Consider the following 121,896-nt stretch of genomic DNA (forward strand, 5'->3'; position numbering starts at 1 on the left):
ATGGTACATATTTGAAAATGTATGTTATAAGTGCATAATAGAATAAGAAATAAATAAACAATAAAAATCTGGCAAATTATGAGATGAATAAATTTAGAAAAAAAACTTTCGCGGGGAAATAATAATAACACAATAATATTAATAATGATAATTTAAGGAAGTTTTTTTCGTAGCTGAGAGGGTTTTGTACAGCTTTATTACCTAAATAAGCACATACATGGGTACATAGCAAAGGTTTAGTTCGTGATATAGGAAAAGAGCGTGAACTTGTGTGTGGGTCAAAGAGAATAATGATTGTATATTGTTTAGTGAAATCAGGGGACCCTGATAATTATGAATACACGTTATTTATTTCCATATATATTATGTGTATATATCACATCGTTACCTTTATTGTATCTCCCCACCTTTCCTATAATTATATTGCAAATTCTACACAGCTTAACAAAAACTCATTCGAATTCAACCGATTAACCTTAATAACACTGGTAAGAGGAAAATATATAGAAAAGTTGACAACTGATAACAAAATTTACTTAAATTTGGAACATCAGTAAGTGTATGCAATCCAGTAGTAATGTTTTATTATTTATTTTTTTACTTTCATGTCAACACTCCGACGCTCCTATAAATGGTGTATGTACAAGTTCAGATATTGTACATGTAGTTGTTGTAACTCGTACACTATGCAGATTGTACAAGTTCTAACACAAAAATGATATTAAAAAATCGATATTTGAAAAATTTAGAGTTTAATTGTGATAAGTATTTATATATCAGTGTTTCTCAAACTGTGGTACTCGATCTATCTCTAGGTGGTACATTGAGGAGAGACTAGAGTTATAAAAAAAAGTTTATAAATTCTTGTCTTTTATAGACTAATAAAAATAATCATAACATTCCATCAAAAATTGCTAAATAATAAACGATAGTATAGAAATAATGATATTTTCTCAGGTGGTACGCAATGAAAAATAAATGAGAAACACTGTTATATATGATGTAATCATTAAAGCTATAAAAGATGGTCTATATATTAAAGACGCGATTAACCCTGCACTAATCCTTATATAGTGTGACTCGGTTAATATTTTATGCATCACCAAAATTTAGTTTCTGTTATTTATAAGTAAACAAGATTAACCATTTTGCTCAAGGACTTGTTGTTTGGTTTTAGTTGTCTCATTCGTGTTGAGATACGTTCTATTAATGAGTATAATCTTTGACACTTCTAATGACAGCTACTAACTAATTGATAAACATCATTATATGAACATTTTTTAGTTGAAGTCCTCAAATTCCACAATTTTTATTATCTTTGTCTTAAAATGCCTTATTTAATCATTACAGCAACGATTTTAATTACTAATTAATTAATCAAACTATCCTTTCATGTAGATTGTTTAAAATTACGCATTAATGACGTATTTACAAGAAAACAAACTATGAGGATTTGAAATTTGAATGTGGCCCATTATCAGATAAGCTCAAAAATTACTCCTCTAATATATAAACCATTTATTACAAACTCAATCATGGTATTTATCCTGGTCACAAGTATAGAAAAATCATCATTTAAAATGTTTCATCTCATTTTTTGGTTGAATTTTGTACAACCTGCTTGTACAAGTTATAATTTGTACAAAATTGGAGCTTATCCACGACATGCATACACATAACTAAAATCATAAAATGATTGTCGTCTTATACGTAAATGTATTGTACCTATCTATTTAAAAGATGGGTTAATAAATAAAATATTTTAATGGGTGTCCATTAAGAAGAATCTTTGACAAATTTTTGAAAGGGGAAAAAATATACAAATATAAATATTGAAAGTCCCTCCAATTCGTAAAGCTATGCTGCTGATAAAGAAGAATTAGCGACAAATATTCCAAAAATAGTAGGCAATAGGAATAAAATGAGAGAGTATCTTAATTGAGGAACTCAAAAAAAAAGACCAACTCTTTTTTCCTTTGATTCCTTCTTCTCAAAGAATGGATAAAAAAATTTAGTATATATACATTATAATTAAAAATATGAGATATCGAATTCGACCTTCGTAGATTTTTTTGTGTGTGTGTATATATATAATTCAATAAGGAATTTTTTTTTTCTCTCTTTTTTTGAAAAATCATGGTTGTTAATAATAGTAATGATGAGGCTTAATAATAATTTATTGGTCAAACCCTCTGTTCTTTTACGTCTTTCGTAAGTATTCATCAACTCCTCAAAATAAAAAGAGGGTTAAAACAAAAGAATGAGATAAGACAAAAAAAACCTTATGATTTAATTAGTGAACAACGCCTATTCATTTGAAAGGAGACTGTTTATTGACCTTTTAATTGGTGTATGGTTCAAATGAATTGTTTAACCAACGAACTTATATTTTTGCTCTTATTCAACTTACTAGATTCCACACAACATCCGTATTTCCAATGTTTGCTTATGGCAGCAATTTATTTATCTATTCTTACTTTTTGTTCAAGGCTACTTAATCTCTAAGACCAACACGTGACTAAAATTTTGAGGATTCGAATCCAAGTCGAGAATAAAGATGCTAATCAAAAAAATAGTATTTGAATACTGGTCTTTCTAATTTTATTTTATTTTACCCGCTGATAGCGGAATCTAATATTTCTAATTAAGTGAATAAAAAAATGATTTTTTCCACTAAAAAACAGCTCACTAGAAAAAATAATAAATTCGTTTAAAAGAACAAAGATCCGAAATTTTGTAATTATCCTTCAATAAAGCCTAAAAAATTACAAAAATTCGAATAATTTAACATTTTTAATCAGCACAAAGATAAAAAAAATTGACCTGTTCATGTATATTTCTTAAGACAACGAGAATAAAAAATATTTACAAGGGTTTAAAACAAGACTTTAAGTAATTGAGACCAAGACAATACTAATACTTTCATGGATTAAAACGAAAGCTAATCTCAAAAATCACATCACTATAGAGTGCTGAACGTTCATTTACTAAACTCAAACTAAATCTTATTATTAGCAAACATATCCCTACTATTAAAAATGGAATAGTCCAACAGTTAAAAAGAATGAGAACATTAGCTAACAACTATAACTTAATTTTGTGAGCGTTTTCGCCCTTTTCTTGAAATGAAAGGTTGAGTTATACAAATACGTTTACTTATTATGTGTCATAAGAGGATTTAGCAAAGGTTGAACTTTTTTCTTGCGAAATCAAAATTATATTATTATTATTTAAGTTTTATAAATCATTCTTTTTGAAAATGACGTTGGTAAAAAAAATATATTTATACAATGTAATAAATAAATAAGACGATTGTTATTACTTTTTTTACGAGGAGTGACGTAATTTCTCAATGACAAAATGCCTGGTTTTCTCATCCTTCTATTAATAAAATGTTAGTATGAGATTTTCAGCTATAAAATTTCATGGCAATACATATACACATAAGACAATCACTTAAGGAGTTTGATACGTGCTGAGATGACACAACAAACATATATTTATGATATATATTTGGAAGATGAGGTCAGGAAATTGATGACGCAATGTCCCTCAAAGAATGTACAATGTCTGTATAACTGTATTTTTTATTCAATGAAATCTTGTTCAAGGATTCTGATTGAATCCAAATGACTTTTGAATAAGTCAACTTGGATTATTCCATTTTGTTTGCAATTATAAAGAATGATTTGCAACACTCTTAGCATATGAGTTATTACTTATTGTTCCCTTTAAAAAAAAAAGAGAATTGGTACTTCTACCTAACTACCAATAAATACCATATGTACATTGTACAAATTAATTAACTACCTAATAGTGGTAAATAATAAAGGGCTCAATGGAAAGAGTGGACAATATATAAAATATATTATTATTATATATTTTTTTTAATAACTGATCAGGATCAATTATTTGTGTAATCTGTACTTTACTAAATGAAGCGTATGTTTTTTTCTTCTCTTTGTTGATTGGCTTAAAATTTCAGCTGGCATTAGGTCTATTTTAAAGGTCTTGAAGGCAATTTATGTTCTACTTTGTGAGCTTAATTTAAATATTTATGATAATTAAGCCATATAGTTGCAATACCTTTTTCATAATGGTAACGTCTAGTGCAGTGTATTGTAATAATAGATCAACTTCGAGTAAAAAATCTACAGGCTTATTGCCAAAAAGAATGTTTAATTTTCCAAAAGACATCAACCGAAGGTAGTTTTGGATCAATGCCATCAAACGTGCTAACTGGACTCCCAACAAAGACTCAAGAGTTTCCCCAAGTAATATAATCAACAATTTTTTACTATGTGAAAAAAATATTAATAGGCTCCATATTCTAATTATTCATACTTAAATTATTCGCTATAGGAACACTTTGAGGAATCAATGTTTCTGTGGAAGTCTCTTGAAGGACAGCAGCATTTGGTACATAATGCAATTCCTACTTTATTTGAACATTCTAAGATAAAAACAACGAAAGCTTCGGTTTAACCGGGGAAAAAAAAGTGGAAGTATGTATGAAATTGTCAACAAATGTCTTGATTATTGACCACATATAATTATAATTAATTACTTAAGTGTATTATTTCCTAGAAATATTATTTTAAGTATTAAATATTTTAAAATTCAGTTCTTTTTTAACTTTATATTTATTTAAAAAAGTTAAATTTGTAATTGAATTCTTTAATAAAGCTAATAGAACATAGTATTAACAACTATTTTATAAAAAATAACCATTTTTAATCATGAGAGAATAACAACTATATATCAGTCGGTACAATAGTTGTAGATTTAGATCTTATTTATTTACTTTATAGTTTTGTTATTGTTGTAGATGTTTTGTCTTTCCATTATTTCCCTCGAGTCCTTTAGTAAATAGCAGTGTTGAAACTCGGTCCGAAAGATAATTTAATATAGTTTGATATTTTCTAGACATATTTGGATTTTTATTTAAATCCGCATCGCAGTTTGAAACTGTGAAGGAAATTTAAACAGGAAAGCGAACTGTAAACAGTGAACTGGGGAAGGGGAAAATATGAAATTCATTTTCTGAATAAAAGGTGATATTTTTTTTAATAACTGATCAGGATCAATTATTTGCGTAATATGTATTTTACTAAAAGACCGGCCCAGACAAAACTTGGACCAAATTAGTTCGGTCTAACAAAAATTTATGACGACCTCAGAAATGGTAAAGGATTTCCAGATCGAAAGCAAGTACAAAAAAAATAAGTAAGAAAAATGTCAATATCGTTTGACAAGAACCTTTTTTGAATTATATCAAATTTATTTTAGAGTTATACCTAGGTATATTAATCCTATTTAGTGATAATGTAACAGATGGATTGTTATTTCTTTTCGGGTTGAATGAAGTGCTATTTAAATCGTTTTAGTTTTGATTATTTTTATGATTTTATTTTTAGGATCTCACGTTTAACGATTTTTCATTCTAACCCTTTTTATGAGGAGTTAATGCTCTAATATATTATAAGTACATATAATATTTTTTTTAGTTTTATTGCTCTCTTATGTGTGAGTGAAGACCCTTCTCGCTTATTCTCTCACTATATTAAGACGTACGGACATGACTATTATATGTATATAATTTAGAAGTAAGTTAGAAGCTCATTTGAGTAGTTTGATTATTATAATCCAAAAATAGGTTGAGATACTTTTTTTCTTTTCTTTCTCTCTTTTGACAATGGATTAATAAAGAGAAGTATAGGAACAAGGGAAAATATTTTTCTGCGATCTATACATCAGTTGTCATTATATTTCCTTCTTATTTAAAAAAAAATGATAATATTCATTATTATGATCAAATTAGTTTCCATCAAATCACAAGGAGAGAGGGAAATGGATAAAAACATTGAAAAAGTTAGAACCGATTAAGCTTACCCTTCCAATACTAAGAAACCTTCTGGTCTGAATTCCTTAACACTTGGAATAGATTTGCCGTCTCTACACCATCAGTATTGTTTTAATAGTTATATTTATAAGCGATTAAAACCAAAAATGTTGAAAACGATATCTTCCGAAAATTAATTATAAATTCAGAAAGTAATTGAATCTTGATTTACTGCAGCCAATACTCATCAAGTCAAGGTGGATGACTTAATAAATGTAATATCAAAGAAAAATCCAAATTTGATCATAGTTTCTCTAACAAAACATAATTGCTGCAAAAATGGTAATTGTATTAATTATTAATTTTGTAACAGGTTAGAGTGATCATGTTCTGCAGTGTAAAAAAAAAAAAAACTCTGATAAAAAAGGTTGCGCCTGTGATCAAACAAAAATATCAAATTTGATTGGTGCATTAAGAATAATGTGTTTAAGTATATATATATATAATAGAACCCTTTCCTAGTTATGTTAGTTATAATATAAAAAGGAAATTTCATATTATTTAACAAAATCTTTACTATTAATTTTTTCCCCAGTTTTTATATTCATATTTTTATATTTGTTACAAATCCTTATGGACCTTGTTATCTATATTATTGTATTTATTATTATATGATGTATTCTATTTGTGTAGATATCTTTGTTATAACGGCCAAGTATTTGTTTATGTTTACTATTCAATACCTTGTTAGTGCATCCCATGCTTTTAAACCTCATAGGTATTACATTGTAATAATGGAGTTAAACAGTCTACCCGAAGGGATCTGTCAAAGATATGTCAACCATGGTGAAAGGAACGCAAAATTATGGAAATATCTATATGAGCTAAAATATTTATTATTATTTTTTGACATCACTATTGCTAAAACTTTCAATTTGATGTTTCGTACCGACTGCTGGATAAGAATGACAGATTTTGACAAAACACGCCACCACTAATAAACTATGACGTAAATATTAAAAAGCGTGGTGGAAGTCAAATATCAGTCCAAGGCAACATAGGCAACACCTATTCCATGCTTAGCCAAAAGGGTCATTGACGAAAGAAATTGCTGGCTCAATAAGCTATTTCATAAAAAGACCCAAAAGTCATTTAGGAGTAGGGTTGTTATATTCAGTAATATTTTTCAAGATGTTTGACATAGCATAATTATTTTTTAACTAGAATGTTTATTCATATATTTTTTTTATGTAAATGAATAAAGTCATTTAAAAAAATTTCATAAAAAGTATACTGTCATTCCAAAGGATGTTATGTTCCAAATGGGTTTTAGTGTGATAAAAGTGTGGGGGAAAATATTTATTTAAAAGAAATTTAGAATTTATTTTCAAATTACCTTTTTTTAATAAAATATGTATTTTTTTTTTCTCAGACGGCCATTCTTTATTGTACGATATGCATATTTGCTCATACGGTGTTTAATATGACAATTTTTTTTAGAAAAGGTCAATCATTCTTACTATTTGTATGGTTTTTTAAAACAATTTTCTTTCTAAGTATCTATAATTAAATTTCAAAAAAATATACATGCACCGCAGAGCCTCCATCAGTGCATTTTATGCTCTCCTACTACTAGTCTTAGTAGCAAGAATTGATCTTTTTGTGTACTTAATTGGACCGAAAATTGGTACATAGACATTGGTTTAGAACTTATATGCTAGTATACAAGTACTATAAGTTGTGAAACTCTGACGTCAGCAATTTGGGAATTGGCTGAGTTTATAGAATTCCTTAAAATAACCTCAAATATATATATCTTATTTCACTATCAAAGAAGGATTATATTTGGAGCACTTCCATAATCCCACCTCACTATTAGTACTACCATGGGCTAATTTGACTATTTTTTCCATCGTTCATGACGATTTTTTTATGATTTTGCGTTAAAATATGAATAGATAATAAAACAATAATAAAATATTTTTCTAGGATTCCTTAAAAGATAAATTTGCATAATATCTGTATGAATGTACGTAGATCATATAATGGATGATTATTCATGGTTTCGTTTGTAGATTGTAGTATGTATGTCCCTTGGAGGAAGAGACAATAAAATAAAATCCCTTTAAAAAATTTTAACATCGAATAGATAAATAAATAGCATACATATGTTAATTCGTGTTATTTTAGAAAATTCTTATTTGGAAGACATGAACGAACATGGGTGCTAAATTCCATTTTCTTTTTCTTTTTATGAAGAAAGATTGAGGTATTTTTCTTTTTTTGGAAATATTTAAACATAATTATATGTACATACTAAAAATAGATGTAAAATCGAGAGCTCTAATTTTGGTTAAATTGCACTAGATATTCAAATTATACCTCCATATGATTTAAATGTGGTTTCTGACCCAATAGTCAACCCTTTGATTTATGATGGGCTCTGTCAATAATTACCAAACTACCTGTGTATGTATGTTACAAACCCAAAGATCAACTAACTGTATATACATATACATTTAAAACTTTTTAATTCATTATCAGTTGATAGGAAGGATTTTATCCCATTTAAGAGGCAGTTATTCAATCAGACAAGAGTCAATTTTTCATTTTATATCAATCATAGGAGCAATAATGACTTAAAGTCATAATCGTCCACTTAATTATCGTCATTATCATTCTTATAAATTGATCGTTCTCTTTTTCTAACATAATTTATCATTGAGAGATGGACTTCTCTTACTAACCAACTAAATACAAAGACAGGCACCCTTTGTTAAGAAATTATTTGTATTTTATTTAAAAAAAGAATAATATAAAAATCATTTCTTAACAAATTTTCAATTTGATTCCAACTGTGGATCATCATCTCCAATACATTGTTAGATGATGATAATATGTAGCCCATTTGTCTTTTCTTTGTGATTTAACAGTCAATTGACCCTTTGACTTTGGAAGGGGAGGGGGCTCCCCCTCCATTGTTCTCTATATGTATCCAAGTTGTGTTACAATTATCATAGAGAAAAAAGTCATAGGGTAGACAGGATTGTGTTAGAGGTTATTTCATGTTTTCTTGGGATTTTTCGAGGTTCTACAAATACGAAAAATTTCCTAGAAATCTTGCATTTAATTATTTCATTATTCAAGCTTTATTTATGTAACTAATTCATTTAATGAAAAGTTGAATGCATGTTATTTAAGATTTACTTGAAATAGATATTTGTGCTGGAATACCAATTTTCAAAAATAAAAAATTATAACAAATGAAGCACCTATATTAACGAACTCAAAAATGATTATTTAATTATATTATAATCTACTAATGTAGAGAACATGGGTTAAAATGTGCAAAAATAATAATTTATTTTTGCTCCTTAAAATATGAAATAGATTGGGATATTGGAAGTGGGGGAAGAGAGGCATTTAGACCTCAAATAATAGAAATATTATTCACTTTTTCAAAAATCAAAAAAATATCAGCCCCCCCCCCCCCTCAATAATTTAGATCTTTCCGAGAAATGAAAAGCAATCAAATATTAATAACAAAAGTTTTAAATTTTTTTTTGGAGAAATGTTCAATTGATGACGTCAACTTTATTTTTGGATAATATTGAGTCATCTCCATATGAGGTGCTTCATAATTATGTCACTTATCTCTATATAATACAGCTGAAAGTATAGTGAAGCCATAAGATTTTGAACCTAATGATCATCCCAATTATACCAAATCTCGATGGAAACAACCCTTTTGACTCTTCTATGGTTGCAACTAGATAGCTGTTAAAAAAAATGACGTCAAAAAATAGTTGTTGCTATTTGACCTTGAAGATGAACGCTTCGGGAATGATTTGGTCGATTCTTTATTGATTTTTGTGGAAATATTTGAAGTGGAGGTATTTACAAGGGAATTCTTTCTTTTTTTTTCCTTTTATTAATAATATGGGATGACCCAAAAGAAGAAAATTCGACACTCTGTATGACTCCTCTGAAAAAAAGAAAGAAGATAAAAATAAAATAAATTAGAATATGACATATTTGACAGAAAATGATAATATATAATATTAGAAAAAAATTACTCATGTATGTAGCAAGACATTCATTTCAATTTTTTTTTTGTTACACCCGGGGTGAGGGGAATCATTCATTAAATATTCAATCTTTTATGTATATACACAGATATATTTCTTAATACTTAGACCGTTAAGTCATCTTTCCACTTTACAGTACACATACAAAAAGTGATTATACGAATAAATTTATAATATGAGAAAACCAGGGAGAAGAAGATGGAACGATACATACTTGGGACAGCACAAAGGAAAGGAGACTCAGGCACGTTTATCCTTTCTTTCATCCAGTCGGATATGCAAGAGATATTGGTGCCATATATTTAACTAATAGCTATGTACATACTCCGGGCCGTTACTAAGATGTTTCTTTGGGCGGCGAGAGAGGATGCTCATTGACATAACTTTGACAATTTTAATAAAATGTCTTTTTAGGCACCTACTTGAATGTACTAGTGATGTATCGAAATATCTAATAATACTTATATCAATATTTGAAAATTGTAGAGTATCCAAATTCAGACCTTTACATGTGTTTTTGCAAATATTAATGATATAATGCGGATAATTTACTGGTACAAATGCAAAAAACTTTTTGAATATCCAAATTAGTGATATATCGAGTATTCGAATGTGAATATCAGCATTGAAATTTGTAAATATAAATTTAAAAAATTCATACCAAAAATGCTTACGATTTACAATCATATATATTGATGAGATTCATGAGTAGTTTGCTGTTACATTGTTATCATGCACTGAGTAAAAAATGTTACATTCCTATAAGTTTCCACAATTTGAACTAAAATGGCCCTCACGTGTCTCTCATTTGAGAGACGTCTATAAGTAATGTATATGTAAGTGCATCATGGTCCATGGATCATATTGATGTTGACGATGATAAACGAATCTATCAGTAAACGAATTTCTATTCAATATATTTTTGTTTGAATTGTTTGAAAAAAGAAAACCTCCTACTGCATTTTTTTTTTCTTTTTTTTTCATATTTTCAACAACAACTATTCATTACCTGACCATCAATTTAAATGAAATGGAAAATCACCAACTTATTTATTTATCATTAATATAGGCAAGGAACATATTTTATACTCAGATAATATGGAAAACATATTTGAGGAAAAACATTAACGAAAAAGAAGATCTTTTTTACTTCATTTTCTATTAACAAAAGGCAAAATTTTAAAAAGCTCAAAATTAGATCCAATTAAAAAAACACACACACACAGCATGTAACCATGGCTACTCAACTAGTGGCTAGGGGTTTGAATCTGGACCTTTTAAGCGTTGTAGCTGTACCCCAAAGGAATTGTCATTTAAGAATGAAAATTGGCTTATTTAAATAATTAGAAATGTCAAAAATTTACGGGCCTATGCATAAGTATGTATATTGAAACTTATCTAACTTGACATTTTGCTCATAATAGTTGAATACCCCTAAAGCAGTTTAATGCTTATAATAACACTACTCTATATTATTTTTTGAATCCCTTCCTTACTAAGTCTACCTGGTGCGCAATTTAGCCCTAAATGAATATCCCAAATGATCAGTGCATCGAACAGGTTAATGAACATTCATTTTTGAAGGAAAGGGAGGGGGTAGGGATTTTAACTTATTTCATGCTTATGACGTGGATTTCTAAAAACTCTGCCTTTTTTGTTTTGAAATTCAAATGATTTTTTTGTAGAGCTCCACGCGTATAATAAGTGAGAGTCTATATCTTATCTTAAATCCCTAAATTACTAATTTGATACAATGCATAACGTACAATTTGACACAATAGCTACATTTCGTGATTCCATATTCTACCATGTACATAGTAGATTATGTCCATAATGAAGGTTTCTGGGCTTTCTTTTCCTTCATTATTTACTCAAAAATTTCAAATAAATACATAAATATTTTTTTCGTAAATCATCAACATGGAAGAAGATAAATATTGATTCATCTTCTTCTTCTTTTCTCCGTGATGATCAATAAGAATGACTCGTCCATATTATCTCTTTTAAGAATCAAAGATATATTATATCCGTACATACATCACACATAGGCACATAAGGTGTAACAAAAATAGGTAGAAATAGCCGTTTGTACATTTATAATGAATAAGGTACAATATTCGTATATGAATTAGAGAGATGCAATCACGATTCCATGACTCCCCAATGTATGTGTAAGTATTAGTGATACGCAGGTAGGCTTTTTTAGAGCCTGTGGGCTCCACATTTTTTAAATTCTATAACCTGGCCAGATTTTTGCTAATGCGACTATTTTAGAAAAATTGACAAAAAAACCATCATATTTGATTGTTTCTTGCCTTTTTGATTCAATTTATTTAATTAACATGTAGAAGTTATTTTAAAAAATTACCATAAGCCTTTCACTCACATTTTATCATGTTCCATCATGAAATTTCCGATTATACATTTGTTTTTAGCGTGCCATAATTTTTTTTTTTAAATAGATCCTTCTATCCCCTTTTCCAATTTATATAACAATTTATCAAAAAAATGTCATAACCTGCTACCCTTAAACCTTCAATGTTATTTTCCAAAAAAAAAGTACTTATAACAAATTAGAAGTGTGGAAAAGGTTGCATTTGCGTGAGTTTCAATTCTATTGTATGAAACTTGATATACTTGGAATGGGCAAACTTTTGTTGGATCTGGAGTTGGAAAATATACATCTCAACCCGACCCATAGGTAAACCGCGAATACTACGGTCTAAAAGACAATTTGTACACCACTAGTAAGTAGATACATATATTGTCAGTTACATTGCAGATCTAGCACTATTTAGTTACTTATTCGGTCATTTCATTTGATTCCAACCATCATCTATGAATTAAGTTATAGGTACGTACTACCCATGTATAAATATGAACAGTTTATATGATTAATAATGACTTAACTTTCTTTCTTTCTTATTCCGTAACTTTAGTAAATCAATCAATTTAATGGCCTTGAATGTGAAGGAAAAATGGAAATAGATAGATATTACAAATGTACATACATGTGAGTAACTGATGTACACAGACGCCGCCTAATAATAGCTTTTGGAAGCATATAATTTCCTAAATAGATTTTAGCTTAAATATGTAACAGACTTTGTTTGTTTCTTTACTCCGATGCAATCTATTGGATAATCGGATCAATACATCTACATATATATAATTTTGGTTGTCAACTAGTCAATCAAAACTTACTTTACGAGTCAAAAATGATATTTTATTTGATGGAGAGTCTAATCCTTTTAGTTGGTCGTTATCATGTGTTCACATTCCATACTAATTCAAGCTGCAAGGCGTTTTTAGAAGGGAGGGGTCAATACACACAAAGGCCAAGTGTTCCATGCAGAAATGTAAAAATAAATAACTCTGCAACCTTATTTGTTTTTATAATGAGGTAAAAAAAGTACAAAGAAATCAGTGGAAGCACTTTCAAGGAAAACATACTTAAAGAGCCTTTATAAAGGGTTTTTATTAACAGCGTTTACATTTTTTTTTAAATAAAACGAAAACGGTTTGAGATATCGACGATTTCTTTATTTGCTGTTAAAATACATTCAAGTTAATTTATTAATGAAATTCGATGTCGTTTGAATGACCCCCACGTGCACGTTTTACGTAGTCCAATCGTTGAACCCAATTTTCGACTACTTTTCCACATAAATTGTCTGAAATAGCAGCAATTTCGCGTTGAATATTTGTTCTGAGCTCTTCTAACGTCGACGGATTATTAGTGTAGACCGGGGCTTTCATGTGACCCCAAAGAAAATATTCTAGAGGCGTTAAATCGCACGAGCGAGGCGGCCAATTGACTGGTTCATTTCTGGAGATAAGACGCTCACCAAACTTACTCTTCAATAAATCGATTGTAACATTTGCTGTGTGTGAAGTGGCGCCATCTTGTTGAAACCACATATCGTCCAAGTCCATATCGTCCAATTGAAGTAAAAAAAAATCGGTTATCATGGTGCGGTAACGATTTCCATTCACAGTGACGTGGTGATTGTCATCGTTTACGAAAAAGTACGGCCCAATGACACTGCCAGCATGCAATCTACACCAAACAGTAATTTTTTGGGGATGTAATGGAGCCTCATGAATCACGTGTGGGGTTTTTCCGGCCCAATAGCGCATATTATGCTTTTTAACAAAGCCATTGAGCCAAAAATGTGCCTCATCGCTGAAGATGATTTTACGTTGAAAATCAGGAGCATTTTCGAATTTTCCTTCACCCCATTTTACGAATTCCCGACGTTTGAAGTGGTCAAGCGGCTTCAGTTCTTGTGTCAACTTGGTCTTATACGGGTGTAGGCCAAGATTTTTTTCGCAAAACTCGTAACAACGATGTCAAAGAGATGCCCAACGATTTTGAACGGCGCGTAAGAGAGAAATTTGGGTCTACTTGAATTGATGCGCTTGCGGCAGCAATATTTTTTACACTTCGTACATTTCTTTGTCTCACTGCCACAGGAACATTATGTAGCGTGTATGTGGACTCAAATTTTTTCACCAAACGTTGGATTGTTGATTTTGCAGGTAGTTTTCGTTGACCATAAATTGGCGTTAACACTCTTAAAGTTTGGATCAAAGACTCACCCCTTTTGTAATAAATTTTAATAATTTGCAAGCGTTGCTCGAGTGTGTACAGCTCCATGATGAAACTGCAATTATTTTTGAGACAGCTGTCAAAGAAACAATAACAAATATGACGTCGTTTTCGAAACTTATCAACGTAAAATGTGAGCGTCCGTATTGAAAACCCCTCTACCTTTTTCAAGGGACAAGAAAGATTAGCTGGTACTGGAAAATAATGTATCAAGTGTGGGTAAAAATTTTTTTACAAGTTAGCAAGATCCTAGGTCATAAAGAACCAGTGAACTACAATCCAAGAATAAATACTATTCACTCCTCAATATTATCACCGCTAGAGGACTCAGGCTTTGTAATAAACGAGGAGTTGGCCTTCCAAATTTTATAACCCACTTAAGAACTGCTTCTCTTGTCCTCGCCCACAAAGAAACAAAAAGTTTTGGAACACCAACTCCTTTTTTCATAGCTCTTGAGTCAATTAAAAATGGAAGAATAAGGACAGAACTACGAGGTTGCGGATAAACCTCTGCGGAAAAACTTGCAACCAAACGGTTAGACAGATGAGATCTTCCAACCTCTGACATCGATCAAAAACACATTTACTTAATCTAAGCAAACATGGCTCCCTTACAAAATCACTACCTCACCAATTTATACAAATAAGACGAATTATCAGGATGAAAGTATATGTAAATTGGATATTCTGTAGTGAGAAAATAGAAACGCCTACACATTCTGCAAGTGTGATAAGATAAGTTCTTTGGTATGAATGTGTAAAATAAAATCTAAAAGTGTCAACCTCAAAAACTGATAGGGTATTGACCACAGATCCAAATCTTCCTATGGCTTTTAAGGTGGAAGCCATCATCAGCCAAGTGAAGGAGCTAATTCATTCTTGAAGATGCAGCATGAAACACATTCCAAGAAATTTGGAAGGTGTAATAGATAAAAAACTCGACGTTTTGGCAAATTTCTTTGTATTTTGGGCATGTTAGACAAAAAAAAAAGAAACCAAAAATCAAATGGTTATTCTGACAATTTGAATAATGTTTTGAGAGGAAAGAAGGGAAGGAGAAAAGGAATTAAATAAGGGCATAAGCAAGAATTATTTCTATGTATATTTCATGCTTATGGAATAGCATCACTGGTCATGAAGTTTTAATAGATCAGCTGTAAGTAGCGACAAGAGAAAGGAAATACACACAAATCTTACTCTGTATATAGTAAGGACATTATGCAAAAATTACTCCGACGACGATGGTTCATTATTCTCTAAGTCCAACTAGGACTTACACTTATAATTCCCAAGCAAACTCTCATTGTTATTCTCCGCCTTTCATATGCACACGCACTAATGATTAATTTATACATAGATGTTCTTTCTAGAAGAATAAGATAATAATGATGGCAGCTTTGGAACATAAAAAACACCTTTCAGATTACCAAAAGGGGAAAAAAATCGCACACATATTAAGTTCATATTTAATACAACTCTACTAATGCCCCATTTTGCATTTATCGTTATGTTATTTTATTGAGCTTTTATTTGAGAGAAAAAAGAACAACACTTTTTCTACTAAATATTATTATTATTATTGAATAATATGTAAGTAGGTATGTAGATGTACATATGTAGTTGATTTTCTTCACTTTTTGAAGCACTTAAGAGAGCTCCAAATATGGAGGCCATTGTTTTCTACGAGTACGAGTATATTGTATGTATGTATTTCCTTTCTTCTCGTCTTCTGAATCTCTCAAAAAGGGACAACTCAAAATACTCATTTTTATTATTATTATTATAACAATATTAATGCTTGATGGATTCTTTTCTTATTTTTGAGCGTCTTAATGGTTTCATCTCTTTTCTTCTTCACCTTGTCGTTTATGGATGACCTTATATGTAGAATAATGGCCTCCTCAATATTATTCACTAACATTAGTTATTTTTCTTTGAATTAGCAATCAATAATGAAAAAAGAGTAACATTGTCTTAAAAGTAAAGAGAGAGAAAAAAATTTCTTCTTCTACTTCAGGATCATTCCAACAGCAGTTGGAGTTCTTCTTCTTAAATTAATAAGATTGATATGTACATATTATGTATACGCGTTTTCATTAAGATTTGATGGATGCACATAGTAAACGATATACATACATATCATTTACCTTATAATATCTTTCTTGGAACTTTCTTCAACTGTATGAGGATAATGAGTACATTGAAGGAGACGAAAGAGGATGCAGGAATAATGAGGGTACTGACTGAGGTTATTATTAGTAAGTAGATATTACACAATAAACAATACCCCTCTTCATTCTAGTACTCTGTCTCTAACCTAACACTTTGTCGTTTCCCTTCCCTTCATATTTCCAATTTCCATTTTTGTGTTCTCCTTCCTTAAAACAAAAGTATAAAATTGTAATTATTTCCTTATTTGGTCACAAGAGTGAATACTTACTTATTTAAGTGTATATTAAAAACACATTAAGGAGGCTATAATAATCAAAGTAAAAAGAATAAATGCATTAAGAGTCAAACGGCAGCGATAAGTCTAAGTACTTACCTATAAATGTATGTACCATCATATTTACATCTATATTGCTTTATTATGACGTCGTCCTTGAGCTAAAATAGCAAAATAATATGTCAGTTATTGCAAGCTCACTGACATACATAAATACATATCTTTTTGTACAAGTATATCCATACATAATATTAATTTTATGACTCATACTTGTCATAAAAAACTGCATGTTATTGTTGTAATAGGAATGTATGATCATACTTACATAGGTATGCGAGTCCGTCGTTATCTACAAAAACTAATGCAGGACTTTTCCCTGGCTCCAAACTACATTCACATCATATTTATTTATATACATTGATTGACTCAAAAACAGCAAACAAGGAGGATTTTTTTTTTTTCAAATATGAGTGTGCTACATCTAATTAATGATTTATAATATATTTTTATCTATAAGTTATTCTGAGTAATCCTTTGGAGGGACTGTAAATGGCACTTAAAGGTCACCCCGTCAAAAAAAAATTACATAAAAGCCATAGCATATATAGGTAATAATTGAAAGGCAATATTAACTAAATCATATTTATTTATGCATGTTCAATACATATGTCAGCTCAAAAACAGCAAAATGAGTCTGGACAGATTCGCCGTAGGATTTTGGGTTTTTAATTAATATATTCTGTGATTAAAAAAAGTAGAGAAGCATTACTCCAGACCAAGGACACTCAACTGGCAGCTTGTAGTCTGAATAAAATCTTTTGAGGGTTATAGCAGGATCTCTGGTTTTAGGAGGAGGAAATAGGATTACAAATATGAAGGTCATAGTGTCAGATTTCCGGACCTCTGCATACTAAACTTGAACTTGTTTTAATTTACTTTTTTTTCATAGTAGTTGAGTAACTTGGATCTAGACAATAGACAATTCCTGGGTAACTCATCCCATTTCAGAAACTTGAATATATATGGTATAATTGAACTAAAAATCGTTTCAAATCAGGTTCTGGAATATGGACCAGATTCCCTATTGTCTTTTAATCTGGTCCTGTATATATATTAATACATAAATAGAAGCATCAACAATTGTAGAATTCCTTCAAAAGGCTTAAATAATAAGTTTATAGAGTATCAAGGCGTATATAGATGTCATTCCAAACCTATACAAAAATATAACCATTAATCTTAATTATTATTATATTTCTTATAAACTGTAGAGTCTTCTTCAATAATTGTATTCATCATTAGATTCCCAAGCTGATTTTTCAATATAGGGTAGGTTAGTATATGAAGTTTCAGTAAATGTAACTTTAATTTTCTTTCCTGTTTCGGAGAATACCTAACATAAAAATTTTGTGTTGGAAATTAAAGGAAGCTACTTTTTGTGTAGTTATATTTTATTTTTACGTGGAAAAAAATATTTTTTTGGGATTAATGTTTTCAAATTAGTAAACACGCAAATTCTGATCCTAATTGGATAAAAATTGAATGAGTTATTGATGTTAAAGTTAAGTATATCTTGACGACTTTTTAGAGGAAAATATATTTCATTTTGCAAACTTTAGACACCTTATTTTCAAATTACTCTACCTTAGGAGTATCTCAATTCCCTAAAAAAATATGAAGTCAAAAACTAAATGGAGCACTTCATATTTTTGTAAATGAGATATGTATAAGTAGATATTTTGTACTTTATAGTGGGTTCATAGACATCCATTAGTTATAATAGGGACATTATTTATAATTTCTTGTATTAAATATATGTATTTATTATAAACATCACATCTCTAATGAATACCTACGAAATTTCCTCAAATAATAGGATAATAACGATCCCAACATATAATACTACTGATTCTAGCTATTTACAATTAAAGAAACATTTACGAAATGAGACACCTTTCAATCCATTAATATATTCTCAAACAATGATAATCCATCATCATCATCACCACTCACATCAATAGACTATTTGTACAAGGGATCAATTAGAATTGTTTGTAATTAAGCTTTCCGACAATACATAATTAAATAGTGGTTAGCTTAATTATAGGTTTGTGAGAAAAATAGAAAACTGTGTGGTGTGCGCCTTTATACCCACATATGTACCCGTACTCACGGAGTACCTTCATATTTTTCTTTTTTTCTTTATTTATTTATTAAATTGAATTAATTACTTTGTTCTTTCTCTCTTTCTTTACTCTGAATTAAACAGACTCTAAGAAAAAAGGGAAACAAGACGGTTGAAATAATAATACAGGAAATACCTCAACTATGTTCCCTCATTCACATATTTTCGATCAAAAAATGATTAGGGATTCTACTTTTCTAGAGAGCAAAGAGAATAAAACTCTACTGTTTCTCTACAAAAAAAAACAATTTCACCAGTGAAAAGATGAACATAGCATAATTTAAAACGTAACCGTATTCTTATTCATTTTTTTCATTGATATATTTGTAGCCTCTCTCCTTGTAGTCTTTATTCTCGAGATCAAAGATATATAAATAAAAACCGAATGGCGAACAAAGGCTACATGTTCAATATTTCACCAATTATTATTGACTACTTGAAACTTTTTTTTCAGCTAGAGGCATCGAGGCTATCATAAATATTACTCTATAATTAGCCATGTAACCTTCATGAATAATGATTGCAATCTACATGCAAGTCAGAACCTCCAAAGTAGATTGGGTAGTGACTATTAACTCGAACCTCACAAAGGACTTCAAGGCTATTATTGGAAAATAATATTTTTTTAGATCTAACGTCAAACCAATTCATACAAATTTAAAATGTATCCTTGATAAGAAACTCTTCATATTGGCAATTTTTTTGGAGAATGGAAACTGTATTTTTAACAAAAATATCTTTATGTATTTGATAAATTGGTTGGGGACTGGGATTTTATATCTATTTGATCTTGTTTTATTTTTTATTGAATGGATATGTATTTTATATCTTAAAAAAAGGAAGAATATTTTTGTACATTTTAGAAATTTTTGAGGGATTGTGATGACGTAAAAATGATTAAAAAACAAATAAAAAGAAAATTTAATAAAAATAAACCCTTTTAATTTAATTACCCCTGGGTATTACATCGTACGTATTATTGTGCCAGTGGTTATTTATTCAGTCCAGTGCAGTCTTAGGATCGTTCCTTTAGACTGTCGGTCCTTCGGAATGTCAGTACTAGAACTGATGATAAAAAGAAGAAATAAAGTTGAGTGACGTCATCAAGAACCAAATTTTATATGCAAAACTGAACTAGACGGGACTGCAGCCTTCAATCGTAAATAAGGACTGACACAAGACTACTCATACGCATCTAATTGAATTATTAGGTTTTTCAATCCTCGACTTGAACAGCTTGACAATTTTTGGCTCAAAAACTTCATGGATGCAATTGTAAATATATTGCTATCAATGGAAAAAGGGGGAAATGCATTTTTTTTCTTTCTTTTTTCAAGTTTTTTTAATGATCCTTTAATTGGTTAGATGTAGTTGCACTGATAAGGTAAACATTATAGTAGTACATTTACTCCATCTGACATGGGAATTATCATAAAAGTCCATATACACAATTTTTTTTCCTTCTCAAGAAACGGCCGATACGCAAACTTATGCCCATTGAGTTCAAGGGAATAACTTCTTCCAAGCGCAAAGTACATTGAGCTACTTCGTTCTATGCTAATTTAAACTTATGACCTTCCAGGATTGCTATATCGAAAAAGGTGCTTAAACCTCGTTGTTGTTTTTTTAAATTACAAATATAGTTTTATAGGAGTTGTAATACGGAAAAAATATAGGCGTTATAGGTTAAAAAATGTCATTTCTGCTAAGGTAAGAAAAAATTGCATACGTCTAGAAGGAAAATGATAAAGTAACATCACATCTATGACATCTTAAAATCAACTTCTTGTTTTCACGTAGACTATCAAATCTCCTGAAGCTACTAACAGGCGCCTTTTGCCACTTTGTTTTATAGTTTTGCTCAGAACAATGATAAAATATATATTATGTAGACAATTTAATAAAAAATAAATGTCAAAAGCATACGTTGACAAAGAATTTGTGCTTTTATCTCGGAGTAGATCTTTGACTGTTGATGTACCCATAATTGTAAGAAGTAAGACAACTCTTTAAGTTGTCTTATGTATGTATTCTAATTGAAATTTAAAACCACAAAAAGCTAGATTTAAAAAAAAATCTACATGTTATTTAACCTTATCTAGTATTAGACATGTCATTTAACATGTTTCAAAGCCTTAAACCACAATACGAACAATAAAAATAAATAAATAGGAAATGTTTTGTTTATTCTTCAGCTTATCAGATGGTTGGTAAATGGTTACCAACTAACAAGGTAGTTGGTACTTCTCAGAATAAGAAGAAAAAGGGCAATGGTCTTAATCAAATGTCAACACCATATTATTATATTTTATAGAAGGACGAATCCAAAAGGATCCAAGTGTCATGGTCAAATGAAATATCCTTCCTTCTAAACTATCAAATATCTTGTCAATAATATATGGCATGTCAACACCAAAGCAATTTAGAATGATTATTATCAAAATTGAGTCTGGAATTTGTTTGTATTGTTTTGCGAAATATCACTCATTTCTACCAACAAGTTTTTTTATTAAGTCTTTGGAAACGTCCCAAATTGCATTTATATTATCAAAAATTGATCGTCACAATGAAATAATTTAATATCGACGAATTAAGTTATCTAAACCTAATATAGATTCTAAACTATAACTAAGACTTTGGGATAGTGCTGTGTCAGTCCTAATTTAGGACCGAGGACCGTGGTACAGTCCAGTTTAGTCCTATTATTTTTCTTGATTTTTTTCAAGATGTTCTTTATATTAACTCGCAATATATACTGTTTCCTTTTAACTAGTAAATGGTCTTTCTCTTATCTAAGTGTACAAATCAAACGATATAATATTTATTTATACTTGGTACGTACGTTAATATACAAATCAAAAAACATCAGAAAAAAATATCGTACCCTCATTCATTTAGGTATATCATCAATTTATTAATTAAACCAGCTTTAACATTAACAAAAAAGAAGAAAAAAACCTCTTTCATATGTTTCATTTCAATTAAAAATGAACCAAAAAAATCTAATTAAATATTGTAAAGAATCAAAACTTCAATCAACGAAATATTTGAGTTTCGTTTCCTTCGTATTTTTCAATCACCTTCAATCTTCGTTAATATATCAACTAGTGTTGTGGTCAGGATCATTTTATTCGAGCAAATGTCAATGCTGGTTTTATGTGGGAAGGGTGTTAGGGTATATCCCTTAAGCGTTATGATCGATTACAATAAATGAGAGCCCCACACATTGCAAAACGTGCTATCAAAAGAAATCTCCAAAAATGTATTTTATAAAAAAAAAATGTATATGTAATTATTCATTTTTTTCTGAAAACATCGAAATTCAAATTTAAAATAAAAATAGATCCCAAGTGGAAAAAGGTCATTAGTTGCTTTCACTTGACAATAAGATTAAGACGTTGAGTTTACGAGACTAACAGCTTGGAAAATGGATCTCTACATATACCGAGACCGATCAGGAGAACCACATCACTAATACCTTAAAATATTTAGTTTATTTTAAATTCTTTGCAAATTAGGGAAACTCATTTTCATCTTGATGAAGAGTTTGTAACACTTTTTATAAATTTACTTACATAATATGTTGATACAGGAAGAAGAATCATTGTTTTTCTCTATAAAAGGAATTTTTATTTGATTTAGCATTTTATTGATGCTCAGTGAAGAAGAAAATAATTTTTCGTCTTCTTCATATTTTGGAGAAAAAAAATGTGGCGGGAAAGACGACAAATTTTTTAAATAGTTTTGGATCAAAACAAGGAATTAACTGTTTACTGTCAAAATTGATTTGGGTCTCTTCAATACATAGTAGTTGTACCACTCAAAATAGCTTAACCATCATAATTATTATTATTGTCTTCAATATATTTTCTTCTTTTCTTAACTTTGTATTTATATTAGGGTGACCAACTAAGCTCTTTTCCTCGGACATGTTCTCTTCATACATCCTATATGAAGTCCCTTCTATTCTTTAAACGTCCTGTTTTTGTATAACAAATGACACATGTGTGTCGATAACATAAAAGTAAGCTGGAATACTTTTTTTCAATATTGCGACAGTATGATAAACGTATCTGTTGGTATAAGTACTATAATTTATATTAATTTAAAAAAATCATAAAGTCCTTAGGATCTGCAGTTTTTAAGTTTAACTAAGCCTGATAAAAATCGGTTATTTGGTAACACTGATCATAAAAGATACTAAGACGTCGTGATGTGAAAATTATTTTTAAAGAATAGTGTATAAGTATTGACGTTGCGAGAATAACGAAAAAAAGAAAGGGATTAGGTGATTAAGAACAAACATTACCAACTGAAATGGATTATATTGATGATATCAAAATTTGATTTAAAGTTCAAATACTGCACGATCAAATTGACTAAACCTGTATATAATATGCTAATGTAAAGCTTAAACAAATTTCAATCACATTAATAACTTATTGACTTGTTTTCAGTGATTTAATATTGTATTGGACTCTTTAAAAAATCCTCTTCGGTTTTTCATTGAAGTAAAAAAACTCATAATGCGTTTTTCTCTGTTTCATTATAAAATACCAGCTTACTTGTATGTTATCCCCACACAAATGTTAAAAATCGAATTTTTCAAAATCAAAATACAAAAATTAATATGGGATTTACATTTATGGTGTCCAATTGACGTCATCATTTGGGAGGGGGCATCAATTTATATTTTTTTAGGATGAGGGCGACGAAGAGGTAATGGGCCATTCCGGAGTCGACTACATTGAGAACTGATCACTGTCTCACTTATGAACAATACCTTTTCAATATGAATTATATCAGCAGGGGACTCCTCAGGGAAGGGTTTTGGGGGTGTACAACTCTTCCCTCCCCCAAAAAAAGAAGGAATTTTGTTTTATTCTATAAATTTTTTTCGGTTGATAGGGGGGTTTTAAAATTTTTTTATAAGGATTAATTTTCTTAAAGGAATGTTATTCGACCAAATAGTGGAGCTAAAATTTTGGAGGTTATAAATGTTTGATCCCATAGTATAATAACTGAGCAATAACCCAAAGTATTTTTTTTTCTCATAGAATCAAAAATGATTGATGCCATATTCTTCAATTTTTTAATTTCAAAATATTGGCCGCCCCTTTACCTAAATCTGATCGTGCCAAGAGTTTTCTTCCTCAGGAACCAAAATATGGTAACCACAATTTATATAGATACATAATTCATAAATAGTACATGATACATTTAAATAAATATGTGCTACACAATAAGACAAAGTGGGTGGAATAGAATGGAATGAAATCACAAAAACAACGACAGACTCTAAAATTTACATTTAATAATAAATGTAAAAATATTCCTGTTGTGAAGAAAAGTGTTGACTTTTACCTCTTCCTTCATGTCATGAATCATTGATTCTTTCTCTCAGTGAAAATATTTGTATATCTTTCTTCTCACTTTGTCTCCACTTCGACGTATGCAATCTGCCCACAGATATAAAGGCTTCACAGTTTCATTATTAAATGATATTATACTATTATGAATATATTTAGGTATTACGTTCTAGGGCTGTATGGAGACTTAAAATTGATTCGTCCCACGTTATGTCGCTCTATTTCTCCTTGATTGACGTTGCAAGTTTTAAGCTACCCTCTATTAAACATCATTTTCACTTATATTGATTTCAGTAAATTAGTACGTCAGTTTACTAATATGTAAATGCTAGAAGATGCATAAATATTGAGTCTAGCTAACAAACAATCAAGTAAACAACGCTCATATTTTATGAAATCTGTTCTGCAAAAATTGAACTATCTGCGGTTGTTATGCCCAGAGCTGTCGTAATCGAGTCTGGACTTGATTTTTTTTTCTCAACAGGACTCGTCTCATACTCAAAACCATATGGAGTCAGATATGACTTTGATTTGGTACCATGAGAACTCTGAATTGACTCGCTATCGAACCCATATGCACTTCAAATTGGAGTTGTTTTTGAATAGCTCTAATTTATTACAGATTTTTCATGAGAAATTAATGCTCGCCTAGATTTTATTATTTTAAATATATATATTATGTCCTTCAAGGTCAAACGAAGAAATTGAAGGGAAATAATTAATTATGTACAACATTTCCTTTTTTTTCTGTCTGGGGCAACTGGGACTAATTAAATAAAGTTTCCGTGGTGTTTTTTTAGCTCGGTTTCAAACAAAGTAAATATATATTTGTAATTTATATTTTATCTACTAAGAGCTGGAGTACTCGAGTCTGGACTTGGAAGCAAGTGGACACTTGCTTGAATTGGACACAAAAAAGGTGGGCTCGAATAATAATGACGTAACAGATAATGTCATTGAATAATGTGTGTTACTTGGGACGGACTTTGTGTCCGATTTCGGACAGAACCAAACTGATAATTAAAATTTTATTACCTTACTATTTATGACTTTCCTTTCAAACTTTCTCACTTGTTCTAAGCTTTCCGTTAATTTGCCTTTCCCAAAATGGTTGGTAGATTGAAACATCAAAGCAACAAATAGATATAACAAGAGGGATCGTTAATGTCTATGTTTCGGCAAAAATCTAAGAAAATAAATGGTTATTTCCATATGCATATATGTGAAAATAATAAAATATTGGTTATAAAAATAAATAATATATCCGAAGATCAGATAATAAAAAAAGAAGGAATTATTCAAAAAATAAAAGAACAGAAAAGTAAAATAAATAAGACACACGTTCTTGTTTGTACGTCACGGCTGTTGTATCTAACAGGTATATAACAATAAATACAACCACAATTAAACGTGAAATTGGTTGATGGCTCTACAATATATACATATAATACATACATAGATACTCTATGATATTTTTTTTGTTTACTTACCCGACCATGATTTATAATTCCAACAAATGAATATACAAATAAATCATTTGCTCTTCTCGCTATTTTGACATTTCCTCTCCGGCGTAGGGGAGACCAGGCACAGTTGATACACTTTTCGTTTTTTATGGGGGGCTCAAATAGTTACTGATTTGAACACACCAAAGTTTTACATATATATTGTTTGAATCTATTTAAAGATTATGACTGTCAATTTTTTTCCATAATATTTGCATTTGTTTGCGTCTTGTCAAATGTTGCAATGGTTTCCAAAGCCACAGATGGTTTCAACAGTTTGAGTTATAAATTAAGAAAATTAAACTAAATAATATATTTAAAGGAATAAATAACTAAATTTTTCATGATGTTGAATTATTGACATTCAATAAATTTCAATATATAAATGAGTTAGTTTTGAATTTTGATAGAATTATATCAAACGATATTTTTCGGAAAAAAATTTCATAGTAATTAACAATTCAAATAATTTAAGAACATAAGTAATAACAATAAAAAACTGATTTTATTATTATAATAAATATAGTTCCTCCCCAAAAAATAATTTTGCAACATTATATTATACAATTGTGAATTAAATATAATGGATCCATCTTTTTTAACATTCGAGACAAATGCCTGTTGCAACTGTACTGGCCTCCCTATATGTATATAATATAAACATCAAAATAAATCGTTGATACAGTTTTAGTATACACATAAGTGGGGGATAAAGAAATTTCGCCACCTCAACAGCTTTTTCATTTTCTTATTTTTATCATCCATCTTGTAAGAATAGTTATAAAGAATGATGAAAAACTGTTGACTCTCTAATTAATGCCACTTTCCATTAAATGATGGATTAACAATTATTTTTAGTTTAGAAAATGGGACGTGTATATAGATTGGATTTTGCATTTATAAGTACTACATATGACGTATAAATAACTCACGACTTCTTGTTGCCTCTCCTATTATCCTCGATTCTTTATCATCAATACATAATTATAATTAGATACCTATGTATAGATGGATAGATTGGAGATAAACTTCTCTTATTTCTAATGTATATTTTATCTAAATGTATTCTTTCTTCTCCTCCTTAATGGCAAAAAATAACGCATTAAGAGTCTTCAAATATACAAAATATATGTATGTATCTAAAAATAACGATAAAATGAGATTTATTACAAATAAGTTAGTACATACATAAATAGACATAGATATGGGTAAGTAGTCATGCTTGAGAAAAGGAGTTTGGGAAATTCTTTGTCTTTTGTGTGACTATATGGATAACTGGACTAGTGTTGGGGTTGGATATGGAAATACTATATCGAGTTGACCACATTATAGTTACAGTTAGATCTAACTAAATAAGTCCTATAAAGAAGTTGGGTATGGACACAGGAGCGTCCACATGGAGTGGGCTGGAGGGGGGTTGTAGCGTTCCTCACCAAATTAATAATTTTTTTCTTTTTACTAGCATTTTTTTTTAAATTCAATATTTGAAATTTTTTGTGAGTAGTTGTGGATGTTTGAAATTATTTTCAAAAAATTTGGATAAGAAACTTTTTGTGAGTAGTTGTGGATTTTGGAAATTATTTTCAAAAATTTTATATTTGAAATTTTTTGAAAACTTTTTCCAAAAGATTTGATTTTCTAAGAGAAGCTAAAAAATTTAATACATAGAATTTAATTTTTAAAATTTTTTTCCCAAAATTTTATTTTGTGTAAATAACTATAGATTTTTGAAAAAAAAAATTCAAAAGTATAATATATGAAATTTTTTTCCAAAAAAATTATTTTTTTGTAAATAGCTATGGATTTTTGTCTTCCAAAAAATTAAATTTTAGTGAATTTTTTTAATTTTTTTTTCGAAGAATTTTAATTATTACATAGTTTTTTCATAAAAAAATCCAAAAGCTAAGACTTCCCCGAAATATTATTCTGTGGACGCCCTTGGGACCAGTCGCATAGAAAAATTTGGTCTAAATCGATCTAATTTAAAATTCGGAATGGACGGCTTTTGAAGTGTTTCATATAATTCGAATAACAAGAATGGACATAAAATCTGTTCATTGATTGAGATCCTAAAAATCGATCCACGATTTGAACACGATTAAATTTTGGTTCAGGTTGCCTGAGACCCCGAGTTGTCTCCATCAAAATATGGGTATGACTCGTTATAGAAAAAAACACTTTAGACCGAACTATACAGTAAAATCGATCCTGGGCAGTGTCTTAACACTAAACTGGACCTTTTCATTATTGTGATTATTTATTTCAAAGGAGTAATGACTTTATTATGTATGTAGTATGTAATAGATGTCGGTCCTATAAGGCTGAACTCACGGTATTGAACTAACATCATATTCAAATAGAAAGTATTTATATTATTATACAAAAATCATAATGATAAAAAGCGAGAGAAAGAAAAAAAGATAGTGAAGGATGGATCATTATAGTATAGTATGATTACATTTAAATCAAAAGATTCCTCATTTAGGCATTTCATACTCCTTACTCAAATGATCAAACTGGGTATCGACTAAATACAATGTACAAACCCAAAACACGAAAATCAGTGATAATGTTTGTTTTAAGAGAAATTGAAATATTATGATGATCTTTATGCATCTTAAGGCAAACTTTACAATCATAAAAATTTTAATTTTGTAAAAAATATAAGCTGTGGCGAGCCTGTGCGACTACCCAGGGCAATTTCAATCGTCTCAAGGCTGCTGTAGGTCTACATATCCTTGCACTTTTTCAACAAGTCGTTGAAGGGTTTAAGGTGAAGGATTGAGGTCACATTGGGCTGATTGATAATTAATTAATTAGTTATTAAATATATCAGCCTTCATTGTTCAACTAATTTTCTTTCTGCAAATCATGTGTATACTTCTTACTTGCTATATATATTTATTTTGCAATTTTTATTCCTCCACTGGTCTCAATTCATTGGACTCACATCATCATATGTTCATTTCTCAAATATTAGTACGTTTATTATATTATAAGTAGACATTTGTGTACATTCATTCTGGTTAATGAATCGGAAAGGGTTAATCAGATTTGGAAGATATTTGTTGTTTGTTTTATCTTTTACCAAAATACGAGTAGATATATTCATTCCAATTATGTTATGCTATCTTGATTTTTGTCTTTTTTCTCTTCTCTCCCAGGATGATAATAAATAAGAAATAATCGAAAGAGGTAGATATTATTTTTATTATCGAATTAGTTATGTAGTTATTCCTCTACACTAATCCTTTTATGAACGTCAAAACGTCTTCAAAAGTACGTAAATACCTACTTACATAAAGTTAAACATCAACAATGTCATCATGTGAACTTGGAAAATACTTTATTGTGTCATGACAAAAAGTTTTTATAAAGTATAACAAATGTGAATTAGGTGCAGTTTCTACATTTATTTAAATTTGGTTTTAAATAGAAATCAATACTTAATTGATTCTCTCAACCTTTCCTCCTCCAAAAAGAAAAAATGCCCAAAAAATTATTTCCCAATCCTCCCAAGCTGTCGTAATAATCTTCATATAATAGTAGGACGCCTGCCATATAACTTATTTGAGTTCAAGTAATCAAGGTTCAGAACACTATTAAGGAGTAATAGAATAAGAAAATCGACAACTGACGGACAAATACATTGGGGATGTTGATGATTTGGAGATACCATTCTATTTTGACTTTTTTTTTCCAATTTTAACTTTTAAAAAACATGTTCTAACATTATGCCATTTCAAAATTAAAATTTCCTTAATGTGGCCCTATTGTTAAAGAGTTTTTCAACCACTGCTCTGGTGTGAAGGACTCAGATGTGAGATGGTGTATGCCATTCACACCACTTTGAATACTATTATTCTGGAAAGGGAGATAAATAAAGATGGAGGATGATAATTATTGTCATATAGTATCGAATTAGTATCACGTATTATACAATATTATGTGATGTATAAATGTCCCTATGTCTTTAAATATCTATAAATAGTTATAAATATTCATCTCAACATGAATCACTTTTAAAAACGTACAATATTTAATACAATATGGTCTTGGTAGGTATAAGTTCTTTTTTTCTCTCTCTCTCTTTTCCTCCCCACTGCTTGGAGTTTTTAGGTAACTCTTCACTCAGTCATAGATATCCTCCTTGATTGATTTATGGAATCCTCATCAACACAGAGGAGGAATGGATGGGAATTGTCATAAATTGACTATAATCTAGAGTATACATAGATTCACAAAGTTTTGAAAAATCGTATTTTGTTCCATTTTCCATATAATTTTAATTCTTTTAAAGGCTTTACCCGACCCGAAATCCAAAATCAAATCACACCCAAAAAATATGTAATCTTGCGGACGCCCATGATTAGTGACCCCTTAAGTATGTCTAGGCCCGATAATAAATTCAAGAAAATCTTAAAGCTCGATTCGACCGAACGAAAATCATCCTTACCCAATTTTCTGACAAGACTCGAGTTCTTAATCTAATCTCTAAGCAAATGTGCGGATATCTGATGCATCAACTCAAATGCACTTGAACATACCGAAATGAGGAAAATCCCTATTTATCTTTTTAATTCATAATTATAAACAGCCTAATATTTCATATTTACATTTCGATCAATTATGGGCTCTAAATTCAAATGTCTTAGATGGGGTGAGATATTTAATAGTTGGCTGTCCTCATTTGATTTATGATCTACTTTATTTGACTTTGGCAATTTACATAAAATCTAGGTGTCATTGTCTCTTTTTTTTTTAAACTATAACAGCTAGTTTTTGCATCCTTTATGGGTAATTTGTATCGTCTCCAAAGGATTAACCATAACAGTTTACGGATTTAAATGGTTGAAACAATAATTTAAAGAATTTTAATTTATAATAAAATTATTCCCAGCTTGCTTTTGTGCTGACAGGAGACATATTTCTGTAAAATGTATTTGGTAGTATCAGTATCAAATCTAAAACAAAGAAATACCTAGGCCTACAAAAATTCATGTATAGCGGCGAAATATGTATTTGTTTTCCGACACGCTAGGCTGAAATCGATTCCGATTCCAGAATTCAGTTACGATTTCAGACTCAACTAATATATCTCTTTGTCAAATACGCATTCTATATACACGAGATAGACAAAATTCATCATGTGGACTAGTGATTGTCAAGCTTCTAATAGTGTGTACTATCTGAGCAAATATCCAGCTCTCCATCTACCACCGTTATGACCAAACTGAATATAAAATAATAGAACCTTAATCTATTTATGATGTTCCTCAACGTATCACTAGAGAGCTCGTGTATCAAAATTTGGGAACTAAAATGTGTACAATTAAATTAACTAATGAGCGTACTTTATAATTATATATAGTATATATAATTTGTTTCTGCTTTTTTAATTGTTTTGCCTGTTACATAAAATATATATATAGCCATTGGAATCAATCCTTATTAATCAAGTTTTCCATATTGACAATTTACTGAAAATTTTCAATGAATTCCAATTCATAAATCTTTGGAATCGTTCATCGTCTCAGCCCACTGAATTCCGCCTTTGTAATGAGTTAAATAAATAATTAGAAACAAAGAGTAATCAACTGATTTGCTTCTTGTTTATTTTTTAATGATCATAGGACTTCTATCCCATGTTTTTTTACTTATATCATATCATATGATTATCGTTGATGTGGAAATATTATGTCTGAAAGATTATTCACTTATATGTACAAAATAACTACCAACTATTTAACTAACTAACAAACCATTTTGATTTATATCTTAATTTTAACTTATATCATCAATTTAATTTTTTTAAACGAATCATTAATAATCTTTCTTTCTTCCTTCCTTTCTACTTTATTAAATAACATAAAGAAGAATTATAAAAAAAAGAGGTATCATAATACAAAAATGACCTTTTAAATTTCTTATGTAGAATGTCTTTGTTTCATGGGAAGGATACGGGGTGTAGTAAATGTTCCGTTTTACTCCTTATGAACATATTATTTAGTAGAAACGTGTCGCTTTATCGTATATATTGTAAGTATCCTCCTTCTAGCCAAATCTTGATACATATCCCAATGTTCTAAATATGGTTTTTGGCATGGCTCATTCTAGATAAAGGGCTATGTACCTTTGAAAGATGTAAGGAAAAAAGTGTAACATATCTCTGTAGATAGGTATTGAAATAATTATAAGGTTTTTTTAAAAATCATTTCATCATTTTTGGAATCGGAACGGTTATTTGCAGATACAAATTTGTCTAATTAAGTTATAATATATTATCTTTGTATACCATATTAGTTCAAGTTGGGAGATTATACCAATTTCAATTAAAAATGAAATTAAGCATTTTAAATGAAAAATGTCTGGAGTATCTATATAAATAAAGCAAAGTTTGTCTATTTAATTGTATGAATATATCGCAATAAGTCACAGGGTGAACTGTACATACATAGTGGTCCATGAATCATGATATATGACATGAAATTATTTTAATATAAGAAAGAATAAAGTAGTCGTATCTATGAAATATTGCAGGAGTGTGCGCATCGCAAGAAAACTGTTTCTTTTGTTTTTATTATTCGTCTCTTATGTATATCATAATTCAGGTACGTATATTTTAAAACTTGAATAAAATATAAACACTGGTATGTTGAAAAGAATTTTATCTGTTTTTATTAGTGTGCGTTCTTAAGGCTAAAGTACTCATTAGTCATCCCAACATTTTTTTCTCAAACTCTTATTAGTATTCTTTCATTCTTGAGGAGAGAACGTGTCATTTGAATCAATCTAAGCAATTGTGTTCATCAAAAATTGAGAGTAACATCGATGATTTCTTGGGGAGTTATCTTCCATTTATATTAAAGATTTTTTTTTACTCCGGGCAATGCCGGGTACTACCACTAGTAAGGTAATAAGTAAATTTTTATTTGATGTAAAGTATATGTAAGGGTAATTTCTGACTTTTTAAATGAGAATTACTAATTGATAAGTATTATATATAATATTAAGTATGCCTTTTCATGTACTGTCATCATTGAAGAAGTTGTTCATAATAGCAGAAGTTTAAACAATATAAATTTTATAAAAATAAATGTGTTTTTTTATTTGTCAATTTTGCTTCATTACTAAATACATAATCTAAATCAATGCCTAGAATATTACTTACTTATAGGTTTCTTATCCAATCACTGATGTAAATGAAAGCGCTCCAATGAAATTATATCACAATTTAATAGTTGTTCATTCTTATAATTTTGTCAAATAAAACATGTGATAAATATTTTAAATTGCTTGAACAAGTTACAGCAAGTACACTTTTTTTAACAACAATTACAAGTTAAAAGTATCATATCCAAGTCCTCTCAGATGGAGCGATTGTAAAGGAGTAATTTTAATAGGTCAAATGAAAAGATTGCTTCGATTCTACACTCTACTGCGTTATAGATTACATCACAAATTAAAAGTTATACCATCTTGGGGTTCTAGAGTTGATATATTTATTAAATAAAATGAACAAATTTTCAAAAAATCTTCAACAAAGGGCTTTAAAAAACCAATAAAACTTTACACCTGTATTGAATATTGCTTGATGTCAATGATGAAATTGAATTAAATAAAATTAATAGCTATCCTGTGAAATTCCATGATTTTTTTTGCAATTTATTTTGTATTGGATCGATTAGAGATGATAAATGAAGGATAATTGGAAAAAATAACTGGTCCTTTCAAATGTACTGGTGAATTTATTGTCTACTCTATGTAAATAAGAATTTATAATGCTAGAATAACATACTATTTATACAAATTAGCATTTGCTTTATAATACAGCTGGATAGATTTGATAGATAAATTTTTAATAGACACAAAAGCTAGAAGTCTTTTATTTGTCAGTCCCATTTTAAGATCTAAATACATTCATTCTGTCAAAAAAGTACTGGGAATTGTGAATTTAAATTCCCCATACTGAAAGTATTTAATTTTTTTTTCTAAGTCGGCAGCACTGTCTTTCATTATGATGCCAAGTTTGAGCATGATCTGTAGACCAATTTGAATTAAATTTTGTGTTGCAAACAAAATTTCATGTGCTGACGCATTGAAATGTAAGAAAAAACATTGTTGAATCAGTTTTATCACAAACCCAAGCATATGAGTGGTAAAAAGCGTTCAAGGAGGGCCTTGAGATCGTCGAAGACATGATGCGTACTGGACGACCTTCGTCCTTTACCACCGAACTGAACATTGACGCTGTGAAGGAAATTGTGTTGAAAAATCGTCATACCAGCTTAAGAGATTTATCACATTGCCTTAACATCTCTCACGTGTCAGTTTATACCATTCTGGGTACAAATTTGGACATGAGACGCGTCGCTGCACAGCTTGTTCCTAAATTTCGCCCAAAACAATAAGGTGAGTCTTCGGACATACTTCATCGTACAAATTCCGACCCAAAGCTTTTGCTAATATTTTCAACACGTCAGCAAATGAAGTTTCGGTTGCTGCACTTTGTTCAATAATTTTGTTCATGATAAAAATTGTGGAGCACTAGTGAATTAGAGTGACTTATCCAGCTATTGCACGCAAACTGGTCTACAGATCGCGCTCAAACTTGGTATCATAATGAAATACATTACGAGAAAAAATGATTTTAAATCCTTTCAGTGCGGGCATTTTAAATTAACAATTCCTGGTACTTTTTTGGCAGAATGTAAATACATATACTTTAGGGTCCCAAAAAGGCCGACATCTACAATGCTAATGAATGTCACATGAAAATGTTCTATAATAGTAGTAAGTAAAATAAAGACTCTAAAATTATGTATTGAACAGAATCTGAATAAAATTCCTCTAGAGATTATTTGAAATCTTATTGTAAAAAATGTAAAATGAGAGATTTAAAATATTGCATCTAAAAGGAAATAAATGAAAGAATTAAATTTTGCACAAATCACCCTAAAAATGAATTTTTAATTACGTTTTTTGTACATTTTATTTAATGATTATATCAACCTCAATATCACTTTCAGTTAATTATGTAATCTGTGACGTTAGTCAGAACACTTTATTTATAGTGTCGATTAATATTTCATAAGACTTACATTATAATTAAACAAATAAGACGTTAGGGAGCATACAAATTGTAACTTGTGCATACAAGTTACAACATATACAATGATAACTTGGGGGTTTTCCTTTTGTTGCCGAGACTCATTTATACTTTGAAGGTAGATACCTACAAGAGTTCAATCAAGTCTGTTAGTTATATATACATACATATTATGTATTTCCATTTTATAAGAAGCCCCAAAGTCTACTTTAACATTTGTATTGTTATAATCCGGTGTCAATCAGTTGGAATTATTTGTTTATGTATGTTGTATATTCGTGCATACATACTGACACGAAAAACCGTTAATTCATCTTCTCAAGAAACGCCGAGCCTCTACTCTTCTTCCCGAACACTGCAATACATAATAAATGAAATCTGACTCAATTACATCTATTTTAACATCAACTGTTATCTTGAAAGTTGAAGTAATTGTATAATATATACGTAATAAGTAAATTCTAGTCCTAATTTATGAGTAGAAAAAAACACAATATAATATTGTTATTATTATATTTATTATTGTAACAATTTGACCAATTTTTTTATGACTTCTTTTTCAATTACCACAGCCAAAAATTGTTGTCTCTCGTTATTATTACCATTTCCAAGAGATCCTCATATCTGATTGAGTATAGTTAAACGATTTTTTTTAGTAGGTACACATAATATTAATAAATGTATGTATTTGAAACTCTATGATGTCACAAGCTATCATATTCATTCAATGTCGTGCCATATTCAACTCCTATTGAATGACGTTATTTTAAGTCCCTCTCTTTCTATATCTAGTGGTTTTTATTTTCCGGTAAATTGTCTTCGAATGAGATCCCGGGAAAGTAATTTTTAATATAACGGGATACCGGGAAATTTCGGAAACCCCTTAGTAAATAATAAATACTGTTAAATTCAAGTATTTCTTTTTATATTTTAAAAAGGAATAATAAATTTTAAGCTAGTCCTAACCATATATTCTTTAATTATTTTATCATTATCACTAACAGTCTGTGGGTTCCTTTTTGAAAGCCTGTGGATCCGGCTTTTTAAAATTATGTAATCTTATCCAACATGCAACTAAAAAAATTATATTGCGGTAAAACTCCGACAAATTCCGGGAAAACGAGCTCCCGGGATCCTTAGAGAGGAACCGTACTGTCGATCTATGCTCACTTGCCAGCTTACTTACTCTAATACTAACTTATAATATATGTGTATGGTTATTAAAATCATAAACCTTTTAATATTTATTCAAATAAAAATTCGTGAATGGCTCTGGTTTTTTTTTGTCATACTTAAATGAATGTACATAATATATGTAGGTATATTGTAGATATAATATAAAACGATTTTGAATGTGATCTTTTGTGTTCTATCTATGTATACAGTATATAGTTACATACGAGTATATTGTCAGAGTTTGGATGAATCGTGTGAGAGATAGTATGTCTTTGAAAAGTCCAAGTATATCTAGAATCTACTTATAGGTAGCTACGTATGACTTTACAGTGTTTTTTTATGTAGAATGTGTTTTAAAAAAATGCAGAAAAGTTACCTACCCACAAAATTTGGCAATTTTTTGTAAACTCTAAGGTAAATTCATACATAATTTCAAAGAACTTTAACAGATCTTTCACATAATGATATATTTTTTTTGAAATCAGACTTCTTTTCGGGCATTGAGATCATGAGGAAGTTGATATAGTATTATTAACGGATTCAAAATTCAATTTCCTGCTCTGACCATATACTAGGATCCATTTGGCGGAAACTTTAGTTGAGAGGAAAAGCTCTCAGATTCAATTAATTGCACTATTTTTAGCTCCTGGGGTCTGACCCCGATGATACTAAGATCCCAAAGGTATTGGTTTAATAATATGTTTAAAACACTATTTATGAAAGGTTGTGTTGAATATTGCTGTTAAAGTCCAGGTTGACCAAACATAATCATAGCAAGGCATTCAAACGAGGTAATTTACACAGGATTCAGTCGGAAGTCTGGGTTACATTCTACGCAACATTTCATAAATTATGTTTTAAACGTATTACTACTACTTTTATTTGGAAAAATACCTTTTGGGTCCTACTGTCGAATTTAGAATGAGAACTTATCCCATTCTCTACTGTTGACTGGAGGCTACCCTAAATATTTATGTATTAAAGCACATAAACGGAAAATAAATTTATTTAAATATAAAGGAATACTAAATATTGGATATTTAGTAACTCGAAGAAATCACGAAATTCATATTCTTCCTACTTCTAGCCTCGCTCACCAACAGAGCAGCACCCTTTTCTTACGTATTACATGATTAAGTCTTTTTTTTTTTCTATGTTTTTATTTTCATATTGATTCAATTTTCATTAATTTGCTATGAAATGGTAAAAACCGTTTTTCTCAGTTTTTTTCTTCTTTTTTTACATTTTACTCAAAGACTGTATTTAAGTTAATGCTTCCATAATAAAACATGAACTTGATTATGATTATTATTGTCAATTAATTAAATGAGTAGATCAGAAGAGAGAGTGCGCTAAAGGGTGATGTTAAAAACGTGGCTATGATAATCTTGTCTACGTATCAACCAAAGAATGATATTTTGTTTGTTTTTGTTATGAGAATATCAATTTGTATATAACTATTTTCAAATTACATTAATACAAATCCTTAAACTAGAGGGATTTGCATCTCAATAATTAACTATGGCATATCGTAGCTCATAATTTCCAAACATGATGATTTCAATAGCCTTAGAGAGACTAATTCATGATATCTTGGTTGAGATTAAAATCCGTAGGGAGGAAGTAACAGTGAAATAATATATATTGGAGGAATCTATGGAATTGATGACCTTTCGCCAAATCGAATATATTTTTTCTCTTTCCGAGACAGATTTGGAAGCTCAAATGTGAATCTCTGGATTTGTGTTATCTATCCCTTTCAAGGAGTTTTTTCTGTCAAATTTCAATTATATGTCATAATTACTGTTTGTAGGAAGTTATTTATTTAAGAAAGACTTTTCTCATTAAAAATTTTGAGACCCTTATACTAAAAGAAAGTCGACAGATTTTTATTAGTGTCGCAATTTGGTACACAAATTCGATCTTGATTGACAACTAAGAGCTTGAGAACAATTATATTTTAATCCACGGTATGAGGCCACATGTAGACCATAAGGTCGGTATTAAGCGTTCTAGAACAAGAGTTTCCAAAAAACATCTGATTTTGAATCTAGGACAATAAATCACAACTCTTATTACTCTAGAAGCAATCATTTAAAACAGGACCAAGAAAAAAATCTACCTCAGGTAAATACGCAACACTACTGTCTATTATGTTAAGTTAACACAAAAACAATCTAAGGTAAAGTTAGCTAAGGGAGCTGGTATTGGGGAGTATACGTAAATTTAACTTTTATTTTCTGTCCTGCTCTGCAACAGACTTTAAATTGGCATTTAAAATTTGTGTTAGATTAAATATCTAAAAAAAACCTTCATTTAACATGCATGAAATTTACAACTTTAGAATTAGTATAGTTTAATTAATATAAACACGAATTTGGAACAGAATTATCAAATTTTGGAGCCATTTTTGAAGAAAAAATAATTAATTTTGCTAATTTTAGACACTCATATCTTTGGAAATAATTGATCTCAAATTATCAGTTTTTTCATATATTAGTAGTACTACATTTTGTAAAATAAAATCCGTGGTTGTTCTTTTGACGTGGAATCACTCTTTATTCTTATGTTTTGTGTATGTGACTCTCCTCCCTACATACATATAATATGTTTAATGTACATTGGTATTTTCTAATTAATTAAGGGATTAATGAAGAGCCCTTTCAAAAAAGTTCTTTTTAATGACATTTTAAAGGAAATTTTATAATTATTTTACCTTTTCTTCACCATTTCTCATATAGATGGGCCACCCATAGGAACTGTGGAATTTTCTTTCTTCCTTTATTGCTCTTGTTCCGTAGAATGGGGGGGAGGGGACTGAGGGTTACCTCAAATCAAGAAGGATTATATTAGTGCTATTGGTTTGAGGGAGGAGGAAGGGATTTTATGATGTATACGACATGGAATTGTCAACAAGGAATTTTCTTTTATTAGAAACTTCTTCCATCCCTATATCCGAGGATATGTACGAGGTATGTATGTATACACTCATTTTGAAGAGGGCTGTAAAATACAATAAAAAACAGCTTCAACCCAAGATAGTACATTCATATTATGTAGGTAATAATTAGGAAATGGTTCTCAATATGGTTGCTTCAACGATACATATTTCATTCTTTTGCTCAAAGAAGCCTAATACTCATAATCATTAGCCATTAGAAACCATGAGAAAAAACTACAAAGTATATATGTATTTACTTTACGCGAATTCTGAGTTAGCTCTTTCTTTCTACATACATATAGTGTACATAGCCACATTACATTGGTATACCATTCAATTCCATTTTAAATGAAACATGACGTTGACAATTATATATTATATTCCTTTTGTGATTTAACTAAATGGAATTTAATTGAAATATTTTTTTGTCAAAATAAAAGGAACAGTCTGTTCCTTTTTTCATACCATCATATTATATATAATATACAAAAGTTTATTCAACTCTCCCTTTTACGTACATAAATAAATACACACTAAATATTATGTTTACTCCTTACATCATCATTCCCTATTAGAAGTAATTATGAGTTATGTTAGTACCACATAACCCCCCTCCTTCCCCTCTCCACACACCTTTCAATTCTTTTTCTCCACCATTTTGTTGTTGCCTGGCTATGACGTATTATTATTATTGTTGTATTATTTATTAATTATAATACCTACACGATGACGATGAATAAGTGGACGTGTTTTTGCGGATTTTTAATTGAATTATGTACTCTTTATGTCACAATGACGATTGTTTCTTCTATTCAAAAATTAGTGAGTTATAATTATGGCAAATGGCGTTAATTATTCTATAAACTTATAAGAGAAAAAAGAAGGGGGGGGGGAGAAATAAGCAACATTTTATAATAGTATGTGACGTCATTATTCTTGCAATTAAAGGTAATGTCTATATTGTGCATAACTAGAGTTGTATAAAATATAATTACTTTAACACGTGTGATATTTTTGTTCTAGTTGGCAGTTTTTTATTTCTATAATCTGTTAGCACTATTTTTCAATTTTTGAAGAACGAACATCTAAGTACAAAGTAATAAATAGTGTCTATCCACACGAATAAAAAGGATTTGTTGGAGAGTTACAATCGTCTTCCTTGCTACATACAGAGTGGTTTGTGTGTTTATTGCCTTCCTGCCATTGCCCTTCGCAGCTTATCTAATAAAAAATCAAACACAGCAAAGTTTCTCTTCTCCCAAAGATTCTTCCAACTATCAGGGTTACCATGTTAATGTTCGGTTTATTTTCTTTTGGATATTGGCAGGTCATATTTTATATAGCTCTACATATGTCTATCTCCAGTACTCTTTTACTTCCAAAGGAGAAACAAAAAACTGTAGGATTTAACTCGTAGTTATCCAACTCTAACATGAAATTGTATACGATATTTTTTCAGCTGTCGATTTTCTACTTATTTTATTATTTTAATTTGGTCGTTAATTGGTTGAACTTGAATCAGCTCCTGTTTTAATGTGAACAATTCCCAACTACTAAATAAATAATAGTCCAAAATTTTGGGGAAGTGACGTAGTTGACGAGCTATCAGTTAACTTTGAGTAAAGGTTGAGAGATACCATAAATATTGCATCTAGAGATGTTTAAAAAAAAAGATTAAATGTTTTTTTTTTAAATATAGAAAAATCCCATCATAATGCAAGCTTGTGAACCAAGCACAAAATTGAACTGCGTTCAATGAACGGAACGGATTATTATTATTTTTTTTTTTTTGAACGATGAACGCTAAAAATTAGATTTTAGCGTTCCGTTCAAATAGACTTAGAAAAAATTCCAAAAATCAAATTTTATCATTTGTTTACTTTTTAAATATGATATGATATGTAAAATCAAGATTAAGAGACCTATTTGGTGGCAGTGGTACAGGGGGGCTGAGGGGCCCTTTTTGAAGGTTCTTATCGAACATGAAAATGTATAGTACTACACCTTAACTCAAACATATGAACTTGATCAGTTCAATAGTTCTGAATAATTGAGCCGAGGTTCATAATTTTGCCGTGAACGTAAGAAAATTTGGCGACAAAAAATAATAAATTCTGCTTTCGTTGTTATGAGGGCCGCAGTATACTTTCCCACTAATTAGTGTTTATATCGAAGAGAACTTAATAACTATAGTAATTGATAATTATACTTTTTTTGTTCTATAAAAGAGAGTTATGGCTCTTTCGAGGTGGTATGTAGCTAAAATAATTAGGTATCTTCCAATAGTTATATTGTATTTCTTGTTTTTGGTCTTCTTTTATATACAGTTTGCGGCAGCAAAACGAGACCTTATAGCATAGGATACGAAAAATCGACTTCATCAAGAACAAATTAGGTTTGAAAAAGTGGCTACATATTATTCAAAAGAACAATAATTACAAAATTATTTTTCGAAAGGGCCACCCTCTGCTACCTCCCTAGCGTCGAGCCTGGCATGAAGTCTGCGTACACCTTGACGACATGGACGGACAATGCATCTCGTCATGGGGTCTTTAGTGTGTCAACGTTGGAATAGGGAATGGCACAGGAGGACGAATCATGTTTTCAAAAATCAGAAAATCTCTCCGCCAGACAATTACTGTGTGTTTCTGGCCTTGTGCCAGGGTGCAGAGTCCTGTTGGAACACTCTGGGTAGTTGGACTCCACCTAGGGCAATCTCACCAACTTGAGGATGTCCTGGTACTCATTGGCCCCAATTTTTAGGTCTTTTGGGAACCAATACGGGGCATCCTGTTCCCGTCTGATGCCACGATTCCCAGCGTGATTGCAAAGACTGGGAACTTAGTTTTGTTTACCATCGAAACCGCATGGACTGCGTAGGCGAGGTAGTGGTCGTTCTTGGAGATTCCTGACTAGTCCACGGTCCAGTTTTTCTTGTCTTGTGATGTACTGTGTGCAATTCAAATTGACTATACTTTCTCTTTTGGTCTCCACAATTAATGAACCGATTTTAGTCAGTTGTAGCTCATTTGAACGCAATTATTTACGAGATTATTGTGTTAAAAATCTTGATATCTAGTTCTCAAATGAGGTATCCCTAACATTATCAAAGTGAAAGTCGCGATTTGCTGATGTACGTTATATATTATACTATCTTATGATTGGAACGTGGAATGGAACGGCAATAATGGCTGATCACGGAAAGCTGAAAGAAAAAAAGTTCAGGGAAAGCTGAATGGAACACCAAAATAGCGGAACACTTAAAAGCCTGCCATATTTTGTTTCCTAAGAAAGAAAACAAGGGCCTGCTTTTATACAAGACTATTCAATTGTCGTTTGACAAAACTTGTAAACTTCCTATATTTGATTCTTTCATATAACTTAACATCTCTAATCGCATTATGAGTCGGCCAATGAATTTGTTCACCTCAAAATTTCAAAAAAATTATGTTTAACAGTTGGGATATTTTTTTTAAAGTATGGCTGACTAATTTTATTAGGAAATTGTTATAGTCAAGTAATATTTTATATAATTAATATTTATAGGTTGCATTTAAATGTTAAATAAAGTATTTAATAGTAAGCTAAAAAGCGCTGAATATCTTAATAATTAGTTCAAATTGCCCGTAACTCTCTTAGGAGACAAGTTGTAGCAAAGTAATACCTAGTTGTTGAAATAGCTATTAAATTTTTTTTGAAGAATTTAAAAAAAAATTAATATTTGTTTCAATAATCATCTTAATATTAACTATCGGACTAATATCTAGTCCCTTTATGCTATGTTTATTGGTTTTCGTATTAACTAGATTAAAATGCGGGGTAGTGAGTATTTTTTGTACTCAGTTGTTAGGATAGGCTTTGGTTATTGTATTTCTGGGGGTATAATAGTACTAATGATTGGGTATTAAAAAATTGAATTTGAATTAATCAATTCATTAATAAGATGAACAATTATACAAATTAACAGCTGACGAAAAAAACATGGGAATTGTTGATGTTTTGCGGGAACATTATTGTGAATGATGAAGCCCCCTAGTTAGTGCAAAACTAAGTACCTAGTTATTTATCCCACCTTTTAAATAGGGGTAGCAATCAAGATGCCTCAACAAAAAAAATCTGGGCGGCGACCCATGGGGTCCTCCTCAAAAAATAATAATACATAATGCTTTACAAATTATGGGAAGAAAAACGGACACTGATGTTTCTTCTTTTTATTAGTACCATGTAGTCAAAAAGAAAAAAAAGTGTTAATTTTTTTTAACAAATTTTCAATCTATTTGTGATTCAAATCACTGAAAAACTCAACTTTTTTTTCTGTTTTTTTCTTTTCTTTCTTCTTTTCTTTAGAGGACCCATAAATAAAGGTACCTACATACATATATGTATAAGAAGGAAGCAGGAGGGCGTCTGACATCATTAGATGCTAAAAAAAAGCGACAACCATTCGTTATTTCTTACCGAATGCTATACTATTATAAACAGAGTGATTCATGGACACCACTCTTTATGTATTGAATTTCACTCACTTCATTTGTCAAGATACTATCAGAACGGACAAATGTTAGTATGTAGGCTCTATATTATGTATGTTTGTTAGACGTCCATCTTTGGCTCTTTCCCCATACAAAAACTTTAAATAGGAAAAAAATAAGTTTCTCTTAAAAAAATAAAAACTTATAGAAATCTTTTGACAAATAATTAAAATTATTTTTGTGTCAGCTTTATAGATAAGTTTATTTGCAGTCCAGGCATGAGTACAATTTAGTGTTCTTCGGAGGGATCAGTATAGTACATATCTGACGTAAGAACTGGTACTCAACGTTTTACTCTGGGAATAATAACAAGGGCCCTTTTATTGTGGGGATGAATGCTTTCAATTGTACATAGGTACAGTAAGGAGGAGATTATAGGGGCTTATTTATGTATGTAGTTGGAATGCCATTGACAGTATGGATAATTGAGTCAAATGAAGTTTTATTTGACGATATTCAATAGCCTTGTACATATTTGGTCTTATGGATTTCATCATATGAAATAGTAAATGTAATACATAGAACACCTGATTTAAAATAATAATAGAAAAATTATAATCCTTACAAATGTGATCCAAGCGTCTTGGTTTTATTTTGTTTGTTTCTTACTTTCTTCATATTAACCCCAGTCCTGTAAAAGTTGGGATATTGTACATATTATAGTTTGTTTTTTTTAATTGAGGAATAATTTACACTAACATTGTGATAAGTATAATACGATTGTAGAAATTCTGTGGTCAATATATCGCATATTTTTAATATTTTGTTTCAATTTACATATGTGTATCTATAGGAACAATAAGTAAAAAATGGTATCCCTAGTATAAATATTTTGTAGAAAGTAGGATTTGGTACAAGTTGAAACTTGTACCGTAAGTATTTCGAGCAAGTTGAAACCCAGAAATGAGATGTAACATTTTCTAAATGAAGAATTTACAGTATAATTGTGATAAGTATGTATAATGTTCACACAAAACCTTTATCTACATTGGTACTTCAAAGCCTTTCTGAAATTTTTGCTATTACAGCCAAGATCTGCACCAGAGGCAGCTATAGTCAAGTAAACAAAAATAGCATTGGAACTATTTAGACAGAGTCTCGTTCGTTATTGGGATTACCCATTTCTTGTGATCAATCGGTGTTCTCCCTATGCCCTCCACTTTGGACCTTTCATGGTCTATATTTCCACTACTCCGGGGTTAAATCTCACTCTTTGGATAAATTTAATCCCTCCAGTCCGACCATTATTGGATGGTCTTGCATTGCTTGGTATGAAGTTGCCCAATACCAGAGTAAAAGCGGTTATTCTTGGCATACTGAATAAACCACTGTCCATCAGACAGCTTACTTGTCTTGTTGTCACGTTGCCACATCATAAGATTGTTTTAAATGTATCAATTGCTCTCTCATATGATTTCTGAGATTATGAGTGATGGGATTTCCTTGTAAAGGCTCAACCCGTGGACTGAGGTATATTATAGACTATTGGAAGGGATCCTTAATCATCAATGAAGCAGTGACGGTGGCTATTGACCCACCTTATCTACCAGCGATTCACTTCAACAACTCATTGTCTGGGGTGCATTATGTTACATATGAAAAGGAGTACTTGATGTTCAACGAAGTGGTAGCGTTGGGTAATGATCCACCTCTTGAAATTGCGGGTCTTTAGCATAGCTCATGACTGGGGTGTAATATAGGATAGTAAAAGGGGTCTTTAATACTCAAGGAAGTCGTATCGGTGGGTAATAATACACCTTTTGTACCAGGGGTTCACTTGCACAACTCGTGAGCCGGGTTGTATCACAGGATATTAGAAGTGGTCCTTAATACTCAGAATAGCGGCGATGATGGATATTGATCCACCTTGTGGACAAGCGGTTAACTAGCGTAACCCGTGGTAAGTCTCTTGTTACAATTTCTTATCGTACAATAGTCTGAATACAATATAAATTTCACTAAAAATATACTAGATCTGCATTTTGCACATTACCCACTCTGACGGATATTTAGCACATTACCGTGTATTCTTCACATTTTCCAGGCATTCTGTACATTACCCGCTCTAACGGGCATTTTGTAAATTGCCCGATTTTCTTCATTGCCCGTAACATATATATATATATAACTAAAAACATATTAATAGATCAAAATGAAATGATAGCATATATTAATAGATCAAAATGAAATGATAGCATATATTAATAGTTGATAATTATAGGTGTTAGAAATAAATAAATAAGACTTTATGAAACATAAAAATAGTAAATGACAACCCCAAATAAAAAGCCAGAAGGTAAGTACATACATTTTAAACCCACTTGTAAGTTGATTCCTTCCCCCTATCTCTCTTTAGACGACGTAGACAACCATTTTAACGGATTATATGTCACTCAGATGTTAAGTACGTTCGAGTATGTATGTGAGGCCGTCTTTTGAGCAGTGTATCTAATTTATAATCCCCGCACTCTGTATCTTTATTCAACATCACTTCATCATGATGTTGATCCTTGTTACTCCCAAAACTTCATACTCTATTTATAGGTAGATGTCCAAATTAATGGTAATAAAAATAAAAATATATCAGTCAAGGCAACAACACCTTCTTAGAAAAGGATAGCATCAATTCATTATCTTATAATGCATAGGAAAAGGGGCGAAAAAGAGGGAAAAAAGAAATTTTCATCCGATGAAATAATTCCGTGATCTCTTTTTTCCAGGATTTCTTTTTCCTCATTCCTTCAAGTATAAGTTATAGCTCTATAATTACTATCACTTAAAAGAATACAGACATTGACATAAGTAGGTATATAAAATACATACATATATGTTCTGATGTTTTGTGGGCTCACATGATAGAGTAAGTTGTTCTCATGTGTTGTCGTGTTGCACCTGGTTGTGCTGACATTTAATTGGTTTGTATAAATATATTACATTTTTTGTAGCAGGTGAGGATTGAAAAAATCACTTCAAGAATATTAGCACAATTAAATTGATCATCCACACGATTTGAATTACAAATATATGTGGTGCCTCAATACAAAAGCAATCTGTAACAAAAATCAAGAAAGTGATAAATAAATGGCAATAAACGACCCAAAATTTCATAGTCTTATTATTACGATCAAATATGGGCTATACATACATATATTCAAATTTATGGGATGGATTGAGATCAGACCTGGAGGGAGACAGTCTCGACTATGAACGAAAATACGGGTAAAGGGTCATTATTTCATATAAAAATATAAACTATCCATCTTGGAACGAAAGATTAAATTGATTGATTTTAAACGTTCGGCAAACGTACCTACGAAGGGTAGTCAATATGAATTTTTAAATAGGTGAAATCAATTGTATCTCTTTTTTTATTATAATTTGAAATTTTTTGAGACGTTTATCTGCAATTTGTGACGCCTTTGAAAGATTAATCATAATAATTTATAAAAAGAAATGTCAGATTATTATTAATTATTATTTGAAAAATGCAAATGTTTTAGAAAACAACTTTTTAAAAAAATGAAATTAAAAATTCCTACTTTTTCTTTGATAGTATGTTACAAATTTATGCCGATACTTTTTCTTCTAAGGTGTGTTCCTTTAATTTAAATACATTTTTCGTCAAATTATAATATAATTTCACACTCTTTAATGTTATAATAGCTCCTTAATAATATTAATAACAAGGTAGACATCAGCTCATTCTTTTACCCATGTAGCGTAAAATGATAATGATGGGTTTCTTTTGCACCATTTTTTTTTTTAAGAAATCTTTTTTGATACTGGGTCAAGTAATGACTATAGATTCATCTTCATATTCAACAATTATTGCCTGTCTTTTTTTATGTTTAGAGTGTTCAAAAATATGTAAGTATTGTGCTTTATAGTAAATAAATCTATAAAAAAATTGAATTTGTTGTCCTTGAAGGAACATAACAAACACAAAGAGAAATTCGTACCAATCAATATTTCAATCACAGTTTGATAATTAATTACATTACAGTATTGTAGTCAAGGAGTAGAATTCTTGTACATTATCCAAAAGATCAATTGAACTGGAGTGGATGGAGGATTGGTATCCCTCCTCTTTATTAAGTAAAATTTTATAAGGCCCCATTTGATCGGAAATTGTGCATTTTTTTTGCAAGTGTTCTAGTCTCTGACCAAAAAATCCGTTTTTCAAATGCCCGCTGGATGATGCACGGATAAAGCGTTTTGAAAAAGTCAAAATTTATTAGAATTTTGCACACGGGGAGGGTCGAATGCCTTTTTGGATCAGAAGAAATGAAACTTGAACAAAAATTTAACGGACAAAACGACCGAATCCTAACCTCCTCATAAAAAAATGTGTATCCGTAGACCTCCAAATTGTATTAATAGTCGATCCAAAGGTTTCAAGTAAAGGAGATAAGCTCTCCTTTGTGTTTATCCTGAAGAGTCACTTTATGATGACGGGGGATTACATTTTATATGTATTGGAACCTGTTGTCCTTTCCTGGTTTGAAGCCTACTCATCCAAAACAAAAAAGGAGACCTCTTTACATGACAGAGCTCAAATACATACAAACATTCAATTCAAAGATAATTTTAAATTAAAAATTATTTTTTGAGATAATTCTATGTGGCCTCTGAAAGTTCAGATCTTAGCCCCCTCGACTACTATGTGAAGTGCTATCTTGAGTTGAAGGTAATAACCCGCCAAGTTTCAAAATTAGAAAATATCCGGGTAGCAATAGAGACATAATGGACCAAACTTCCCAAAAATATGGTGTGTGCAGCATGTGCATCTTGTCTAAGGGAAGTAGTAGATAAATGAAGCAGATACATCGAATAAATGTTAAAATATAAAGTAAAGTTCAATAATTTTTCAGAAATACATATATGCTTTTTGTGTTTAGTTTTTGCATTAAATAGGTTTAAAACTGATGGTCAACCCTGTATGTACACAAATATATTCCATTTACATATTGCGTTCCTTCAACAAACATTAGTAAAACCTCACATGTCTTTCCAAATACTTCATTTGTCCATAACTACAGAAGTTGGTAATTGCGTTGGAAGCCAGTTTATCAATTAAAAATATTTCAAAGTAATTTCCCATTTTCGTAGTACCTGGAAATGGTTGAGGGTCAATTTCTGAGCCTTGATCACAGTTCAAATTATTAATGTTATAAGATATAATCCATTCTGTAATAACCGATATGAAATATCTTTAAAAATTGAGCTCAACTGTTTACTTATGACGTAAAATTTAAGATAAATTGGATTTATTGATTCAATAACTTTGTTTGTTAATTGGACTAAGCAACTCCAAAGTGTAATTGACTAAATTAATGTGTATTAAACTAACTTTATAGATTGAATCTTTATGAACTTAACACTACTTTATTTCACGTATTGACAAAGTTTAACTAATAGTATAAAAATAATTAATTTTTCCTTTAAATAGAAAATAAACTGCCAAAATATTGTTTTTCCTTTTTCAAAAAAATGATTCAACAACAATACGAGAAACCTTTTTCTTTCCTTCACTTTTTTAACGATTTCTTCTTATTATGCTCACTGCATATACATTGTATATACGTACATAGCTATATATATACACGTGTTCCATCTATCTACTCCTTGTTACTTATTGAATGTTTATGAATAGACGAAAGAGAAGACAGCAATGGGTTCGTTATGATAAAGATGTTTTGTAGATAATTGGGAATCATGTTGCTTTCAGGCAATTACATATTTCTGCATGATGGAATTTTTGAAGATATCTTTGTACATATTGATTTAACAAAATATTATATATATATGTACATATCATCTGTTGTTCATATTACAAACATAAGCAAACATAAAAGCAGTCACCATTTATTTCCTTAAAATAGAGTGCCTTTACTCTTCAACTGATGCTTAATAATATTTATTAGATTCATTGTCCGATTAACCCATTCTGAGGCTCTTATAATTAGGGTAATTTATCACAAAAAAATCCTAATATGTAAATAGGAATTAAGAAATGTATTTACCGTCACATTTAATGGCAAATTGCGCATTAGGCATTTTATCAAATAAGTAAATACGAGATTTAACTTAAAGTATGTATAGGCCAAAGCTACATAACTGTTATGAGCAAAGGTTCAGTTAATCATGTTTCAAAATTTGTATTCGGAATCTAATTATCTACCATTCCTATTAATAAACTATTTTAATATGATTCATTCGGAGAGGTCACAAATTGCAATTAAAAATAATCAATCGGTTTTAGAAAAAAAAGATTATATTTGAAAGGGCATATCAGAGCGAAACAAAGTCTCATACATCAAATGAAGACTCAAAAAAAAAGTTTTTATTCTTAGACATCTAACACTATCTCATAAATTATAATATGAAGTACATAGTTGACAAAAAAAAAAAAAACAATTGATTCTAGGTCATTTACATTAAAGAAGTAAAACAATAAATTGTGATTTTTGTTTTTTCTTCAAAATTGCTTTTGTGTTCACAGAAATCAAATATAGATTAGAAATACGCCATTTAAATATAAGTAAGAAAATAGGGTCAATTAATAGAAATAAATTTTAAAATATCATATTATGTAGCTGAACAAGAAGTTATGAGATGAACAAGTTGTAATTTAAGTAACCAGATTGCACAAGGTATAACTTGTGTAAAATCGCAAAATTAAAAAAACCGAAAATGGCACGAAAAATCTAGAATTTTAGAATAAGTTCCAGAATATATTATATACAAATTGGGGCTATTAGAGTAGTTTGTCACAAACTCTATCTTTTATTAATTAGATTTTAATATTCTTCTTAATATCCAGACTCTACATAAAAATGTTGTACCTCACTTCCACCTGAGTGACCCATAGTATAATATTCAATGAAACATAATTTTTAAGAACTTACTCCTACATTAAACTCTTTATTTAATAAACTTAAAATGGTATTAATTATTTTGTATCATCTGACTAAGTTTATATATAATTTAGTTTCTCAACTTTCATTATACATTTTCATTTTTTTTTTTGCTCAAAAGTGACATAATTTGTGAATAATAATGTGGGAAGCTGAGTTTTTGTTGAAATATATTTTATTCATATCCACGGAATATGAGTAGAGATATAAAAATTTACTTAGTGTCTATCCTAAGAACTTTTTCAGATCTTAAGGTTATAATTAGACAATTACGTAAATAATAGCTTATAAATTTCTATTAATTGCAACCACTCATAATTAATAGAAATTAAATAATTGTAATATGACAACATGCAATGTCAGTCAAGAAAAGTACGGTACACCGGAATTTGTCTTTTTATTTACATCTCTATTGATTTTTTTATTTACACAAGCAACTGTTATATACAAAAAAAACTGAGTCTCGATATATCTGCAAAACCAATAACCTAGGTTTTTCAAAGTATTGTTGTCCTAATTATAATTTTTTATTTTCTTTTAAAAAAAAACAAGAATTTTTTTTTTTTCTCTTGGATTTGATTCTTTAAAACCTTGGTCTTCACCACAATATCAGTTATTTTTTCTTCAAGGCTCCACGTCAATACATTGAGTGCCGTTAGAAGGAGGGGGGGGGGGATGTTCTCATCTGATTTTACAACTTTTATGAATCTTTACAGTTCAAAATTCTAACAGCACCCCTGATGTACACACATTGGAATTTAAATTCTTCTAAATTTTAGGATCAATTTCATCACTTGAAATGGACCTATGTAGGCACATACAAGTCTTTAGAGTGACATATATACATATATTATATACCCATATGTAGATATTAAATGGTTGCTTAGCCTTTTTCACTATAGATATATACATACATAGATATAACCAATACTAATATTAATTGTTTTCTCTATGGAATAGAGAAAGAATGAAATAAAAAAAACTCTGATGATGTTGAATTTTTAGTTCTCAGCCAATTTCTATTTTCTTGTTATTTTTTGTAAGAAGTATAAGAAAGAAAAAAAAAATATTTGTTGCTCTCTGGATGATGATGATGGGTTAAGCTGCTGCTGTGTCTCCTGCGTGGGAAGATTCGGAATGAAAAGGAGCATTTTATGCTAATTGAAAATTTAAAATAATATATCATACATATTAAATGTATTCATTATTATTCAAAACGCGAAGAAAATAAAATGAAGAAACAAAAAAACATAACATGGTACCTATAGGTACTAGGTGGGTACATATTATTATCAGCTATATATATATATATACGTATGTTAGACAACGCACGGTATGAAATAGAATTATTAAATGTTAAGAGGTCACATCAACTTTGTTTTATAGGGTATAAATTACCGCCCATGTTTCCCTTGTTGAAATCAAAGAGAAATTCAGATAATTCCTCTTTTCTTCTTTTCTACATACATACGTCACTAAGTACAACCTATGATTAGTAATATATAATTCAATAGATAATTTGTCAATGTTGAAAATCTCTCCCTTTTCTTCTTTTTCCTTTCTTTTTTTTTTTTTTTTTTTTTGGTATGTTTTTCCCGCGAAATTTAAAAAAATCAAAAGAAAAGAAAAGCTTTCTTTTGACAAGTTTTATTTCCTATTTTTTCTTCCAACAGGAAAAAATACATAAATAAAACTTGGCTTGTTTACTTTACTGTTGACTTTCTTTCTTTCTTTGTTGTTCCTGGAGAAAAAATGTGGATGTATGTATCTCACTGGTCCATTGTGAGATTGTTAAACCCCTCAAATCAGCGGGTGGGGATAAAATAATAAAAAATATTATTACAGACAAAGAGAGAGAGAGAAGAAAACGATAAATCTTAGGAAGGAAATGGACAATTCAGTTTTGAAGGGTGTGCACTCAGTAGTCCCCTAAAAATAACCACTACTGCATAATAATAGAAAAGAAGAAGAGATGTCGTTCCCTCATTTATTGGGGATCATAATTCACACTCATTCTTGTAGGTGTTGTCATTCAGTCATCTCTGATGGTTAAGTACAAATGAAATTTTATCAATAAATAATATTAACATGTTATGAAAATATTTTAACCAATGGGTAAAAGTATAAAAGCATCAATAAATACCTTTAAAACTACTCAATGCAGATTTCTCAAATAAAAATAATATATCAGACATAAATCCTAAATGTTCTAAAATAATCGCTTTTCGTGATTTCAATTATTTTTAGTATATTTATAGATTCATCATAAATTAACGATTACTTTTCTTTCAAATTTGATGATTTTAGAAAAATAAAAAATCATAATAAATTATTAATGGTCTGCCTAGGTTTGTGGGTACTAGGTTGGTAGATATATCAATCCAATGGGGCATCTTTGTCTATTTATATACCTACATGTATGTGCATTGTGAATGTATGTATGTTATATCTTAATCAGTATTCTTTTTCCTAGTATACCCTGTATGAAAAGAAAATTTAACAATATTCTGAGTTCTTAAAACACATATGTATTATTTATGTGTGCAAGAAGCAAAAATAAGAAGTTACATTATTTTTTTCTCCTTAATCTTCAACCCATGCTCTTTAATTTGTATAACTGATCGTTTTAGATTAACACATTCTATGCTCTATTCAACAGAGTTATTATTAGGAATGGACAAAAAGTAGAGAAAAATAACGAGTTTAATATTAAAGGAAAACGATTGGTGTGATCGTTCTTTTCTCTTTTTTGTTCATTCTTAAATAGATCGTCATGACGTTTACATTTATCTCCCTAAAAAATGAATTTCCACCTACTTATGGTGATTTTTTTTATGTTTAATAAAATAATAACTTATGTATGTTTAAATATATTTTTTTTAATATTTTCTCTGCATTAATGTATTTTAAATAGCAGTAATACATTTTATTCCGCCAAAATCATATAACAGGCAGCTGATGTAAACAAGGGTCTTAATTCAGAGCTACCATAAGTACTGCTTCCTCCTCCTCCTCCTTACGTTATACGAAATGTCCATCCCTAGTTATTAGTTCTAAAATTATCCCAATATGTTTCTAAGAAATGTGTTCATTATCTTATTTAAACCCAAATTGTGGATTGGGCAGTCAAGTAAATTTGTAAATAAGGGATTTCAAATAAAGTACAAATCTTTAAAATTATGGCATATGGGAACTTTTTTAAATTCGATCTCATTTTAAACTGAATTTTGTTTTTCAATATTCTTCAATTATTTATTGAAAATATTTATGTGAATATTCATCGTGTAACATTTAAACCAAATAGTGAATTGGGCAGTGCTTTAAATTAGTAAGTACAGATTCAAAATAAAATTGGTTTTTTTTTGTTTCGTCCGCATAAAAGCAAGCTAGAATGTTTTCCACCAAAATAGAGTATAGATTACATTTATATTCTTTAACTAATTAATTATCTTCCGTTTATGTTAATAAAATATTCTGATTAATCCTTTGAAGGCACTAGAATTTGCTCTTAAATGTCGCAAAAACTCCCGGTCATAAATCATACAATTGATACAATCATAAACATTCATGGGTATTTGAATATAAATCCCACAATTGACTGGAATATGGTCTTGAAGTAAGGTTTTGTTTAACTCACCACATTTATTGTATGTGGAGTGATTTTATTGAAATATAATTTTATAAGGGAATTATATACTTCAATATTATATTTGTTGCGTTTTGTTAATAGGTAAAAAGTAGCTTAAAATATATTAAAAAAACCATTGATCTCCTTTTTTTTTATAATTACGTTTATGTTTTCTCCTCACATAAATGTATATCATGGTAAATATGAAATATGAGGTATCTTCTTAGAGCAACAAAAAGTTGAATGATAGTCGTCAAAATTAGACTTTGGCGAAAGATCAAAACAATTATTCTTTTTCTAATAGTGAAACTATTTTCCTTCACGGATTTTCCAAGTATATAAAATATTACATATCTACAGTTGTATATTATTATGTAAAATAGACCATTTATAAAAACCTACTCAATGTGAATGTATTTGAATCGTTTGAACCTCGTATTTCTCATAATTTGTACATAGATAATTTAGTCTCATATTGTATGTTGTATTGTTCTTTTACATAGTACGAAGGCACTTTGAAGAGGAGAAGGATGATGATGACAAGTCATGCAAGATCATCAAGGTATGTAACTAAGGAAGAAATGGGGGATGTATGATAATAATAATAATAATTCATCTCTTTAAACCTCAAAATCCATGCAATTCATGTTGTTATTTAAGTTTAAAAAAATTAAAAACTTTCTATTAGGTATACTGCATACATTGTATAAACTACATATATGTCCACAACATTAAGCATAAATTAAGGATCAAAGGAGTAAAATAACAAAGAACGATTTCAATTAATCGACTCCACCTAAGTACATACATAAATATATTCTGCATAGAAAAAAAAACAGAAGAGATTTGAGATTTGCTGAATTCGTGACTTATTTTTTCAAATTGATTGACGAGTGGATAATCATAATCATAAGTTTTGTGTTATAATTTGCGCCTAATCATGGGTGGAGTGTAACCAATTAGGGTCGGTTTTCATTTCAACTACGTAGGTATGTAATATTTTCCACAGCTGAATAGTAAAAATGGAAGATTTGAGTCATTTGGAACCATAGACGTAGGAGATGAGAATTTTTAAGAGGGATACCTTCAAGTTTACTCCATTTTAACAACTTTTTTTTTTTTTTGAGAAAATACTTTTTTTTTTTTAATTTTGAGCTTATTCAAAATATTTTAAAAAAAACTGATAATCCGAATTCACCCAATGTGAGGATCTCCTACATCTATGTGTGGAATATCAATATGTTATTTATTTAATGCCTTTTTTTAACATAAGAAATAAAAAAATATTTGTTAATAAATTGCCCGAATTCGAATAGTTTGATCATTTTTTACGCCTATGTCCGGATTACCAATATAATATCCAGGTGAGTAATTTTTAATGGGTGATATCTACATCAGAAAATCTACATATATCCATGTATTTGACAGAAATCTCACGAACTTGATGATGAACTCTGTTTAAAGGATCATTACGTTCCGCTAAATTAATCAAGGGCGAAAAATAAAATAAATTATCTACTATTAGATATTTGGAAATTTCTCAATTTACTCGGAACATGTACATATTATTAACTTATGTAGTAAGACAATGTGTTTTGTATTTTTTATTACAAGATTGATTTTATAGCTATATATTGATGTAGATATATATAAATATGGGTAGTTTTTATATTTATAGATTAATTTAAAGTTCTATGGTAATAATAGTTATAATTGAATTGAAAGAGTGGGGAACAGAATTATAAGGATAAATAGTTGTCAATAAATATTCATTAAATTATGTGAAAGTGTGTGAAATAATTAGGTACATAATATTAGCAAGAAACAAACAATATGTAGGATACAATGGATTGACTTCTGGTGTCGAAGGAGATTCAAACATTTCATTTGTAGTAGGTGATATCTGATACAGTCTTTAAAGAAGGAAAGAAGAAGTACATAATAGGTAAAATCATTATTAGACGAGTGTGTCAAGTGTATAGGTCCCCTCATCCGTACTTGAATGCAAGGAGCTGAGACCCGTATCTGAGTTGTCATCCAAGACGAAATCCTCTTTGTTTGATTGGATGTTAAGGGATTTACTAATGGTCCCTCCTGGAGGAAGAGAAACGCCAACGGCTTTAAGTATGGATTTAGTAAATTTGGTAAAGCTAAGTTTCTTTGACGGATCCGGAATGACAAAGGGCTCTCGCTCATCCATTTCCTCTTCCTCCTCGTCTTCCTCTTCATAATAACCTGAGGTTGAGGAGTGTGGACTAATATTTCGAATGTCTGTTTTAGGAACTTTTTGTAAGTCCATATTAGATATTCTATCTAATTTGGCACGGAGCTCCTTCTCTTCAAAGTCTGCTCGATCCAACTCTTCTTCGAGTCGGGAGGCAAGCTCATTACGCTCATTCACCAAGTCTCGCACACCGCTAATACACCGTTGATTTTGGCTGATTTCTTCACTAGAGGCATCGTTGAGAATACGAAGTTTCAAGCAGTCCTCACGGGATTGACGAATCTGCTCATTACACTCTCCAGACTCCTCCTCGAGTCTGGATGTTAACTCTCCGATTCGCTCTTCTGTTTTTTCGAGACGTTCGTTCAAAGTTAGTAAAAGTTCAAGCTCGTGTATTAGCTCTGGAGTCTGAGTCCCCTCACCCCCACTTCCATCATCGTGCTCATTCAAAGCTCTAAGTAAATAGTCCTTTCCTGCTAGCTTTGTTCGAGCATCATGAACAGTTTCCTCAATCACGTCAATCTGTTTTTCCCTCTCATGCAATTTCACAAGCTGACTACGGATTGTCTCTCCTTGATTTACGATGATCCGCATGAGTTTTTCAATATCCGAGCTTCGTGGATAGATCACATCATCCTTGGACTCATAGCGACGTCTCCGTCGACGCTTCCGTCCAATTCGTTTGAGAACAAACTTAACCCGTGTTTTTTCATCACCCCATGCCGTCCAAAGCTTTTGGATTTTGCAGTCATTACTTAAAGGTCTTTGAACACCTTTCCAATGCTCAACTATCGCCAATTGCTCCAGAGGAATTGACTTGTTCTCAGCATCCAAAAGTGAGGATATGATATCTGCGCAAGTTGTTGATTTGGTTATACCCGATACCCATTTCTGACGATCATTGACCCAAAAAGGTATTTCAGACATGGCTGCTATAATGAAAAAGAGAGAGGGGAAAAAAATTAGAATGAATGAACAAAAAAAAAAAATGAGATTATGATTGGTGCGTTTATTACACATTGAAATTTGCAGAATTTTCTTATAATATTTCCCTTCTAAACAATTGATATTACTTATTTGCAATAGCCACTTGAATGAAAGCAATCAATGCTGTCTGTCGACGTTACATTAACATAAATCTACCGTCTTTATGGCCCTTAATGTCATCATGAGCAGAGCTAAATTATACTGTATAGACGGTACCTACATATTTACCACGTAGTATCCTTTTTGTTATTAACATTGGTAGACAATATGAGAACCTAAGTACTACATACTAAAAATAATGGGAAGAAAAAGGAAGAAGCAGAAAAGAAGAAAAAAAGGGTTTTAGAATAACTAAAAGAGAGAAAAAGAGGATAAAAAAGAGAGAAACTTTCACTCTTCTTCATTTTCAACAAGCAGCATTACATGCAAGAACTCATCATGATGGAAGAGATGATCTCCTCATTTGCAAACATTTCCCTGTGGCTAAAGGAATATTGACCTTGAATCAAACCACAAACACAGGATAAAATAATTAAATTTTATCTTAAAAAAAATGTCATAAATTATATTAGCAAACAAATCATTTACTTAGAAGAATTTATATGTATGAATATTGTACACACGGACCCGTTCAAAGTCTAACTCTAAATATTCGCGTGCTGACCATGGAATTCCATGAATTATCAATATTTTTTTTCTTTTTTTGCACATACACATTGGTAATTTATTTACATTTTGAATGTGAAAATATATATATATATATATCCTTTCACACTGACTCAATGGATTAAATGGCTTAATGATTAATGAACACTTACTCGTAAGGATTTCCTTAGTATTTATTCTTCAAAGATATAGCAACAAATCGATGGAGCGTTTATCATCTAGTGTAGTGCTCGGAGATTGTCACAAAATCAAGAACAACAACATTCTCACAAATATATAAATTCACAGAAAATATTTACTATAAATTATCTTCTTAATGATGAATACTTTTAAATAAAACAATTCAAATTATGTAGGAAAAGAACTAGCTCCTATCGCCACGAATGATCAGAAAATACTAAAATCCAGAGTGCGCGGTTTTTAAACCATCAAAAAAATGAGTGTAGGTAAGCGTGAGGGAACGCAATTTTTGTCCGCCTTTTCCTCGTCCCTCCGTGCGTCAAACCCATTTGTCATTTACATATGATATGATGGCTATAAATGTGTTGAATTCACCTCAGCAAAATGACGCTTTGTCAATATTGGTTTTCATATTTCCTTTAGTGGATTTCTTTTCTTAGGAAATCACACAAAAAATGGGCTGAGGACCTTCCATCCGTCCTTCATCCACCTTTCGCAAATACATATACCATACTACGTATATAAGTAATGATAATCCACTTCCGGAAGGAAGTCTCCAATGGAGGAGGGGAGGGGGCTAATATAGGAAAAGACTCTCTGAGTATCTATATTTATTCAGAAAGTTAACAGAATAAGTACACATATACATATCTTCATTAATTTCTTTCTGAAAAGGAGAAAAGGCTCGAAAATAGATCGTTGCTATTCAAAAAATACCTATATTTTCAAAAATTTCTGAATTTCTCTGTATTTTGTTGAAATAGGGAATTCTTCAAAGTTTAACAACAGCTAATTTGGATTCAATAACTCGACGATCAGAACACTAATAAGATGCAAGAAAATAAAACAACAAAATGTAGTATACAAATAGGAATTATTTATATTTTGAGGAGTAAGAAAAATCAGCAAGGAGTGCAATCAAGGGTACTGTAGCCAATTCATACGTGGAGTCTAGCTATATACAAATGCCCCCCCCCCCAAGTCTCCTTTTTTTACACTATCTGAAAGAGACATTTCAGATTAGTGTTATAGCTAAATATGAACTCTATATTTCCAGTTATACATTCTAGAAAAGGGAGAGGTTTCGTGAGATACACTATTATTTTCATGGGCTTCAATCGTGCTTATTACATACATACATGAAAGTGTTAATATAATAATTACAAATTGAATACAGAGTACAAACAATTATTCATAACCTGTAAAGATCCTTCCTGGATCCCTTGTACTTCATCAATGAGGAACTATTAGCTATTTTTATTGAAGTAAATATTACATAGAAATATTTTTGCTTTGTTTTTGCCAATGAATATTAATATATGTATATAATGGAATTGTAATGAGCAAGCTCAATCGTGCTCAAATGTACATATATATAGATAGATTATTATAATCTGCCCTTGCTTTGTTCTATGAATGTGTATCTATTTGTACCTAAATTAAAAAAATATATATAACAATATATAGATGAAGAGGTTCGAGAAAAGAGTGAGACGCAACAGGTAAACAATGGAGCTTGTAATTTAAAAATTTGATTTTTATTTTATTCAAATAAATATATGTATATAAATAAATAAATACATAAATTTTCAATGCATTGTAATTGACTATACAGTATATACACTATACATACATACATTCATAGAAATAACAATTTCAATTTAAATAAATGATACAGCACAAAGAAGGATAAATGACACAATTTGACATTCAAACTCTGTTTCTATTGTAAGAAGAAATCAGAAAAGGCCATGCATACCATGTATGTATGGTTGTATATTGTATATTCGTAATTAATTTCTTCCACCTAGAGGCCTAATATAAATAGGCACATAGTAAGTAGTCATTTATCTGAGGTGGAACTTCTCTAATTAATTAATCAACTAGTACACCATTTACAATAGAGTCCCTAAAAATTAGACTACTATCCGTTCTATATGGAAATTAAAGTATGTCCCGTCCTTATGGTGTTGCCTCAATAACATAAATTTATACTGTATTTTAATCAAATGTCGATTTGTCTTTATCAGTGTTCTGAACATTGATTGGTTGAATTTGAATTAGCAGCATAGAGAAAGAAACATGATAAGGAGACAAGGGTTTTTATTTGATTGTTTGGTTTAGTTACACAGGTAGATAATAAATATGCAGATCTAGAAAAATTTAATAGAGCTTTCGTATTTGTTGTAACTGTAGATATGTTATAATCCGAAGGAAACAAATTGAACTTGACTTATCTAAATGAGTACATCTCTAATGATTTATATCATCAGATTAATTTTATTCACGGGAAGATCTATTAAGCTTATTAATACATCAGCAAATAATCGTAAGAATAAAAAAGAAGATTGAAACTATTTACCACTTATGAACTAATGGCTTTGAGTTTTTTTCAAACTGTAGCATCTCTATTTTTTCAAAACTACTTTTAATTCCCCGATTTTAAATGAAAACTCCAATATCATACCAAAGTTAACAACTGAGTATGTTAAAATATTTTCAATCCATCGTTATAATGTATTTAACATCTTTAGAACTCGAGTCATGTTTTTTTCTGAATAAGCGGAAAGCTCTAAGAGGAATAAATCAAGAAAGTGTACAAATATATATTGTTTGATAAGGATCAAAGGAAATAAATTAATGAATGGGAGCTTGAAGGGTTCCAAGCCTGCATTTTCCGGATAATCCGTGAAAATTATGGTTTTAGTAAAGGCGTTATCTTACCTCCCTCGATTCGGCTCTTTTAAAACATTTTTCATTTTAAAGCACCCCCTGAAAGGCATCATTTTCACACTTTAAATATATATAAAAAAGTACTTCAACTGACCAATTGAATTATTCAGTAACTTTTTGATTATATGTTATTCATATAACTATTGGGATAGATTAATCATTCTTGCCCTTAATTGAACATTTATTTAACGTAGGATATTTAATTAAATCTCAAAAATATCTAGATTGACGCGTGTGCATTTCATATTAGAATGGTTTCTGCGACCAATTTGAACACTTGCTTAAAATGAGCCATCAAATCATTTTTGAGACCGATACATCTCTACAAATAATGGAAATCATTCATAACTCTAATCGTCCAAAATTTGTGTGGTATCAAATGAGTATGAGTATAGCTCATAAAAATTCCTCTGCAATAAAATAAGTTCTACAAATAATGTCACAAATATTTTCTAGGAATTCCCTCTGGAGGGATTCACTTTAACTCATTATCATGATTAAACATAATACAACATATATCATTTTATGACTACTCAATTCCATCTTTAAAGAAACAAAGAACAAAACAAAGTGAGACTTTGAGATGTTGCTAAGTGCTATACCTACATATTAGGACACAACCGATATATTGATGAGCCTATTAATGAGTTATATTTTATTTTCCAAAAATAAATATTACTTAAATATTTTTAAATGCTTACGCATTAAAAACTCAAACAGAGCTGATGCAGTCACTCGTAAAAAATATACAAAAATTATATGTTCAGAGTGACCAACAATACAATAAACTGAAACCACAATTAAAAAATTATTTAAAGAAAAATTATAGAATTTTTTTAACTGACCAATGATGGTTTTACAGCTCCCATATAGTCAGTGTCGAACCAAGAAAATCCATACCAGTTGGGTCTTTGTACAATATTATATAAGGTACCCAATCTTCCCCTTTTTACCGAACATGTAACTTTTTACATCCTATCCGGGACTACTCTGAACTTTTTTTATACAATCATAAATTGTCCAGTTTCATGATCGACTTAAATGAGAAATAAATTTTTAATTAATAAAATATAAAATATTTATTGTAAAATCCTAAATACGTTAACTAAAAAAACTTTTTTTTTTTTTAAACAACAACAAGAATCAATAATCTTTTATTTTTAAAATTTATAAACTTTAAAATAATAACCTCTTCCCACCTAAGCCATTTTTTTAATTCAACTATGGTCATTGGTTACCTTATACATATACTTTTAAACACCTGAATAATCAATGATCAATAATCAATCTTTCGTTGAAAAATTAATGTCCTATATAATAAAAATTTAACCTTTATCAGTAGTGTTATGTCGGTCCTTATTTAGGACCGAGGAACGTGTTCTAGTCTAGTCCGGTCTTATCCAGTCCAGTACCACCTGTCATTCCTTTGCGAGGTTTTTTTTCTTTTAATAATTAATATATATAATTATAATTTCTTCTATTTTGACGTTTTATTTTTTCAGCTTTCATCCATTTTCAGCTTTCTGTTCAGAGTTCAATTAATTAAGTAGAAAGAAGTGGGATTAAGAGCTAAGTGATTTCAATTTCAAGAGTAAATGCCCCAGAACGAATGGAACTGCCTTTTTTAGCGTTCAGTCTTCAATATATATATATTTTTTTTTTTTGCATTCCTTTTATCAAACGTGTGTTCAGCTGAAAGTAGGTCATTTTTGCTTTCTGTTCACAAGCCTGCATTATAAAGAACACAGGTATATTTTTGCATGATATGTGCAATTCTCTTCATATATCTATTTTGGCTTAATAAACCATCCACACTTTTAGTTAAAAAAATCAAAAATAGTCAGTTAAGGACCAATAAGAACGTTACTAAGACTTTACTAGATGGGACCAAATAAATAAGGACTACTTATAACTCTTGTTCAATGTCAAAATATTTTGAAATAATTATAATCAATGGAATTATATATATGTGAATGTCGCCTTTTTCATTTGTTTCAGCTGTTGCAATGGCTGATTCAAAAACTGATGCAGGTGTCATTATAATAACAATGGCTCATATCCTTTGGATTTCACGGACTAAACGTCATATATATACATATTTATCCAAACGAAAATATGTATATCACAATTACTTTCTTTGTTGTTGGGATATTATTGCTCAGGACTCTAGGAATCATAAAAATGATTGCTTAATTGATATTAAAACTAAGATCCACAAGGAGTGATAAGTAAAACGTGGTCTAGACATCCTCTATTTCGTGTGTGTGTGTGTGGAATACAACATCAAAACAATAACAGGGCCTCGTAAAAGGGAAATTCAATCAAATCAATTAACTCTGTAAGAGGTACCCATAAAGCAATTATATCCATAGAATTCATTACAATGTCCTACAATATAAATACTAGATAAAGACGGTATTTGTGGGGGCCGACCCTTCCTGATCAGTGATCATCAAGATAGAAACATATATATGTTGCCTACAAGTTGAGATATCTTTACAAAGGGCAACTTGTATAGGCCAATTGTACAAGTTAAAATTTATTTGTCTTAAAATGCACTTTTCAATTACAGCATTAGTCATTCTAATTTCCAACTATTAATTCATAATATAATTTCATTTTTATCTATTAAAATCACATGATTATTATACATTTATGAGTAACATAACTGTGGGCATTTGAAGTTAATCTGCTACAAATTACTTATATTTTACTAATTTGCAATAAAATAGACAATTACACCATTAATATATTGATCATTCATGAAATATATTTGTATTATTTCCATCCCAAGTACTATAAATCCTTCATTTAAAATTATTCATTGCATCTGTGCCGCGAAAAGGATTTTTTTTTTCTTCAAATGCATTTTTCTCTCCAACCAGTTATCAGATTAAAAAATAAAACCCCATTTTGAAAGCATGATAGATTATAATTTATTTTATTTATTCAGCTCTGGTCTTTTTACGAGGCCGAAAATACGAGAAGGCTTCGCTACTTGGTCCCTCAGAAAATCCTGGAATTCCTTCTTGATCTAACATCTGATTCAAATTTGGCAAGTTTTGAGGCAAAAAGTCCGGCAAGATGAAGTTGTCAAAATTGTCATGGAGCCAATTGAATTTTTTTTTTTTTTTTTTAGGTGTGGCATGGAGTCGAGTCTTTTAGAGGCTTCAAATTCCCTCTTAACCTTGTGAACGAACGTCCCACTGAATCCCAGAGTTCGAGCAATTGTTATGTTTTCTCTCCCGGCGATAATTCCTAGGAGGGCTCTGTGCTTTTTTCAAATATGTGGACAACGAATTCGTGAATTGATTCCCTTTTTTTCAACTGGTGCAGGTTTTAACTAGTGATCTAACAAAAAAAATCAATTACCTAAGTGCCTACCTTTGACGAAAAGAGCGTGCCAAAGTGACAGGATAGATAGCTTGTGCACCCTGCATATTATATGTATACATAGCATGTAAATTGGTTAAAAAAATGACCCCCAACTAAAAATTTCTAACTCTCCCCCCTCCCCTATTATTTAAACTCAGTCTATGATAATAGAATTTCTCTGTTGATATCCTTATGAAAAATTCCCGATAAAAAATATTTTTCCGAGAAAGATTGCATTTAACTATATCATATATCTGCATAAGTTTTCTTTATCTAATTAATTATATGAAAAGTACATAAAGAATATTTCTTTATAATTTATTTTTTCTAATAATGTAGAAATAAGGATTAATTTTGGATCTTTTACGAATTAATATTTCCAAGGATCCCGAAATTTATAAATTTTTTTCCTTGGATTTCCTGAAATACTCTTTTCCGGGGGAAATCCTAATAGATACCTATTACGTTCATAGTGCATGTGGAATAATATCCCTCAAAATATCTACTGAATACAAACCTTTTTCATTTTTACAAAGTTTCTCTTCGTTGATTCTCTTCTGACTCTAATTGAGGCTTCTTCCCATTCTAGTAGCGATTAGATTTATGTGACTTGATGCCATTAACTTGTTTTCCTTTTTTGAGGGTTTTTTTTTTCTGTGTGAGTGATATATACCTAGGTATGTATCATATATTTATTGCAATGAGGTTAAAGATTCTCACGGTAAATTAACGGTTGTCAAATAAAACATCCTTTTTACCAAAATATACAAAAAGTAAAAAATCATTCAAGTCAGGAAGTGATGACTCTTCCGTCAGGGGTGTATAATAAATGTGCTATACTTATTAATTATTATAAATAATATATTCTGTTGCTCTATAAGTTAAAAACAAAAAACTACATATTTAGCTACATACAACATGCAGGTGAAAGTTGACTGTTGATGATAATTCATATTATGTAGTAATTAAGCAACCAAAACTAAGAACCGTTGGTTATTGTTCCCATGCTTCCCGTATTTCACACATGGTTCAAAATCTTTTGTAATAAGTATGTGGGTAGAGTATTATATATTCAGAAAACAATTTGAAGTAATTTAATGAATAATATATTTGGGAAATAGTGGAAATTTGTGAAAAAAGCCATTTGTCATTTTGTTATAAAATGTACAGAAGAGAAACAATAAACCACAAACAAATATTAACCATTATACCTATTAAGAAGATATTACTCTAGATTACGGTGTAAATTCACAATTTATTTTTGGTCAGCTCTTGATTTTCGACTTCTCTTGCCGAATATGTTATTTTTTTTAATAAAAATATATTAATACGGCTTTTCAATACAGATTGTATTAGTTAAAATCTATAAATATTAATTCATAATAGGACAATTCATAAGAATAAAACAGCTGCAATATATCACCAGTACTATTTATATTAATTATTTCAAAAATTGATGCACAAACCAGAAAAATTAATGTTCCAACCTTTCTAGATCTGAGTTTCTTTTCAGGTGATCTTTTTCTGCCTTCCTGTCCGATGTTGTCATTGAGTTGAAAATCCAAATTTTTGCCCATCACGTTGAAGAGGATTTGTGAAATCTTGCCAAGAATGCTTGCCCATTTGTGACCTTGACTACACACAATATCAACTATTGCTTCGATTGTAGTTTCTGAGCTCTTTCTTAGCTCTTTATGTTAGATTTCTTTGATATGAGCAAAGTTAGGGTGTTTGATGATTTAATTCGTAGACGGTTCAGGAGAATGCTGAAGTATTCTTTCCTTTGGAAGCAGTTATAAAATTTTTTAGAATTGTGTACAGGTTCGAAGATGGGATGAACTTTTCTATTGATGTTGTGCGGATGAGTAATTGAATTCTGGAGCTGACCGCCACAAAGAAAATGAGTGAAGAACTTCCTGTTGACTAAACAGTTATTAACTAATACGGCCACAACTATAAATCCGATTTGATAGAGGGTTTTCATAATCACAGTATATTTGCTGTAGAGGAATTCAGCGTTTAATTTGGCAATCGGTATAAGTGCATGTAGTTTCCTCCAACAGATTTCATCATCAATGTAAAAACAGTTTTAGTTGTTTGGTTGTTCTTGTAGGCCAAGAAATTACCTCTAACAAACTCGACTCTTTCTATGGAGTAGATCTCATCGATTATAACATTGATATTACACTCTCTGCTGTTAAGGTGTTTGATCCTTGTTCCAAGATATTTAACTATAGATGACAGTAGTACAGTCTCTACGGTAACTGCAGTAGACAGAGTTCTAAGATACTTTGGACATGGAACTGTAAGCCAATTTGACTCGAAGATTCGCTCATAGAGGGCCGTACATATCGAAATATTTTGCCACAGAGGACAAACAGAGAGAAGACAATGTGAAAATCTCCATCTGTTGGGTTTCTTAAGGAGTAATGTCATCTGTTCTATGATGAACGACAATTTTGAAAATGAATTGGCTCCAAGTCTGGAATGCAAATAATTTGTTCTATAAGCACATGATGATTTCATAAGTCTCTTCATTATTCAAGAAGACTTTTGATCCTAAATACGCAGCAATATCGATTCCTTCAGTTACTGATTTGATGACATTAGCCTTTGAGGTTAGACAGTGGGAGACTGAACTATTGATTAGTGTAAAATTCGAAAGGTAAGGTCTTCTTGGATTTTGAGGCTAGCTTAATATCAAGGCCCCTACCATCAGTCGCTTCCAACTTAACAAGGGCCAATTTGGCAGATTTAATTAGTAAAATCCCGACGGTAATGTTTCATGTAACAACTTATCATAAAGTTCGTTAATAGTTAGCGCCTCTTCTTCACCAAACATTTTGAATTCCAAGGCCTCCTGACGCTCGTTTTCGACTTGGAGTCGTAGGCTACTAGTGAATGCTCGGGTGGATCTAGGAAGAGGCGGAGAAGAAGATATGTAGAGAGGAAGGTTTGTCCATACTCAAAGCACAGCATCCTTTTTCAAGTAAGTTTCAGTTAAGGAATTCAATTAAGTACATATATCAATCCTTGAATTTTTTTTCTATATTTTCATTTTAAAGTAACTTAGCCTTTTACCCAAAGCTAGAACCTCTTTCTGAGCTTGTATCCATAAGAGCCCTACCTTGTTTCCAGTTGTCGATTAAGTAAACAACCACTGCCCTGTCTACGGAATAGGTAATATAATCCCATTTCGTGAAATGGAGGCTGCACAGTCTTGAATTTTTAGTAATTATCTATGTATATTTTTGAATTCACTTGTGATCTACTTTCTGTCTTGGAACAGTCCTCTCCCATTTGGATTATAGTTCCAGATTAGTAGGCATATTAAAACCTAGAAAACTATGGTATAGGATCTTAGGATTATTGGGGGTGCCGTCATGGCATTGAGGGCATCCTGGGGCACAGCACTTCAATCCCACCACCTTAAACTTAAGTCAAGATCGAAATCCTGAAGCTATAAGTATAGTTTCTACTGAAAACAATGACTAATCAATTTTAAAAATGAGCAGTGTCTTGGAGCCGGCATGCTTTTTTATTCATCTGTATGTAGTCCAGATAACTCTAGATGCCCATGGTATAATACTATGTCGCCTTCTTTGTAGAATATTTATGCTCCGTTTCCAAAAGAACAGGAATACAATTTCTTGTTGATCCCTTATCGTTTATATACTATATATATTCGCAAATATATTATTTCTGTGAATAAATTTTGGCTATCATACAGAAATACAAATTTATAGTTACTAAGAAATATTATGTATAAGATTTTAATATTACGGAATATATACATGAATTGAGGCCCATAAAAATTATTATGCTATTAAATAAAATGGGGGCACAAAAAACTTTCTTTACACCCCTGGTATAAATATTGTGATTTTTTAGCTGGCCCGGTTTTTGTAATTGGTAATCTAAAGAATGAATTTTCTTTTTTTAGCAGTTGTCATTATTTTTTCATTCCTGAGTAGGGAACAATGAACATCCTCTCCTAAATGGATTCAATTATATTCAAACCTGATTGAACATTCGTGAGCACTTATAAAAGTAACTTTGAGGATTTGTTGTGGGGTTATATTCTTGTTGGACTCAGAGTAGAATTGGGGAGTAATTCTAGTAAATGTCCATGTTTATTTCCTTCTTTCCACCTTGTCACAGCTGATTGTAGCTGATTTCATGAAACGTCATGACCATTATTCTTTCTCTCCTTCAAAACATTCTTGAAATTGCAAGTGTTACAATGTTGATTTTAGGTGTTTTTTTTTAATATGCCCATTATACACAGAATTTTTATCACTAATTATAACCCAAATAAACAGCACATAATTCCATGTTATTAGGTTACTTTTTTTGGGTTGTCACATGATCAAATACATTTTCCAAACACCCCATAATTATATAACATGCAGCTGAGGTCTTCCAAATACCCCTTTCTCCTCATGTTCTACGAAATGCCCATTTCCATTTATTATAATAATTGGTAGTTATATTTTATAAATTCAATTTAATAATGCAGTAGATTAAAGCTCGATCTATCAGTATTAAATTTGGCATGGAGTCTAAAATTTGTATGAGAAACATTGGTCAAAGATTGCAGCATTGAGCAAAAATTCACTTCTCTTATTGCCCATACATCCGTAAGGATCTTGGCCTATTTTTCTCAAGAAGTCCCAGTTCTCTAGCATTTATTAACGGCAAAAATCAGTCCCAGTTAGTAATAGTATATCATAAATAAAAGTTATAAATGTATATATATATATAAGTCTTTATTTTACAAAAGGATTTAACTTATTTTTGGGTTGCCCAAAAAGAATTATGGCCGATATGTGGTTTGGTGAGGTGTTTTATATGACCTTCTAAGTTCAAAACTTCGTCAATCACAGCAAAAACGGACATTCAGCAAAAGCATGAACAACTGAATTAAACACTTTACCACAGTCCTTGCAATAATCATTAAATATTATGCAACCCTTAGCCACTTGAAATTTGGCAGTGAATTTCCTGTCATCGCCAATCCTTTTAGTGGAATTCATTATATGACTTGTCCATCTGTCCTTCAAACTTAGAATACTGAGATATTTTCTACAAAACGTGACGGCAACAGTTCATACTTTTTTAAATGAACCCATTTTCATAGGCCAAGGAGTGAGCAGATAGTGTGTTACTGCTGTCCTTTATAAGAAAAAAAACTTCCCCTTTGAGAAAATATCATCACCCTTAACATCATGAATTAAAATTATGTTATTATCCAACCCTTCCCTTCCATGTTTATCTTATTTTCATGGTTTTTAAAGAAATACCTCCTTCCTCCGTTCTGATGTATTATATCGATTATCCAGTTCGAGTCACATACCACATCGTTCTTCCACTGAATTATATGAGCTGACACAATAAAAGAAGAAGATTAGACCCCCTGCGAATTTATCATTTTTATTCCTTACAAAATCCATTTTAAAATCATGCTCGACAATATACAAGACCTCCAATCAACATCCGGGTTCACAATTAAATTAAGAAAAATCTTTATGTAAACTTTAGGCAATGTAGTAGAAATCGTAGAAAGCCAACACCAATTTGCACTTGCTACTTTTTTATGAAGGAATATATGACTTACAAAATAACTTTTAAAGCCAACTTTTTTCCTCCTAAATTGAATGATCTCCGATTATTGGAGACAAAGTATCTTTATACAAGATCCATGGAATTACTTGTGTATTATATTAGTCGACCTTTTTTTTTAATCGAAAATTTATAAACTCTGATAATTTTTAAAGATCAAACTGTTAAGGGAATTGCAGTTTCTTAACGCTACTCCGTGTCTGACCCACCTAATTCCGAGAACTTCTAAACTTTCTCTAATTACGTAAACTCGAACTTGGGTTCCGCTAATCGCATCCGTAGTATTACCATTTTATACTTGTTGACTGCAAAGCCAGACTTTATCTCAAACTTCTCGAATCAACTTAAGAGAATTTCGAACCTCCTAATGAGTTGTTTCTCCGATTTAGCCTTTACCATATGAGTCACAGCATCTGCATACAGGTCAATTATTTTCCTGCTTGATCCTAGTGGAATACCAATTTCTTTTTGATAATCTTACTGAGTTCTTGAATTGCCGAAACGAAAAGCAGAGGAGATTATTTACTTGTGTTTGTCCTATGCCAACATTTAACCAATATTTTAATGGATTTTTAGGAAGAACATGTTTTTATCTTGTTCCATGTTCAAGTTTTATTACTTATTTCATTTTACGCAAGTTTTTATACATTTGAATTCCCTTAAAACACTAAACCTCATCAAACTAAAAGACACATCATACGACTACTAGGTAATTATCTCATAAGTAGTTACATTAATATAATATCAATTATTAATAATCCGTATTTTTAAATAATTAAGTATAAATAGATTTCGATTGAATACATCATAAATCGTAATATCTCGTCGTGTAGTCCTATCTGTAACATATTATACCTTGTTTTTTTTTTAAATCCATACCAGGACTCAGTTACATTTGAATTCATAATTCAATAGACCTTGTATTTATAATATTAATTTATATAGCACATATTTCACAAAAGCAAAGAGGTGCTATGAAATTGTTTGTAAATACTAATCATATCCACCTTCCTCCATTGAAAGTTGAAAGACTATTCAGTAAAGCAGGTAATAAAAATTAGCCAAGTAGGAGTAAATTGACTCCTCAGCACAAAATCGAAATTAACTTTTCTAAATTTTAATTTTTCTATATAGAATTAATAATATATTTTAATCATAACTATGATTGATATATTTATATATTTTATTGCCTAGCCCTAAGCAATAAAAAGTTAAACATAAAAAGAATAAGTAATTTTGTTATTTTTAATGTAATAAAGAATCGGAATTGTCCATAAAGATAGTATTGAAATCTGAAGCGGCTAAAATTTTGGTATCGGTACATCTCTCGTTTTAATAATTTAAATTTAAATATTTTAAAAATTTGAAAATATTGACACCCAATAAACCAGATGTTGATAGGGCTAGGTCCCTTTTCAAAATCAAAATATCGTCACCGTACAAGTAGAACAAAATTTGAATTACATAAAATAAGCCTAGAAAATTAAGGAAACATTTTTTTAATTTATAATTTCGGTAATATAAAAAATATATTTTTTACATTAAAAAAATAAGAGAAACTTCACAGTTTTGTTACATCTAGAATGATCAAGCTGCTTTCTTCTTTCGGGTTGAAAAGTTCCTTACAATATGAAAAACTAGTAATATTATTAAGTTTAATCTCCATAAGTGTATTATTCTTGAACAATCTTCGATTCTCTGGTTATATTTATCTCTATCATGATAATTTATTGCTTCTGAAATCACAACGTATTTTAGCATTAAATTTATCAAGAAGAAAAAATAAACTGGTGTTACAAGCTATATGTAATATTTTTAATACTGAATTGATAGGTTGAGGTACACTCTCTTTTTATTTTCGGAATAGTCATAATTTGAAAAGAAGTTGGAAATATCCAAACAAATTCTAGTTTCTAGAATTTTATCAAGTGAAAAAATAAATTAGTTTTCATTTATTTGGTTCACATAGTGTGTTAGGAATCATACTTCTAGTTGATGGATAATAGAGATTTTAACATTAGCTAAGTTCATATACTACGATTTATACGCATTTGGTCCTAGCCAAACTCCAGCAAATAAAACTTTCAATACCATTTCAAGTTGAAAGTTTCAGTTTAGCGTTCAACTACTGCGCCGAAATAAAAATATTAACAGACCAAACCTGCTTATCAAAGATATCAATATTTTAACGACTCAAAATCTGACTTTTTAAAATTTTAATAGTTCTACTGAAATCACTTAAAATTATTTATTGACAACTCAACATTACAAATTATTATATGCAAAGTCCATTACTGTTAAATTAAATCATATCAGATAAACAGGTATATATGTAGTAATTCATTGGGGTAAAGAATATTAGTGATACAGCACGGTGTTACCTTGCTAACACAAAAATATAGAGTGTATTTTGTTGTCAACGTTGATGTTTTTGCTTCTTTTCTCCTAATCAGTGTTCTGAACTTTGATTGGTCGGATTATAATTAGCTTCTTTTTAAATTTTGCGTTCTGTTCACAAGCCTATTTGTAGAATATGAAATAATAAACTGTAAAAAATAAATTCTGATAGGCGATCAATTGTGATATAGCGATACTATATCGATTATTGCAGTATCGCAATCGGTCCTGATCTCTATATCGCAACAGAAATAGCAAAAAAAAATGCGATCCAATCAATTTGTACAAAATTATATATCATGTAATAGTGCTGTGGTTCTCGAGAGTATTCTTTGTCTTGAGACTGTTTTTTATGGTTTTGGTCACATATCTAAAGGATTACCTAGAGAAGGAGAGTGACAACGTCATCAAATGCAAGCCCCTGGTTAACGTCTTAGTAGTCGGGATTGACAAACGCTTCAGAACCTACTTTGAAATTAGGGAGATGCTGGTCGCCTCAGTTTATTTCCCTCAATTTAAAGTAGTCTTTCTTACTGAGGAGATTCAAGAAAAAGATGCCTGACTGATGACTCTGAAGGTCTGGAAACGATCTTGGCCTACCCGAGGGTAAAAAGTTATATCAAACATACAATATCGTGCTTCCTAGCAGTGCCAGCAGCGAGCGTTTCTTATCCATGACCAAACAGATCCTCAGGAGGACTAGACAGAGGCTGAGATACAACAACTGTAAGAAGCAGCTCCTGTTAAAGTCAAATAAAGAGCTAGAAGATAAATAATTTATGCAGATATTTTATTATTCGCCGCCGACTATATTTTATTTTTTTTCTACATTTATTTATTATAGTAAAATATTGTAAATATATACATTTGAAAAAGGTGTATAAATCGTTTATTTAACTTAAAAAGGTATATATACATAAATAGGTTTAGTTATAGGTTTAAATAAATTGTATATTATAATATGATTACAATTAAATTGATTGGATCACTAATCGCAAATGACCCTGATCGTTATATCGCAGTGAATTTCTGATCTCATTTTTGGATCGGATCGCAATTATTTTCCAGGTCGCTCACAAGCCTACAAATCACTTATCAATTTTCATTTCACTGTAAGTTTGAGTAGTTAAATTTTGAAGTTGCCTAGCTGTGGAAAGACCCAGACACAAACATCACTCCAAGATACAGACATGCGTTAATAAAAATAGAAGAACCTGAACTCTTAATTTTGTACGAGTATGATTTTTCATTTTAAAACTCTTTTTTGTAGTAAAACTCAACATATACATATTTGTTAATTTCCACTTGTGGTGTAATTTTTACGTTTACCGAAATTACGATAATTTTTAAACCCCTAATTATTCATTTTGAATCGAAAATGGTTGAAAAACAAGGCGTGTGTCAATATGTCAATTAATAAGAGCACTATTATATTGCAGGTTACTAACATATTTTTTTTTTTTTCAAACTTACCCTTACCGGCATTTCAATAATTTTCTCATCACATGTATAGTGTATTATAATATATCTGCTAAACCAATTACCCGCACTATTTAGTATATTGGAGCATAAGCTCAATGTCCTCACATAAAAGGTTTGTAGTGAAGAAGGATTCGAGAACCAATGTTCATATGCACTTATTTGACTAAGTATAAATATGAGATATTCAGGATATCCTCATCGGTTTTGGATTTATTTTGTTCAATAGTTACAATTAATATTATTGTACAGCCAGTCACACTACTCTAATTTTTTATCAGAACTCAGCATACATGTATATCATATTGTAGTGAAAAATATATTTATTAAAATACATAAAAATGATGATGTACTAAAGAAATATCAATATAGATGGGGTATTAGTATATATTGGGTTATAAATTGTAAGCCTTTTCGGCATGTAAAAAAAAATACATGGTAATCCGGAAATTTTGAATATTGTTTGAGGGGGGATCAGCTTAGCTAACATGACGGTTTATTACAGTACCTGTGAGATTAAGGCTCCACTCCGTATAAGGCAAGGACATCGGCAGAAATTACTCCCTTTTCAATACTCAATTCTACTCTTAGTCCAACAGGTACTTTCTAACAAATCCTCAGCATTACTCTACGTCATATATGAGCACACACTGATGTCAAATTTCAACTAAATTTCAACAATGAAAAATAAAATTAACAATTCAATTGAAGAACTAGCTTTATTGAAGTATGACAATTTATAACTTTACAAGGTAGTTCGATACATTGAAAAACAATCATGGAAGAGTCAACTTAACATCGTCAGTTGAGGGAAAGCATACATGAGAAGGAATCTGAAATGTGGTATTTTTGACAATTTTTTCAAAATACAATTGATATTTTTTTCGCAACGAGAGTTCTTAGCTATTTGTTTCCATCTCTCTACAAGTAAAACATTATCAGTCACTCTACTTCAAATTATGATAACTTATGCAACCTAGTTGTTCGACATAAATACCCAAGCTTATATTGGTAGAGATTGCTGAGACAAGTACGGAAGGGGATCATTTTATTGGTCAAATTTAAACATGTGCAAACTTCTGATACCAAGCATTGGTCTAAAAAACCTTCATTTTTATGGTATTGTATATTTGTACAATTTCATTGAAATACTTACATCAATTTATTCCTAGAACATAAAGTTAATGATTTTTTTTGAAAAAATGACAAAAAACTAAAGAATCACATTTTTGGGTTTTGAATTATATATATTTTTAAAGATATGTATTTTAGATTAAGATATAATTAACTGATTTATTATAGGACCGTTGTAAATGAGTCAGTACTCTAGTACGACTAGATTACTGGTATATCGAACGACATTAATTGTCTCAATTTTAAATTGTGTGTCGATCTTTAACTTTAATTGTTTGGAAAATAAAATAATACAATTTTTTATAAAAATAACTACTTATTATAAAAAGGTGGATCTTCAAATAAAAAATTTAAAAAAACGGCCAGCAAAAAAATTTACAGGATTGACATTGCTGAACATATAAATTAATTCAGGTGTACTATATGTATCGCTCCCGCTTTCTCCTTGTACTCTTACAAAGAAACCATCTCTAATGATATCTTATGATATAATTTGTTATGTAAGTCGTGTGTATTTTTTTTAGCTGTCCCGTTATTTTTGGAATTGATAATTTGATGACTTAATTTTCTTTTATATAATAGTTGTCATTATTATTTAATTCCTGAGTAGTGAACATCCTTTCCTAAATGGATTAAAATGTATTCAAAACCTCATTGGACATGTCCTTATAAAAGATGGAGAGTAATCTCGAGGATTTTTGCAGATTTATAAGCGTAAGTCCTTGTTGAACTCAAAGTAGAATTACAGATCAACATCAAAATAACTCTTGAACGTCCCTATTTATTTTTTTCTCCCCCTCCTTCCTTGTCACTGATGATTGTAGCTTATCTTATGAAACACCATGAAAGCTAAGCTGTTCTCCTTCAAAAGATTTTTTCTTTTTTTTAACAAGCCCAAAATAGGCACTATTTTCATCATTATAGATAAACTATATGTGATTTGTTATCTCCTATGACAAGTTTTCTCTTCCAGGTAGATATTTATTCCGATATTCTTCTTTGAACATTCTCAGTGATCAACTATATTGAAACATCTAATGCAATATTGATTCAAAATTTGATATCTAATCATTTATGTATTTTAATCAATATATTTTTCAGAAGAAATCTAGATAATATACACATGTGTTTGTACGAGCACTAATAAAAAAAGGAGTATTGTAATTTGTTGTGTTTCTATGAGTCCATGAAATTGTAGTAATATTAGTTGTAACTATGGGCAAAAGGAACCCAAGATCGATAAGGATAATCAGTATAATTCGTATTTACACGTAGCCAATTACCTTCACATGAACATGGAATGGACTTTGGCTATCAAAGCCTACAATAATCTCCTAGCCTTCTTAGCAACAAGAATTCTACGTGAGGACATTAATTTTAAGCAAATATCTGTACATATATAAAACATAATGTTCTTTTTTTATACAAATCTGAATCTTGGAGAGCGTCAAGATACAATTTTACTCATCAAATTTGTAGTAGGATAAAAATAGTTGGATAATTTGATATGGATAGGACGTAAAAATCAAGACAACTTTTACTCCAGGACATGAATGCTGAAAACTCGTGTTCATGTCCTAGAGTAAAAGAAGTATTTGTATATAACCATGAGTCATGAGTCATATTTAAATAGTGTAAAGAGATTGGTTTTAGTATTGGCTACAGATTTCTTTGTTTCTCTAATTTTTCCTTGATATAGATGTCTCAGAGCATATTAACTACTATTTAGAGAAGTAAAAAGATTTTTGCTTATTAGGAAGTGTGCGTAAATTATTACAAATTATATCAGAACATGATATATGTACAGTATTTTTTTTTAGATATTTTTTTCAGTTATGACAACTTAAATGTTAGCATGATTGGAAACATTTGAGATGCATTTCTGATTAAGAAAAACAGATTTAAAAAATATTTAGCCCATTTCATTTACAATCTATAAGTAGAGATGTCAGATGTAATAAAAGGACCCTCAACTATTTAAAAATAGTGTAAATTGGCAATATGTATTTTTTATTTATTAACCTATCATCATTCTTTCAAAATTCATGTAAAAAACACAATATCTATTAAATATACTTTTTTGGTTATCAAAAATAATAAACTAAAAATACTGCGAAAATGCACATTTTATAGGGAATTCCTTTTTACTTCGTTTTCGTGGTGAGTTGCTCAAATGAGTTAAATATAGACTGGTGTAGTATAAAGCAGCTAATTAGTAGCACCTTCTAAATTACTTCCCTTATTTAAGAACTGACAGTATATCAACTGACATGATGCCGCTCAGAGCATGGAATTATAGACTCTAATTCTCCAAGCTCAGAGTTACCCCATTTTTTATGACACCATTTCAGGCATTGTTTTTACACTCAACAGCAATAATTAATTTTTATATCTCTAGATATTAGGGAATATAATAACTAAATTTGAATTTGCACATTTGACGCCCATGTACACAACACATTGTTAGAGTTGTAAATTCTAAGAATTTTAAGTGTGTGATTTTTTTGTAATAGACTATCTTATTTCCCAAATCTGTATGTCTTTGTATTATATATTTTTAAATGCTCTGCACATTATTATGTTTTAATCTCAAACATTTCCCTTATCAAAATAAAGAAATTCAACTGTTTATTGTTCAAAATGAGTTTATTCCACGCCAAAATGACCACAGGGTACACTTGGTATGTACTTTGGTAGTAAAATTCTGAACATTTGAGATCAATTAGTTCTGCATAGAAATCCAATCGGTTTTGCAATTATATTCAATGTTAAACAAAAGCCTTTTTTTATGCAAAAAAAGGCATAACATTTTATTATTTTATTAATAACATTTGACCAATGATATTTTAACAATTACCATAACAACGAATAACAGTTGTTTAAGTATTCATTGATTTGACACATGTTTTTATATTTAATATAAACTTCACCAGTAGCAAAACTTTTTATTAAGCCCAAAGTATGTTTAATTTATCTATATTATCGAATAATATCTTTGAATTTAAATAATCAAATAACTTAAAAATTTAACAACTTCCAAACTTATTTATTGTTAAAAATATTTAAAAATAAATTGGAGCCTGTTCCTGATGTATTTACTAGAAACAAATTTTGAATTCAATCTTGAATTAAAAGACAAACAGATTGAAGTTAGCTATATTTTTTGAAATTTTTGGGCATTTTGAAATGGCCCAGTAAGGAAAATAATAAAAGTTAGTTGCAATTCCCGTTACATAACATCTGTGGCATTTCTTGTAAATTCTAAAGTATTCTCTTTAGCTTGGCGACTGTATAGTTATAGTGCTATAACTAGAATTTTAAACTTTTTTTTTTCTTTTTACCTTATACTTCTTTTTCTTGTGTATTGTTTTATACAAAAAAAAACCCTTGACCCCTTGAAATATTTTACTGAAATATTCCAAAAATGAAGTCAAAATAAGAATATTTAAATTTCTTATGACCTCAATTTTGATTTTAAAAAATCTGAAATATACTAGCGTGTACTTGATCAACAATAAAAAAAATTGCCCAACTCTTATGAATATGAAACTTTGGGAACATGTTTTACATAAATAGAGGTATCACTGTCCCAAAAATAGTGGTGGCTTTTTTTTAGTTACCAGGGTGGGATCTCAAAGTTAGTTTACTTTTCTCCAGAAATTTGGACAATTTTACTTACGGTTTTTATATATTAAACTTATTCTATGACTCATATAGATTGAAAAAAGAAAACTGAATTACAGTCATTCATATTATTGATTAGAAGTTAACAAATTTAAAACAAAAATAAAAGTAATTTATAATATATCACATTAAAAAAAAGGAACGTCCGGTAAAAAAACATTAAAGTGACGTTGAAAATTTTGGTCTGAGACGAGTATCTATATATCCGAAACGACTCAAAATCATGTCCTGAAATTTGGCACGCTTAATTTACTCATAAATTTAAGCTTGTGTGCCAAAAATCATTCAAATCTAAGAGGGTCGGGTGACATACCCTCTTTGATTTGACCCTATGAGAGGAAAGAAATAAACACAAATTCAACTCCGTATCTAAAAGGACATATCAAGGAGCTTCTCCGAATTCGATCCTCAATTTTATTATTTATTCTAACAAGGACTTATACCTTATAAATCCCCAACAAATCCTCAACGTCACTCTCCGTCTTCCATGAGCATATTCATACGTATGTAGTAGTTTATTCTTATTATTTGATATTCTCTCATGAAGAATAGAAGAATAATTATGATAGCATTGTAAAATAAAAAACACTGTTCAAATTACTAACTACAAATAGATCAGACTCTAGAAAATGCTCAGAATTTACCAGTCTATGTTTATACTATTTATAGCATATACCTAGTATTACCTTTTTATTTATATATGTTTATCAATTATAATTCCAGAAGCAAAAAATGATTTCTCAGAGAGAGAAATATCAACGGAAGATTGATGATTGTGTTCGAATAATGGAAATTATAGAGTGTAGACGAAGTGATCAGTGTATATTTTGCTCAAAGACAAAAATAAGTTCGGATGCAATCATATACGAATAGCAGAAGGAGATATTGGTCACAGTTATGATAATCTATTTTCCAGGTACGTGGATGATCGTATTATGACTGTGAATATAGATGCCGCTTATATTCAAAGGCCACATCAGGTGAATCGTAAATACTAGAGTAATGGGTTTATTTCGTTATGTATTCCCACAATAGATGTTAATACTTTATAAAAAAATATATGAAGTAAGTCAGTTCAGATAGATTATAAGTATTAAAAAGGAGAAAATGTTGGATTTTACATTTTAAACTAGACTAGTAATATCAATATGTCTTAAGTTGATATATTTTCTGATTATCCATTTTTTACAAACAAAAGAAATAGGGACAACAACTTAAATGAAGCGATACACAAATCTTGCTAAACATAATGATAAACATAGATGAAAATAATAATATAATAAAAAGAATTATTTTTTTGCAGCTGCTACCTGAATATATGTTTTTCTGAGGATTTGTTGGGGAGTTACAAGTGTAAGTCCTTTTTGGACTCGGAGTGGAATTGGGGATCGACATCATATTAATTCTTGCCTACATCATTGCTTGATACGCAGTGGGATTTGTGTTTATTTTCTTCATTTCATAGCTGGTCGCAGCTAATTTCATGCAACATCATGGTAACTATCCTGCTCTTCTCCCAAACATTCTTAAAACCATCACGGTGAGCACGTTAATTGCTTGGTTGTTTTTGGTTTTTTTTTCATATCGGTGGATAGTAATATTTTCATCTATGGTAATAAAAAGTATGAAATAAATAATTAAAATCACATTTACATTATCAGGGAATATATATTGTAACTTTAGTATCCAAAAGTCCCGAAAAAACGTTGAGCGATTTTGAATATTTTTAAAGTTTTGTTTTGTAAATATTTTTCGTATTGTTTTTCGAAGGGACTTGTGTTCCTTATTATATGTTTTGTGTTTCTATTCCAATGACAAACACATTTTAAGAATAATAGGGTCAGAGACGACCTCGGTATAGAAGAACTTGACCAAGTACATTGGAGCTAAAATATGTTCGATCCAAACGATTGATTCATTCGCATTGTCTATTGAATCTCAATCTTCAATCAATGATTGTAGATGGCCTCTCTTCTTTATACCTTTTTCCCCTATCTAATTTATTTATTGATCTTTTTTCATGGTTTTTGTTACAGCGGTTCTTGGAACCAACATACAATAAAATGAATCAATTATATTAACTATTCAATACTTAATCATTTCAGCTTGTGGCAAATAGTTAAACATTTTAACCTATACAAAATTGGAGCAACATGAATAATCATAATTATAAAATATTGTAGCATTAATCATCCCCTAAGATATTTATTAATTTTTTATGCAACAAGATTTTCGGCAAAGTGTCTGCACACGTAATAAATCATACTATAGTACAGTTTATCTATTGAATTCATGCATTAAAGCTTTAATGGTCTTGTTTGAACTAAAGAAACTATAAGGAAAAGAGGAGTCATGTATATCAATCAAGAATGTTTATTCTTATCTCTAATTCCGATTTGTCTAAAAAAATTTATATGTGCTATGAACTTCTCTAGCACAATTCATTGTTTTGACGTGTTTTGACTAAGATTAATCTAATGTAATTTAATAGAAGTCGGATAAGGTTATTTATTTTTCTTTAGATTTAAATAGAAACATAAACTATGAATTAAAACCATAGGTCATAGTATCTTAATCATGATTATGATTTAAAAAATTATAAAAATTATTTAAAAAAAAAAAAAAAAACTCTAATCATCTACGAAGAGTAATTATAATCTATCTTTTCTTAATCGAGGTTACGTGAATCCTGAATATAATTCATATACATGGTTTTGTTTATTTTTTATTTCAACCACCTTGTTTCCTCTTTCCTTTTTCCTTTTTAGTCTCTTTTGTATGAACCAAAAATATTTATTTTATTAATACTCAAGTCCGGCTTTTTTATTCACTCACAACCTCGACTGACAAAGGGAAAGGAAACATTTGAAAAAACTTAGAGTACCTTGTGTATTTTTCTTATTAACAACCCTTAATTATATTAATTGCTTCTATATTACCGTATAGGCATTATTTATTGCTTTATATATTGATATTATACAAATAAAAATACTATGTATGGGGACTGTTTAACGCCCAGCACGACTTGTTTGCAAATGTACGGCGCTAGTATTGTAGCAAAGCTCAATAAGTTTTTAAACGATAATTATGAATAAAAACAGAATGAATGTACATAATCCAAGCTCAACACAGAGTTTATATTACAAGAAAATGATACCACGGGGAGTAATTTGAATTTTTTGACGGAAATTCGACTCTCTCTTAGTGTTTAAAATAACTCTAGTGGCTATTTTTGTACATCGAACAGTCCCTACGCCGGTGTCACGTAATTTCACATTAACTGTTGTAGTTCCCCGCTGTATGATATACTAATTATTATATATTTTATGGAAATCAAGAGAAAAACGAAAGAGAGAAGAAAAAAATATAAAAATATAGCATAATCCCCCAACAACAGCTGATGCCCACTTAATTAGATAATATTTATAGCACGTCAACCCAAAATGAAGCTAGAATCATTTTTCTCAAAATTGAACATGGTATACTTTTTCCAACAAATTATAATTCATTTCAATGAACAAATGATTCTGATTAATCCTTTGTAGGCACTGCAAATTGTACTTAAAGTAGCCAAAATTCACCGCTACATTTATAGAATTGAGAAATTAATCAATTAGATTTCTAATACAATATTGGAGAATATAGGATGTAAACGATGCAATTATATTTCAAGACCTAACGATGGAATGAATAGATGTGTTTGGATTTAAATCGTCAATGACACATTTTATAAAAATGAATTAGTTCTGAACCAATTTTAAAACTATATTGATTGTCCGAAATAGGTGAAAAAAGAGGAGATGAAGATTGATTGCGTTGTCTCGGGGAGTCCACGTTAAGGTGAGCACTCTTGTTGGGACTTTTTATTCAAGCCGCAGACGTAGGAATTGAGAGGCTCTACAATCCGAGCTTTATGTGTGGCTTGACACACCCCTTGCTCCCTCCTGGATGAAGACAAACAGCCCGTGCACACATGCCAGTTACTTAGTTTTGCCCTCGGGATCCTACGCAAACCACCTGCAGTTCATGTGACACCTTGGCTTCCATGGAGATGTTCTCGTCCTAAAAGAGGCCAGCCTGCTTCAGAAGGTGACCGAGGACTTACTGGACTAGTGCGTCTTAATAGCCTCAACAAGACCTGCTTCAGCTTTAACACGTAGAAATTGTACAACCGGATCTCTTGTAGAGGCCCTGTAGACCAGTCCGAGTCATTGATCTTATCACTGATGAAAATCTGTTGGTTCACTAATAAGTTCACGATGCTATTCTTAGTGCCAGATCTGTTGTGCTCCTTATTGGTAGGGGTCCTTCCCGAAAAGCCTACCATCAGCGAGTTTCTGCGTGATATGATAAATTAAGACTTGATATCATGATTATTTATTTGTTTATAGAGTTTATTTTTCTTTTCTCTCATCAGAAGTATAATAGTTTTTAAAGAAGTCGGTTCGAACTCTTTATAAAAAGGTGCAACATTGATGTTTGATATGTTCTATTATATAATATATTAGAATTGAATTAAATGCACTCACTTTATACTAATGAATACAAAAATGCATTACAAATTACTTCAATTGGGGGAGACTCATTTTAAATGTTAAATTATGTGTGGAAGATACATTTATGATATAATATATGTATGAGGGCGAAACTTCCTAGGGTGAAACTGCCCAGAGCGTAACATGCTAGAACCTTTTAATATTTATTTTATGTCTTATACATAAATTTAGCTTATACTTAATATAAATCATGAATTGTTCTGTGAATCATCCGTGTGATATATTTATATTTATTGCCTCTAAATTACATAAGATGTAGTGAATTGTACAACAAAAATGATTTCTACTTTTGTTTGAAAATTTTCTAATCTATGAAATACAGCATACCTATCTGTTTCAGTTATATTTTTTCCCCCTTATGTAAAACGCCTTTTCTTTGGATAACTTATACGAAATGATAACTGACATCATAACATCATCAATAGAGCCGGATTGAACCAACTTGACTTCAATTGAAAGTATGAACTTATAACGTAATTCCATTGAATCTTACTTAAATTGGAGTTGGAGCAACCGGGCTACCTCTTTCATTTGTCAGTCATTTTTTGCGTGAGTATGAGAGTTTGCGTTATGGCTATGACTTATGAGTAAGGATGTCATTTTTGTAATAAAAAAGCTCAATTGACAAAAAAAATAATAATAAGGAAAAACGGTTCTTGGGTGTATTTTTTTCATTTTTTGTTCATTGGTCGTCGTGGTGTTAAATTCTCCCTCTGAACTAAGCTTTCTCGCCCATTTTTGGTGTAAATTGTTTTGAAAATGATTAATAAAATAAATGAATTTAAATATAATAATGATATTTTCCCTGCAATAATGTTATTTTAAATGTAGAAGGTTTTCCTTTTTAAACTAGTAATTCATTTTTTCCTACCAAAATAATATAAAAGACAGCTGATATTAACAAGTGTCTTAATTTATTTAAGAGGAAGGCTACTTAGAAATAAATGTCTTGGTGAGTAAGAATGGAAAAATGAGTGCAAGGAGAAGGCGGAAGCGAGACATATGGTACAACTCAAAGACATCTTTTACTTATGACTTGAATGGTTCACGCTACCTCTTGAAAGTTTGTGCTGTTTTCTTTAGTTAGATTCAATACATAAAAGTTAAGTGAATAAAATATTATTCAGTTTATTCGGTCATCAACTAACTATAATTATAACTCATAAATCAGAAATGGAGACTCGTACTTAACTCCTATTACATTGGGACTTCAAACTCCAAGAGGACTCGATTTGGCCTAGAAAAAAGAAATTTCAGATTTTAACTAGAACTCAGTGTGAGTGACTCGTTATTCGACTAGAATTCGTTGTCAGATTGATAAGGTTCAGATTTTAATAAGAATCAAGCTTGAAACTCACTTACATATGTCCCCAAAAACTCGGAACTTTTCTTGGACTTGGAGATGTTGAACTTTACTTTTCAGACTTCAATCTAACTTATCTCTCAATAATTGAGACTGTATTTATGGTCGTAAAAGTTTATTTTGAACAGCTCCATTAACGAATATGCATATGTATATATACTCGTAACATTGAATTTTTATTTTATATATGTGGAAAGTATTCTATAAAAGAATGTTCCTCATCACATACAATTGTTAATATGGAACTGAACTCTGTTTGCTCTTGAATTTGACTTATATACTCGTATATGTAGACATATATATGTTTGAGTATAAGTCATATGACTGACTGAAAGAAAAAATAATGCCCTTGTTTCATCATCGTTCATAATTGTCATGCAAAGTTTTACACTGAAGACACTAGACAAATAAATTATATTAGGAGGTGAAACTAATGAACCTCTGTTATTCATATTTTATCAATTTTCTTTTGTAGGCTAAGCTCCATCAACTTGCACACATTATTGGATAAAAAAAAATGCTAGTAGTTTATAACATTTTTGGCATTTTTTTACTTTTATAACGGACCTTGTTATATATCCTGATATCTAAAAGACGACTCTTGAACATTTTGACATCTTTAACAGTGTCATTGATGTCAATATTGGGGAGCGCTTGATTCACTATTTGTGCAAATTCATAAGGACCTTTTTAAATACAGTACTACATTATCAGAGATTGGAAGATAGCCAAATGATAGTATAAGAGTAAAAAAATAGTCACAAAATAAGTGAAGGCCTTATTAATAACAACGGATACCTAAATTCCAAAAATAATAACATAAACATGTCCTAGATGAAGATATTCTTTGGAGAAAATAACTAACACATGCTATTATAATATTATTCTAACAGATTTATTCTTTGTAACTCTGGATAGATACAATAAATATAATTAAGTAATACTCATATTTATGCTAATTTAATTAATGAGTTTCGATGGAAATGATAAAGATACAACAAGTACCTGGAGCCTAATTTCTACGAATTACTCTTTTCCATCTATTAATCATTATTTGTCCCGAAAACTTATTTTTAAAAAAACATCCTCATAAAATTATAATATTAAAATAATATGGTTTGCTTGATTGTAAGCAAAAAGTATTAGAATTTAAAAAATACTAACTAAGAATTTTACGACAATAAAATTAATACTTAATAAATCCAAACAAAATTTTGGTATATGAACATTGAATGGATAATGACGATAATTAATTAATAAAATAGGTATACACAAATTATAATAGTAACTACTAATAAGAAAATGAATAGCACGTAGTTATTGTAAAATTGAGACGCTCGTTTTTAGCGTTCAAATCCTGTAGTAAAAGATGTGTTTAGGTACTACTGAATTAACAACCTTTTAACATCAACTGCCTGTTATATATATTTTTAAACAATTTAGACAGAAGATATATGGGAATGCTTACTTCAGAATGGAAAAAATAACACCACGACAATCTCTTAAATAATTAACACAAAACAAGAAAGAGGTTACGGAACTCAAGCTTTAAATCAAGTAGCGAAACAAGGACAAAAGTGATTAAAAGCTGAAAAGGGTATCTGTCAAAATTTACTTTCTTTGTCCGCTAGAAGAAGTGTTTTGTTACTATTTCTACCTTCAAGAGAATAAAACAAATGTACTACCTAGTAACTAGAATAAATTTGTGTATTAATAAATATATAGATAGAGTTTACTTATTTTATTAATAAATTATGTCCAATGATAAGTTTAATGTATCATAATCTTCCGAGAATGGCCTGCTTTGACATCTCTGCTACTTGTCGCTCAACAAAACTTTTTGAACACTGCCAAGAATAATTTTATAATTTAGAAAGAAGGAAATTTCTTGCAACTCTACTAGTCAACTCACTCTTACAAGAACTGTATGGCTTTGCAGCCCAATGTCGCATGAGGCACATGAGGAGTTTTAGAGGAGTTTCATTCTAAAATTCAGCAGGAGGTCTTTTCGAAGGATTAATTGAGTTTAGACAATCAAGTATAGGGAGAAGATTTTTTATATGATTTTGGGAAGAAAATGAATTAATGCTAAAAAGTAGACAACCTTCTACGTTAAAAAGAACATTATTCTAGGAAACCTTTTATAATTATATATATGTATATTAATTTTAGTATGCATTTTTTTTTAAATGCATAACCAAAGATAGACAATAATTTTTACTTTAAAGCAAGGAAACACAACTGGAAGTGTGCCTTAAAATTGAGTTCCCTTTTTTTCCACAAAGACCATCATTCTTCCTATGTTTTATTACAAATGTGGAATAAAGGAAACGTGGCTCACAATAGTTGATTCATTTCATATTAATTTGTTTACTTATTATTTAATTAATAATTAATCATTGTGTGCAATTGTTCTGCTCCTGTATGCAAGTGGGGATTTAAAAGGATCCGTATGAGCTTTCACAAATTTCCCATAAAATACTCCAAAAACATGGCCAAAGAGCATATGGTAATGTTGAAAGAAACGATGAACTTCTACACCAACAGAAAATTCAAGACTATGCAGTCTAAATTTTAGAGTTACTGATTTTATAACTGAATCAGTGGATGAATCCCTTAATAAAGGAAAATCACTACACTAAAGTAAGCAATACTCTCCAATACTATGGATATTGAATATTGTTTGTGTATCACTGAGATGCTCGCTTTTTCCTTAATTCGCCAATGTATCTCCAGAACTTAAGTAAAACTTTCGTTCTATTAAATTTATTAAATATATTCCTCGTCAAGTATTAATTCTGAATAATGTTATAAAATTAAATTATAAATCTACAAGCGGTTGAAAAATGATGTCATCCCATCAAAGTAGCCGAATCTGGCGAGATACTTCTCATCACCACCAACTAAAAACAAACACTGGTATAAACTATCACCAATAGATTGCAGTTGGAGAATGAGAGACAAGAAGTTCTGGGATGGCAATGTTTAATGATTTCTATGACTAACTCTCTTTGGAATTATTGGAATCTGGGTTCTCAGTGAACAAAACTCCTGAAGTTGCACTTGTCAAAATCATAACCTATACTAAGCTTGTCGAGCAGTTTTGTGCCTTAGTTTATTAATAAAAAATAATTAAAACAGTATGTCAATGTGGAAATATTGGATGCTGATCTTGAGCCATATGACAAAATTACTTGGAATTGAACGTAAATTGACGTAACAGCAGGACTCAGATAAAAAAAACCACAGTCATATCAGTCTCAGCTTACCTGACACGAAAACAGAATACTGTCATTATGACTTGATTAAAATTTGCAAAGGGAAATGGAAAAATATTCAAGTACAGAAGTGTCAAGACTTGAATGGAGATTATAATAGACAACTTATGCAAGTTTTCAAGGTCATTGCTTCAACATATTAACCTAATCGTAGGTTTTTCTGTGTAGATTTTCTGATAATTCTGTGAAAAGTTCAAAATTTTGGTTTTGTTCATAAAATAAAATATTTTTTCCCCTTGTTTCTAGTAGTTGATGATATTTTCAGCAATTTATTAAATAAACATTTTATAATTAATTTGCATTGACATTACCATATTTTGGTGAAAGAGCTGCAAGTTGTTCCCTAAAGTCAAGGTATATACGCTAGCAGGCATTTTAGTAAATTTTGCATTATCTAATTCTTAATTAATAGAACTAATAGATTCTACTCTATGGAGCAGTAACTTATATTTTCTTTCCTCCAAAATCCTATAATTTATTTTTTTTAATAACTTTGAGATATTTTCTGCTTTTTTGCATCTAATCTTTTTGAGCAATGACAAGCTACACCAAAATTCACTCGTGATACATTTATATAAGTTAAACCCATCCTATTTTACTGTAAACGTAACTCCAGATAATTCCTCATGTCATATTCGAAATATTAAAAACAATACTTCCAGGAAACGGAAGAGATGAAGTTTATTTATGTTTCAATAATATTATACCAAATGGAATTTTAGGTATATTTGTATAATTTTGAATTTGAAATGAAAATATTCGAACAAATAATTATGTAGAATACTTCCACTATGCAATACAAAGCTCAATCACCATGCATGAACATCAAATTCATCAAATTCTCGAAAGTTATGGTCAATTGTTTGAAAGATAAAAATCGATATCAAGGAAGGATATTAATATATTTCTTGTAGATAAAAGACTGTCATCATCAAGTTAGGAATTATGTATAAATTAATAGAAACAACGCCTTCACTTCCCCTAATCAAGTACCTGATTCAGTAGTCCATAGGCCCTAGTTACTAGCTCTGTCATTTCAGTTGTTGAAGTCAAAGAGACAAGGTACCTGAAGTTTAAAGGAGGAAGTGAGTGACTAGAACTTATTATTATGTTCTAGTTATTGTTCATTATTTTCTTCGTTTTTATATTCTTCAATCTTAGCTAGGAGTGAAGAAAATGAAAGATAACTAAGACCGTAGAACTGAAGGGGAGGGGGAAACTGATCAGGAAATCAGTCCTGGAATAGATTCAACACTACTAAGAAATATTATAATACAATATCGAATGAAATACTATGTAAGTAGTAAGATTCAAATATTGTAAAATATATTTATTAATCTGATTCTTTTTTAAACATTGTGGAGAAATAGTGGGAGAATGATCGTCTGGCAGTACTTAAGAGCTAAATAGTAGATGGGATTTAGCAAACCACCAGATAATTTCAAGCCTTTTTTCTGTTTCTTTTTCGAGGACAGGTATTGTGATAAAATAAACTATAAAGACGTGAGAAAGTGAAAAGAGGGGAAAGGAAGATGGATTAGAAACGGAATATGGTAGGGGTAAAATATCTTACCTCTGTCTAAAGGAATAAAAATTACTTTCACATTCATCCACGAATCATTTCCAGATAGGCTCAATGATGATGAACACCTTTCCTGATCCATAATTTCTTTTCGGCTGTTTTCATTCATTTTAATAAGTTAATTCTTGCATCAGAGGTGTCTGCAGAATTGGGGGCTTCATTTATGTTTTTTTAAAATTTTAGAGTTGAAATTCCTCCCCCCCTCCTTGAGTCTGAATTTTGACAAATTTGATAAGGTAACGGCAAAAACAAATCCTCCACTTGGGGAGGGCTCAAAATGTTCCAATCCACCCCCTCCGGCCGCCCCTTTGTATGATTTAAGGCAGCTGTCTTTATGTATTATGAACTCAACAAAGATATTACATAGGATTTTGATTTTTAGATTAATTTAAATCAATCAAACAACTTGATACAATTTAAAAATGCAAGATTAAAAAAATCGAAGGGGACAACAATTTAAACTAAACAATAGCGATGTATAAACCTTATTTATTTCTATATTAAGGCAAAATATCTTTAAGGAAAATTGGCTTTCAGGCAAAATGTCCTAAGGCAAAGGGATTTAAGGCATAAGTATCTAGCTCCTATGAAAACACTTTCTACGCCCTTGTTAATTAGCCATATGTCTTATTTATAACTAAAATTCAACGAAATTCCCTTACGTCCAAAAGGTTTGCAAAGAGATAACTTAAACTAATACCTACTTTGATCAAAGTAATTTTAATTGTTATAATTATTTTGAAGCAGAATGAGAAGCGTTCAAGACTCCCTGTTTGAGATTAAGTGCGTTAAATATATAATATACTAAAACTAACAGGACAAATTAGTGTTCATATGATGACAAAAGATGGTGACTCATTCACCAAATCAAATTGAGTCTATTTATTTTCTTAATTAATTAGGTATTCATTAGTTGTGTAACATCAGCCTGACAAAAAAAAAATATACATAGGGATATGTCAGTGCGTAAAATATGCTATAAAAGGAACAGTTTATTTGACTCTGAATCCTTGTTAATAATTATTAATGAATTATGGTATATCATCCTGTAGAAAAGATTATCAGTGAATATTTTTATCGGAGAAGAACTCAACAATATTTTTTGTTGTTTTAAATTGGTTTGTGATATCAACTTCTCTAACATGAAATAAATACATGAAACAAAAAGAAAATAAAAGATTATGACTTGAGCGTATTATAATAACTATGTAGTTGATTGACTCTCTAACTATAAGGTTATAATATCTTTGTATGTAGGTATAACTATTTACAAATGAGCTACATCTACTTAGGCTTCACCAACTTAGTTCTAATTGATTAACATTTAAAATATCATATAATAAGAAGAGATCCTAAATATAATTAATAATAACATAATGAGTATGAGTTATTACACACATAGTATTAGCTTCTGATGGAGGACTTGTTTTAACATCTTACAATTAGTATGATGCCTCAAAAAAAAAAAAAAAATGGTAAAATACATGGAAGGATTAATATTTAATTATTATACTTCCTGACTAAGAAATCGCAGGATGAACACAAAATGAATGTTTTCAGTTTTGAATAAGAATTAATAATCACTTAATGGAATTACTATAGATTTGAGGAAGGTGCGATGCCTTGGAGAGTAACACTTCTTAATGGTTCTTCAAGAAGTGCAACAGTGGATAGGAGCCTTGCGTGAAGTAATCCACTTTCCGTATCAGGATCAGCCAAGAGACACAAAACAAACTGATCCGCAGTACGTGCAAGGGCCGTCCATCCTTTATCACCAGAAAGAAGAAGAGTTTCTATGCGTGAGTCTGAGGCGGATACCTTATCCCAGAGATGTGAAGCAATGGCTGCAGATGCTGTTCCTTCATCCTGGGACTGAATAAGGGAGGATAGAACGTTACCTTCTCTTGTAAAAAGAACTGCAGAGTGAATGCCTTCTTGACATGTCTCTTGAAGAATCAACTGTAGAGACTTGGGACTTAGAAGCATCATTTTGTCTGAACCTCTTTTAATCGAAGAGGGGAGTTTCTATTAATTGAAAGAGTGGGAGAGAGATATGAAGATAATAACTTAAAAACTGACAATTATGAGAAGGGTGACGTACGATTTACGAAGCTGTTCGAAATATATGAGCTCAGCTGTAGGGAGGAAAAGAGATAATAGCGCAAGACATAAGGAAAGAATAACAAATTAAAATCGTACGCGCGCACGATCTTTTAGAGAGCTAGCTCTTTCTGATGATTTCAAAAACGAAGTACATAGCATAAAATGCTATTTGTTCTATACTGCGCGCTGCTCAGCTCTCGATTCTCCTCTCATATTATTTAGTACTTATTGACTATTACTACTATTATTATTATTAATAATAGCTGGCTGGGGTTCATCTCTCAAATTAAGTGACTGTCGATTATTATTTCTTGAATCTTCCTGAGCTGGACCCCCTAATCGTTCATATCTTTGATCAGTTCTGCTTACATATACACTTGTACCCGTTATGGAACGTCCTTCTTCTCCATCGGAGGCGAACCGTCATGCTGAGGATGAAGAAGATGAAGATGAAACTACAAGGTGGATGTTTCCTTCCATCTCCCACTGGTTGGAATCTCTTCCAAATCATCAAGCTCTTGCGACTGCATCTCTTCTTATTTTTGTTAATTTCATCAACTATATGGATCGCTCTATCCTGGCAGGGATGACAAGCTTCGTGAAAAAGGATCCTTCTTTTCATTTCTCTCAAGAGGATGACAAATACCTTGGATTTTTACAATCTGCTTTTGTCTTTGGCTATATGACAACGGCTCCTTTCTTTGGTTTTTGGGGGGATCGGAAGAGTCGAAAAATCCTATTACTCATTGGTATTCTTTTCTAGTTTTAACTTCTATTCAACACAAAGAACTTGAATTTAACTTTAATAATACAATGATATTGATATAAAATAATTTCAATTTTCAGGGATAACCTTTTGGTCCTTTGCCACACTATTTGGTTCATTTATGCAAAACTATTGGCTGTTTATTCTATTTCGAGGACTTGTTGGTATAGGAGAAGCATCTTACTCTACAGTTGCTCCAGCTATTTTATCTGACTTGTTCTCTAAAGATGTACGCTCAAGAGCATTAGCACTCTTTTATTTTGCCATACCAGTGGGCACTGGGCTTGGCTACATGGTGGGTGCCAATGTAGCCGCTGCCTCTGGGAATTGGAGATGGGGTATGAGAGTCACCCCATTTCTTGGATTTTTAGCTGTTCTACTCATTGTTTTCTTTATGATTGATCCTCCTAGAGGGGAGAGTGAAGGAGCCAATATGCATGCCAGTTCCACAAAAGAAGACATCCATGCACTTCTCAAAAACAAGAGCTTTAAATATCTAACATGTGGTTTCACATGTGTTACTTTTTGTGCTGGTTTGTATTTGTTTATATCTCTTATTAGTTCTCAAAGAAGGCAATTCTCTAATCATGGTTCAATTTTAGGAGCTCTCATGTGGTGGGGGCCACGCTTTGCATTTTTAGGAGCTAAAATAGCATGTGGCGATAGAATTGGTTGTCAGAACATTGAGCCGGGCACAATTTCCTATCGTTTTGGCATTGTCATGACGTTTGCTGGAATCGTAGGTGTTCCTGGAGGATCCTACATATCTCAACTTTTACGACAACGTTTTGAGAATGCTGATCCCTTGGTCTGCGGTTTCACTCTACTAGCTAGTGTCCCTGTCTTATTCTTTGGCTTGATTTCAGCTCAATACAACATTGGTTTATGCTATGGACTCACCTTTATCGCGGGTAGATTACTCAATACTAATGTGATTATACCATTCAATTTAATATTTGGTGCTACTTTAAGGTCTACTCCTCAACTGTAATTGGTCTATCGTCAGTGATATGACTTTATATATCGTGATACCAACAAGAAGGAGCTTTGCTAGTGCCTGTCAGATATTAATGTCTCATCTCCTAGGAGATGCTTTCTCACCCTTCCTCATCGGGTTTCTTGCTGATGCAATGCAGCCTATTATAAGGGAGAATGGAAATGCTATAACCTCAATTTTTTTTCAAGGAGTAAAGTTTTAAGTTTGATTATTATTTCAGGATATTCCTAATCTTTGGTATTCTTAAACTCTTTTCAGAGGCCCGTATCAGAGACACCTAGTGCTTTTGAAGATGATACTGCAAATTTTGTTGCACTCCAGTATTCGCTTTTTTCATGTTGTTTCTTTCAGATCGCTGGTGCATTCTTCTTCCTATATTTATCATTTTATATATTGGACGACAAGATGAAGGCATGTCGGGAGGTGTGCGTCAATAAAGATGATAGTGAAGTTGTTCCCATCATAAGAGATTCAGATTCTAATTGTGCATCAACAATGCGTCCAGAAGAAGAAGAAGTACATAGATGATTATATTATTAGGGAAGTCTCGATTTTGTAATTAATATTATTATTCCAATGTGCTTATAGATATTTCTAACTTTGTTTAAGTTAATTTTATCTTTTATTACTCGTCTAATGGTCATCAAAAGATATTTATATTAATAGATTATAACCATGTGTTACCTGAATCATGACATTTTTTTAAAAATAAAATGCTTATTTTTATAAGTCCTTTCATCTAATCTGCAATTACTCAAAATATGATATCATTTCCACTTAAGTACATCAACATACAGAAAATTGAACGTATTTATAATACAATACTAATACAAAATCAGTGTTTTATATAATTTGGACTAACAAAGCTAAATGACCCTTATTTACTATGAATTTTTTGACAAATTTATGGTAGTATTTGAATTCTTGCGCTAAAAAAGGATATTATTAAGGAGAATATCAATATGAAAGTTCATGATTTAAATTTCTTTTATCGGTATGCAAATATTTTTCTATGGAAAAATGAAAAAAAGTTCTATGGAACTTTTGAAAAGTAGTAAACTTTCAAAACTAAAATATATAATGAAAATTCAAACCATTCTACTGTATATCAATAAATAATAAAATAGCATTTATTTAATTGATGAATATATTAAATATATAATATAATATAATAGGTGTCTGTCCCTCATAAAAACGCATAACTAAAATAAAAGTTGTTCAGAATTCTGAGTCAAGGTCATAAGGCTATGTTTCATTCTGGTCGGACCAGATTCTTGGGATCAGGAGAGAAAGTTTGTTTTTTCGCTAATAAGTTGATTTTTTTTTAATAAAACAAGATCGATTACCCGTGTCTCAAAGTTTTCTTTCTAAGGAATAGGTTGTAGATTCGAAAATACACCAAAAAATTATAAAATGGAGAAATGACGAGCATGATTTGTGAACATTGATAAATTTGTCCGACTCGTAACAATTTATCACAATCTTAAACTAATCAATTTCTTAACTTATCCTAAATTATATTTATCCTTTAACTGAATAATTTATTTTATACCCAGAAAAATTAAAATTTAATTAATATTATGTACTTCCGGCATTCATTTACCATTTTTTTTTACATAAGTATAAAAATAGTTTTTATTTCGTATATAATAATACAAATGTAATATTAGAACTCATCTGTTAGTTCGAATGCAGTGTGGCAATGTTTTTGTTGTTGTATTGATGATGGCGAATATTTTATCTTCAGAAATCAAAGCAGAATTCTTCACCACAACGTTGAAAAGTTTATCGATATTTTAGGAATATAGCTAGAAAAACAGTGTTCAGATTTACAAGTTGTTGATGGTTTTTCATAGGATATTGGATAAAATACAGGGTAAATACTCAATTACTATAACTTATTAAAAACTATAATAATATCCTCAACTAAAAGTAAAGTTATTCTAAAATATGACTACACATAGTGTAAACAAAACTGTAAACATAATAAGAATCTCTGATCATTGCTAAAAGACTTGAACGTATATCACTTCTACATAAGTTTCTAAGAAGTTCATTTCTAGTTGAAGATATTAAAGTAACGGTAGTTGAGTATCTACTTTTATTATTTTCCTGATTTAAGGTTATAGTTATATATTTTTAAAGATGTGCAGACTTTTGGATAATGATTGTGATATATATCCGACAATATAAATACTATTCCTTGCTGGTGTTGAAGATCCTCTAGAGAAAGTTATATAGCAGGGAGATTTTCCCATAAGTTTCTCAATTTGCATATCATATTGATCTACTTTCAGGGATAAGATTTTAGAAATTATTATTCGCTGTGGTATTTAGTAAATTGTATCTCTCTTGGGATGGCCATTTGGTTAGAACTTTGGAGCCCTTCATGGGAATTTGTGAAAGCTCACATCCGGATCCTTAGTAATGCCGTCATAGGCCTGCTTTCATCCAGGAGCAGAACACTTGTACACCATTATTAACAAAGTAATAACAAAAAAAAACAACTTTGGAACCACTTTTTCCTTTATTATAATTTATAAAACAAAGCCTCCTCATGTAGAAAAAAAGTGAACGCGATTTTAAGACGCACTTCCAGTTATTTTTAGCATTCCTTGTGTGATCAGATTTGAGTTCGTAAAAAAGAGGACACTTCCTTGCGGGGGGAGAGGGGTTGTTAACCACGTTTTCCTTCGTTATAATTTATATAACAAAGGAAGAATGAGTCAGCCTCTTCGTGGGGAAAAAAAGTGAGAGCGATTCTAAGTTGTTTCATTCCTTACGTAGCCATAGTTAAATTAGTTATTTATCTCTATTAGCCATCTAAATTGGGATTCATGAAACCTATGTGAAACCAGGTATTTCTGATATCTGTGATATTAATTGTAAATCAAGAGGAAATAAGTGCTTTTATACGTATTCATTCGATTAAATAGTGATATAAGAGCATGTTAAGTCTTTTTGAGGACTTTGGCTAACTTTTGACTGCCTGGATTTCTGCTTTTCTTTGTTGGAAAGTTATCGAGTAAGAAAGTAAGAAATTTAGCTGTTCCTTGTCTTCTAGTATGTTTAATAAAATATAATATACAGGGGTGTCAAAAAATCTTAAACAATTTAGATTTGGCAGGCAACATTTTGGCGATTAAGTATACTTCCTGCAATCTTATTAGGCAATCTGAGTTCAATCTCTCTCTTCTGATATAAAAAGAGGACCATTAAATATATTTTTATTAGTCAAGATGAATCATCTAAGAAAAGCAGTAGAGTCTTCATTTTTTGGCAAATCATCCCTTCAAATTTATCATATTTCAAGACCTTCAATCAGTCTCAGTTCTGTTAAATATAACATTAAAAAGATTCGAGAAACTGGAAACAATGATGATAAACCAAGAAGTTGATGCCCAAGGTACACTCGGAACCCGAATAATATCTGGAAAGTTGAATGAAAATACACAGAAACCCCAACAGATTAATGGCAAAAATGGTTAAGATCAACGTGTCAAGGATTTCGATTAATCAAATCATCCATAAAAACCTGATGGTTTTGCTGAAGTTTTGTTATGGTCAGAATCTCAGGGAAGATCTATGGATTAATTGCATTCAAAGAAGAAAACGTTATTAGAACTTTGCACGTAGAGAGGAAATATTGTATTTTTGGATGAGAAGAAATGGGACCTGGATAAAAAATTGAACCGTCAAAATAACCAAATCATGGCCTCATCACTAAAAGATGTATCCTTTGACTAAAGAAAAATTCAGAAACAGGTTACTTGTCCAAAGAGAAAAAAACAGTATTCTTAGAAACACAATTTGTAGTTACAAATCTGCCTCGACAAGACTAAAGAATTCCCTAGCCTGGTAATTATATTCCTTGATGATATGAATCCTCCAGGTGTAAAATTTATGTCATCTGGTTGCTATACACTACGCCAAATGGCTATCAAAAGTTTTATACTACCTAAAAATTCGGATGTTTCGATCACAATTCTAATTCATAGACATAGAGGACCAAAGATGGAGCAATATTTTTGTATTTATAGTGAGAGTATCTCTCCAAGCGTGGATGTATGCTCCTCAAGCCTTAAGTGCACCTAATAGTGACCTGAATTTAATAAAACCCCTCCTTAAATATTAGTCCATTAAGTCAGACATATCGAATCTCAACATCAAAAAAAAAAATTCAAGAACTTATAGTACACGTCCAAGAAACTTGTTGGATTAGCTCTATTTGACAGTGAATTAAGTTCAAAATCAAAACGACAGATAATGAAGGCTATACAAAATTTGAGTTATGAAACTCAAGAAAGACCGTTATTTAGTCTGAAATGAATTAATATACAAAAACTTGGAAGATTTCTCGACAGAAAAATCAAAGAAACCTCCTTTGAAATTTCTTTGAGACGATCCTGACTCATAGAATTATGGAGATGACTACCCACAAGCTCTTGATAGTATCATTCATTTAAAAGTTGTTAATGATCCTGCTGAGGGTGGAGTTGGTATCATTAATTAATATTGTGGTCTACTAACATCTGATGAATCGCAGCTGCAATTCCTCCTCCAAGTGGTCGAAGATCATTGAAGCATATATGTCCTTGATTCAAGCAAAAATACCCATTTAAAATTTTAATTTAAAAACATAAGTGAAATATAAATTTAGAGGAATAATAAATTAGGAAAATATGTGGAAGTTTTATCATTGAAAAAAAAAAATAATAATATTTTCTTTAAGCTGTGATATTTCTTAAGCTTACCCCATAATAATTTTGCATTAAAATGATCATTTTCAACTCAAACTACCCCATAATAGTCTTTAAATACGACTACTACGAAGATGTTGTGTACATATATAAGATGAATTTAGGTTATACATAAAGGTTTTTTTATCGAAAAAAAGGTCAAATTTATGGTAATTTAACCACCTCTGACTATTCAAGTAATAAATTGACCATTTTTAAAGATTTTGGAAATATAACTTGTCAATATGGATAATATTTATTTTACGAGCAGACAAATAGACATATAGCTAAAAATACAAATAGTAGGAATCCTTGCTCTTTTTGACCAATTAGAACCAAACGTTATCAAAAAAAAATTATAAAATATTTTCCATTTTAGATTTATTAGTTTCTTGTGTTATAAAGTTAGTTGTAATACCGAAGATTAAGTAGATATTCAGATCAAAACACTCTTATTGAAAAAAATCGTAAAATTTGAAAACTTTGGACAAGCTAAATATTTTCCAGTACAGTTTAAAATTTATAAAAGATGTCTTTCACCTAAAAGGAAAAATTCGTGACCCTCGCAACTTAAAATTTCTCAAATTTAAAAAATAATATCTAAAAATAATAATAAAAATAATATCTGTGTATCTAATTCTCCATATAGATGAAGAGGATAAATACAATTGAAAAAATATTTTGCTCTATTCATGTTTGAATTTCATGAATGTCCTAGACCTATTTGACAATGAAAACAAACTTTGAAGGAAAAAGGAGTCAATAATTTTGTTTGAGTAGATTGCCTACCTTTTGGATTTATTCCATTTAAAATATATTCACTAGTTAAGGGTTCCTTAGGTCATCCAATGTAGTAGTATTTTTCATCCCCTCTTGAACTACAAAATTTAAGAGAGTGGGGAAAGTAGTTAACATGCTTCATATTGGTATTTTTAACAGCCCAAATCATAACATGTGCATTGTCCTTTGTAATAGCAACAACTTTTTCCTCGATGGATAGCTCGTGGATGGTATTTTCAATGAAAGATAGAATATTATGTGCATTATGGGCGATCATAAATGAAAGGCAAGCTAGGCATCTTTGCTGAAGACAAGAACGACTTTGATGTGAGTTTTGCATACGATTGATGAAATGTGCGATCAAAATAATATGGGCCTTACTGTTACAGGAATTCCAAATATCTGCAGTGAGGGAAATCTTCTCTACATTTGCTAATTCACCCATGAGAGTAGTCTTCATTCTGTTGAACTTAAGAGGGTGTAATTTATTACTAATTGTCTTCTATTACGCAAAACATATCCTGAATCAAGATTGGCGACCAAATTTCGGAATCCCAATCTTCAACACATGAAAATGATCTTTGATAATCATTTCCAAAACAAGATTGTCTATTTTCTTTTTTCGAGGACTTTGTAATACGAAACAAATATTCTAATATATTAGGAAGCATGTTAGACTCTATACTAAACTCCGCAAAATAAAGAGACTTTAGATATTTCACCATATTAGAGGTACTGCTCCCATAACCTATTTTTTGTTTTTTTGTTTCAGAGATTACAAACAACATTTCTGTACATCTTGGTTCTTGTAAAAAATCTCTATATATTATATGGAAATACAACAAAAAAATGACAAACCTTAGAGTTGTAATCATGTAATAAACCAAGTAAGACTAGAAAAACATGGAAGTGCGACTTAAAAAGTGTACGCTTTTTTACTGCCATTCAGAGGACATATTTCAAATATGAATGATTTTACATTTAGTTTATATGTTGACAGTTGTCGATCACACTCCTGCGATTTTTTTTCCTCCACCATGGCTTATACATATTCTGCTCTTGGATGTAGTTCCAACACAAGTAAGGATTCGGAAGTGAGCATTCATTCCTTCCCAATAAAGGACTCAACAATGCTGGCAAAGTGGCTAAAGACAGTGGGATATACAACTGTTTTTGAGTTAAGTATGTTTATGATATATTCTGAATGCACTCCTAGAATCCTAGAGACACAAGTTATTAGACGCCATCAGCTAGTTCAAGATTGTGTAGCAAACATGTTACGTTCAATGTCGCTGTATCTGTGGAACAAGACGTGACAAAGGGAGATCTCTTCACCTCAGGTAATATGTTAATATTATTACAATAGGACGTGTAAACTTTGAATATTTATAATATTTCAGACGTTTGAGAGAGGATGGCATTCCATCACAATGGCCTAATCTTCCTACCTACCCATCATCAACACCAACACCCTCTAGACCAACGAGAGCCTCAACTACCAGGCAAAGACTCTAGGTATAAAACGAATAGTTCAAAGCATTAGAGGTTAATATTTTTTTGCAAAAGACAGTCCACTAGGTACAAAATCTCCACATGGAGATCTCTTCTCAAACATTGCCTTTAAGATTTGTTTTAAATGTTGATTTGATCAAAATAATCCATTCAGATGACAAATATATTTATATTTCTGCCACCCTCGAAGTGGAAGATGACTTATCATTCAGAATATATCATAAACATACTTAACTCAAAAACAGTTGTACACTGTCTAAGATTTTCTGAAAGAATTAACAATAAGCCGGAAAAGGTTGTGCCCTTATCAGTCTATCGGCTCTAGTGGTTCCAGTTCTTGAAACGCTAGAACCAGAACTGACAAAGTCGAACCGACACCTCAATATATTGCTTATAGGTCTCGGTTGTTGTGTTTTTGTTCCTATAATGAATGTATAAAGAAAATATAATATATATTATAAAGAATAAATTAGCTTTAATAAATAAGTTCATTTTCTGAGTTTTTAATTGTTCAATTGTAGCTTTTTCCAATGATTTTTTTACGTCTCCAGGGTGATACAGTTGTATCTGAGTTCCAAATAGCTAAGGGTTTCTTATGGATCTTAAAAAGTAGTTTTAGGTACCACACGGAAAAGAGGGAAGGAGTGGGGTAGATTATGGATCCAGGTCTGCTACTAAGCTTGTTGGGCCCCTATAATATGAGAACTATAATATTTCCTAAGCCAGGTTTTCCCAAACTTTACTATGCCAAGGCCCTCCTACACTATTACATATTTAGCTCAGGCCCCTTTATACGAAAACTGTGTACTATGTATGTGTAGACTGAAAGTAATCCTGAATTCTCCATCTTCCTGCGCCCCCCTCCTGAGCTCCCACTTTGAAGAATATTGTCGTAAGCAACCTTAGTTTTAGGGCCCCTTCTGGAACTTGGGCACTACGCATGAGTTAACTGCGGCCCTGTTAGTGTCTAATATCATTTTCTTGGTCCAAATTTTCTAGTGAAGCCCCTTGTTTCAAATGCCTGTTACTAAACTGAGCCTCTATAAAAAAGAACCGAGACCGAAGACCAGAACTTAGACCGATAAAGTTGAACCGAGACTGGGACCGATAGGACAGCTGAAAATGAACCAAGCACAACCTTGATAACCGAACCCATCAGCGTTACAGTTTTTTTGGGATCCAATGAGCTTCAGACAGACATGGACACATATGATAATATTTGTAACCAATTCATTAACTCTGCAGACATTAATCATCCACAATTATACTTTTTCAACAAATGATCCTCACCATCAAGTCTCCCAAGGCCAGAAGATACTCTCCTTTACTCCTCTCTATTGCCCTGATGTGGAAGAATGTCATTCCAGCTCTTTAAGAGGAAATTTTGCCTCCAACATTTTTACCATTCCATCACAGCAAGATATCTTAAGTCAATATCAAGTGTCTTGACAATTGAAACAGGGCTTCCCAGTTCTACTGTAAAGTATCTCAAAGCAAGGATTAAAAGCTTATAAAGTCGTGACAAACACGTAACCCTCATCATTAGTGAAATTTATTCGGCACAAATGACTAAATTTGTAAGGGTAATTTTTTTGGACAGGAAAATAACCAGGCAACTAAAACAATCCTCACTTTCATGATCAAGTCTGCAGGAGGAAAGTATATGGACGTTGTCGCTCAAGTACCGGTTATTACCAATATACCTATATCATGAAATCTTTGTGGGAAATTGGGTTCACAGTCAGGGCCGTACGTCAGTATTGCGCTTTGTCCGCTTCAGCGGACCAAAAAAAAAAAACCTTACTCAACCGTCCACCAATCATATAGGTATGTAAATATAGATGAATTAAGTCATAATTAATTATTAAAATCTATTATATATATGTAACTTATGACCAACTCATAATAGTACTGAGTCATTATAATAAAATTACATATTTGTAGCACGTCCACCCAAAAGGAAGCTAGATAATTTTTCTCAAAATTGAACATGGAATACATTTTCCAACAAATTATGGTTCATTTAAATGAACAAATGATTCTGATTAATCCTTTGGAGGCACCACAAATTGTACTTAAAGTAGCCAAAATTCACCGGCACATTTATAGAATTATTAAATTAATAAATTATATCTCTAAGACAATATTGGGGCCAAATTAAGTCAGATAGATAAAACGGAGGTTTTAAACTACAGTTAACACTCTCGGGTATCTCAATTCATCGCAGAAATTTGAATTAAAATCCTGTAATTTACCGTAATATCTCATTCAAATATTGCCTGTCATTTTATAAATATAAATGATTGAACCTTTGAATATAAAACGCGTTTTCCGCTTCCCGTGATACATTTCTGATAATTAATAAATTACTGCAATTATTTCAAGAGTACTTTACAGCCAAAAATAAAAAACAAAGACGCACACAACATTTTTCCTATGGATTTAAAGTATTTCACATTGAGTGGATATTTGAGTTAGATATTACGTTTAACGTTACTGGTTGCAAATGTGAAGTACTTTACAGCCAAAAAAAAAAAACGCACACAACATTTTTCGTATGGAGTAATACGAAATATTTAAGAGCGTGAGAATTTGTTTCATTGAATACAAGATAAATTAAATTATTACTGCTTAAAAGGGAAATAAATAATAGTTATGTACTTTTTAGAGTGGATTTTTGCAGTAGTTTATTAAATATCAGAAATGTATCACGGGAAGCGGAAAACGCATTTTAACAGAGAGTTGGTGATTTGTTCTATCTGTCAGAAGGAAATACAGAAGGACAACTTTAATGATCACAAAGTTAAACTCCATAAGAATGACCCCAGCTGCAAGTATCAAGTGAAAATTGATCATAAGAAGCAGAAAACATTGAACTTTGCTGTTAAGAAAACTTCCTCTGCTACATCCTCATCCTCAGTCACTGCCTCCTCCTGTCCCCATGACCCTGCTCCCGTTGAGGCCTTACTGCCTGAACCAAGATCTGAAAAGTCCGTTTCTGCTGAAGAGAAAGTTACTGCAGACACAGAAAATAATGGCGACTCATCAAATTACCCCCGCGGACGGATTTATCATGGAATAAGACTTCCTAATCTCGATATCGGCCCAATCTTCTCTCCCGAGTAGCTCTCTGTAGTCAACAACAACAATATTCCCTCTGCAGAGGACTCTGAGACTAGCGACAATGTCCAGGGAGATGAGAAGAGCAAGACTGAGGAGATGGAGTTTGCGGACGGAGGCCCAGAGTAACCTGTCGTCTTCACGAGCCAGCTGGGTGACCCGATACTTACCGGGTGGGAGCCAAAGCGGAAGGACATCCAGACCAGAACCAGAGTGGAGACTGAGCGGGAAACTGTGCCTAAAGTCGAGAGAGATCATCCTCTACAACCCAAGTTACAAACATACAGTCCTCAGATAGATGACAAATACTCCAGAGACTTTCAATATGATTGCTTCCGTAAGTTCCTGTGGCTAGAATATGACGAGGTTGAAAAGTCAGCCAAGTGTTTCGCCTGTTCCAAATTTTCCATTTCCAACCTTGGGAAATTTGAGTTCAAAACATGGAAAAACAGTTCCTCGTTGAAAGTTCATTCTAACAACAAAAAACACAAACTGTCGATGGAAAAGTGGATCAATTTCCTCACATCAAAGAGAAAGAATACCTCGGTTCTCGGCCATGTTCAGTCTCAACATGCAGAGGAAGTCGTGAAGTGGCGAGCTTATTTAAGGTATTTTTTCCAAACTGTTGGGTTCCTCGCAATGCAAGGATTGGCTTTTAGGGACGATTCAGAAACAAGAGAAAAGTTGACGGAATCTAATGAAAACAATCGAGGAAACTTCTTGGAGCTTTTGTCCCTGCGTTCAGACGACAATCATATTCTCAAAGATAAACTGGAGGCCGAAGTCAAAAAATTTGGTTCAGCTGGGGCAGGTTTTGCCAAATGGACTTCACCTGACATCCAAAATGAGCTGATAGAGATTATAGCATCCAAAGTGACGGAAAATATAATTGAAGATGTCAAGACTTGTGCCGGCGATGATGACTACTGGTTCTCTGTGATTGTTGATGAAACATCAGATATGTCAAACACGGAGCAGTTCTGTCTGTCACTGGGATATCTGACGAGTGAAGGCATCAAGAAAGAGAGCTTCCTCAAGTTTGTAAAAGTTACCCAGACTGACGGCAAATATTTGTTTGAGAAGCTTCACGAGGCTGTCAAGGATATCGGCCTTAACCCCGCCCGCACTGTCTCCCTGGCCGCGGACGGTGCCTCCAACATATCCGGCATCAAGAAGGGTCTTGCCGCCCGGTGGAAGGAAGCAGCCCCACTGTGTGTCTACATCCACTGCTACGCCCATGTCCTCAATCTTGTAGTCAAGGATCTTCTCTCAGATATAACCCTGTTGAGAAATACAATGAGGACAGTACAAATTTTATACAACTTCATTGAAGGGTCACAAAAGAGGTCAGCAATCTACAAGTCGGTGAAGATAACAAGTAAAGATGAGGAGCATGCCAAGGTGATGACCCTGAAGAACCAGTCTGCTACCCGCTGGAGTCTCCGCTACGATGCTGTACACCCTGTATCTCTAGGGATGGTCAGAATCATGAAGACCCTCATAATAATGAGAAAAGATAAAGATACATTGTCGAGTTCAACAGCAACTCCTCTGCTCAACAGCATCTTTAGTCACGAATTTGTTTTCGGCATTGAACTGTTGAAGACACTCCTCAGACACACATCTAGCTTGTCAGATGAACTTCAAGGCAGAAAGGTTGACCTAACAAAGGCCCGGAAACACGTCAACCTAGTGATTAGGACTCTTGAAGATCTTAAAAATGAGAAAATCTTTTAATCAATCTGGAAACTTGCTGAGTTGAAGTCATCTGAGATGAAATCAGAATTTGACCAGGAGGACTCAATTGATTTGGAATTCAAGGAAGCGAAGATTCCAAGGAGAATAAAGTGGAAAGGAACAACTGAATCCTACTTCCGTGAAACACATTTCGATGTTGCAATCAATAAGATTGTATTAGAGCTTGAGAGCAGATTAGCCACCGACGATACAAACATCACAATGGATCTCATTGCTATCGTCAATGACAGTGAAGTGGAGACCTGTGTCATTGAGCGTGTCGCCAAGCACTACAGACTTGAACTCGAGCAGCTCCAGTCAGACCATGCAATCTTCCAGCAATTCAAGGTTAATATTATAATGTTTCATTTTGCATTATATGTTTAAAATTTATGTTTCTCTAGGCAGATATTGACACAGAAGACATGGTTTCGTCACAAATTGCTGAGGAGTTAATAAGCTCGGGAGTGTTCCGCCTGATGCCGGAGCTATACAAGGTGATCTTTATCCTGGCCTTAATGCCCATCAGCAGCTGTGAGGCGGAGCGGTCATTCTCCTATCTCAGAAGGCTCAAGAACCACATGAGGACCACCATGGACCAGGAGAGGCTCTCCTCCCTCACCCTCTTGAACATGGACAGGGTGATGGTGGACAAGGTGCTCCATGAAGTCATGGAAAGTTTGATTGACACCTTTGCGTCAAGGAAAGAGAGGAAAAACTTCTTCTTCTAATTATGATAAAGAACACATTCATTTTTTTCTTCATTTTTTTCAAACACATCACCACGTGTACATGCGAGTTAAGAACATCAAGACTTGTGAACATAATTTATTTTCTGTCGATGTAACCGTTTCATGGTATATTATAATCTCGTTCATTATCTTCATCCGTTATTATTTTAAAAATATTTAAGGAGGTTTAAATTGTTTGACTTAATTGTATAGTTAAAAAATTTTCTCTCATTTTTGCACCGTGCATTTTATACTCCATTATACTCCTTCCTTTATGAATAGGTCGGCATTGACTTTCCGTCTCGAGTTTTTCCTTTTCATTTTATTTTTCCCAATGTTTGCCTGAAGAAAATAATGGTCAGACAGTCCATTGGACGATATTCTTGCAAGATTTAATCTATGCTGTAGCATTTGCCCTGTTTAAATATCCCACGTTCACCACTGAAAATCAACCGTCCACCCTTGTAAAGCGGACTAAAAAATCTTCCTGACATACGGCACTGTTCACAGTTGTGGCATTGTATGTCGATAATCATATTGTTAATAGGAAATTACACAATCAGTATCTATGTGATAAAGTTATCTCAACATCAATCCTCAAGAGGATATTTCTCTTAATAGATACAGTTCATAATTTTAGAAATATATACAACTGCTTTCAACGAAATGACTATTTTGTTGTTACCAATATTTACCTTCCCGGATTTTCTTTTCTACGTCCCAACTTTGCTCATACAGGAGAAATTCATTCCATGGATTCCAGTTTTCAATTGAAATTAGCCCACAAGCTGTCTCTGAAAGCTTGACATCCTACAGCCATCGAGAAGACGAATGTCAAACTTGCAGATTCAATTTTCTACGAGTCTACGATTGGGTTCTCATGTTCTTTTCCAGAAGTAACCCTGAATTCTTTGATACTGCCAAGCTTCTTGAACTTGTAAGAAATCATTGGAACATTTTAAACGTTAAAACGCCGAAAGTTCGACACAGGAACCAGAATACTTTCAGAGAACCAATCTCCAAAAAAAACATGGCGCCTTTGGGATTTCTTAAAGAGTTTGCAATATTTCTTGATGAGTGGAAAAAGTTCGGATCGATAGAACTTACTGACGAAACGCACCTTGCTGACATACGTCTTTGGTGACATCTGCACTCGCTGAGTATCACTTGGAAATGAAGGAATTGAGAATGTTCTCTGGGAATGTTTCAGTCTGCCCCAATCGAAAAGATATTTGCCTGATACCGCCAATTAAGTGGTGGAAATTATTATATTAGTGTGAAGCAAATTCTAGAAGATGAAAAAACAAATAAGGTGCTATCATTGGTGAAATACTCCAATATGAACACTTCCAATTTAACCGAGCTTATGGACGATGATGCCCTGTCTCACACTGATTGTATTATCACTTAGTGGTCGACGGCCGCCTATGAAGTTGAAGACTATAACAACCATTGGAGAGAGCAATGCTCTTTACTTCGTCGCGGGATATATGATTTTTTTTTCCTTAAAAAATTACAATGTCTTTCGTCCTGGGCTCAAAGAGACTCTCCTCTTAGATATAGTTCGTTATTCCTTTTAGAGGAAAGAAATACTCGTCTAAAAATTTCCTCCAATTATACTACTGTATTTGGGGATATTCACTCTTCTTAGAGGATATATCATTGAATTTAGTTGATGCTTTGACGACAACTTCTACTAAATTCTCCACACATTCAATTTTTTGTTAATTATAATAAAATTTGGAAATTACACCGAAGCTACGGAATGATTCTCAACAAAAAAGTGTATAGAAAATTGATCAAATGTACCACAAATAACCATGTATGCTACAAAAGCCATAATGATATAATTTTTCTTCTGGCTTCTGTAATGGAAATTAATTCTTAAAAGTAGAAGAACTTCCGATCTTATTTTAGCTTTCTTACTCACAATTATGACATTGAATTTCATAACGTAGAACACCACTTATAAGCACCAATTCATGATATAAGATAGATGTAACACAATTTGAGCCTTTCTTAATAGTTTCCTAAAATTATTTTAGAACAAGATTACGAAGACAGAAAACATTAGATAGAAATGTACCTGCTCAGCCTCATTAAAATATAAATAGTGGATGTTACTTTTCCTTCATTCTCAATAGCAAAAAGCTTAACTTCAGAACTAGAGAAATGAAATGTGTCTTTCCTATTTCAATTGACGAGTAAAGAACTGATTTAGCTTCAGAAAAGTTCATGGTTAATAACGTAACAGATTCTTATTTTTGGTTTATTCAACACTCCTATTGTAATCTCTGCGCTCACTTTGGACATGGTGCATGTGCTCCTTAATAACGTCGTTAATATTAAATGTCCATAAACCAAAAGAGTTTTATACAGACTCTTTGAATAATGAGGCCAATTCTTGAGAATGATCATAATAAATATGGGAAACATCGCTTCGCCGTCCCACAATAAAGGTTGATATACTGCATTATTTATCGTAGCCTTGATCAAAACATGATTCTTTATACTTATTATATAAAACTTCCCTATTTCAATTGTAATGTATTCGTGTCTCCTTCCCTCTGATTATCTTTTATTGTATTTTCTTGTATGTATATATATTTGTAAAGTACTGTTTTTACCTTTTTATAAGTATATATAGTTTTGTAATCTATGTATATACCAGAGTAGGTTGTTGTATTAATAAGAATATAATTGTTCCTATTAAATAATCCTTGTATTCCTCCACGCCTTTAGAAAACGAATTGCTGTAAGATCATATTGAGATGCAACTCTTTCCCGAACCAAAATACCCTGATCTTTCATTAGGTTCTCAAGAAAATGTTAAAAACCTCGTCTTTTTTCATTAATATTTCGATTGTACAGATTATTAGATGGATTTCCAGTTATTTATGTTGCTTATGAGTGAACCCATTTTTCAAATAATGAGTATAAAGTCCCTGAACTCTGGATTTTCCCATAGCCATGAGGGAAGAAAAATCCGTGAGAAAAACTCTCCGTCCAGTAGATTTGAATTTAGTCTTTTGATCTTCCCATTCCAGTGCATCAAAATGTCCAAACACATAGGCTTCATAACTCAATTGAGAAATAGGAGACATTTCTTGACATTGATCTCGCCGAAAAGAAACACATTCATAACCAAACCAATTAAAACAAGGAATTTTGTTTCCTAATGAATCCAATGGACCTAGAGAACAGGAAAAACCATTTTTGATATACTTTCCAATTCTACATCCATATCACGAAATGTAACGTCTCTATGCTCGGATTATTTTGATCAAATAACTTCTGTGAAGAGTTTTTACCAGCCGAGTACCCTTTTTTACAAGTAAAATGCAAGTATATTTTTCATTGATTTTCTGGGTATGAGTCTATGGGTACGGGTAATACCCTTACCCATCCCTACGACCATTGGAATTTTATCATGAGTCGATCAAAAATTCCATAAAAGTAGAAGTTGAAGTTGGGTATATTTACTCTGAAACAATTTAAGTAACTTTTTCACTACAAATCTATTTTTGTTGAATGATATTGTTTATAACAGAACTGAAGTCAAGTTCATTTTTTCTGAGTCAAGTTCGAGTCATCAGTATCCGTCCCGGGTCCATTAAAAAGGATACAAGTACAAACTCGAACAGTAATTTATAAATATTTCAATTCCTATGGGAACCAAATAAAACTCATTGAGGAACTGGAGACAGTTCAAGACTGTTTTATCTCATGTCAATGTGTGCCTAACCATTTTGACAGTGTTGCAAGTATTTTTTTTTTTTAATCAGCGAGGCAGTTTAAATAAGATCAGAGGCCGAGGGCGAGGAGACTGACTTTAAATATCTTTCAAAGGAAAAATAATTTAAATATCTAACTCCCAAATAAGAGGCAACCAGAAATAAATTGTCTTTTGAATACGGAGAGGAATTAACTTATAAAAATTTTGATTTATTATCAACTAATCATGATTGATAAATTTATTTATTTTTTTTCCTATCCGTAATAAATAAAAAGTTTAACATTAAAAAAAAATAGATAACTTTGTTATTTGTTTATGAAATTCATTTATACATAATAAGGAATCGGAATCGTCCATAAAGATAGTATCGGAATGGGAACTGGCAGAAAAATAGGTATCGTTACATCCTATTATACTTCCATACATATATATACAGATAATCTTCCATTAAGCATTTCACTCGACTATTATTTCAATCATTTTGCGAAATGTCTAAGTGAAACAGTCATTTCGTGAAATGAATAAAATTTGTAGGGATTTCATAAAATGCCTAATTACACAGATTGACTGTAATAATATATATATATATATATACGAATTATCGTAAGGGTATTAATAATTAATTTTTGGGTTTCGGTAATTTTGACCACGCTGTCATCGACGTAATAACCCCGGACAAAATGATGTTATAACTTATAAGATTTAATTTTGATAATCTATATTCTCGTCTAGGTACAAACAACTACTGATATAACATATTCTTATTAATAATTTTTAATGAATTACAAAATATGTTAAGTACTCCATGGACCTCCATGGACATGCATCTTTTAGTTTAGTTAGCTTTAACTAAAAAAAACTAAAAATGAGAAGTCATTTCATCAAGAGAAGGACTAGGCAATACCAAGAGTACATACTTATTAAATAAATTATTGTCCCTAATTGTAAGCAATATTTAGAACAAAGCAATTCATATCTCGTGAATATTATTCAATTAATATTATTAGAGAAATTATGACTATGGAAGAATTTAACGATTTCAATTTCTTAAAACTCCTATGAAATAAAGTTAATCAATATTCTAACAAAAAAGGTTCCATAAAATTAATTTAGAAAGGGCAAATAATATCCCATCCATGCTTTCTCCGGTTTCGAATGTGTTAAAGGAAAGAGGAAACTTTTTTAAAGAATACTAGTAATTAATTATTTTAAAAATTGGCACGACAATTATTAATAGATAGAACAATTATTAGAATTTATAAAACTATATAAATTATACAAAGATAAGAATATATGCACCGAAAGATGCAACAAAGAAATAATAATCTTGATGTATTTATTCAAAATAAATTAAGAATTATAAATTTATTTTTTGTAATTTCATTTAATTTAGTCGATTTTGATATTTAAGAGCTATTTTGAATGAATTAAGAGGTATCAGGGATTGCATGCGTAGGCATAGTTGCAACTCCACAATTATTGTCTTTTTGGCTCATGAGAACATATCCATCATTACCCCAATATGTAGACCAAGAATTCTTTATTAACCAATACCTAAAATTGAAAAATTAGGGGTAAGAAGAGTTCGATATTTGAACCTTACTTGTGACCATTAAGCTCTCCATAACCTACAGCTAAAACAGCATGATCCAATCCTTCAGATGTGTTGTTACATTCCTGTTCGTAATAGACTCCTGAGCTATAAAAACTTAGTGATCTATGAGAAGCATCAATGGCTACAGATATAGGCCCTTCTCTTGCAATGGCTACTTTGAGAGCATTTAAATCACCGGAGGTCACATTGACGAAACCTTTTATTTTTAATGTTGCTGGCACATATTCTGAATTACAAAATCCATCAGCACCTAGATAAGGTCCATAGTCCCTTTCTATGATTATGTAGAGTAAGAAAAAAGATGCACTAAATTCATATTGCTTTAAAATAACTTTTTTGAGCGAGAAATTACCGGACGGAATTCCTCCATGCTTTATGATCCAGTCATATGCTCTAAAATCTTCTCCGCCATCACAACCGTTGTTACCAAATCCCCAGGAACAATCAACCAGGGCTTGCTGGGAAAGGCGAATCATGTTTCCTGTTACGAGGAAATTGGTTCCTTCCAAGGTTCCAACTGTTCCAAATGACCAACATGAACCACACACGGATTGATCCTTTACAGGGGATACTGCACCCATTATTCTCCAATCTAAAGTGTCTGGAACATCATTCAATTCTGAAAGAGTATATGTGAATGCTGATCCTCCATTATAACCAGGAGTGTACCTAATAAAGTAAGCGTTCCAGTTCAAATCTTTCTTTTAATTACATTTATGAGCCCTTACAATTTTCCTCTTAAATATTTTATTTCATCATCATTTCTGTCAGTCAAATGATTAATTGAAACTTTATAAGTCAGGCCTCTTCTATTAGTGGAGTGGATGAAGCGCATATTTTGACGAAAAATATTTTTTCTATTCTCTTCATGAGATAGATTGCTATATGTCCTTTTGTGTTTTTTCTTGAATTCTAAGAAAGAATCGATTACATGAGATTCTTCATTGTGAATAAATTCCCTAATTGGGTTCATGATATGAACACTTCGCATTCCTGGACCGGGAAAGCCTCCACATTTCTTTTGTTTGTAAATTTCAAATACCTCTGGCTCTGGTTTCTCCAATGAAAAATTCTAAATGAAAATAATATTTTAGATTGATTATTGTTTATTTTAAAAACTGTAAGTTTAAGTATTGTAATTATGGGTACCTCATACTGAATGTAGTAGTGGTCATAGTGAGATCCTAATAGCGAATTGTAACCTCTCATTTCATAACGAATTGGTATAGAATAATTTTGTGAGCGTTTTACCCAAACAAAATATTGATTAATTTTTTTTCTCAATTATATCCTTCACTCCCCATTTCTCACATTTGACACCATTAATCATATCCGTTCCTGAAAATTTAACACTGATATTATTATGATGAAGTAAAGAAAATAAATAAATCACCAATAAAAATGAAACTATCTATGTCGGGAAGCACAGACTGGGGTTCAATGGGTGCATCCTTGATTCCATCAACTGAAAAACAGCCAATCGCATTCTGCACTTTCTCATTAGTATATGGTGATAATTTGAATGCCGCTCCATAAGGACCTTTTGATTTGATTTGAATAGTTTTATCCATTCCTCCATAGTAGTCGATTCGACTTTTCCCTTCATTTGCATCGTAGAAAGCAGCAATAGGCTCTTGAATTTCCGCATAAGGTATGAAAAGAATTCCATTAATGATATACGAGTTGGGCCACTGGGGTCGTGGTGGATCTCCTAGGATTCCAGGAATCAAGAAGATGTAAAGAAATATCCTCATTATCAAACTAAACCTTCTTAATGACAAATATATCGACTATCGTATCTATTCAATGTAGTATGAAAATATAACATGAAACATTCATTTACACTAATGTTTATGATGTTTGTATCTTTCTATATTATAGTTTTTCTTGTTTTCTGATATGGTACGCTTTTTATAAATTTCCAGTTTCCATATGCACCTTTGATCCATATGGCCAAATTCATGTTTAAAGGATACTTGAACCGAAACAGGAAATGAGATACATACATAATATTTTTAACTCTACTATGAGTGATTGAGAAGCCATATGTTAATTATTTATCTCCTACAAACTCACACTACCATTTCATTTACTACACATGATATCAAAATAATTCAAGACAGTCTTTGTATAATATGACATTTATTATAATATATATCTGTATTATACATCAAATGAATATTCATTCTAAAACTAAACGATGATAAATTTATAATTCATATTTTAAGTAGCAATCATCCAAGGGTTTCGAGGGGCATTCTCCAGTAAGTAATCGTCTTGTAGCCATCAAGGAAATTCCGTGATAATGAACAAAGGCTCCGCCCATGACAAAACAATGAAAGATTTGATGGCTATGAAACTAATGGAATGAAAAAATAAAGATTTAAAATAACGGAGACAATATAAATATTAACTATGTTTTTCTGTGTAAATTTGAAAATTAAAAAAATTACGATAGCTACACAAAAATGTTGAATCCATTTCGATTATTTAGGAAACTCAGAAATCAAAGTGTAAAATTAAATTGCAAGAACAATAGTGAAGAATTAATAAAGTCATTTGAAGTGCTTCCAGAAGAAATTGAAACTTTTAAGCATATTTATTTTCATACAGTAGAACTAGATAATGTACTGCGACTCATGATTTCCGTTCTTCCTGTATATTTAAACATTGTGAGTTCTCCAACATATGTCTTGATTAAAGGAACGATTAATTTACCTACTTTAGGACCCATTCTATGTGAATTAAGTCACTTTTCCCTTGATATATTTATTTTGGAAGATATTTGTTGTGTTCGAAAACTCTTGGAATTGATTACTTTGATCTCAAAACGAAAAAATAGAAGGAAAAAAACCCTTATATTCATTCTTAATTATTCAAAGTACTTCAACACTCCGATTTCTTTTTGGAGAAGATGTATGGACAATACTGTTGCCTTTGGAATTAGAGGGCCCATTAAAGAAATCATTGACATTACTATACCTTTTCCAGACATTAAAGTGGTAGTAACTGTTCAAAAGAATACAGATCACGTTTTGATGAAAAAAATTGAGGGATTTTTTGAGAAAGTGATATATTTACAAAGTCCTGACTTCCACTCAAGATTAAATGCATTTAAAAACTTTTTAGACAAGCCTTTTAGTCAAAATCTTATAATTGAAGGCGAAAACGAGGAATCCATCTTTTCAGGAGTTATTGGATCCAATCAGAATCTAACATCAGAAGATCTTAGAGCATTAGTACAACAAACAGAGTCATGGGAACTAAAAGACATTGAAGAAGTATTTTTAATGATTCATAAAGCCTATCTGAGCCGTCATTTATTTACACTCATAAATGTGAGACAATTACGGAATAAAATGTATAGACTCAGGCCCATTGATGCAAGTATATTTTATGACGTTGTTTATATCATCAATTTGCAAAGAAGGATTGCAAATATGTTTAACGATGTTTCTGCTAGAACGTTGTAATTCATAATGAACTCAAATAGTATCTTAACTGTTAACTATCCGTGATAATATATGTAACAATATAAATAAATATATTATTTACCCAAATATCTACTTTTCCAGGGAAAAATCGTTCAGGAATACGCATAGCATAGAGTAAAGCTCCAGTTATATACAGTATACCCATTAAAATCAGCCAACCTAGTGCTGCCTCGTACACTGCTTTTTCCCAACCATTTACGATTCCGTAGTGTGTTGCAGGTGCAATTCCACTAAGTCCAAAAAATATGAAAACGCCTAGATTGGATAAATAATAACAATCTAAAATAGAGCTCAATCTTCTAAAAAAAAATGATAATACCAGCCCTAAGAGCTCGAAATCGAGGACCACCAAAAAAATCAAAGGTCGATACGACTACAGCCCCAATACCAAGAACAACCACAATGAAAAGGTATATAAATTGAAGTTTTACATTGCAGTAAAAACTATAATATAGCCACGGAACAAAAGAACCAACTGTTAAAAATGCAATACCACAATAATCAAATCTAAAATAAACAAAAATATTAGTTACATAATAAAATTCACTTAAAATATATATGTATGTATGCATTTCAAAGTAGAATAATACTTAGCAAAAAGCCTTCCCACGTCCTTATTTTCATGACAACAGAGTGTATGGTATGTGAAGGACATTCCCATACAGACTATGGCTCCCAGAAAAAAACAAGAAAATACTGCTTTTTCGACATGCTGTATTTCGGTGAGGGGTCGTGCAAGTATGTAAACTGCAAGCCCAATAAAAGCCACAACTCCAAGAAGATGAGTCCAAATATTACCAGTTTCAGTATGAATTCGAAAAATGGATTTGAAGCATTCCAAAGTGGGCAAGGGGGGTCTATGCCCAAAGTGAAGGAAGTCATTATCTTGAAGCCATTGTGGTAGATTAGAGAAATGAGTGACTTTCCAGGATTGAAGTTTGTGCCAAATAGAGATGGCAAATTCTTCCGCTTGCTCTGCAGCATTGAGCATCATGCCTTTTAAGTCATATCTCCAGTCAATTTCTTCACCCTCTTCTTCAGGGAGATGATTGAGAGGGAGACAGGGATCAAAGTTTTCTCTTTGCTGCTCATCTTCATTGAGTGGAGTAGAAGGGAAAACGTCATCCTCTAAGCTGGGAGCAAGACTATCATCTACTTGGAAATTACAAAGGAAGGGTTCCAAAGGAGGGAGTAGATCCAGGTCGTCAGTGTTCTCCACTGGAACAGGGGAATGACTCGTAGTTGCAACTTTATTGCTGCATTGTCCAAAAAATGCAGAGACAGGTGGAGAGGAAGAAGATCGGACATGTCGACGTATCCTCCTAGGAATAGCCGAAGGAGCCTCGGTTATTGTTTTTATTTCATCAGGACCTCCTGCGTCCGGCATTCTCAAAGTTAAGGCTTGATCGTCCACTCAATGCTAATTAATAATTCTGATCTATTCCAAGAGTTGGGGACATTCATGAGCTAAAGACTAAGAAATTATTATTGTTTCTTGTTAGTTGTGGTACTTAATTAATCATTATTATATATCTTCTTATTATTAATATAGTTTCAAGTACAAATTGAAATTAAAATCACTGGCCACAGGAATTAATTACTAAAATTATTATTAAATATAATTTGTTGCAATCTTCTTTCTTTAAAGCTAAAACCTTTCATAAGCTGCATTATCAACAGCAATAAATAAATTAGCTATTGGCTGAACAAAACATCAAATTGGTAAATAAAATATGTCAAATTAAATTTCAACCGATGACGTCATAATATCTCCTTAGACATAGTTACTTCATGAGTTTTTACTTACATAACCGACTAAATAATAAAGTAAAAAAAAATTACTAACAAATTTAAAAAAATTATAAAATAAGTTTTCCTTTTATTATGCTTTTATTATAATAAGTGGCGTTTTTTTTTTTTCTTTTTTAATTTGACTTCATTTTGAAGTACTTCCGGAACGCTGGAACTTTTACCGGATGGAGGGTAACGGTTTTGATGGCACATAAAAAAATTAATTAGGAAGTCATTATCAACACCTGAACACATCTCATGATCCAGGAAAATTTTGAATTTGGTAAACTTTAAAAAATAGCGAACAGTCTAATGTATACCCAGTGAGATCTAAATTATCTTGAAATGATTTTTTATTAATTGATTTTATTTATAGACTTTCGAGCATACCATTTATTACCATCACATCATATATTCAATTTCAAATAATAAAAATCTAGCAAAAATATTGGTTATGGGTTCATAAATCAAATTTATTAAAATTCCCATTCATGTGGGGATATAATTATATTTTTAAATTAACATATCACTAGATTAAAAAAAAATTACCTGTTTATCCATTTTTGATTAATTATTTTTTCCCTTCAATTTGATAGCCAGTTGATATATTACTATCGAAACGACTTTAATTAGAATTCGTTACTTTTGTTGTGTTGTATTTTTTATTGACAGATTTTCTTTGATAAGTTTGTTGAAAAAAAAAAGAAGTAGTCTCAAGTATAAGTGAAAAGAAGTTCTGTATTTTGCAAGAAGTAATTGTTTTATCATTTCTATGAATGCTGTGACATGGAATTCTAGACACATAATTCTACATGGCATTGATAATAGAATTAACAATTCAAGGGGAGGATTTAAATATTGATTTTATGATCTGCATTGAATTTATATTTAAATTCAAACTATCCCATTTGTTATATATCCGGTCTGATTCTTGATTAATCTGGGTTGGTTGTCATTCGGATAATTTTGAAGAGTCCTTTTTACATCTAAGACTATTGGAAAATTGGTAAAACAATTAAATGTTTGAAATTGTTATAAACTTTTATGGAATTTTTATTAATTGTATTTGAAATTTTCAGATTTTGTTTGAGGAGGAAATATAGTCCGGAATTACTATATATCCAGATTACTCATAAATTTCATCTTGCCCTCGACAAAGATATAATACAAAGATGGATTTTATGTTTCAAAATGCATTGCAAATTTCAATGAACATCTTGTGTTAAAAATGATTGAGGCTATATATAAATTATAATTAAATGGAAAACTATAGAAGTGCTTTGCTATAACTATAGCTTTGGTTTAATAAATATATTTATTAAATTTCGTATGCTATCGTGACTATTCGATATTAACATAAGATTACCCCCTTACTTACCCCTCTTGTTGTATTATTGAGTGTTTTTTCTACATCATTGATGAGTCTTAATCGAATATTCTCCATTTGTTAATAGGTTTCCTCTGACTTATTCAAATGTAAATTGACAGATATTTCGTTCAACCTATCTAAAAATTATTTTTGAGAAAATTTACCATTTGTCAGTGGATCTCGACTTATACGTATGCGCCAATCAGAAAAGTGATTTCCAACTTTAGTACGATGACAAGGAGGAAATATCCATTGATTTGTTAATGAGCAGGATATTATTCTCAAATAGATTGTCTATTGGAAAATAAGTATTACTTATGCATTGATGATTAAATTACATTTTCACAGAACTAACTACTTTTTTTTTAACTTAACATCCCAGATACCAAATGATAATAATTCACATCCTAACGGTTTAATATTTTTCCTATTTCTTCATGTAATTATATATTATATTATCAACTTGTGAGTACATATACCAGAAAAGAAAAATCTTAGTTATATTGTGCCTTGGTCTACGATTATTATTTAACTTTTGGAAAGTTAAAGGTATGTAATCATAGTTATTTAATAAATGGATGAATGTATATTTTTATGGTAAAAATAATTAATACATCTGAAAGGAAACTCTACAATTTTTGATTGATGGAATGAATTCTGATTTGATAATGATTTAATTTTTCTTTTGGATTTTTATTATCAAAATAAGTGTAAATTTGTTGGATTAGAAGTTGTGAAAGTGTAACGTTTTCTACACGAACATTTCCATTTGAAATGAGGTTATCATAAATATCGTAATATTCGTCGATTGAATCCTTGTTACCTTTGAGCATGCCGTCTTTCCACTCTTCAAACAATTCTTTTGCAATAACTAAATTCGGCTTGGAGTGAAGTAAAAGCGATCCCTCATGAAATTGTCTACCAGCATTTAGGAGTTTTAATTTCACATTAATTGACCCGTTATCCCGATTTGCAAGACTCACACTATGGACCTCATTATATTGATTCATTTTATGAGCAAATAGAACATATAGAGGTAACCAAGTACATTTTGCACCCACTTGATTTATGTGATGTACCAAATACAAGTTGTGTGCCAAATGAAAGGATTTGAGGTGTCTTATTCTATATAAGGAAATTATATAATAGCAAGAGTCGACCAAATTGAGGGATTTGATGGGTAGAAAACTATAATAATCTATTAGAGTTTGGTGATTTAATTCATGTATGAGGACAGATTCTGAGTAAAGATAAGATATTTCAGGTCTAAATCCTGATATTGCAAATGTTGGATGTGTCCATAACTTTTCAAGAGAAGATGATGACTGATTTGATTTCAAAGCGGCATAAAAGTAGTAACGAAGTAAATTTGAATACTCCTGCAATTAAATTATAATCCCATTATTAAAAGAAAATCAAATATACATTCATATTACATATGAAATTTGATAGATATTCAGTCTCAAAGAATTACCCGTAGAACCTCCTCACTCCTTGAAAACTCTAGTAAATTAATCAAATACTCTCTTTCAGACTCAAACTCCAGTTTCTTCTGCAAATGAATGTAGTAGAGCGATAAGAGCTGTATGTCTGAACGGATTTTGCTCTGACACTGGAATAAGGACTCTTTACACTTTTGTGTTGGATTCGAGGATCCAAAATATAAGTTGTTAAGGCGATTCTGAGTATAAAGAATGGAGTGAATGGCTAAAACCTTATTGGAGAAGGACCTGGAGATCAGGAGGAGGCCGTAGCTGACCATGACCGTCTTCAAATGTGTACGTCTATTGACTAGTATATTACTTTTTCTTATTTAGAATTTATTTTATTATTACAACTATTATTATTTATTAAATAACCAGCCAATAAGACCTACTAATATCTGGAGTGGACCAAGATTCAATCACTTAACCTCATGTAGGGAGACGTGTATTTTTATGCCTAAAAATCAAATAGCGAAACTTAATTGACTTTTTATAATGATATACTATTTTTATTTCATCAACATCCGAAAATCTAAGTGAAGTTACATACTACAAATAATATATCTTCCACAAAGACAACATTTAAAAAGTAAAAAAGTTTTTGATTTAAAAAAAATTTGCGTTTTCTACAACATTTTTCTACAAGTCAATTTAAGAAAAATGGAACATTTTATTCTTTAAATTTAGGAACTACCTATCTCTTTGGAAAATGATATTCAATATGTATAACGTAAATCTGAAACATACATAAATAAGAAAGAGAGAGGATCGAAGGAATGCTCAAATGATGAATAATTGATTAACAAATTAATATTATATTGTCACATTCAGTAGACAGTATTATGTGTGAGGCATTTTTATTTCTTCACTGAGTATTATTAATTAAATTTGCTTTAAATACTAATAGTATAATTACTATGTATCTTCAAAGGTCTACGTTATTCATCATTACAAGTATTTTTTAATATTTTATTTTAAGTTATGAAATGTACAAATCATAATATTTAGTATATTTTTTGAATAAATGATAACTAAATATACATTTAAAAAAAAAATAATACATTATATATGCCAGAAAATTTATGATTTTTTATTGGCGCAACTCCTTTTTGCCTATGATTTAATAAATAAAATTATTTTATCAAGTATTATTACACAAACTATTATTCACAAAGATTTTATTATGTGTTTCAAAAATGTTTTTTCCTTTTATATAATAATAGCAATTCAATTACTGCTTAACAAATGGATTTTTGATCCCCCTTGTGGATAAGCGGTTAACTAGCGTAACCCGTGGGACGGGGTATATTATAATATATTCGAGTGGGTCCTTGATACTCAGGATAGTGGTGGCGATAGGTTTTGATACACCTGCAAAACTTTTTGGCCGAGGTATATTTTGCAAAATAAAATGCAGTCTCTATTGACAATTTCTTATCATACTATAGTTTGATCGTCTGAATACAATATAAATTTCAATAAAAATCTACTAGATCCGGGATATCTATCCTTTTAATATAATGGCCCGCATTGCCACTTGAAATATTTTAATGGGCTGCAGAACCTATTAAGTTATATTTCTTGAAAAGTTATATTAAAGAAAACTATTAAATACAAAAAATTTTCAATTTTAGACCAAATATAATTTAATTTAATTTTTCTACGCCAAACTGCTTAAAAAAGCTTAACTGGCAACCCTGTTAGTCTCAGAAAATAAGAGATATGGTCAAAACAAGGTGACTATAAGGTTGGGGTATTTCTATGCAAACAAAAATAAATAAATAAATTGTGACGTCACGGACGGGATAAAGCTATATTGTTTAAACGAACTATGTATATAAATTATTGTTCTATTTCTTTGACATTTTTCTACTATTCAAGCCAGATCCTATTACGACAAAGGGGGAATAAGTTAAAAAATATTTGGGAGACGAAGTAACAAATCTGGGGAAAGTGGCAAGATTCTCCTTGGGGAGGGGTTGCTAGCCATTTTAAGGATTTCAAATTTCCTGTCACGTTTATTGGCTTCTTACTAGTTACAAGTAATAAATATTACTATGAAATTCTTGGGAGGGCCTGGGCCTCCTCGTCTCTCCAGTTCCATCAACTATAAACGATATATCAGTATATCACTAATATGAAATTTAGAGGCTTGTGTATAATACTAACAATTACATAAATGTGCTTCACTTTTTATTGAAGGATAAATTTATAATGCAGAACATAGGAAATAATAAGATTGGTTTTTGCCGTAGATAAGTTATATACTATACATATATAAAATAATCTATTTGGTGATAATTAATATTATA

At 31.0% G+C, this 121,896-nt stretch overlaps 6 protein-coding genes and 3 long non-coding RNA genes across 13 annotated transcripts; 2 read left to right on the forward strand and 7 right to left on the reverse strand.

Moving 5' to 3' along the window:
- Window positions 1-16,469: 16,469 nt before the first annotated feature.
- LOC121121051 (uncharacterized) lies at window positions 16,470-19,679 on the reverse strand. The gene is made up of 3 exons (XR_005865326.2): window positions 17,088-19,679; window positions 16,983-17,017; window positions 16,470-16,920 (listed from the first exon to the last, which is right to left on the reverse strand). It is a non-coding gene; the product is annotated as an uncharacterized lncRNA (long non-coding RNA).
- Window positions 19,680-55,928: 36,249 nt separating this feature from the next.
- On the reverse strand, window positions 55,929-80,275 carry LOC121120665 (ras association domain-containing protein 10). Of its 2 annotated transcripts, none has more exons than XM_071889509.1 (2): window positions 80,142-80,275; window positions 55,929-57,506 (listed from the first exon to the last, which is right to left on the reverse strand). In XM_071889509.1, exons 1-2 carry the CDS (start codon window positions 80,227-80,229, stop codon window positions 56,308-56,310), a joined length of 1,287 nt encoding a protein of 428 aa, XP_071745610.1. In that variant the 5' UTR covers window positions 80,230-80,275; the 3' UTR covers window positions 55,929-56,307. The 2 variants fall into 2 exon arrangements, with proteins under 2 accessions (XP_071745610.1, XP_040571466.1); XM_040715532.2 differs by lacking the exon at window positions 80,142-80,275 and adding an exon at window positions 58,380-58,854.
- A 10,173-nt stretch (window positions 80,276-90,448) lies between these two features.
- On the reverse strand, window positions 90,449-91,599 carry LOC121120859 (uncharacterized). Its single transcript, XM_040715755.2, has one exon. It carries the CDS (start codon window positions 91,597-91,599, stop codon window positions 91,207-91,209), a length of 393 nt encoding a protein of 130 aa, XP_040571689.1. The 3' UTR covers window positions 90,449-91,206.
- A 379-nt stretch (window positions 91,600-91,978) lies between these two features.
- LOC121120858 (protein spinster) lies at window positions 91,979-94,219 on the forward strand. Its single transcript, XM_040715754.2, has 5 exons — window positions 91,979-92,462; window positions 92,560-93,012; window positions 93,082-93,390; window positions 93,452-93,666; window positions 93,735-94,219. Exons 1-5 carry the CDS (start codon window positions 92,102-92,104, stop codon window positions 94,002-94,004), a joined length of 1,608 nt encoding a protein of 535 aa, XP_040571688.1. The 5' UTR covers window positions 91,979-92,101; the 3' UTR covers window positions 94,005-94,219.
- Window positions 94,220-95,028: 809 nt separating this feature from the next.
- LOC121120402 (uncharacterized) lies at window positions 95,029-96,075 on the reverse strand. 2 transcript variants are annotated; one of them, XR_011780843.1, is made up of 2 exons: window positions 95,576-96,075; window positions 95,029-95,359 (listed from the first exon to the last, which is right to left on the reverse strand). It is a non-coding gene; the product is annotated as an uncharacterized lncRNA (long non-coding RNA). The 2 variants fall into 2 exon arrangements; XR_011780842.1 differs by having other exon boundaries at window positions 95,029-95,373.
- A 52-nt stretch (window positions 96,076-96,127) lies between these two features.
- On the forward strand, window positions 96,128-100,630 carry LOC121120401 (uncharacterized). 3 transcript variants are annotated; one of them, XR_005865043.2, is made up of 4 exons: window positions 96,128-96,509; window positions 99,768-100,335; window positions 100,396-100,510; window positions 100,562-100,630. It is a non-coding gene; the product is annotated as an uncharacterized lncRNA (long non-coding RNA). The 3 variants fall into 3 exon arrangements; XR_005865042.2 differs by having other exon boundaries at window positions 96,176-96,509; window positions 100,566-100,630; XR_005865041.2 differs by having other exon boundaries at window positions 100,396-100,625.
- Window positions 100,631-111,153: 10,523 nt separating this feature from the next.
- CtsK1 (C1 family peptidase 26-29-p) lies at window positions 111,154-113,316 on the reverse strand. Its single transcript, XM_040713832.2, is given in 7 exon segments — window positions 111,154-111,385; window positions 111,435-111,720; window positions 111,799-112,115; window positions 112,175-112,518; window positions 112,596-112,715; window positions 112,717-112,784; window positions 112,840-113,316. Coding segments are annotated over 7 exon segments (1,623 nt in total). The 5' UTR covers window positions 113,201-113,316; the 3' UTR covers window positions 111,154-111,258.
- A 255-nt stretch (window positions 113,317-113,571) lies between these two features.
- AdipoR (adiponectin receptor) lies at window positions 113,572-116,717 on the reverse strand. The gene is made up of 4 exons (XM_040713833.2): window positions 115,531-116,717; window positions 115,260-115,447; window positions 115,002-115,195; window positions 113,572-113,805 (listed from the first exon to the last, which is right to left on the reverse strand). The coding sequence occupies exons 1-4, from the start codon at window positions 116,325-116,327 to the stop codon at window positions 113,656-113,658; spliced, it is 1,329 nt and encodes a 442-aa protein (XP_040569767.1). The 5' UTR covers window positions 116,328-116,717; the 3' UTR covers window positions 113,572-113,655.
- Window positions 116,718-118,508: 1,791 nt separating this feature from the next.
- Window positions 118,509-120,016, reverse strand: LOC121120541 (uncharacterized). Its single transcript, XM_040715423.2, has 2 exons — window positions 119,575-120,016; window positions 118,509-119,479 (listed from the first exon to the last, which is right to left on the reverse strand). The coding sequence occupies exons 1-2, from the start codon at window positions 119,860-119,862 to the stop codon at window positions 118,730-118,732; spliced, it is 1,038 nt and encodes a 345-aa protein (XP_040571357.1). The 5' UTR covers window positions 119,863-120,016; the 3' UTR covers window positions 118,509-118,729.
- Window positions 120,017-121,896: the final 1,880 nt, after the last annotated feature.

The sequence above is a fragment of the Lepeophtheirus salmonis genome, chromosome 6, assembly GCF_016086655.4.
Source record: "Lepeophtheirus salmonis chromosome 6, UVic_Lsal_1.4, whole genome shotgun sequence".
Lineage (NCBI taxonomy): Eukaryota > Metazoa > Arthropoda > Copepoda > Siphonostomatoida > Caligidae > Lepeophtheirus > Lepeophtheirus salmonis.

Bases quoted from the DNA above. Each gene is read 5' to 3' on its own strand.
- LOC121120665 (XM_071889509.1), bottom strand. From the start codon at position 80,229: ATGATGTCGATCCCCAATTCCACTCCGAGTCCAAAAAGGACTTACACT. The intron at 57,507-80,141 runs GTAGCAGCTGCA...TTTTCATTATAG, and splicing joins TCAGAAAAACATATATTCAG to CAGCCATGTCTGAAATACCT.
- LOC121120859 (XM_040715755.2), bottom strand. From the start codon at position 91,599: ATGATGCTTCTAAGTCCCAAGTCTCTACAGTTGATTCTTCAAGAGACA.
- LOC121120858 (XM_040715754.2), top strand. From the start codon at position 92,102: ATGGAACGTCCTTCTTCTCCATCGGAGGCGAACCGTCATGCTGAGGAT. The intron at 92,463-92,559 runs GTATTCTTTTCT...TTCAATTTTCAG, and splicing joins AAAAATCCTATTACTCATTG to GGATAACCTTTTGGTCCTTT. The intron at 93,391-93,451 runs GTAGATTACTCA...TGCTACTTTAAG, and splicing joins TGGACTCACCTTTATCGCGG to GTCTACTCCTCAACTGTAAT.
- AdipoR (XM_040713833.2), bottom strand. From the start codon at position 116,327: ATGCCGGACGCAGGAGGTCCTGATGAAATAAAAACAATAACCGAGGCT. The intron at 115,196-115,259 runs GTATTATCATTT...TATCCAATCTAG, and splicing joins ATTTCGAGCTCTTAGGGCTG to GCGTTTTCATATTTTTTGGA. The intron at 113,806-115,001 runs GTAAATAATATA...TCATTCCATTAG, and splicing joins CTGGAAAAGTAGATATTTGG to TTTCATAGCCATCAAATCTT.
- LOC121120541 (XM_040715423.2), bottom strand. From the start codon at position 119,862: ATGGTCAGCTACGGCCTCCTCCTGATCTCCAGGTCCTTCTCCAATAAG. The intron at 119,480-119,574 runs GTAATTCTTTGA...ATTTAATTGCAG, and splicing joins GGAGTGAGGAGGTTCTACGG to GAGTATTCAAATTTACTTCG.